This window comes from Lygodium microphyllum, chromosome 12 (genome assembly GCF_053477565.2).
Source record: "Lygodium microphyllum isolate KBCC chromosome 12, Lygodium_microphyllum_v1.1.10, whole genome shotgun sequence".
Taxonomy (NCBI): Eukaryota; Viridiplantae; Streptophyta; class Polypodiopsida; order Schizaeales; family Lygodiaceae; genus Lygodium; species Lygodium microphyllum.
In genome coordinates this window covers 94,681,532-94,825,710 of record NC_141146.1, presented here as the reverse complement: position 1 = coordinate 94,825,710, position 144,179 = coordinate 94,681,532, and the positions used below count along the sequence as shown (strand labels likewise).

Sequence of the window (144,179 nt, the reverse complement as noted above, 5' to 3'; positions counted from 1 at the left end):
AGAGTAGCCGATGACTATGCTTTGGGCCATGCTCAAATGCAATGTGTGCTTTCTACAAGGGTGATTTTCTCTCCCCATGGGGATTTCGTCATAGTTCTTTGTTCTTGGTATTTCAGTCGCTCTCTCCATAATGGTTCTTTGTGAGGTTGGTGGTCTTATGGTGACTTGGACATTGAACGCTTTCGTTCAGAGACCTATGTCATCCTGCATTCACTTGGCAACTTGTGAGAGTATATGCAAGTCATACGCTTCAACCAAAATGAACATGTGCAGCTCAAAGAGGCATCATTTATCTAAATCCCATGGTGTTGACTTTGATGCATATCTGTTAACCCCAACATGAAGAAAGCAAAGCAAAAGGAAATAAAAAAGACGCAGGGCAAAGGCGGAAAAAAGGTAGCCTGATTGAAGAAAGAATAGGAGAAAAGGCCAAAAGCGTAAGGGCAACATTAAAAGTCCAAGGCAAATGCAAAAGGGGAAAGGTGCATTTTAAAATAAAAAGGCGCACCCTGAAATCTTGTAAAAGAGCGCCGGGCTCTCACCCGTGCAATTTGTAAATGTAGATGGGCAGTGGAAAGGAAGCTAAGAAGATAGAAGGACAATGGGAAAAAGGGCCTAGGCTATGGCCGGCCATGTAAAAAAGGGAAAAAGGGGATGACTGCCCAAAAGGGATTTAGGGTTTTGTATATAAAGTTGAAAAGTGAATGAGAAGCTCATTCTTGTGTGTGGCCAAAAGTAGCTCTCCTCTTCTTCTTCTTCTTCTTCTTCTTCTTGCTTGCTTGAGCTTGTGCTTGAGAGAGGGAGTGTGAGAGTGTGAGGGAGTGAGTGTGTGAGGGTGAGGGACCGAGGAGGAGAAGCTCTCCATCGTCTCCTCTCTTCTTCTCTTTTCTTCTCTTCTCTTGTCTTGCTCACGGCAATGGAGCTTGGAGCGTAGAGCTTGAGGATGGAGCTTGCTTGAGGAGCTTGCTTGAAGCTTGCACTTGGATCGTGGAGCTACCGGAGTGCGCGGGAGAGGAGGTAACTCGAACGGCATCAAGGTAAGCTCACTACACCCGTAAGGTATGCATTGCGCGTCGGCTATGTGAGAGGTAGCCATTAGTGCTCGGCTTGGAACGCTTGAATCAATAAGCGGTCCGTGGGTCTTGGCAGTTGAGTGAAAGCTCCCACAATATCACCTATGCTTGATTATCATTGCTTGTGTGTATACTGGCTTTTCTTTTTTTGGTATTATCTAAACGCAGTCACAAAACTCATTGTCTATTAATGTACATATTTATGAATCCATGTCACTTCGTGAGGATAAAAACCAATTGTAGAACTCATGATTGTACTAGAGTGTAGCAAACACATCTAGTACTTGTGGCAACCTACTCAATAACAATGAATATTTTGCAACATCGAGTAGCATGGTACCTTGTCTGAGTCTATTGCCAACATGTAGCTCCTCCTTAGTGAGAATTTTATCAATCAAAGAGTTTTCTTGGCTAGTTCCGGCTAAGTCCTGCAATGTGCCCGCCTAATGCTATCCAAGCATGTTTTTGTGGCCCTTTGAGAAATGAGTCTAATCGTCACTGCCCAGCACTCCCATGGAATGTTCCGTGCTTTGTTGCCTAGGGTTTCCTGAGTCCACCTCGCAATGGAACGTTCATGGCCGAACCCACTAGGATCGACCTGAAATCCAGGTTCCTTGTAGTCAAGGTCTCTTGACAACATTCTAGTGTCGGGTCTTGGACATCCTACTTTATGCAGAGATATCCAAGCCAAAGCAGATCCATGCCACATTAGGTTCAAAGAGAATGGGAAACGAGAGGGATGCGTCACTCAACCCCTCTATTGTGGGCCATAGTCCCATTTCGGTCCCCTAAAACGGTATGGATTGGGTTCTAACTGAGCACTACCTAAAGGTCGGGGATGCTGGTAAAACCTTGTAAGAAGCCTCCCAATCCTCTCGGACCACCTTTCTATAGGACGCACCCATCAGGGGTTCCGCCCACCTGCTTCCCTCAATAGGCATTCTCTAGTTATCTAATTAGGTCCTACCACATTTATGTGTGACATTTAAAATCAACTTCTTTAAATAAACCCTTTTAGGGAACATGGTTCATTCAAGTAATCTTATGGCATTGACACAAAAATAATTCAGACAGGTTCCTTGGAAGTAAACTTAATATTAGCATGTTAATTGAGATACAAGTCTTATTCAAAAAGGATGATTTCCACAATCCGTGAGGATGCACCTTATTTTTTCCAAGTTTTCACCCTTGCACTAGTAACAGGGGCCTCAAGAATCTATCTCGAGTCGCGCAAATTAGTTGAGTAGAGCTCAAAGGCAGGGAATTTACAGCTAGAGCCCCCCTAGCATCCAAGCATCCTCCTACATTCAAACTATCCCACAAAGAGACCTCTCATGGCCAGTTCGGTCCACGTTCCCATCATCGTTATTTAGAATCCCCTTGGATAGGGTCGGTGGCCAGCTGGGGGTGGCTTGGCGCGCCCTCCATAAATTCAACCCAATTCATTATTCCAATTTCTTGTGAGTTTGGGGACATACAATCCTTTCACAGACGGTGTTCCTAAATTTACAAGCACAAATAACAGTGAAGGCGAGTGCTTGCTAAGGTGGAGTCCCTATCTTTGACGCTTAGCGTTTGCCCTTCTTGGGTCTTTCTTGCCTTGGTGTTAACTTCCATTATCCTCTGAGGGATAGAGAATACCCCCTTTCCAACCCCACTTCTATGTGATAGGAGCGAGCAATTATGCAATTGGATCCATATCGGATGGTAGTTGCCCTAGCTTGCCAGAGCCTTTAGTCCAGGGTTCTTGGCTTGGAAATACGACACTCAAGTTTTCTTGTATTGACATCGAGTTGTATCATGGTTGAAGGTGATATCTCCAAGGGTGTTTTGGATTTATCACGGCCAGTTGTTGCAGGATAGATAAACCCTAGTCTTACATAACATATAGGGTTTCATTTATCGATTTTCCTCAGACAATTACGTTTAGCAATTCATATGCGCGTCTTATATCTATCATTAAGATGAATCCCTAGCATGTAGTGTAACTGAAACCATCCAGGATGCCAAACAAAACAAGATGCGAGTCCTTCCCAAGTTGATGATGCAATGCAGCTCTTCCATTCTTGGGAATTCATTTCAATGCGCTTATACAAATCATAAATAGTGATTTGTATTTTTTTTCGCCTTGTGCAAGGAACATGAAATCATTACACCTAATACAAATGCGAGTAGCTTCCCTTTAAAGGTTTATAGGATGCCATCGTCTTGCACAGTCTTGCATATATTGTAAATTAGAAACCTACAATGCACTTCCAAAGAAAACGAGCCTAATACTCGGCTTGGTATTGCAACAACCCATAGATACTTAACCGATTCGTGGCAACTCATGAACATCATGGACTTGATTCAAGCCTTTACTGGTACCTTATTGGTTATGCAAATTTCGCAATGCAATAATATGATTTCTTTGATGACTATGATTTATCGTTTCAATAACCCATTTTTCAGTTTCTTTTACCTCTCAAGCATGCCAATGCTAGTGCATAAATCGAACACAATCAATAAAGTCCTTGATTTCAGTGTGCACTATTGCGTAATCTTTTGTGCAAGTTGTTCATTCTATAACATGCCAGAGTGCAATAAAACACAATATCGAACATGATTTTATAATATAGCCTAGTTGGTAGTTAGCTATCGTAGATTTTTGCATGGATACTCCTCCGAATGTATTCGATCTAGGTTTTTTTTTTTAAAGATTCATACCAGAGTAAGATTTATGGAATGCACGTGGTTACCAAGTGTTGTGGTTCCTTGACCTACAGCTCCATCGGTTGACACGGGATTCACGCTCAATTGGACCTTACTTCACTTGGGAGGCATCGTATAGTTTGGCCTTTTCTTCATGGATATGCACACAGGCTACAAGGGAGTTGACTCCTCATGGGGGAAAACAGATGTGAGAACCCTCTCAAGAGGGGGGAAAAAGAGAAAGCTTGAAAGCTTCCAAGGGGATTTTCCCTTTCTCTCTCCTCTCTCTCTCTTTCTCTCCCTCTCTCTCTCTTTCTCTCACTCTCTCTCTCTCTCTCCAGTCCGACAGCAGGGGAGAGTAATGATAGTAATGCCCTCCTTCTCTCGCCTAAGGGGGGGATTTTATAGTGGTATTAGGGGGGGGGGAGAAATGGTGTGGCATGGATCCCCCCAATTATCCCCGTTAGGGCGACCAGGTGGATGGCCACCATGCAGCGTATGGTGGAGAGGGAGAGAATGGATAGTCGATGCAGCTCCACTAACGCCCATCATCTTGCATTCAAAATGCATGTCTACTTAGTATAATTACATCATCATGAATTACACATGGGATTTTGTTGGCTTACCTCCACCATTTGGTCACCTAGATGGTTCTAGACTTGAAGAAAGAAGAAGACAATAGTTGTAGTGAAAGTGATGGTGAGAGAAAGAGAGAGAAAAAGAATGAGACAATGAGATGGAGAATGAGTCACACACTTGTATTTCTCACTTGCTTACATGCTTGCATTGCAATAGCTAAGAGTACACATATATATACAATAAAGATGTGGATATGATAGGTTCTCTTAGTAAAGTATCCTCCACATGTTCCAGATCCATCTTATTTAGTTATCCTAACTATCTAGATATTGTCTTCCTAGATATTCTCTAAGTGCATGTTCATATGAATACATTCTAACATTTTAACATTCCCCCTCTCTAGAAAAGGTGAACAATATCTTCTAACATTCTTCCTCCCTTCTCAAAAGAAAATAGGGTTTTCTTTTGTAGTACAAAGACTTTATGCCAATCATCTTGGCTATACGAGAAGTAAGATTACAATGATGACTATAGCATGATACCTTGCCCTTGTTGTTGCAAAAGATACACATCAATCTTTGCTTGCAATGATTTAAGGGATGTAAGTCGATGATGAAGATATTTGGGCTTTGCTTGATGGATACCTTGATGAAGAGTTGATCACCATAGTTTGCTTCATGATAGACTTGATAAGAGATGGGCTCATCATGTAGACATGTGATGTATTTCAATTGGATTTTGATAGTGGTGGAGTGAAACAATGGGGAGAGCATGTTTGTAGATGAAGATATGATCCCAATGTGACTAGATATCATAGTAAAAGAGATATTGATAAGGTACTTGTGACTTGATCTTTTGGAATGAATAGCTAGTGATTGATGAGGAATTTCAAGCATGTTGTCTTTGAGAGGAATCCAAGAGTTGGGTATAACATCTTCAATAATAGAATACTTAGTATCAATGTGCTCTATTATGCATACAACGTAGTTTGTGCAAATGTGCTCATGTGTTTCTTACTTTATCCATTTATTTCCCCTCCTTTGGAAGGCCAAGATAGTCAATTAATTTGAGAAAGATACAATGTGTAGATAATCATTTGAGTAGGTAGGAGGTAGCCCATTAGATAATCATTTGAGTAAGGTAGGTGGTAGCCCATTTCATGATGATACTAAGAGAAAATTGGAAGAGAGAGTACTTGTGATTGTTGATGAGGTTGTTGCCATGTAAGATAGATTGTTGATTGAAACTTGAGTATATAAAAAGAGCAATATGATTGTAGGACAAAGGTAACTATATGGATGGTTGGATGGGGTAGGATAGAAGAAAATGATGATTTGATGGATTGAGAGATAAATAAACATAATGTGGATGAAATGTCATGGTAGAATAACATCATGTGTAGGGATTTAGAATTGTAGATTGAGAAGTAATGATGTGATAATGAGGAACTCAAGGAAATAGGATTTTGATGTGAATTTGGGATCATTGTGAGAATCCCAAATGTATAGGAGGAAGCCACAAGTGTGTGTAATTGCATTTGGTTAAGGGAATATGGCACAAAGTTGAAGTGGAGGGTATGTGTGACCATAAGAATATGAGGATATTGAGCCCATAGAGAGAGTGTAAGATAAGGACCAAGATGTGATCTTGAGATTGAAGTAGAGTTTAGATAAAGACTAGATTTAGAGTTAAAAATGTAAGAAAATAAGACAAAACTCAGATATATAAGAGAAGTGAAAGAAATGTACCTAATGAGGGAGTGACCTTGAAGGTTGGTAGAAATATCCAATAAGAGTTGATAAGGAATGATAAAAGTATACATGTTGTCAACTAAGAGAGTGACAAGGTTTTGCCATCTTGTCGCTAAAGTAACACCTAAAAGTCTTGAAGAACACAATTCAATAGAGGGGTCATGAACAATTCATTATTGGGCCTTGAGATGTAGAGTAAGAAGAGCATCCCCTTCTTCGATTGTTGTTCCAATTCAGATAGAGTCCTCTAAGACACTGGCAAGGGTGACAAAAATTGTAGTGTTCAAAGTGACTAAGAGAGCTAGAACATGTTCGGATGGGTGAGTTGAGAGCAGGAGAGCACAAAATGGAAGAGTAATGAGATAGGCATGGATTAGAAACACTGATGTTAAGCTTAGTGAGATGTATGAGTCAAGATCGGTTGAAACTTGGCATCGAAGCACTCAACCTCATCAATGGAGCTTAGTCAAGGATCTCCAGACATGGAATGGGCTCTAGATGAAGTATATCAATTATTAAAATCACTGTTAATGATGACAATACGAAAAAAAAAAAGCAATAAAGTCAAGCTTTCAAGCTTGTGGCTATGGCTGCCACAGGATACACAGTTAGGGTTTGCCTTACTATGAGCAGTAGAGGCAAAATTTTTGAGAGCCCTTTCATATGAAGATACCCCACTAGAGGGCACGAAGTCAAGCTTTCAAGCTTGTGGCTATGGCTGCCACAGGATACACAGTTAGGGTTTGCCTTACTATGAGCAGTAGAGGCAAAATTTTTGAGAGCCCTTTCATATGAAGATACCCCACTAGAGGGCACGATCTTCTTCTTGTACTTGAGCTCTCTCTCTCCCTCTTGTGCACACTCTCATGCCCTCACTCAGATGTTTCAACATGGTATCATAACCATCTCTGATCTAACAAGCTTTCCTCAACCACATTTTCAAGTAAGTGCACATGAGTCTTCATCTTCTTCATCTTATCCCTTGACCTCCATAGCCACAACTTGATCCCCTGACCTTGGTGGACTTGGTGCAAGCAAAGAAGGTAATATTTTGGCATATTATCTTCTTCTAGAAGGTTGTTCCCCATCCCTAGTCGCAATTGCTTGTCAGCTCAAACACCAATATTGGTCACACAGGACCACGGCATTGTAGAGATTCCAGAACATGCACAAATTTGAAGGCGATGACTTTTGAGCTGCTATGCGTGTTGTTAAGGGTGCAATGTGGGTTGCTACCATGGCTTAATGAGTTGTTCACAAGTACAATTTCTACACTCTCCTCTACATTGAGAGTGACCTTTAGGCTATTTATATAGCCTCAAGATGGCTAGGGTTAGGGTTTCCCCCTACCCTGTAGTTCGTTCACACCCAGCTACCCTTATCCACCCTTGCATACATAGGGTTCACATGCCTATCTCTCAACATCTTTCAAATAATACTCACTACACAAAAACCACTCAGTTAGTCATTTTTTGAGCATTTTGGTTCACAACAATATCCAATGCATCACGACAAGCTACAAAAACCATAGTATTCACTTTGGATAATTGCATCTACAATGTTTAAACATCAAACTTCTTGTTACGTGGATAGTACCACTTACCATATAGTGTTATCTTTTTTCCTTTACATCCAAAGACTTATTTTTGCATCCAAACCCCAATAGTGTTATCTTTTTTCCTTTACATCCAAAGCCTTATTTTTGCATCCAAACCCCAATGAACATGGAACTCTCAATATAACAACACTCTTATGGGTACTACTAGCTACGGGAAAAGCACTACTATTAGCTATAGGGAAACCACTCAATGAGTTTTTTTTTTAGCACAACACTATCATCCTTGGTGGCTACAAAGACCACAGTATTCTCCCTAATTGCACTTACAATCTTTGAACCTCATGTAACTACACCTATAATATTTGAGCCTCATAGTTCTCCTTAGATCGATGAAAATAAAATATATGCTAGCATGCCTTTTATTCAAAGACATGGTATGCATTGATATACCTATCAATGTTGACAATAACCTCAACTTGAAAGTTTGTATTTGTGGTAGCTAGTCTCATAAATGAAAATCTTCTTTGGATATCCTTTAGTGTAGTTGTCACAGCCATGCTCATCTATGTTGCATCTTCTCATAGTGTTATGCAATGTCATGAATCTTTCTATCTCTAAAATCTTAGTGTAAACCAATTTATCATATTTATTAACACTCAATCTCTTAAATGACTCTTCTAGAATCAATATTACATGTGGGAGTGAGACAAGCCTCTCTTCTAAAACTCTATCACACTAACATTCCTTTGGTTGGATGGATTGGGTCTATAAGAAGAGTAGGTTTACAAATCAACTGAAGTGTCAATCTACATACCATTTGCCTATCATCCATGTAACTGATGTGGCATATTATCCATCTAGTCACATAATGTACTATGTCTAACAAGATACTATTCCATACAATGTTTGGTCTTTTTGCAACATTGTCAGGTCATAGATGATCTAAAGTGCTAGTTGAAAGTGTCTATTTGGATCTACTGTGCCAATTGAATTGATTCTTTTTACTATGGTATATTACTCATGTATTCACATAATGTATCAAGTCTAATAAGAAACTATTCAATGTAATAATTATCCTTTCTTCATCATTATCTTTTTGGGTATTTTCGTATTGTTCTTTTCACTCTCTTCCGTGCAAGCATGATAATTGGTTTGATGCTTTTGAATTCAATCTGTACTCTTTGCCAATACATAAATTTATGTATTTCGGCCCTAATGTTTATGTCTAATTATAAAAATGCTGATGTCTCTTACTACCCTAGTTGATTCATACAACATTTTTGTGATTATGTTAGTAGGTATTAAAAATGTATATCATTCATTGATAACACATGATTCTTTATATTTGTTGCCTAGGCCATAATCCCAAAGAGAAAAAAAGAATAAAAATTTGAATGGAAGTGTTTGATAGGAAAGATGAGGAAGGGAAATGGATCACGAATACGATATACTTATTTGTATTCATCTTGGATGTACATGCATCCAAGTATGAAGAGGGCTTTCAAGGTGAAAGCATCTATAATTGGAAGGGTGTGATTTTAGCTCTTAGAAAAATAAAGTTTTATTATCACATTGTGACAAAGGTGTCGATGCAATATGTATTCATGTACAAACAAGTACATGTTGCATCCATAGCAAACATTCAATGAAACATTGTAAAGAGTAAGTATTTGTAGTGTATCGAGGATGAGCAAATTGATGATATCAACATGACTACTTTTCTCATATTTACAAAAGTATGCCCTTTAGATTGCTATGCGTAGCAAAATATTGAGAGTTTTACAAGTGCTTTTAAGTACTTTCACATAAAAATTGGTGTATTTTTTGAGGGGTGTACATCAAAGAAGCTCGTCTAATATCTTGTTTTTTCCTATGATTTTAAGTATATATTGCCCAAGTCTAGTCAAGAATATGGAACTCTCGAGTGTATACATGTGTTTGATATCAATAGCATGGAATGATCATTAGTGAAATTTTATGCATATGGAACATTGCACCCAAATGCCCATTCGAAGGGTGGGAGGAACCTCTTGTCCAAATTAGTCAATAGACTACTTGTGTATGCTTGCCACTTATAGTGAGCTTTTTGAGCATGTATACGTGCCTCTCTCTCTCTCTCTCTCTCTCTCTCTCTCTCTCTCTCTCTCTCTCTCTCTCTCTCTCTCTCTCTCTCTCTCTCTCTCTCTCTCTCTCTCTCTCTCTCTCTCTCTCTCTCTAAGATAACACACATACACATGAATGCCCATGTGCCATGGGAAGGGGGAGAATGGGGGCTCCCTCCAGATATTAGGATAAGACTGAACAAGTACCACATTGACACATTTGCACATGCATGTCAAATTTATAAAAACGTTAGTTAAAAACATAAGCATATATTGTGTGTGAATAGCATCTCAATGATTTAAAGGTCACAATTATTAATATAGAAGTACCTTAATTTTTATTTCATTATTTCATTTCACAATCTCTCTCTTTATCTCTTCACATCCACCACATCGCTCTTACTACTCCAATGAGTGCTTGCACACGCTTCAATGAGTGGCTCCATGGCAAAGAGTTTGCTTGCTAATGTGATGAGATCTATGAGGTGTTCTCAAGGGCCTTTGACCTGAAACATATCCTCCTAGTGCTAGATCCCCATCTTAAACCATGGAGGAGTTTGTGAGTACCTTCACTACACTTCTACTCCATCAATGGATTGACATATCTCAAGTGCCTTTATGTTGAGATCATGAAGCACAACACACAAATTAAACATAGCTACATGAAAAGAGAGAGCTAAAATGCAAAGAGAAATTGAAGGTATCAAGAGATTGATCCTAAATTCAAGGGCAATGGGATCATCAAACAATTCGCTTTATGAGACCTACTACAACACCGACTTCTTCATAATCTAGTATGCTACAACACCGACTTATTCATAATCTAGTATGCTCCTGTAGGAATGCATGTAGCTAATACCTTGCCGATGGGATTACGTAAAACATATGAGACTAGAGAGCAAACCAAAATCCCCCTAAATGGAGAAGTATAGAGAAAGAGATGATCTCTACAACTTCAAAGAGCAACTCAAGAAAGTATACAACCGAATGATCTCACATCAGACTTAAAAAAAGTGCAAGCATTTGGATTTTGCTTGGATGAGAAAGGGTGAACATGGATCTAGACATGGAGACAAGAACATCTACAAGGCCTTGGTCAACAACTCAACCCTAAGTTCATTTAACGTCAATGATGTATTAAACAAGGCAATTAAAATTAGATGATGATTACAAAGAGAGTAATAGAGACACAAAGGGAATAAAAACTCAAGAACCCCAATCATGTCAAAATAATGGAGAGCTCGCTATTGTTGGCAAAGACCACTTGCATATGTAATATGGTGCATGGACCAAAATCGTAAAACCTAAACTTGTACCCACCAATCTAGTTATCATGGAGAAACCCAAATGCCTTACTATAGGGAAGTCTAAGATTCTCACGAATGTCGAAATTGAATGCATATCAATGATATTTTACATGCTTCTGTATCGTGAAGATGTCAAAAAAGAAGTCCTACTTATAAGAACTATCATGTGTGTAACTAAGTGCAATGTTGACTATTAAGCACAATGCATACAGGTGAGCTTACCAAGAGTCAATATAATCCCAATTTTCAATCAAGGAAATCTTGCCTACTCTCAAGGGGGAAAGGCAAGAAATCAACCTCACATTCAACCAAACCTAGTTCAAAAAGTAAGAAAGTGCTAAGGAAGTTGCTCGTGGCTCAAGAGGAGAAACAAAAGCCACTTAGCATAGCTCCTCCTAGTAAACACAAAAAGAAACACAAGGGTGTTGAGAACAACATAATGGCTCCCAAAACTATCAATAGTAGATATTAGATAGCTTCACTAAGAATATTCAAGAGACTAAATGCTTATCCCCATAAGTATCATGAAGACTAAAATTAAAGCTATGATGGGTCCCCAATGCCAACTTGTATGGTCATGATTATCATGTGGAAAATAACCAAAAACAATTGCCAAAACCACCCACATAAACATCTTGACTATCCATGACTAAAGCCCCATCCAAAGTAAGGAACAAGATAGTTGAACCTAGATGTAGGTCAATGCTGTGAGTCAAGTCAATAAGGAGTCAAGCCAATTGCCAAAATGTTGGTGCTTATTTATCAAAGGAGAATACCAAAACCTACAATTATTAAAGTGCAAGAACTAAGGAGTCAGTAGCGCATAAGAGGAGCTGAAAGTGTCAAAGAAACCCTCAACTCAAAGGTAAGAAACAAAATAGATGTTGCCTAATGTCACTGCTCAATCCAAAATGGTGGATACTAAAAGGGAAACGATGGAGCCATCCAACATAGACAAGTAACAATCAAAGGCAATTGTAAGTTCATCCTGACATCCAAAAGTGTTTAAATTCAAAGCACCCATATCACTGAAATAAATGGAGAAAAGCAACAATAGCATCCTTCACCGCTACTCAAACCAAGAAACCAAATCCTAAAGGAAAAGCAAAGGACATGCCAAAGTTCAACAATTGCCATAAAGGAGCACTATCAAATCCATATCTAAGACCTCTAAGCAAACACCCATTGGCACTACTTCCAAATTCAAAGTAGAATAGTAGCAACTCCCTATTACAATCAAAACCGTCAACTTAGCCAAGGAATAGCACCTTAGATTTGCAACAAGAACATAAGAAAACTATGACTTTAAAGGCATAATCAACACTTTAGCTACATACATTCTCAGTTATGACACAACAACTTCTCAACACCTATGCCTGCCCAACAATTTGAACTTCTACGAGTGGATTGTTCCAAAGCTAAGTGGCAACGTACATACCATAGTCCAACACCCTTCACATGTATATATATGAACCACCCATTGAATTTGTGTATACATAATCCTTTTAAGAAGGAAAAAACCCATGTACACCACAAGAGTTTTACCTCTAGGACGTGTGAGAACATTGACACAATTATCAGGTCACGAGGGGAAGACACAAGCTATGATGCAAGTGTAGTGAGAGCTCACGCTCAACCACCAAGACCCACGGATCACTTATTGGTCAAGCATTTCAAACGAGCTCTAATGGCTATCTCTCACCTAGCTGATGCGCTTCCGATCCTACGGGTGAAGTGAGCTTACCTTGATGCCCGAATGAGTGGCCTCCTCCCTCAAGCACTCTAGTAGCTCCACAATCCTAGATGCAAGCTCAAGCAACCTCAAGCCTCTTTCCTCAAGCTCCATCCTCCATAGCCACGTGCGAGACAAGAAAAGAGAAGAGAAGAAAAGAGGAGAAGATGGACAACTTCTCCTCTCCGGTGCCTCACCCTCACACTCTCACACTCCCTCTCTCAACACAAGCACACACAAGCAAGAAGGGGAGGAGAGAAGAGAAGAAGAAGAAGAAGCCACTTTAGCCACACACAAAGAATGAGCTTCTCATTCACTTTTTGAGTTTATATACAAGCCCTAAATCCCTTAGGTACCCATTCCCTTTTTTTACATGACCGGGCATCTTGCCAAGGTCCTCTTTCCCTATTCCCTTCTAGTTGCCTTATCCCTTCACCTATGCTCGTCTAGATTTTATAATTTGCATAGAAGGGAGCCTAGTGCTCTTTTACAAAATTTTGGTGATGCCTTTGCATTTTAAAATGTGCCTTTACCTTCAACTTGACCTTTTGCGCTTTTGACCTTTCCTCTCTTATTCAGATTCCAGGCTTCCTTTTTCTGCATTATTCCCTATTTTGAATTTCCTTTTCTCCATCTCGCATCGTTCTTTTTTCTATCTCACATCAAGGTTAACATTACCCCCCTCCTAGTTGAGTGCCAGTCCCATGGCACTTATGGGTCTTTGTTGATGAGGGCTCAATGATTTGAAGAGTGGTCCTGTGATTTGATGATGGAGCCTTCTAGAGATTGGTCATGGGAGAGAAGCTTGTCAATTGATTGTGATGGTGGAGGCCGAGGGTATGTCGAGTGGATGGTGGGGCCTTCGATGTCGTTGGTTGGGAGCGTTCAAATGTATCTGCAAAGAGAAGAGAAGTGCACTGCCTAGGGGGTATGTCTACCTTACTGTGCGGTGCATTGTGCTCGCGCTAGTGGAACTAGGAGCTAGGTCGAGGAACCATAGGCATGCATAGTGTTGCCCCACACTTGAGGACCCAGTTCGTATAGGAGGGAGGTGTAGTGGGTGCATCTTAGGGAGACAGGTCTAACCATAAGTGAGGTTGACCTCCCTAGGTATGTCCTGCCCTTGATGTGGCCTACGCGTGAAGTGGGGAATCATACGCAAAATTAGCCAATGAATCGGTAAACCATAGAATAATAGTCTTCATACTCATCGTTTGAACTGTCCTTGTTTGACTGCTTGTCATCTCTTAAGCCTTGATGCTCCGTTTCTTTCTCATTGATGACCAGGGCCCAATTGTACATTAAGTTTAGATCATGCACCTTGGTCCATCTCCACTTGGGTTCCAAGAGATCCTTGAGGGGTTTGAGGTTAGCGGCTAGGTTGCCAACTAGCTCATCCGTCAAGCGCTCCAAGATTTCGTGGAGCTCTCACTTGTTGTTCGGGACATGGAATGCGATAGGGGTGGGCCATTCACTAGGGCTTCTGGCCATCATGCATAGTGGCACTAAGGGTTTGTTCTTGGGTTCATCAATTGCATTAGCAGCTTGTTTGTATTCTTCATTGTTTGAGAACGACAAATTGATTGTGGCTAGCATGTGCATCCAATCACCCTCGTCCTTAGGGCAGGGGATATACTTTGTTAGTGGCCCATAAGGTTTTCTAACCTGAGTATCACCCTTCAATAGAGTTGAGATGGTGTCGAAGTTGACTGGCGTAGTCTTCCAGATGTCCATTTATACCCTCATTGCTTCAGCTCAATTATCTAAGAAGATTAGATCGTTGCCCCAGTCTTCTATGACTCATGCATCCCGCATCCAGGGTCGGCCTAGCAGGATATCGTAGTCAACTCCCTTCATGATGATGAAGTCTACTAAGAACTAGACTCCTGCAATCTTCAATGGCCAAATTTTTAGCACTCTAAATGGTTTGGCCTTCATTCCATTGGCCAGTGTGACATTAACCCTAGCATTCTCAACAGGTGGGATCAGCCTAAGAATGGAAAACTGCATGGCTAAGGACACTCACTCCTACCCCCATGTCTACGATTCCTTTCCTTGTTGCGTCTCCTAGTGCTAAGACTAGCAAGACTACATGTATCTTTGTGCCTTCCCAAAAAGCATTAACTTGAAATGTCCTGGGCATTGAGTGCAGGGTCAAGCTCGGTATCTACGTCACTACGTCGTAGTCATACAAATCAACTGCCCCTTGCTAAAGTGGTCTTTCCACCCACACTTTCAACTCTTTCCACAACGTTGAATGCTGCCTAAGTAGGTCTCCTAAGCTCAAAGTTACTAGGGTGGTTACTAGCATCGTAAGAAGATTGCTAGTTGCTTACTTATCTCATGATTCTGTGCTCCTTGGGCAATGGCCCTAGCTAGCTTGCTAGCCCGTGGCATTCAAGATCTGTCTATTTAGCACTGCTTGAGGTGCAGTGGCATCTTTGCGGCTTCAGTCACATAGATAAAACCGATGTGCTCACACTAGAGAGATCATCGATTTCATTCTCCAAGATGGGCTCAACATCCTTTAAGTGTTCCCGGTCTTCTCTCACCCACTCCTTGAATTTATTCATGGCTTCGAGTTAGCACTTCAGATTGGGGTCTCCCCAACCTTAGCACTCTCTTTTTCCGTAGTCTTTGAAGCGAATGTTTTTGCCTCTACGTCCATGACTTTCTTCCCCTACGGGTAGTGTCATGGCAGTCTCAGTTTTAAGCGTGACCTTTGCTTCACTTTTCTTCTTCCTTCGCCTATGGTTCTTATTTCCTATTGAGATTGCATCTATGTTGCTAGGCCCCGGCAGTGATACACTGCCCCACTCCATTTGTGCTCGGCGGGTCATAACATGCAATGGGATGGTTGTAGTCTCTCCGTTGAGTGTTTCAACTTCGAACAATCCCAATGGTACTAACGACACAATTGTTGAGCTAGAGATTGGTTTCCATCTAGGGAAATCAGTAAATAGGTGGGTGATTCCACACTCTACGCATCTAAGGTCAACCTTTTTCCGGTTGGCTTGCTCCCTCTCGGGGCAACGCCCAAACATGTGCCCTGGGTGACTGCAAGTCCAACATGCAATCAGCTCTTGGGTTTGCCCTCCTAGGCCCTATCTCTACCTCTGCCTAATGCCATCACCAACGCTTGTCAATAGTCCATAAGGATAGGGTTTCCTTCTTTGTCATATGAGATGTAAGGGTTTACATATGTCTCTTGGTCATTTGGCTCCTCCACATAGTGGATGCTCGGTGGGTGGGTTACGAAAGGTGCGAGTGGCCTAAATATGCCTGTGGCTTTAATTTCCATCCTAGGGATGGTTGGTTTTGCATCATTAGGTGCTGGAGGAGCCAATGGGGCTCCCCTCCCAAAGAAATTTGATGGCCTACTACCTAGGTACAGCTGGTTGTAAGGCTACAAGTATAGAAGTCTTCTTGGAAGTCTACAATGCATGGTATCATGACCGAATCTACTGCAATTGGTGCAAGGTTGAGACCAAGGTGTCCTAACACTTTGCTAGGAGGTGGTCTCCACCGCAGTGCACACATTGGATATGCAGGCGCATAGGTCTTCTTACCATTTCTTGCAGTGTAGCTAGCTCCATCTTCATTTTTGCTAGCTCTTAACTTTGGTCAACGCTTTTCCCTTTATCTTGAGCACTTGGGACTGATCATTTGCTAGTGAGAGCTAAAAATATAAGTAGGTTGCCTCTTACCCACCCAACCTCCAATCCTCACTAAGAGAGCTAAAGAAGGGTACCACCTAGCCAAAGGGAGGATGGGCTAGGACATCCCTTTCCTAAGTGAATGGAAAGAACTAAAACACAACTTCACAAGAGAGAATTTGTAGCCCGTCTTAAGGGAAATGAAGATGATGGAAGGTTAAGAGAGGTGATAGCTCCTAATTTTTCCCATAAACATATATATAACGTGAGAAAATAAGGATTCCCCACCAATAGAACATATGACAAGTCTTACTTAATAAGTTTAAATATGAATGTAGAGGGAGAATTAGAAGAGAGTACATATGATATAGATACCATATGATCTAGATGTCATATTAGAATATGAGAGAGAGGGAGAGAGATTAGAAGAGAGGGAGATAAGAGGAGAAGAGGTAGAGGAAGCTTGCCATTATGTATTCATGGAATGCTATATAAAAAAAATAGACTCACTCATAGCTTACCTCAAAGAGATGGACTAGCATGAGGGTGTTGCATAATGTGCTCTTAGTGGCTCCCCTTTGGGCTTGGTGGTCTAGAGTGCTCTCATGTACTTGTGATTGTATCATTCTTTACATCTCCATAGGCCCCTTATATAGCCTCCATGAGGGATTAGATTAAGCTAATCTTCTTGATTAACATAATCCTAGATGATGTATGGCATCTTTGATAATATGGAGAATAGTGGATGGGACAAGTCTCCACCTTGGTCATTGTGCAAGAAGCCAAGGGTGGTGGTAGAAAAGCTAGAGAAAGGAAGCTAGACTACAAGAGGTGGGTGCCCAAAGCACATTATTATAATATATTTACAATAAAGATAAATTGGAAAGTTGATGTGATAAGGGTGAAAGAGAGAAGAAAATTGCATACAGCTAGCAATATGCGCCTTTGTAACTTCAAATCGGTGAAGAATCAGAAAAAAGTTTCTTTTGCAACTTTATAGATCAGGTCGAAACTGGTCGGGGTGCGTGGGAATTTTCTTGAAATTTGATTTTCCATAAGATTTATTGAAATTATTAAAAAAACTTCCAAAAGCTACTTTGACTTTAATTCCTTATATACATATAAGCATGTGACAGAGGGGGTCCATGCTTGTAAGCTTTTGTGTATGGTAGAAATCCGGTTTGTAAAAAACCTAGATCACTAGATGTTGTGGCCCTTTCTAGGGATCTAGGTTTAGCTTTATCCCAATTAAAGCTCTTGGAGCTTCTCTCCTTGAGCTAGTCGTCCACTCGTATGGCCTCTTCAAAGACCCTAGCTAGTGTGTCTCTTTACAAGCTCGAGTTTCTTGCCAAGGCCTTATAGAGTTCCTCACTACGTATTTCATTGATAAAGACTATGGAGACTGCTCTCTTGGTGGGTTGTTTGCTAGTTGGGATCCTCTTATAGAGACTCCACACTTAGGTAACATAGTTCCTAATGTCCTCTTTGCCCTTTTGCTTGACATTCATCAGCCAAACTATGAGATTGTCGAAGTACCCAGCCTTAGAGAATCTCTTAATGAAGAGATTCTTGAGGTTGTTGAAGTTGTTGTGCTCTACAGCATCTAAGCTCGTGTACCATATCCTACTCTTATTTCCTAGGCATAGGCTAAAAGCTTGTGAGCACTGAGCAAGGTTCAGTGAGGCTATCAGCCTCATAGACCTCCTCGAATTGCTCTATGAAACTATATAGGTCGTTGCTACAGCCGATATTTGTCTAGTTGCTTTGCAACTACAAGGATCTTTGATTGGCTCTTGAAGCCCTGGGTGACTCCTAATCCTGCAATGAAGTTGTTAAGGCTGCCGAATTATGCTCTACTGATGTATTGTCAATGAACAGCTTCATAAGAAGCTTGCTTAGTGTTAAGTCTATCTGTAGCTCTCTCTCTCTCTCTCTCTCTCTCTCTCTCTCTCTCTCTCTCTCTCTCTCTCTCTCTCTTTGTATTAGGTCTTGTTCGATTCCTATTCGCTAGAGCTAACGCATAATGATGGACTTCTCACATCTCTATGTCCTGCCGCAATTTCCTAGTGTGTTGCTCCTGGTTGTAGGCTGCGCTGCTCTATAACACACTCTACGACACCTTACGTGCTAATTTTCTCTCCTTGTCAATGTCTGTGATGATGTCTTTTGATGGCCTACCATGGTGGTCCATCTAGGTCTATAGAGTGTATTTACTCACCATTTGCTAGATTTCGACTTGGAAATCTCCCAAGTCGAGCTCGTCGCTTCCATGGTTCGTACTAGTTCTTGCCATATGTGCAGCCTCTTGCTCCACCAAGTTGTCAATGAGGTCGATCAAGTTAGGCATTGTTGTACCCCCAATGGTGTTGATCCTTCTACACATCTAGCCTTTTGTGTCGGGTCTCTCTCCTGGTCCTGCGGATCGGCACCCTTGATAGCCCGTCTTAGTTTGAGGATCGTCTCCTATTGTTGGGTTTATTTTTCTTATTATGTCGGAGTATATTCTTTTCTTTATTACAAACCATCCTCAACTTATGTAGACTCCACATGCACGTGGTGTTCTTTCCGTGCACTGTCCGAAATCAGGCTTTCAATATTTTTAAGTACACTTCAAATGTCAAAAACAGTGTGGTGTGCGAATGCAGGATGATAGATGTAGTTGTCGCACTCCATTCTATTGGCTCTAGGCTCACTTGTTGGTCACTCTCAGTGGTCTCTAGGGCCTCTACTGTGTCTTTTAGCTCGGTCTGTTTATAATCAGGGTCTATGGGTCAATTTGTGGCTCTAAGCAGGCTGGATAGCTAGTGAGTCAGCTAGCGTTGCTTCTAGGTTTGTAGGTCACTCTGCGCACAATCAAGAGGCTCCACGAGTCACCCGACGTACCAGAAGCTTTCCTTGTCACAAAAGGTGCTTTGCTTTGCCCGAGATGCGTTGGATTTGTCAAGTTTCACTTCCACCTTTTGGTCCAATTCTTAGAATTGGACGTCTGCAAAAGCATGGGTGGTTCGAATTTGTTTGTCTAACTTTGATGGGTTCGATTTCCAAGCAGTTCAATTTTTAGGAGTCTGAGTGTCCAATGGTGGCTGATAGTCTGAATTGGACGAGTTATGCATTCGATCGAATGGGTCACGGGGGTTTGAATCCAATTATCAATTTGCATTCGATTAGACATGTCAAATAGTATCCAAGCGTCCGATTGTCGAGAATTGGGTCGATTGGGCCGTCCGATGATCAAGAATCGGACACCCGAGTTCGATTCTAGACATCAGGCTCTAATGACTTGGTCTGATTCTGATGGCACAACAACCGCGATGGCAAAATCTTGCTTCGTGGTGCCGATTTAATGCACGTAAGGTAACATACACCTCCAAATGCAAGAATGGGCGAGGGGCCAAGTTTATATATACCTGGAATGGTTGGAAAACTCCCACACAAGTCAATCTATCTGCTACAAGCCCTAGGTATCTCTCTTCTCTCGCAAGCTCTTTGTCTCCCTCTCTCTCATTGTTGAAGGTAGAAATGAGCCTTCAACCCCCCTTCCTTGGGTCTTAGCCCTTCGTTCTAATGCCCAAGTGCCACCTCGTTAGTGCTCATGCCTTGTCAATGGATTTTAGCCTAGTTTTTCCCATGTTTTTGTTCTATTTTGGGCATGTTTATAGCAACAACCCTAAAGCGTTTCGCTTCAATCTCTTGATCTTATCCTACTCTAAATGCAACAAAAATCACAACTCAAGTACTGAAATGGTTTATCCTACTTGCCAAATTATCAAAACTCAAAATACTTACTTGCATTATTGAAGATTAAACTCTAAAATCTCCTACCTATATCAAGCACCGATTCGAGGATGAAACCTACTTTGATGCTCGATTTGAAGTGTGCAAGTGTTCAAGCTTGAATTCATTGGTTTAGGCAATGGAACCAAAATGTAGTGGGAGCTCACACTCGATCACTAAGACCCACGAACCACTTATTGTTCAAGTGTTTCAAGCGAGATCTAATGGCTATCTCTCACCTAGCTAATGCGCTTGCAATCCTGCAGGTGTAGTGAGCTTACCTTGATGCCCGAATGAGTGGCCTCATCCCCCCTCAAGCACTCCGGTAGCTCCACGATCCTAGATGTAAGCTCAAGCAACCTCAAGCCTCCTTCCTCAAGCTCCATCCTCCATAGCTGCATGCGAGACAAAAAAAGAGAAGAGAAGGAAAGAGGAGAAGATGGAGAGCTTCTCCTCTCTGGTGCCTCACCCTCACACTCTCACACTCCCTTTCTCAACACAAGCACACACAAGCAAGAAGGGGAGAAGAGAAGAGAAGAAGAAGAAGAATAAGCCACTTCAACCACACACAAAGAATGAGCTTCTCATTTACTTTTTGAGTTTATATACAAGCCCTAAGTCCCTTGGGCACCCATCCCCTTTTTTACATGACTGGCGAGCATCTTGCCCAGGTCCTCTTTCCCTATTCCCTTCTAGTTGCCCTATCCCTTCACCTATGCTCGTCTAGATTTTACAATTTGCACAGGAGGAAGCTTAGCGCTCTTTTACAAAATTTTGGTGACACCTTTGCATTTTAAATTACACCTTTACCTTCGACTTGACCTTTTGCACTTTTGGCCTTTCCTCTCTTATTCATTTGCTAGGCTATCTTTTTTCTCATTATTCCCTATTTTGAATTTTCTTTTCTCCATCTCGCATCGTTCTATTTTTTGTCTTGCATCGGGGTTAATAACAAGGTAAAGTGTTAGAAGGCCTAAAGTTGCAATTGATTCTTTCAAATTTTTTGAGCTAGAATCAATTGCATGTTGCCTTCACAATTTCATCAAGTGATCACATGATAAAAATAGGTGGCAAGAAATGCAAGATCCAACTTCAGAAATGTGTTTTCAAAAAGAGAACCTCTTGAAGATTCCAAGATTCAAAACATCAAAGAGACAAGACCACCTACAGCCTCAATGATCCTCAAAGAGATGCATGGACCATCAACATCGACATCTAACTTCTTCGAGTAAGAATGATTTTGGCTCCAACCTCAAGAACAACCACCTTCTTCGAGTGGAAATGCAACTAGCTTTAGTAAGAACTCAAGTCTTCATTGATAAATGTGGTTTCTTCATCAATGACACTTCTAACAAAATCAAGGTTTGTCCTTTAATTGTCTTGGACTCAATATTCATTGCATGTATTTTTGTGAACAAACTAGTTCTAAGAGCTAATTTTACTGCCTTTAAGTGACCTTACATTTGCTTATACTTCCATTTCAATTCATGTAGGGCTAAGAGTGCTAATTGTATGGCACATTTTTTATTTTTAAAATAAAAACATACAAAAGACAAAATAATAGTTATAGAAAAAGAGAAGAAATATGCATTCACGAGCCCTACATTGCACCTAGGGTTTCTCAAGCCCCTAACACTTGGTGGCCTATGTCAATTAGCTTCATCTCTAACCCCTAGCCCTACTTTCCAACTTTCCCCACATATAATTAGGGAACATCAAGAACATAATACACTAAGGAGTCTCGACTTGCCAATGATTAGACATGTCTCCTTGAGTCACTTGCACCTTTCTCCTCTTTACCTTATTCATCCAATGCCAACAAACCAATTGTGGAATTGAGGTGAAGAAGGCACCTCAATAAGTGTGTGAGTCTACTACATCTTCTAAAGTTTTTGGTTTTTCTTATTTGTGTTGGAAATCTGAGAAGAGAGAATGATGATCTGGAGTTTGGAGTGTAAGCCAACTAGGTGAGAGATAGTTGAGCCATGAAGGTGTTGAGCTCTTGAAAGAATAAGAGTCTTTTTTATGTATTGTTATTGACCTCTTATAGAGGCCAACATAAATGGACAAGAGAGGGACAAAAGGAAGGGTTGAGGGTGCCAATCTAAAAAGAAAACCACACACACACACACACATACAAAAAATGTAAGATCGAATAGAGACTCATTCTTATAGATGAAAACTTGCATCTAATTTACTCAACATTCACCTAGAACTACCTCGAGTTAAGTTGAATTGCAACTCAAATAACATTTTAATGCTCATGGAAAAATTATCATTAAATTATATTAATGTAACTCCATTGCCAAATTACAAGAAAATATTATTTCCTTTTAATCACAATAAGCACAATTAAAAGCTTAAGCCAATAGTAAGATTTGTAAACAAGGGGCACAATGAATATGAGCACTTGTTTTTTACTAAAAAGAAATTAGATTGTTTATTGAAAGTTTTTAAAGGAACCATGAATCCGTATGGAATAATTATTGAGGAAAATTTTCATCCATGAACCCTCAAAATCTGCAAGGCACCACATACCCATGTGAGACCTTCTATGACCCCTATACAACCAATCTCATAAATCAACTTTACCTTCATCTAGATATTGTCGATTTCCAATGGCTAACACTTTTATTCTATGCAATCCTAAAAACTACCATGATAAGAACTTCGACTTTTTCTTTTATGTCATCTAGATGTTTAAGAACTTTGGGATCAATGGAAATGAAAAAAGTCATGGACATGAAAGATTGAGTGGGAAAAAATACAAGAAAGATAACAAGATGAGATTAAAATCATGATATACCAAACTAATACAACAAAATGGTGGATGGCTCTATCCATATGGGTGCTCATGTGAGCTCCAATGGCAATCAAAATAGATGTTGGATGGAGGATGATAACTGCGTGAAGTATTCACATGTGTGTAGTATAAAATATATTTAACTAGTGTTGGTTGGCTAATCATAGATGTATTTGGACAGTCCCACTAGGCTTATTGCCCCCACGACCAACTATCCACCATCCATGTTTATTGAATTCTAGCAATATTCCTCATGGCAATATTTGGAACATTGAAGGGATAGGCCCCACAATAGGCCTCCTAATAACTTGCCACTAGATATAAGTGCCATGGGTGTATGCTTTTCGGTCTCTATTAACTCTTTCCACTTGAGCAAACAATCAAATACACATGAGCGCTCTCATAACCATCTAGTTTACAAGGCTAGACCCCTTTTAATGTCAAAACTATGAGCCTATCACTATCGTTATTAGGTGATTATTGTTTCTTCTTATTTGGGGGCCTTAAGACCCTAGGCACATGGAGCATAACTAGGTAACCAAGAGGTGGACATTTGAGTAACCTCAACCAAAAGATATACCTACTCAATATGAATGTCATGTTAGGAATTTCATAAAAGCCTTCTTCTACACATGGCTTCGGAATTTGCCACTTGACTCTAAATGCCCACATTAATTGTAAACATGGAATTATTTCCTCCATCAATTATTCCAAAGGATTCAAATTACACCATCGGTGAAGTTGGTCAATGTCAACTTGCTCCTTGAAAGACTTGTAATGGTCAACAAGGTTTTTTATTTTGGTTGATGAGTCACTATCCTTTGAAATTCCTTCTTTGTTGGAAGGTTACAATGATATCTTTTAGATTATTTGCATCCCATTAGTTAAGATGCAAACTACAAAATAGCACAAATATTTATTTTTTATGTTTTAGGAGGCTTGATTTGGACATGCAAAGAATATTGATATCACATGGTCTAAACTTATAGAGTGGTCCATCTAGGTTAAAAGGGTGATGGACAATGCCATTAGGTTATAAAGGTATGGGGATCGCCTTTGTGTGTGTGCGCGCGTGCATGCACATCTATGTATGCATGTGCATGTTGGAGAGTATATTCTATCCATATGCATTAGTTGCAATCCTTGATCATCATTTATGCTATATGGGTTGTAGATCAAAAGCAAATTCCATATGACAACTCTCATGCAAAAATGGTGCACACTTATTTCATATTCTTTAAATGTTACAACTTTGCCATAAGATCTTTATTTTGCTAGATATCTATGTGCATATTGGTGGTATGTATCTCTATGTTCCATTTTGTGCCATTCACAAGCCTCAATCATCTTTTATGCTAGGCGGGTAGTAGATCATAAGATAAACCCATAGGGCCATTCTCATGTACAATTTGTGCACACTTATTTCATAAATTTCAAATGTTATTGCTTTGTTATAAGATTTAATTTTGTTAGATAAGAAGTGAATAAGTAGAAGTAACAATGGTTCATTAACAAATTTAATACAATTCTCTGAATAGTCATTCCTCGAGACACTACAAGAGTGAAATTTTTAATACAATAAGTTGATAGATGATTGCTATCTTCTTAGGCAAAAAACTCAATTGCCCCTACTAGAAGTAGGATTATGGTCCCTTTTTTTATGTTTGAAAATACATTAGTCACATGCCATCAACCAAGATAAGCCAAATAACAATGAGCATTCATAAATGCTAGCCTTGGTTGTTATAGAAAAGTTGAACACTCTAATATGTCCTAGATTGTCTTTCTATAAGCTTGAATATTGGTTATATCCTCTATACCATAACATGCAACACTCATAAATCAAGGTTAGTGTGTAGGGAGTTACAAAAGCAAACAAAGATGAACACACTAGAGAACTCAAGTGCTAAGTATTAGGTTAGATTCGTAGTGGCTAAATGTATTAGAATGATGTATCTGCAACACAACAAGTCAATTGATCATGTAATTCTGTTTATATCAATGCCAAGTTTTACGTAATAACATTAACAATATCCCAATCCCTTTGGTTTGCCAAGTGATTTTATAAGCTTTTACGTATAAATGAAAACATGGAGTTTTTTCAAGTGATGCTAAATTTTATTTCTGAAGGTTGACTATGATTATCTCAAGTATTAAATGAGTTTGAAAGTTTCAATGTAGTGTAAGTGAAACACAAAACATTTGTCAAACCAAGTCATACCCTTGATGGCTTGAATAATCTCTTGAAGTTGAGATGCTCCAATAATTTATCTATCCATTTGAAAGAAACTTTTGAGTTATTTACTTTGAGAATGTATTGGTAACATGCTTCAATAAATTATCAATGTGTGCATAAATCCAATACAATCATGAAGTATTCCAATGAAGAAATTAAAACCTAACTTAAAAAGACTTATGTTTCGAACACAGTGATTTGATTATCGACACCTCAAGTCCTTGAGAACTATAGTGATTTGATTATCAACACCTCAAGTCCTTGAGAACTATAACTCCAATGAAAGACAACTTTGTAAATTTTTTGCTTTGATTGTGTAATGTTTTAATGGAATTGCTCGAGGAAACTTGATATAAAGTTTATGTTTTGTGGTCTACTACAATTGCTCTACTTGCACATGCATTAACGACTATATCATCGGCTATGATTTAGTTAGCAAGTGGAATCTTGCATTTTCTTGTTTGAGATTACTATATCCTCATTGCTTGGCCTCCTCTCTCATTCACTCTCGCTCATGCACATGCGCGCGCGCACACACACACGTGTATGTATGCATGCACACGTGTGCATGTGCACACACACGTGTATGTATGCGTGCACACGTACGTGTGTGTGTGCACGCGCGCGTGTACATATACACATATATATACACTTTGTTGACCTTGCCAAAAAGGCAAGAAAGGCTAAAGGCATAGCATGCAATTAGATGATCAAAGCTGTTAAGGTTAATTGAGATTACTTGTTACATTCTTATGTGGAACGGTTTTATAGGTTGTGGGGTAACTTATAACGTTTTTAAGATTTTTGGGTCCTCCTTTTCTAGCTTTTTCCAAGTTTTGTCTTGAGAGGAAATTTGGTCATTTTACCATGCATTTGATAGAATGCTTCAATCATTGCTCTTACATGGTCTTAAAATGTAACCATTCTAATACTCTTACATGTGGAGATCTTGTTTGCATTGAATGTTTTTCAAAATCTTTCATCGTTTATTACTTATATTTTACTTATTTCCTTCCTTGTTTTAATAGGATCATAGCCCAAGTTTACATGACATTCTTAACAATTTATCTCCCTTTTTTCTCAACGTAGGAGGAGCATAGCCATCTATGGCTTTTGTTTGGTAGCCATCAAAGTAGTGTTCATCAAATTTTTTTTTCAACAGTAGGTTTCAAAGCTTACAGAAATGACAATTTAGGGTATTTGTATTGGTCAGAATTCTAAAATACTAAGCAAGATATCTTCATGCTCTTATTTTGTTTAGGATTTTCCATGCCCTTAAAAAGAAGGGTTCATGTTTATAGTACGTTAGTTGTAAAATCAACATTTCATATATATTTTGAGTAGAAAATATTGGTTTCTTTGAAAAGTTTACTTATTTTAACGAATTGATAGAAAAGTTCTTAGCGAGCATGGCTTCCCTTGATAGTTCTTAGTGAGCAATGATACACTTGAACATCTTTTTGTGTGGGAGCATGCTCTAAGAGCCTCATTGCACCCGGGTGCACAATCTCACTGCCACACTTAGTGGGAGCATGGGGACTAACACTAACAAAAAAAGGCAGTGCTGACAGAGAGCTTTGAGGGTTAACACACATTTGATTCATCGAGGGAAAAGTTGCAAGGCTTGCTAGCTAACGAGAGGACAGTAAGTTACACATTAACGATGGACGTTTTGGGTGTTTGGTAAAAAAAAAAAAAAAAAAAAACCTTTACTTGAGCGATTGGGTGTGACTGGAATGTAGCTCCCATGACACAAACCGCGCGTTAGCCTTGTGGGCTGCGGCCCTAGGTGTGATGGGGCTGTAAAGGATGGAAAACTCAAGCATCCTTTATTCCTTGATATAAATTAAGTTAAAAAGACGAAAAGACAAGCATTGCTGTATCTAGTCTAGAACTTACACTATTGACACCATGGATCTATTGGTCCTATTGGAAAGAGTACAAAATATCCCAAAAATTTCCATTATTTTAAAAAATGCGAAGTTTCCATAACAGACCATGAATCTAGGCGATTGGTCCTATTTGAAAAAGCGCAAAATATATACTCAAATATCTAGGCGAGGGAAAAGTCTGTTATTTTTCTCTAATCGATCGATGTTCCGGACTCTGGAGCTGCCATGGGGAGGAGCGAAGCAGCAGCAGCGAAGAAGTAAGCCCCGCCTCTCATCCGCCATTCAGACACAGCGGCAGAGACACAATCCTCATACGCTCATACAGACAAGGTAAAAAAATCACAAGAATCAGGGAGGATCCTGACGCTTCCTGAGGATCACGAAGCTTCCCTGGGGATCGTGGTAGAGGAGGAGGAGGAGCAGGCAGACCATGGTGCGCAAGCGCGAGCGCGAGAACCCCTGCTATGTCTGCGGCCATTACCACAAGTTCGAGGACGGTGAGGTCTGCGGCGTCTGCGGCCACCGATTGCAGGATGCAGCTGAGAAGAGCCCCCTTCAGAGCGCCTTCTCCACAGAAATCCTCCCATCTTTCCTCTACCTTGGCAGTTACGACAACGCCTCGCGTGCTGAGCTCCTCAAAGCGCAGGGCATCCTTCGCATTCTGAACGTAAGCTTTTGGATGGTGGTCACTACGAAAATCGATCTTCTGATTTATTGATTGGAACTGCAAGTGCTGTTATCATTTTGTAGTGCATTGGGATCTGAGTTCCTCATGGCACAGGGCATCCTCTTTCTAAATGTAAGCTACTGATGGTGTTCATCATTGAATTGACTCTGTCTACTGAGCCCTACTGTGAACGTGTGTAGTCCATCAGGATTTTCTCCTCTGTAGCGCTTTTCATGAGACAAACCATCTAGATGTTTGCTCATTGCCTATATCACAATGATTTCAAATGCTCACCCATCAAACTTCTGCACAAAACACTCGCTTGCTTTTAATATTTCTGGACAAGTTTGATGTTCAGAATAAGCTATTAGAATAGCCATAGCACTTCAAGTTAGGGACAGAAAATCAGATTGCATGAAACATGCAAAATTATGAAGTGAATATGAACATGTTTAGGGGCTATGATTTTGGTATTGTACAAAGATGCCCATATATGTATACAGACTTAGGTTGAAAGTTGAGGTAAGTATTGCATTGTCCCACTTTTTTGAGAACCACAAATAACTCTCATGTTGTTCGGCTTGTGCCATTGAATAATACAAAACGCAAAGACCTTCTGATTTTCATTGGAAGGCTTGTAAGTGTAATTCTTGAGTTGCATTATACCCTTGGAAGACACTTAGGTCAATAAAGTGACATATATAATGAGAATCGTTCCTCCATAATCTATTTGTCTTATCTTTGACTAGGTTTAGAAATGAGAGATTGCCTAGATGCAATGTAGGTATTGCGAACTAGAGTATTGGCAAAACTCCACTTTAGCACTCTTGTGTGTAATGTAGTATTAAGGCCTCCACTAATAGAAAGTGCCAATATTTTAGATACCTAAGAAAGTCTGTTCTCTTTTTGCGATTTGAGCCTCCTTGTCTATAAATGAGACAGGGTCTGGACAGGAGTGGTCTACTAGTCTATAAATTGCCTACATTTAGCTGTCTGATTGAACTAAGTAGCGATGCTGGTTATCATCTCCGATGTGTGGTAGTGTCCTACTATCCACTTTGATTGGAATATCATGTGTCAATCACCTCTTTCTTATTGTGTGGCAAGATCGTTGTCTATGAGCTAGACTATGGCACGGTGCATCCCAAGTCACTACATGTGCCACCAATAAAAATCAATCTCAAGTCTCTCTTCTAGATTCTTATGTGTAGGGGCAATTCCATAAACAATGTGTTTGGGCCTCCTCTATAGCTCCACAACTCAAGGAAGGAAAGGGATCCTTCCTAAACCTAAGCACGTGCCCTTAGCCAGGCTCTATTAAACGATGTAGATATCATGGCTTTACGGGCTTATTGTCCAAGTGCATTCCATTTTTGAGCAAGAGCCACATTTATGACTGGCCGACTTGTATTTTGTTCTCATTACATGTTGGCCAACCTGATTAGCATTTTCTATTTTTGCCTATTTATAGGTTGCCTCTCCTCCATCTCATATTCATTCATACGTGCACATTGCATCTTGTCGGAGAGAGGAAGATTGGGAGCGCTATATTGGTTGCCCATAGCTCGTGCCTTTGTACACACTCTTGTGCTTTTTTAAATGGATTCCATTTTTGGAGTTCATTATCTCTCAGTTCATGTGGTCTGCTTCTTCTGTTAAGGTCTTTGCGTTTATAGCAGCTCTATCTTTTTGCTTCCATTGCTCCACATTATTCTAACCATGTATCGGAGCCCAAGTGTCTTGGTTTTGGTGCAGTCCTTTGTATCCGGCTGTTGTTTCAGGCCTGATTGCCTTTTGTGACTGCTCCAAATTTTTCATTTTTCTGCTGTTTACGTCTGGCTGGCTTGGGCGTCTCATTGTACAGCTAGGTGATGATAACATTGAGAAGCTGGGTGGCAGATTTCAGCTGCTGGGTGGCCTGTCCATCTGTGTTTTCTCACTGCTGCACCTGCATTTTGACATTCTCAGCCTGTGTCTTACTCAGCCTAGCCGTCATTTATGATCACTTGCTGAAATTTTCATTGTTTTGCAGTCGGCTTTTATTCTTTTGGTAGGCATGTGGTTGCATTTACCTCTTTTCTTCATTTTCAGCAGGCCAACCTAATCTACACGCTAAAGAGAAGGTTCACATGTGTTGGTGGTTGTGCCTCTATTCACTATGCTCACTTCACATTCTGATGCTCTCTTATCTTCATTTTGGCTTGAATTGTTGAACTTTTTTTTGAGCTAAGAATGCATTACAAAGGGGTTAGCTCTTTAAAACAGCCCTAAAACATGTAATTTGGCAAAAGTTTCATTAAACGGTGTGCAGTCCTAGAGAGCTTCTATGTCTCACAAGCAAAACCCTAATTTGAGGGGATCCTTTTGCCTCGATAAATAGGCAGGTTGCCCATGATTTAGCCTATCCCTCATCTAGCACTCAGCTATCCTCGAGTGGCTGTCCAGCCCATTGCGATTGCTGCCATGTCATCTCTAGCCCTTGACGCCTTGTTCACTATGACCAACATGCCATCATTTGCACCTTTCTCAGATGTCGCCCAGCTTTCTACAGCTCTGATGATCAGTTGCCATCATCTTTAGGTGGTTACATTGCCGTGTTTACCAATTCTAGTCCTAGAGATTGTTGTGCTTTGGTCTCTAGCATGCTGCTCTTCCACTTTTAGTCTCATCCTACCTTTGACCGGTGATTACAGCATTTGGGATCTCTAATGGACATCACATATCAACCCCTCCCTCAATCCGCTCCCATGAGAGCCACTAGTTGTCGGATAGCTTTGCCCTTGAGCATCTAGTACACTCTTTTCTTCATTTACAACATTTATTCACTTTAGGGTTATCTTTTTTCTTTGTTTGTGTTCATGTTTGTGTTTTTTTCCATTTTGCGTTTTGTATTTTGCATTTGTGTTTAGGTTCTCTGTGTTTTAATCATGCCCATAAACTTGGTGTTTTCTTTTGCAAGCCCTAGTATATCTCCACATGGTATCAGAGTCGGTGCTCTTCTAAAGAGTTACTTGAGGCTATTGTAGATTGCTTGGTTTGTTCTTAATTACACTATACATCATGCGGTGATTTGTGATGGCTCAAACCACTCCATCTTCAGATCATTTGCTGCTTTCTCAAGCTACTCCTTCAATGGAGGCTCTGTAGAAGTATTATGGTCTTGATCTGGAGGACAATGCTCTATCTACCAAACCAACATCAACTCCTTTTAGCGATGGTAGTGCCACACTAGGGAGGCTGAGAGGGGGTTTCTCCTAGGGTGGTAGCGTAATTTCTCCACCCCTTGGTATTCATGTGCATTAGTGGCTTGCCATTGGTACAGTGGTTTGTGGATCTCCCCCTTAGTCAAGCCTCATAGCATCTTTAATTGGTTTGGTCATTATCTTTTCCTAGGCTAGTTTCTTAGAAGTCCTAGGTTATCCTTAAGCATCTTAGGACTAGACTTAGCTATATTCTTTACATTTTCAAGTCTTTCACTTTCCATTTAGCCACCTTAAAAAAAACAAAACTTCTGTTGCATCTCACTCGCACAATTTCTAAAGCATCTTGATATGAAACATTTGGTATATAGGTTTATTTCTTGATTCTTTAATGTTGGGTTTTGTATTTTAGTTAGGACTAACATTGCATGCCCTACTTAGGATGAAGGTTCTTTTTTTCAATTTCTTACCTTGATGAGTATTGCCTCCATCAGCATGGAGATTGAGATACTATGTTCTCTCTTGAGATCATTTTGGACAATTTGACTTTTTCCCGCTCTTCCAATTGGGGAGGGTCATGTGAAACTAGCCTTTCTCCTTAGATAGGGTGGTAAATAACTTGATTAAGCACTATTTATAACAATTATCAAATTCACAAAACTGAAATGCACACTTTACGAAATAATCTTGGACATTGGACACCTTGTTGGCTCCAAAACTGGCACCCCTTTCGGTATTTATTTAACTTAATTGAAGAAGAAGTTGATGTACAATGGGATTCTCCCAATCCCTTTCGATATTCTAACTTTTCTTGCTGTTTAAAATGACCAGCAAGTCTTCAATCTAATTTGTCCCTTGATTCTGACATTCAATTGGCCTTCATCCGTTTGATGGAGATGGAAAATGCCCTAAATTCATTGATTTGTTGGTCCCTCCACTTGAATTTGATTGAAAACAACTTTAGTCCTGTTGAATCTAAGCCTTGGAGCTTCCAATTTCTGGCATGCTTCTCGAGGCTATTGCTGAACCCTAATTTCTGCTGCAGATTAGGGTTTACAAGAGAGAAATCTGAAATTTCTCAGCCTTTGGTGATCTCAATGTTGTTATCTTCAGAGCAAGGCTAGAAGATGAGAGAGAATGCTGAGGAGAGAGAAAATTCAGACTTTCTTTGCGAAGAACTGAAGAAAATCTGTCATTTACTGCCGTTGCCTTGTCTCAACAGTCTGTAGATGCAAAGAACTGAAGAAAATCAGTCATTTACTGTTGCTACCTTGTCTCAATAGCCTGTAGATGCTGTCACCTGTTGTTGATTGGTCGTCTCGTGCCCTTGGTTGCCTCAGAAGGTCCTTCAATGGCTGCTAATCAGACCAATATCATCTTCTCTCTCTCTTGTAGGCTAAATGCACTAAAATGCCTCTCTCTAGCCTTTGAAGACGTTTTTTAGACTTGTATGGCTATTTTTGACAAGTAGCAGCCTTTCCAATGGCTTTTTCAGCATTATCCATAATTAGATATTAATTTTCAGTCTTTAAATATTGTAAATTAATCTAAAAATTATTTCAGTGCCCTGAAAAATAAATTGACTAGCCAATAATTAAATTGTTTTGGCAACTTCCATTTTCCAAGTGTCTCTGTGCCATCTTTGACCATCACATTGGTGTTAGGTACCATTAAATGTCGCTTCTCTAGTTTCGCCAACTAACACTTATGGCCAAATGAATGACCTAGGCCAACAATTGGCACTGGATACCACCAAGTACCTGTGCAACATAACTTATAACAACTTTTAAGTTTTGTCTTTGACATCCCATGATCTCCTCGGGTCCCAGGTTCGTAGATTTACTCTAACCCCAGTTACACCTCACATATGCAATATTTACTTAACCACGTGATTAAAAATTAATCCACATGCTAAGTGAGGTCTCAAAAATACATGTCCTCATGACATCATGTCTTCCTCCTTTATCCATTAGGTCCACTTGCATGGTGGACTGCTCTTTTGGCGCTTCTCGACTAGCATGGAACCCTTTTCCTAGGTTGAGATTTGGCCCTTGGGCTTGCCTATACCACTTAGTTAACAGAGGAGCTCTCTCCCGAGATCGAGTTGAGCATGTTTCATATACCAGATTGCCAAGAGGTATCAGGTCTACCTTAGTCATCAGATTCATCATGATTCTTCGCCCCACACAGAGCGATACTCGTTTTCTCTTCCTTCTTTGGCATTGACGTCCATGGTTGAGAGGGGTTTTCTATCTTTGCTTGGTTTTCTATAGGTCTTGGCATTTGTCTTCGACATGGGTCTCCCTTTCTCGTTGTACCTTCCCTTTGTATTGCACAATCATTATTATTATCTTTGCAAAAGGGCACTTGGAAAATGAACAATTTTCCCACGAGGGATACTATTCAAGTAGCACGTTTTATTCTCATCATGGAGTATTACTCTATGCATATCATTGTGCAGAGCACCCTTGAGCGGATCTTGAGGCATTTCTATCAGCGGTTTTTTAACCTCCTTACCACTACACCTACTCTCATCATCAATACCCTGGAGTGGTTGGGATAGCTTGTTTGTTTTGTGATGCAGTGTTTCTAACCTTTTCTCTTCATTCTCCCCTTCGGGTATAGTTGATAGGCCACAAACCATATCTTTTCCACCCAAAGAAAAAAAAAAGTTCAAGGTGGTTCCATTTGCCTTTGGAAGTCTTGATGGGCCATTGGGTAGCCGACAAGTACTCTTTGTTTGATGCCATGGCCTCTTTGGTGTGATCACTTGGACTCCCTTGTTAAGATAACCATCGTTTTTGTAGTCTTGTTGGGCTCTTGGGTAGCCGATGTGCACCCTTTGTCAATTGCCTTGGTTGCTTTGGGTTGGGACGCCTTGGGGTAAATATAGGCTTAAGCTTTTCTTCTAGTCCCCTCTTGGTCCCCATTTTGGGCCTGAGAGAGGGTATTGAGCTAAAAATGCATTACAAACTGATGAGCTACCATGTCAGTTGAATTTTAACCTTGTGCCATCAAATCTCTATAGAAGATTGATCTTTGGTTCTTTGTTATGTTGATTATGAAGGTTGCCAGTAGTAGCTGATGGACCTCTGACTTGATGTATGCTTGTCTCTTGAATTTCTTGAAGTTGTCATTGTAGGTCTTACACACGCTAAGCCCAAAGCCTGTGGTTCTTTTCAGCTTGTAAACCCAACGTGTGCCAATGGCTTGTGAGGCATTGTTGATAGACATAGAGAGTTGCTATGATTCTTCTCTATTTTTAGGTTTTGGCACAATTGGCATTGACAATGAGGTTCTCTATTTTTAGGCTTTGGTACAATTGGCATCGACAATTAGGCTCTTTGCGAGGCAGGTTGGTGGTGGCTTGATCACCTACTACTTGGGTATCCATGGTCCTATTTTGGTGGTCTTTGTTGCATGGACTATGATGAGTCATCATCATTGTATTCGTGTGGTATCAAATCACCCATGATTTGAAAGAGGGTGCTAGCAGCATAGTTAGCTCATGAGTGAGTTTGGGATGTGTCTTAGTGGGATAGACACATTTTTATTTGTCATTATGGTGATCATTTTTAGCAGTTTTTGCTGGCTGACCTGATCACTTTATTGACATTATTTAGCCCTCCACATTTAGTCATTCATCACTTGTAGATTCCAGTGCATGTCCTATTGGAGAGAGGGAGCTGGTGCCAGGGCCCATGCAGCCAGTGACTCACTATTGTACGGGATTGTCTCATGTTTGGTATATGGATCCCATTTCTTGGGCACATGTCTGAGTTCTCCTTTGCAGTGTTCATGTGTTTACTCTTTCTTTTCTCTTCTATTATGTGTTCAGCAGTCTATTTCAGCAGTCTTTCATGCTTCCATTGTTGCATCCGCTTCTAACAGAAAGGATGTTGCCCAGCCTCGGGAAGTGTGGACAGCAGTTCACAGCAGGTAAATGCAGGCCAAATCAGCACCGGAACAGGGTAAACAAAGACCTGCAGTAGAAAACAGTTTTAAAGACTCTAACATGGACATATGATGCCATGCCAGAATGGGGGGTAGCAATAGAAGCGTGAAAAACTGTTTAAATAGACTAGACAAACACAAAAGAAAGAAGAACACTACAAAGAACAAAATAACTCAAGAAGAATATGCTTGGGAAATGGAATCCATATATCAAGGCATGAGACAATACAAAGCTTGGGCTTCATGCCACCGATAGGGGGCATGGTCTCCCTCTCTCTACTAGGAAGCAACTTAAGTGGTTTGAGTGTAGTGACTATGGAGGAGGGAGCTTGCCTATAAGTAGGCACAGAACGTGCTGAAGTGGCCAGGCCAAAAAGAGGGTACCTGATGGAAGAGGAATTGGTGCCACAATCTGGGCAGCCAGTCTCGATCCTCTCTTTGGCACAAAATGAGTAAAGCCCACTGAAGACTGAAGTACATACACTCAAATGAGATGTACAATCTGCTGACAAAGATGTGCGTAACTATGGATGTGGTAGTAACTCTTAACTCTTATTGGCGACTAATAGCTATTAAATCGTGAGTATAACATATATGTTTGGAAATTAAAGCATCTAACTATGTAAAGGCTAAAGTAGTGGCTTGCGCTACAACTACATATATTATATATGTACACCTTAAACTAAAATAAATTTCCGGTTCCTCTTCCAGCATTGTGGGTTGAGGCCGAAGCTCCGTTTTGTGACTCCAAGACACGTTTGTGTTTCCTGTTTCCGAAACTCTTGGCAACCATGGTACTAAAAAGAACACAGCCAACATTAGCTGTCACACACTCTCTGATTTAGTAGGATTATGTATGCATGCCTTTTGCAGAATTTATCATGCTGTTTACTGGAGATTCCAATGGTTCTTTGTTTGTTGGCTAAACTTTAATATTGTAAGATGTGGTAAGTTTGGTGTTGTTTCATTGGACTATTATCAGGTGTCCAAGACTTCTAGTGCTTGTAATGCAGATTATGTACTTCGCAGAGTTTTGAAAAATGTTGTGAAAATTTTTGAACTTAGCATCAGCTAAGATGGCTCCGATAAACTTGATGCATGACTTTATACACTGGGTAAAATGTTCAGTGCAGAGACTGCTCACAGAATATTTACTACCAGAACTTGTTGCTTTAAAAAACAGTGAACACTTGATGCTCGGCTCTTTACCTTGTATAACATGTCCTTTGCAGACTGTGCCTACATGTCAGAATCTTTACAAGAACTCATTTGTCTACAAAACAATCAAGGAGGACCAGCTTCTACCATTTGATGAATGTGTGGAGTTCATTGGTATGTGGCCTCCCCCATTGATGGGTTTTTGACTTGATTCATTATTCTGTGCTTGGATTTTTGATACTGTCTTGTTTATCTTTCAAATACATCAGACGGAACTCACTCATAACATTATTCTGCTATATGTGGGCAAAGAAGATCAAGGTGGTTTTGGGCTGCTGTTTTGTATTGCAGATAGATGGATTTTTTAACTATGTGAAAAGTTTGATGACATCAAACTTTAACAGATACCATGAGAATTTTCTGTAGGACCATCAAACATAATATATTGTATTGTCCCTTGTGAGGAGGAAGGAAGGCTGTGGCCTCTTGAGATGAAGGGATGTGAAATGTCTGCAACCTCCACATGAGACACAACACAATTTATACTCACATAGAAAGAACTATAAGAAAATGGAAATTAGTCTCGCCTCCTAGCCATAGATCTAAATAGGCTCACTCTTGAGCCTTGAGCAGTCACACAATGGCCCATGTTCTTGTTAGAAGGGCCAATGTTGCATACCACTTTTGGGCTTTGGGCCTAGAGTCCCAATTGTGGTGATCAAACTCAATGTGGCACCAATGAGCCATTGAGTCCCTTTTGTAGGGCTTCTTAGCTGACCTAGCCTGAGGACATGTTCACACCTGAATCACTCAGTGATCCAAGGCTGTGGCCAATGTTGCAGGTGCCCATCTTGAATGTTTGAGGAGGTAACATGCTGCCACCACCATCTCCTCCACCCCCCCCCCCCCCCCCCCCCCCCCAAAGGAATGATTGCTGTCCTCGCCAATATTGTCAGTAAAAAGGCTGTTAGTGAGCCTATCGACTCGCATGTTGCCCCCACCTTTGTCTGCGTTTTCACTCAATTAAATACTTGGGAGAAATTGTGTGACAAGATCATTTTGTCCGATGGTCAGGAACCAATTCAGGTTTGAGTGGAATGAATCGAAAAATATCTTTTAGTCGTGAAACTTCCTTGATTGGAGCAATTAGTTTAGCTTGCCCTAAGCATTGTTTTAGATGGCTTATGTGGGACATAGGATGTGTTGAGCTACCAAAATCAAGGCTTGCATCAACATTTGATTGTCATGTGTAATGCCAAATTTTGCTCTTTAAAAACAACCCCAAAAAGTTTTATCTATGTTCAAAGGATTTATCTGTGTAGAATAAGACAAATGCCAAAAATCCTCCATAAAATGACATGCTGTGGGCATCCTAACATCCATCTCACTCTCACATTACACTCTTGGTCACTCTTTCTCTTCATTGAGAGCTCTCCCTTTCATCCGTGGCTTGTGGGTCTATCCTTTGTGTTTTGGGAGTGGTGGACTGCAACCATAACAGTCAAATAGGTCAGCCCCATCAGTCCATGCTGGTGCTTTGCTAGGAGGAGGTTGCCATGTCAGCCCAAGCTGTTGCTATCATAAGTAGACAGTTGCCCAAATTGCAAGAGTTGCCTTCTCAATCAGTAGCCATTGCCTAAAGGGAGCTGCTACTTGTGTTTTTGCTGTTGCTTCTCCTATTGGCTGCCGCCTAGGCTCCTAGCCTATTTGAAGGTGCTGCACATTTGTGTTTTGGTTTTACTATCCCTTGGGATTGCTTCTTCAATACCATTAGATACAAAGGCATTTCTCTTCTTGGAGTGTCGTCCACACCTATCTAGTGTCTTCTTTGACATCTTGTGTCATCATTGACTCCTTGGGTCACTCTTTAACCTCAGGACATGGAGATGATGATGATAATGATGATTGTTGTTGTTGTTGTTGTTGTTGTTCTTCTTCTTCTTCTTCTGCTGTTGCTGCTGTTGCTGTTGCTGCTGCTGTTGTCGCCTTCTTCTTTGACATCTTGTGTCATTATTGACCTCTTGGGTCACTCTTTAACCTCAGGACATGGAGATGATGATGATGATGATGATGATTGTTGTTGTTGTTGTTGTTGTTGTTGTTCTGCTGCTGCTGTTGCTGTTGCTGCTGCTCCTCCTCCTCCTCCTCCTCCTTCTTCTTCTTCTTCTGCTTTTGCTTCTTCTTCTTCTTCTCCTTCTTCTTCTTCTGCTGCTGCTCCTCCTCCTCCTCCTTCTTCTTCTACTTCTGCTTTTGCTTCTTCTTCTTCTTCTCCTTCTTCTTTTGCTTCTCCTTCTCCTTCTCCTTCTTCTTCTGCTGATGGAAAACCGCTTCTCCTTCTGCTCCTTCTTCTTCTTCTTCTTCTTCTTCTTCTTTTTCTTCTTCTTCTTTCTCCACCATCGGCCCCACCAAAACCTTGGCACTCTTCTTCTTCTTCTTTTGCTGCTACTGCTGCTGCTGCTGCTCCTCCTCCTCCTCCTCCTTTGCCTCCTCCACCTTGCTAGCTCCTTCCTTTTTGAGTATTCCTACTCCATCCCTTAAGGTTTTCTTAGGGGTATTGAGTCGCCAAAAGGGGATTTTTCTTTCTCTAATGAGGGGGAGCCATCTTTACCTAGTAAGGGGCATCTCTTACCCAAATAGGTGCTTTATAGTTTCCGAAGGCCTTAATTTCTTGTCCACAAGAAGATCAACTTGTTTTTATTCCACGGTGGTTCAAGCAGCTTATGTAGGATTTTGCAGTCACTCATTTTCCCAAGATATTGGTAGATCCATGATGATTAGCCAAGCTACTGTTAGTAGATACGTCACCTCATGTGTGAGTCTGAGCATGTATTATGGGCTGGGCACATAATGTAGATATTTTAGGCATTTCTATTGTGTAGCATTTTATGCTTTATGGCATTTATTACTGCTAGTTGGCCAGCATTAATGTTGGCCAACTTGACATATTTTATGACATTATTCATGTCTATATATTTTGGGCTCTTCCTCAGTCAATCAGCTCACCACTTGGAGGTCCCGTGCCCACGCAGCCAGTGACTCACTGTTGTATGCGACAGTCTCGTGTTTGATATATGGATTCCATTTCCTGAGCATACATCTGAGTTCTCATTTGTATTGTGTTCTTTCTTTCCCTTTCTCTTTTGTCTTGTGTTTTAGCAGTTTATTACAGCATATGTTTACGCTTCCATTGCTGCTCCACTTCTGACATGGTATCAAATTTTAGGATCTGTGCTCCTGCTGTGTTTTCTTACTGATTTTAGGACTGTTTTCACCCTTGCCGATCAAGTGATTGCTGCTCCAATCAGGTGACCTGTTTTACCTGCCTTTTTTGTAGATTTGCCATCACCTGCTGTCTACAACTCCTTTGTTGCCTGCGTTTTCAGTTTTCAGACTGCTGCAACAGTTTTCCAGCCTATTTGTGGCAGTACTCAACCTGCATTTTTGGTGTTCTTGACTCCTTCCTGGTTGGGTGACCGTAACTTTGGGCCGTTATTACTGTTTTTGGCAGTTTTTGACTGATTTTTTGACTTTTTGTAGCAGCTTTTGTCTTATTTTGGTCAGATTTTGGGTTATACTGCATGTGAACTTTTGCTTTTTGCAGTTTGTTCTCATGTTTTGGCCGTGTTCCCACTCCAAATACCTTCTTTTCTCTACTTCTCTTCTAAATCCTTTACAGATTGCTCCTCTGTGCATATCCATTTATAATAAGTTACATGGATCTGATTATCTTACATGGAATGTTGTGATGAAGGCTTGGTTTATACAGAAGCGGTTATGGTACGTGGTTTGTGGAGATATTGACCGTCCTCAGCGGCCTTCTCCTGTTCCTGTTGATTTTGATGAAGACAACCATGAGGAAGCGGTGCTTACATGGGACTTGGACGATGCCCGTGCTTACTTGGCCTTGCTTCGGTGTATTTCCAAAGAGGTCCTATTGGCGGTTACCTTCTACAAGACATCTTCTGAAGTATGGACGAAGTTGCAGTTGTTGTATGTGGCACCTATGAGGGTCGTTACTCTTTATGGACAGCTCCAACAAATTTTGTTCAAGGCCAAAGATACTATTCAGTTTTTTCCACTTCGTGTGACCCAAATCCAAGTCGAGCTTCGACACATGCATTCTGCCCTTCCAGAGATTCATCTTATTGACCTGTACTCTCCAAACTTGCTTTGGTGTTCGATGGAGTGGCAAATGCTTTGAGGGCGCAGACATCATCAACTCCTATTAGTTTTACACATATGACCTCCATGCTGTTAGCCTGCTCTATTTCATTCTCAGTCTGTCATCTCCTGGTTGTGAGCTCCTGTTAGAGTCTGGCAGGAGACAGAGGAGCTTTGTCAGTTTATGTGTTGCTGATTTTTGTGTGCATTCCCTTCTTGGGTGGCAGTCAGCCTTTATTGGCTGCTTTTTGTGCCGATTGGCCAGTTTAGGGCCAGTCGGCCAGCTTTTGGGCCAGTTTTAGGGTTTTAGGGCTGGGGGACTATTTATAGCAGCCCCCCCATCAGTCCTTCATTCTGTCCTTCAGATTCAGCGCACTCTCTCTCCTCTCCCACTCCGGCATTAGTTCTGCCCTTGTTCTCAGCCTGATCTGGTGCCCTCACTGACGCTCCGGGCTGTGTGCAGGGACTGATCAGCCCATTTCAGAGTATTCAATATCCATTTTCAGTCAGTGCAGATCTTCTTTCTTCATTCTCTGCTTTCTCTCTGTCTCTTCTCCGTGTTCGTGTTTCTTCTTCCGTTGCGCACTCACATGGTATCATCGCCTAACTGAGAGCATGGAGGTCTTCATCGACTGGAGAGACACTACACCACTCTTTTGCTGCTGCCGTCTCTTCCCCAACAGCCCACTACACCACTCTTTTGCTGCTGCCGTCTCTTCCCCAACAGCCCAGGCGGCCCTTCCAGGAGGTCACCATCCTTGCGTTTGCTGCAGGCGCCCCCTCCAGAGGTTGCCATGCCATCAACGACCACTTCCTGCTTGGTTTTCAGTCAGGGCGGCCACTCTTCCAGCTGGGCGATACTCCTCCAGCCTGTGCCTTGCTGTTCTGACTGTCGTTCCATCTCCAGGCGGCTCTTTTCCTGCTGGCGACCTATTCCCAGGCTGTGTTTTGGTGCTGGCGGCTTATGTCTTGGTGATTTTCCTTAGACAACCTTGCGTTTTGCAGCTCCAGGTGTCGCTAGGCCTCCCCAGCCTGCGTTTTGGTGATTGGTGACCATACTGCTGGTCATTCTTTGGCATCGGCAAAGTTTTCTTTGGTGTTTGGTGTTTTGCAGATTGGAAGATGTCTTACCAGTTTTCAGGCTTTGACAACTCAGAGGATGAGCTTCTCTCTCATCATTCCTCTGAGCGGAGACGGGATTATTAGCCGCTTCGACGACGGGAGGAGACTCCTCGCACTCGTCCCTCTTCAGTCCATGCATCTCAGAGGGTTCCCTCTACCGTGAAGGTTCCATCCGTGAAGATTGCTTCAGATGTCCGGATGCCTTCCTTGATTCCCTCTATCCAGGTGCCTATTCTCCCTTCCTTTTCGAAGGAAGATAAGTTGGATGGTTCCAACTACTCCCTCTGGTCATGCAAGGTGGAGTGCATCCTCGATACATTCGACCTATGGGAGCTTGTTTCTTCACCCATCGACCATCCCCTCGTGGATTCGTCAGATGGAGCCTCTATGGACCGTGCTGCCTTGTGGGATAGGCTCAACTCTCGAGCCCGTTCCTTTCTTTTTATGAGTCTTCATGACTCGATTCTTGTACATGTTCACAGGTTAAAGACCGCGGCGGAAGTGTGGAAAAAGCTTGTGTAGACATTTGCTCACAAGATTTCTTTGGAGAAGAAGTTGTGGATGCTCAGTCTTGATGATTCTTCTTCTATGAAGGAGCACATCACGAAGATGGAGGACATGCGAGGCGAGCTAGCCTCTCTTGGTCGTGTGATATCATCCGAGGATATGGTGATGATTCTCTTGACTCAGCTGCCATCACCCCGATATGATGTCTTCTACACCAGCCTCATCACCTCCAGGACCTGCGAGAAACTCCTATGGGAGGAACTTTCCTCGCTTGTCTTGGAGCATGACGAGCGATTGAGAGAGGAGAAGGAGAAGGCCAAGGACAAGAAGGAGGAGGCCAAGAAGGATGCGAAGGAGAAGAAGCCCAAGTGCCCACACTGTGGGAAGGGCACTCATCCCGAGGAGAAGTGTTGGCAGAAGTACCCCCATTTGAAGCCCAAGGAGAAGGACTCGAAGGCGGCCCCAGCCACGACAGAGTCTGCGTTTGTGCATGTCTTTGTTGAGGAGGATACAACCCTAGCTTCTACCACTCAGGAGAAGCCTTGGCTCGTGGACAGTGGAGCATATTCTCATATGACCTTTAGACAGGATTGGCTTCAAGATCTTCGTTCTAGAGGAGGCACTGTCACCATTGGTGACAATTCTACAGTTCCTGTTCGAGGTGTGGGGACGCTACCTATGTTTTCTGACAGGAGGTCTTCTTCTGCCAAAGTTCTTTATGTACCTGATTTGGGCTTTAACCTATTGTCTGTGCATGGTCTTACTCAGCTAGGTACCCCAGTCATTTTCACACAGGATGCAGTCACAGTGGAGGATTCTTCTACAGGTAATGCTCTTTGGACAAGTCCACAGGAGGGTGGGCTTTATAAGCTCACAGCCTTGGGTGCGAGGGCTTCCCACAAGCTTGGGCTGCTTTGGCATGCTCGTTATGGTCATTTGAACCTTGATTCTATTCGGCGAGCTTCACGGAGGAAGATGGTGGAGGGCTTTCCAGATTTCCCTCCTCTTCACACTTTGTGCCCTAGTTGCTTGAGGGGCAAGCAGCATTGGCAGCCTCACCCACAGGTTGTTTCTAGCAGGGCTACTTCTCCGCTTGAGTTGGTTCACACCGACCTTTGCGGACCTATAGGCACGGCCTCCCTTGGGAAGGCCAAGTATTTGATGGTGATTGTGGACGACTTCAGTCGTTATGTGTGGCCTTATTTCTTGGAATACAAAAGTGAGGCGTACTCCCGTTTTTGCGAGTGGAAGGTGTTTGTGGAGACACAAACAACTTCCAACGTTCGTGGTGTACGAGCTGATCACGGTGGCGAGTTTACTTCTCACCTTTTCTCTCAGTTTTGCAGGGATCACGGCATTCGGGTGGAGTATTCCTATTCAAACACACCATCTGAGAATGGTGTGGTGGAGCGTGTGAATCGGACCATGGTGGAGATGGCCCAATCTATGCTGGAGCTTAGGAGTCTTCCTCATTTCCTTTGGGGTGAGGCAGTGGCTACATCGGTGCATATTCGCAACCGCTCTCCGACTTCGGCATTACAGGACATGACTCCCTATGAGACTTTCTTTGGGAGGAAGCCTTCCTGTCCCACTTTCGCATATTTGGCTGTGATGCTTTTGTCCATGTGGACAAGAAGAAGAGGAAGACGAAGCTCGACTCTAAGTCGCGCCAGCTTATCTTCGTGGGCTATAGCACGACCACGAAGGGATATCGGCTCTATGACCCGACAACACGGAAGATTGAGGTGAGCAAGGATGTGATCTTTGATGAGGCTTCGGTCTCCGACGATTCGATTGATGGTTCTATTCCAGGTTCTTCTTCGTCATCGACGGACACCCCCCCCCCCCCCCCCCCCCCCCCTCTTCCTTCCAGGATATCTCTTAGCACCCCTTCTTCTTCATCGACTCCTCCCATTCCTCCTCCTACTTCGGCTTCCCCTCCCCCTTTGGCGGATGAGACTCCTTCTTCTTGGAGTTCTTCCACCCCTTCAATCTCCCCTCAGGAGTCTTCTAGGGATCCACCGCTATCCGATGGGGAGTCTTTTTCAGATGAGGAGGATTTACCTTCACTTGGTGAGGGAGAGTCCCTCTCAGAGACAGGTGCTTTACAGGTTCCGGAGACTACTCGGTCTCCCTCGCAGCAGGAGGAGTCTCTTAGGATTCCTTTGTGGTATCGCCGGCTTATGCAGGATTTAGGTGTTACTCACTTTCCTGCTTCTTCTACAGGTCCACGCAGATCCGCCCGCTTACGGGCCCAACGGGATAACTATGCTCTTATGTCTCAGATTCTTCAGGATTCAGAGCCTTCCACAGTGGAGAAGGCTCTTGTACAGGATATTTGGAGACAGGCTATGCAGGCAGAGCTCGATTCCATCGAGCGGAACCATACTTGGAAGCTTGTACCGCGTCCCAAGAAATGGAAGGTGATAGGTGTGAAATGGGTCTTTAAGACCAAGTATCTTGCAGATGGCTCCTTGGACAAGCATAAAGCTAGGTTTGTTGCCAAGGGTTTTGCAGAGAGAGTAGGTTTGGACTACTTTGAGACTTTTGCTCCTACAGCTCAGATGTGTATCATTGGAGTTATTTTGGCTCTTGCAACTCACCACCGTTGGCCTGTTTATCAGATGGACGTCAAGTCAGCCTTTCTGAATGGCGTCCTTGAGGAGGAGATCTATGTTTCACAGCCTCTTGGTTTTCGTGTAGGGGAAGGAGGATCATGTCTACAGGCTGCGGAAGGCACTTTATGGCCTGAAGCAGGCTCCTCGTGCTTGGTATCAGCGGATTGACCGCTTCTTTCTACAGAGTGGTTTCAGCGCTTCGATCATGACCCCAACCTCTACTTTAGGGTTGTGGGTTCTCTTTGTGTTTTGCTTATCTTGTATGTAGATGATCTTATTATTACAGGGTGCGACACTCAGCAGGTGGAGCATACTTCGGCTATTCTATGGCAGGAGTTTGACATGACTGATCTAGGGATCCTTCACTTCTTTCTTGGTCTGGAGATCTATCAGATGGCACATGGCATTTTTATCTCGCAGCACAGGTACATCTCCAAGCTTCTTTCGGCGTTTGGTGTGGCCGAGAGTCGGCCTATTTCATGCCCCATGGACTCTGAGTCCAAGCTTTTGGCAGATGGAGTTCCCCTTACGGATGCCACTCGTTACAGGTGTCTTGTTGGCTCTCTTATCTAGCTTATTTACACTCGGCCGGATATCTCTTTTGTGGTGGCTTTGTTGTCTTCTTTTATGAAGACTCCTACACAGGATCACTGGAGGGCAGCCTTGCGTGTTCTTCGGTATTTACAGGGGACTCGATCCTACGGGATCATGTATGGAGCTGGGATTACTCTTTTTGGATGGAGTGATTCTGATTGGGCAGGTGATGTGGGTTCGAGACGATCCACTACAGGTTATGCTTTCACCCTTGGATCCGGTGCTGTCTCTTGGAGCAGCAAGAAGCAGCCTACTGTGGCACTTTCTTCTACAGAGGCTGAGTATCGGGCCTTATGTTCGACCGCTATGGAGGCAGTTTGGCTCCGTCGCTTGATGGTGGAGGTTGGCTTTTCCGAGACAGGGTCTACGGAGCTGCGTGTGGACAACCAGAGTGCCCTTGCTCTGGCCAAGAACCCGGTGTTTCATGCTCGCACGAAGCACATTGAGGTTGAGTAGTTCGAGAGCGGATCGTGGATTCGGAGCTGGCGGTGGCCTATTGTCCCACAGTGGACAATGCAGCTGATCTCTTCACGAAGCCTTTGCCGCAGGCTTCTTTGCTTCATCACATGCGGTTGCTAGGTCTTCAGACCCTCCCAGGATCTGAGGGGGTGTTAGCCTGCTCTATTTTATTCTCAGTCTGTCATCTCCTGGTTGTGAGCTCCTGTCAGAGTTTGGCAGGAGACAGAGGAGCTCTGTCAGTTTATGTGTTGCTGATTTTTGTGTGCATTCCCTTCTCGGGTGGCAAGCAGCCTTTATTGGCTGCTTTTTGTGCGAGTCAGTCCATTTCAGAGTATTCAGCATCCATTTTCAGTCAGTGCAGATCTTCTTCCTTCATTCTCTGCTTTCTCTCTGTCTCTCCTTCGTGTTCGTGTTTCTTCTTCCGTTGCGCACTCTCACACATGCTGCTTGAGTATGAGGCATCATTGCGGTTACATGAGAGACTTTCATCAAGTTCTAGTGAGCTCTTGCCGCTTCAGAGTGGGGTTCGAAGAACAAGAAGTTGAAGACTCAGTGTACCACTGTGGGAAGAAAGGTCATTTACGGAAGGACTGCAAAGAGTTGGCGGCTTCTAGGAAAAAAAAAAGGAGCAGAAGATGAAGTGGGATGTGGACTCCTTCGATTGTTGAGCTAAAAATGCATTAGCTTTACTTAAATAGCCCCAAAACTTGCTTAATTAATGATGAAACCTAGTTTATTTGAAAGAAATGTGATCCTAGAGAGTTTGTGTGTCCCATAAGCACAAATCACTTGGGAGGTTTCAAACTTTCTATAAATAAGTATCCTGCCCTCCATTTAGTTCACGATCTCGTTTTTGTAGATTTCAGATGTTTCAACTTGCTGTCCACACCCCGTTTGCAAACGACATCTCAACCGAAGCTGTCCATTGTTGTCTACATCAATTGATGCTTGATTTTCAGCCCTCTTTTTTCAGTTTGGAGCTGATCCCAGCCAAGCGACTGCTGTTTCTGCACAAACTTGCTGGCGTATTGCCTGCCACATCATTTGCAGCCTGCGTTTGGTTGTTTTCTCTCTCCTCCAGCTGTCTCCCAGCTTCTGCAGGCTGTCCACCCAGCCTGCGTTTGGCAATTTTCTCTCTCGTGCAGGCTGTCCTGTCTGCGTTTTTAGTCTTTTTCTCTCCTATAGTCTACGTTTTTAGTCTTTCTTTGTCATGCAAGCTGTACTGCTTGCGTTTTTAGTCTTTCTCTCTCCTGTAGTCTACGTTTTTAGTCTTTCTCTCTCCTCATTGTCGTTTGCATCAGGTCCAGCTTCTCATTGCTATGTTTGCTGGTGTTCGACATGCGGAGGTTGCATTGCTGTGATTCGGGATTCGTTTAGAGTACGACACACTCTCCAGCTCATTAGATACAGGAGTTCGAGGTTTAGTATTCATTCATTGTATAGTGTGTTTGCTGCATGAGCATTGTATATTTAGCAGTTATATCAGTTCAGTTATTTTTTGTGTTCATTGTCTCTGAGTTACCATAACCCTAAGTGTGTTCTTTTATCAGTCTCAGTGCTTTGTCGTACGATTGTTATTTGTGTTTCTGTGTTAGAGTATTTATTTACATGGTATCAGAGTCTAGTACTCTTTGAGAAACCTAGGCCTTTGATCTGAAAGCTCTCCGCAAGAAGCAAGAACAACAGTAGGTTCAAATGACTTCGAACACAATAACACCAATTCAGTCTCCAAAACAACCTATCCAGAGAACCAAGTGAGAGTGGGCAGAACAACTTGCTCCACAAAGTTCCGACATGATGGAAGACACTTCTGGCAATACGAAAGAAAGGCTATACAAGTTTTCCACTAAAGAATATCATGTGATCATGGACTTTAGACGAAAGAAGATTGAGGAGCTTGATCGAAGGATTGCCCTTCAAGAGAAGCTACTCAATGAAGGTATACATGAATTTTTCTCTTCAGATGTTGTACATAAATTTGATGATATTGCATGGCCATTGAGACCTTCCTAAGGGATGGACCCCTCTGTTGGAGAAAGAGATCCGGATTATGTTTCATTCTTTCATCCTCTTTCGTCCACTCCGGTGCAAGGTAATTTAGATTTGTCTTTTGTTTCTTCGCCTTTACCTCTTCCGTTTTGCAACATACTGATAGAAATCATAAAGAAGCTAGAGTACAATCAGTTGACTACGGAAAATGTTCTCTTGAGGACCAATTCTTGTATGTTAACATACGTCATTGGGATTATAAGAAAATGCCAGGTACCTCTTCTTGTACCCTTATTTTTTTTCAGTTTATTTCTCAAAATCAGAATGAATTTAATGTTTCTATTTCTACATTGCATGGTGCATCATCATCATTATCATGATTTCATTTTTAATCATTAAATGGTAAAAATGAACAAAATGCATCTGTATCTTTCACACCACAAATTCAAAACCCACCCATCCTACCACATTCTTCCGTTGCTTTTCCACTTTCCTTCACACCATTTACATTCCCCTATCAAACACCCCATGTTGCATATCACACCGCATCGGGGGCTTATGGAAACATAGGCACCGCCTTTAGGATCTCATCATTTCCTCCATCAGGTGGTGTTCCACCTACTTTTCACACACTTTCGGGATCATTGCAGCCTGGGTATCCTCCCTAGTCTTTCTGGAGTATGGATCAGTTTTGGTACCACAGCTTGCCTCTATAGCATTACCTAGAGGACCTCGTGGTTATGCTGTTGTGTCCCAGCCAAGCTTTGAACAGGGCTTTCGTGTCCTAGTGTCTCCACCTCCATCAGTACCTTATGGAAACATTCATGTTCCAGTGCCTCTGCATCAATCAACACTTATTGGACACTCCCAGCCTATTTCTGCCTACCGACCTTTCCCCCCTCATTCTTTCTATTAGATACACCCACTGCCACCATTTTACCCTTCAATTCCATCTTATCCCACTTTTCCGACACCTCATGGTTCCAACTCATCTTCTACCAAGCATGCTTTCAATGATAAGACTCGTTTTAACGTGTCAAATTTTACCACTTGGTCAAACTTGATGAGATATGCCCTTGCCTCCTAGAACCTATGGGATCTTGTGCAGGGGGTGGTATCCCAACCTGATCCTCCCGCACTTGTTCCATACGAGGTTGTTCACTCATGGAATGCTAGGAGTGCCTCTGCTATTGTTAAGATGATGCATGGTTTATTGCGTGAGTTTCATTCTCAGCTTCAACATTTTGATTAGCGTCAGAACGATGGGCATACTTGACTGACCACTATATAGATCGGGATAGGACCCGTTGTATAAATCTTGACTATGAGCTTTAACTTTTTAAAATCACTAACCGGGATGACTTGAAACTCAAGTTGGTTGAGAGTATCGGCGACTTCTTGCCGAATTCTCCACTATGGGGACTCCTTTGATGATCAAATCACATTGTTTCTCAACAAACTCCCCAGGAAATACTTCAATTTTGTGGAAGATATAGTTTCACAATCTACCATGCCTACTTTTTATGAATTTGAGTGTCAGCTGTTGCGTTATACGTGGTTGTTTGATCAATTCATATGAACTCTTTCTTAGAGGGGGACTCTTGTTGCTTATTCTCAGAAGGGGCAACAAGGCAAGGGCAAACAAAATCAAACCTCCACTCAAAATAAAAAACAAAATCAATCCGAAAAATCATAAGAAAACTCCCAGTCACAACTCAAACAAGGGTGGCAGAATGTACCTAAAAAGAATAGGTATTGTCAACATTGTTAAAAGGTAGGTCATTTTGACGACAAGTGTCGCTCAAAGGCCAGAGGCACAACATCCAAATCTAAATCTCAGACCCCGGCCCCTCAGTCGGGCAACCCTTAGCTGGGGAGGCAGAGTGATGGCAAGGGGTAATTTAAAGGTTAGACTCATACTGCCACCGCTTAGCCATCTCAGTCAACAAAATTCTCAACTCTAGAGGGTTTGATTGGTCTGCAGAGGCCTACATCATCTCCATAGAGACAACAAATGCGAGTCTCGTCCACATCTGTGAGTTGCCTCCTGACGAGGTTACCGCAGAGGCCCACTTGTCATAGCCGAACACTTCAGCTCCTGTTTGGATTGTGGACAGTGGAGCTACACATCATATGACTCCTATAGAGAACATTTTTGTACCCGAGCCCTTGTAGTTGGGCGGGTCCACGTAGGAAACAACTCCTCGGTCAAGATTCAAGCTCAAGGTAGCGTTAGTTTTGCCATTGACAGGGGTTCGGATTTGGCATCGCTGGACAAGGTAGCCATGTCCCCCAGCCTGGGGTCAACTTGTTATCTGTCCAATAGCTTTGCTAGTTGGGGCGAGCAGTTTTCTTTATAGCGATTACAATCGAGATCCTTGACTCTCAGATTGGTTTAGTGATTGCTCATGGTGAGGCATATCCTAGTGGCCTTTACCACGTGACTCACTTTCTGACCGAGCTGACATTTGAGGGCTTTGTGTTTCATAGCTTCGAGGCATTAGCCACATCTCAGGAGTCTATGAACAATGAGCGTCTTTGGCACTTTCGCTTAGGGCATATTGGTTATGACTCTCTTTATGAGTTATCCCGCCATTAACTAATTGAGGGCCTTCCCTGTCTAAAACTAGCTCGCGATGTCTATAAAGCTTGTCAGCTCGGAAAGCAGCACCGTACCCCATTTCCTCAGTAGTCCACACCGTGCTGAGGAGCCTCTTAGATTGATTCATGTTGATCTTTGTGGGCCGACATCCACTGTCGCATTAAATGGCGTACTATACTTCTTTTTGATAGTGGATGATTATTCTAGATACATGTGGGTGTACTTCCTCAAGCATAAGTCAGATGCTTTCACATATTTTTCTGCTTGGGTATTGCTGGTTTATAACCAGACTGGACGTTGTGTTGGTTGCATGAGGAGTGATAGCGGTGGTGAGTTTATCTCCCACGAGTTTTCCGAGTTTCTACTGAAGCATGGCATCTCTCGCCAGCTCATTTCTACTATCTCCCCCTCTCAGAATGGAGCCGTAGAGCGTAGGAACCGGACGGTCAAAGAATTGGACAGTCATGGAAATGGCATGCTCTATGTTGTTCGCAGCAAAGCTTCTTAAGTGCCTTTGGGTCGAGGTTGTTAACACTTTGATGTGCATCCTCAACTGGTGCCCGACTGCGGCTCTTCCTAAGGAGACCTCGTATGAGGCATTTTTTGGCTCTTGGCTTGTCATTTCCCACTTTAGAGTCTTTGGGTTTCGTTTTGGGGGATGCATTTTTGTGTCATAGCAGAAATATGCACTTCAGCTAGTGGAATAACGCACATCGGATCAAACACGGCCAGTGGCCACGCCTCTTGATCCTACTGTTCACTTGTCAAAGGATACCTTAGGACAACCCTTCGATGCACATACTCATCGTTCTGTTGTAGAAAAACTTCTTTGGTTAATTCACACTATGCAAGATTCAGCTTCTTCAGTCAGCATACTCAGTCAGTATTTCACAGCACCTAAGATGTCACATTAAATTGCATGTCTTTGTGTGTTGCGTTATTTACGGTGTACTTATTCTTATGGCTTGACCTATGGTTCTAGTTTATGTTTGCAAGGGTACACTGATTCTGATTGGACAGGAGATCTCGACACTCGGCATTCTCATGGCGGCTACCTTTACCTTGGGCGCGACTTCCATTTCTTGGTTAAGCCGTGAGCAGGAGATGGTGGTGGCTTCCACAGCCGAGGCCGAGTACCGGGCTCTCTTTGATGGTACCACGGAGGCTATCTACCTGAGGAGTTTACTGGCGCTACTTTATTTCCCATGCGAGTCTTCCACCATTGTCTACTGCGACAACCAGAGTGCCATTGCTCTTGCGGGCAATCCGATCATTACACCATGGATGCGGCATGTGGGATTCCACTTCCATTTTTCTAGAGAGCAAGTTGAGCTAGGCACTATCTACCTAGAGTTTGTGTCTACATCCGACAATTTTGCAAACATTTTGGCCAAAGTGGTCAACTGGCCGGTTTTTCAGTACCTGTTACCTAAGATCGGTTTGGGTACACCCTCCTCTACTTCTTCAGCTCGACGGGGAGAGGGTACTTTCCTCTTGCTTTCCCTTTCAGTTTGAGAGGGGGCGGCTTCTACTCTTGATAGTGACAGTGATGATACTTACAATTTTTTAGACATTCATTCCTTTATTGTATTATGGACATTTGTAACTTTATCTGCACTGTCAGGATGACCTAGTTGTAAAAGGGCGCTTGGGCAAGTGAACAATTCCTCTGTGAGGGCACTATCCAAGTGGCACCGTTGCATTTCAATCTTGTGTGAGCATGACATCTTGCATTGCCCTTTGCATTATCCCATGTATTGGCATTTTGTTTCATGTAAACATTCATCTGTGTGCATTTATCCCTTTTTGGTCCTTTGGAGTGGTCGACTTTGGATCCACCATATTCGTGATATTACCCATGGCAGTCTCCAAGGCAGTTTTTCCTTAGCTTGCTTGCTTGCTTTGCTTGTCTTGCTTACTTTACATATTTGCTATACCCACAACCATTTTCCTTTTCACCGACACCCAGTAATCGCAGGGATAGTATGCTTGTTTTGTGAAGGTCTTGGGTCTGACCATCCTTATCATTTTACTATTTGAGGCACGGATACTTAATAGGACAAAAACTGTTTTGAATTCCCATTCAATGCTAAATTAATAAAAAAAAACAAACAACACAAAAAAAAAGAAAAGAAAAAGTTCATAGTTGATTCTATCCGCCTTTGTAGGGCTTGGTAGGCCATTGGGCAGCCGATGTGTACCCTTTGTCCAATCCCCTGTCCTCTTTGGGGTGATCACTTGGGCTCCCTTGGTAAGATTACCATCGCCTCTGTAGTCTTAGTCTTTCTTGTGGCACCGTTGTTGGGCCTGAGAGGGGCTATTGAGTTAAAAATGCATTAGCTTTACTTAAACAACCCCAAAACTTGCGTAATTAATGAAGAAACCTAGTTTATTTAAAAGAAACGCGATCCTAGAGAGTTTCTGTGTCCCATAAGCACAAACTCACTTGGGAGGGCCCAAACTTTCTATAAATAAGTATGCTGCCCTCCATTTAGTTCACAATCTCTTTTTTGCAGATTTCAGGTGTTTCAGCTTGTTGCCCACACCCCGTTCGTAGAGGATATCTCAGCTGAAGCTGTCCATTGCTGTCTACATCAGTTGGCGCTTGATTTTCAGTCCTCTTCTCGCAGTTGAGAGCTGATCCCAACCAGGCGATTGCTGTTCTTGCATACATTTGTTGCCATACTGCCTGCCACGTCATTTGCAGCCTGCATTTGGTGGTTTTCTCTCTCCTACAACTGTCGCCCAGCTTCTGTAGGCTATCGCCAGGCTGTTCATTGGCAATTTTCTTTCTCCTCTAGTTGTCGCCCAGCTTCTGCATGCTGTGGCTAGGCTGTCCAGCCTGCGTTTGTCAGTTTTCTCTCTCCTGTAGGCTGTTTTGCCTGCGTTTTTAGTCTTTCTCTCTCCTATAGTCTGCGTTTTTAGTCTTTCTTTGTCTTGCAGGTTGTCTTGCCTGCGTTTTTAGTCTTTCTCTCTCCTCACTGCTGTTTGCATCAGATAGAGCTTCTCACTGCTGTGTTTGTTGGTGTTCGATATTCGTATGATTTGGGATCTGCTCAAAGTATGATACACTCTGCAGCTCATTACCCTTGTCTTGATCCTTGAGATACAGGAGTTCGAGGTTTAGTATTCATTCACTGTATAGTATGTTTGCTGCATGAGCATTGTATATTCAGCAGTTATATCACTTCAGTTATTTTTTGTGTTCATTGTCTCTGAGTTACCCTAATCCTAAGTGTGTTTTTTTATGAGTCTGTGCTTTGTCACATGATTGTTATTTGTGTTTCTGTGTTAGAGTACTTCTTTACACCGATGAGTCATCATTTGTCTCAGATTCCGACTCAGATCCTCTGGCCAAGGTGAAGTCCAAGGCGCGGAAGGGATTCTCTTCTTCGGATCGTGGAAAGGACTTGGTGGCCCCTTTCTCAACTTCTTTCTAGTGGTGGTAATGAGGTCATCCCTCACGACTCTCTAGTGCCATAGTTGGAGTATGAGAGAGTGGTGAGATGGGGCAGTTGTGTCTTATCTATATTTCTATATAGATGCACAGGATCCGAAGAGAGATGTCCTTGAAGCATCCGAAGTCTGGCAGGTTCAAATCTTGGAGCTGGGATTGACATCTAGATTTATGATGGGTTAGTTATTTGACAAAGAGCGGGTGGGTTTTGTCTCGAGCTCACATGAGGGGACACTTTGGTGGTTTGGCCAAAGGAGAGGGATCTATGGTCATTTATGCGTTGCAGCATCGGTGATAAGATGGTTACGTTGTCATGCCACTACGCAGACATAGTGTGAAAAACTCTAGAGTGCGTCGTCATCTGACTTTCTTGTTGATCTAGAGAGTCAATGCCATATTAATCATTAGTGTTAGTGTCTATAGTATGGAGGGTTCAAAAATACTAGATTTTTGCACAAAACTAGCATATTTTTGATATTTTGGATATTTTTTTTTGTAAATATCCTAAAAAGCTATTCAAACTTTTAAAATAGGGTATCATGTAAAAAGCAAGTTACTTTTTCAGCCAGTTTCGGAGATTTCATGAAAAAAGAAGGGTTGGCAAAATCATGCGGATCCTGATCGCAGCTTATAGGCAGTAAACAACACTTCGAACGGGGAGAAGAAGAAGAAGTGATTTGGAAGAATTCTGAATAGGTGTCCTGTGGTTTTACTCCCCTTTCGGAGCCAATGGAACCATGAGATTTGCGGTTTGAGCAGCAGAGAAGAAGCTACTGTTTGATGCACATTTTTGGTCTACAAGGGAGCTCTAGGAGATCTAATGCTTGGAGATTGCTTCTAAGTAGTGCCATATATAAGAAATTTCAGGTTCTATCAATATATAGTGCTTTGATTCATTGAGCTTTATCTTTATCTTGTGTACCTCTTGTCTATTCTTTTTCTTCTCTTCTATCTCCTATTCTCTATTTCCTTCTATCTTTGATCCCCGGTGGATATGTTAACGGGATATAATGTTAACGGTATTTTGAGAAGGCTGCAGAAAGCGCAAGTGCTGGATACTATTTTTTAGTGGATTACTCTCTCCCGTGCACATTGTATTTATTACCCGTAGTTGTATTTGTCGCACCCGCATGTGTTGCGTGGGTTGCGCACATGTAATTGTGATTAGAATAGTGTAGGCTTGGTCTATTTAGACTAAGGTTCAAGCATGTTTCAAGGATTGACCGGCCTAAAGCCCACTATGTGGGTAGGATGCCCAAAGAGGGTGCAAACCCTAACCCTAACCCTAAACGCAAAAGGGGCGCAAACCCTAACCCTAATTCTATGTCTATATAAGGGTGGGAGGTCTCAGTTGTATTCACCCCTTTGGCACATTCATGCTGCGGAAGCTCTGTTAGTGCAACCATTCAATCTTTCTATTCTATCATCTTGCTTCCATTGTGTTGAGAGTGACTGAGAGGGAGAGAGTGAGAGGTGTGTTGAGCGAGGGACTGAGGGAAGGTGAAGCTCTTCGTCGTCTTCTTGCTTTTCTCGTCGTCTCTACTAGCTCTTCGACTCGTTGGTGTGTTTGGTGGTGGATGCGAAGGAGCGACGGCATCGGATCGTGTTGATCGTGGTCGTGGAACTATCTTCGAGCCTTTGAAAGGTAAGTTAGGTGAGTTCACTACAACTCGAGCTAGTCTTGTGTTCTTGCTTCCTTGGGTTGGAGAGGAGAATGCTTGGTTAGTTAGAGCGGAGCGTGAGAGACAAGGTGAGAGATTGTCGCCAACGTGAGTTGCAGCTTTTGAAAGAATAGAAGTCCGTCCAAAGTCCCGACTGTTGGTGCGTTTGCCTCAACATTTTGGTTCCGTTGCCGGGACCTAGGATGGTGCAACCGCCGAGGTTCTCACACTCCCACTGTGTGGCAGAATAGGAGGCTTGTGCATGGGCGTGGATAGGATCGATGTGGTTCCGATCGTCCGCGTTTGTGGCTAGCTTCCGAAACCCATGCGGCTAGGTTAGGAAGGGCCAAATCGGAAGGAACTGGTTTGTTGGATTGAGATTGGAATAGGGTAGAATAGAAGAAAACACAAACCATAAACTCAAAAACACAAAAACACAAGAAAACACAAAACTCAAAACTCAAAACTCAAAGCTCAAAACTCAAAACTCAAAGCGCTCTTCTTGTTGTTGGACATCTTGTGTGGGAACGTTGGGAGATGAGGGTTCATCGTTCTTGCTTTTGTCATTGGTTACATACATGTTTATGGTTGAGATCTAACCAAATATACTGCTTGCCTTTGTACTCGTCTTCTAAAGTTCTTGGCTTGTGAGGTAGAGGAAGGAGAAAGCAAAGAAGGCCAAGAAGTAGATAGAAGATGGTTGGGAAGAAGAAGAGATAGATGAAAAAAAGGGTGAAATAGAGAAAAAGGAAGGGCAAGAGGTAGTGAGGAAGAGAGCTAGAAGAAGAAGAGTAAGAAGAAGAGAAGAAGAGTAAGAAGAAGAGAAGAAGAATACAAGAAGAAGACAGAAGAAGAAGAAGAAGAGGAGGATAGAAAAACAAGAGAAGAAGAAAGTAAGAAGGAGTGAGGAAGAAGAATAAGAGAAGTGGAAGAAAGAGGGGAAGAAGGTGAGGTAGATGAAGGGAAAAAGAGGTGTAAGTAGAAGGTGAAGGGGATAGAAGAAGAGAAGTGTTCCAAGAGTAAGAAGAAGAAGGTGAATAAGAAGAATAAGAAGAAGGGGATAGAAGAAGATAAGAGTACGAAGAAGAGGAAGCGTAGGAGAATATGAGAAGTTGAGGAAGAAGACTAGGAGAGAAGGGAAGTGGAAGCAGTTGAGAAGGAGAAGCGGATTAACGAGAATAAGTAGGGAAGTCGGCCAGAAGGGTCGGTAGGGGAATAGGAAAGAGATATATATATATTGTTTTTTCTCTTTTTTTTTTCTCACCCTTGCTCTAACACATCAACTCGCACCACCATCCTTGAACCGCCTAGGGTTTGCACAATCTTACAACTCGCACCACCTCATTTGCACTAGGTCATTCACATTCGCACCACCTAGGTCATTCGCATTCGCACCACCTCATTCGCATTCGCACCACCTCATTCGCACCACCTAGGTCACACTCATTCGCACCACCTAAGTCGTACTCATTCGCTAGGTCATACTCATTCGCACCACCTCATTTGCACCACCTAGGTCATACTCATTCGCACCACCTCATTCGCATTCGCACCACCTCATTCGCACCACCTAGGTCACACTCATTCGCACCACCTCATTCGCATTCGCACCACCTCATTCGCACCATCTAGGTCATACTCATTCGCTAGGTCATTCGCACCACCTCATTCGCATTCGCACCACCTCATTCGCACCACCTAGGTCATACTCATTTGCACCACCTCATTCGCACCACCTAGGTCATACTCATTCGCACCACCTCATTCGCACCCACCTAGCACCTTATTCACTCGTACCACCTCTTATCACTCACTAGTACCACCCCAACCCTAATCCCTCACAAACCCTAATTATCACTTGCACCAATCACCCCTCACTCATACTCCTCTCTCACTAATCCCCCACTTACTTCTCCACACTCATCTCTCACTCATTCCTACTCACTCATCCTCTCTTAACTCTCACTGACATTCTCACCCATAGTCTCTTAACCTATGCCTTAAGCTTCACTCCTACTTGTTTTACTCACATTCTAAATTTGAACCTCTTGCTTTAAGTATTGGTATCAAGTGCCGTCCTTACTTGCCATATTGTCATCATGACCTGGTTGTGATACTTGGCGGAATTGCTTGTCCCCATGCACATTGTATTTGAAAGGAAGAAAGCTTGATTTCATGCTTCGAGTGTTTTTCTTTAAAAATGGAAACGATGAAGAGAATGTGTGTATTTGACCAATATTGAGAGAACCCTTCAGGTACTTTTCACTCCCACTCAACAACTCAACAAAACAACCAATTCGGACGTTCTGAAACATTTGAACCATCATTCACTGAGGACCATTGCTAAGACCTAGGTTAACCTCTCATTGATTTAGTTGTATGCGCTTGCGAAACGGCAAGGTGATCCTCTCTCCTCCTAGGGAGCGGAGCCCTAGCCCCGAGACTCTTACTGTCCCAACAACCTTCACAATGGATGAAGCAACATTTTTAGACTCTCTTCCACAAGATGTCCGAGAGTCCTTGGATAGCTACCAAATAGCTGCACGCTTTGATCGTGCTCGACTCTCCCTAGCAAACCTTGAGGAAAAACTCATGATCCTCAAAGACCAAGGAACTAGTACTTTTAGCAAGATCCTCGAACACACCATGGCCACAAAGCAAGAACTTTTGAACATGAAAACCGAACTGGATGGGATCAAGCACATGTTGCTGAATGCTGGAACATCAGGATCATCCACTAATACTTTAACGGACCTCGTCCAACGCAGGCTCTTTGATCATACCGACTTGCTCACTGTGGGAGCTCACATGGCTCAAACACTGCTTACTGGGATGGGTAATACACCTGCCCAACGAGACCAAGCCAAAGTTCCCCTAGTGGCCAAGCAAATTGATAAGTATCGTGCTGGCGACGACCCATACAGCTTCATAGAGCAATTTGAGCAAGTTTGCGAGGCCAATAACCTTATAGGCAATGCCAAGCAGGCTCAAGCCTTTGGGCTTTGCATGGGCGAGAAGGGTCGTACTTGGTTTACTGGCCTCGATCCAGCTGAGAAGGCTTCCTTTGCAGCTCTTAAGACTCTCTTCATAAAGCGATTTGCCGAGGCAGGCTACGGGGACAATTTAATTGTCCGACTCATGAATATTGAACAACACGACGAAGAGAGCATGAGAGACTATGTGTCTCGATTAAAAGGCCTCTACAAGAAAATCCCACTAGCTGAAAAACCACCTGCTAAAGCAGTCATGAAGGCTTTCATCAAGGGTATCACCGAAACTCGCCTTTTGGCCACACATGCTCTCCTTGCTGAAAAGGCCCGACGTAAGGCCTGGTTTAATCGACATGTGCAACAGCGTTCCTTTGATAAAGGTGACTTGGTGCTCTTGTATTCTCTTAAGGGCCATAAACAGAAATTGAAACTTCGCGGCCTAGGACCGTATTGCGTTCGTCAAATTAGCAGGACGGGCAATGTTGAGCTTGAAACCCTAGAGGGGGGAGGCATAGGACATTTCAATGGCAGCCGCATTAAGAAGTATTATCCCCCAAATCATTATTTGCATGAACGCCCCATGCACCCTCCTGATGTTCCTGTCAGTGCGGTCATGGTGGCTGAACAAACCTGGTATGAGCAACTTGAGCAGAAGGCAGATGCTCATAAGTTGGCTTCATCTAGCACCACACAGAATTCCTCTTCATTTTTTAATGTACGAGCTATTTCCATTTCTTTACTTGACCCTGAGGATGACCTTGTCATTCCCCCGGCTTCCCTTCGAATCCAGTTGACTGCTGCCAAGCCGGTCACTACTGACGCTCTCATTGATGAAGGTTCTGACTTCAACACCCTTCCATATAACCTCTGGATGGATTTGGGCCAACCCACCTTGACACCCACTCACACTAAGCTTAACCCCTATGGTGGCCAACCTTACTCGCTCTTGGGTAAATGTAAGCTTTTGCTTACTATTGCAACTGAGAGCATCCCTCTTCTTTTTTATGTTCTTCCGAACCGCGAAGATGTGGGCAAGGAACTTCTCTTGGGCCGACCTTTCAAGTATCAGGTTCCATGCACTATCAACTATGTTGATCAGCGCATTACATTGCAATTTCCAGGTGCCCATGTAGTTTCTGCTTTCAGTAAAGGGGATCTTTCTGCGGGGCCAACGCCAATTCCTCTTCCCACCCCTTCGCAGTCCGGTAGTTCCTTATTTCATCAGTTGCTGCAAGCCCAACATCACCATGCTACTCCTGTTAGTCGCACCTCAAAACCCACGCCTATGAAGTTTCCTCACTTCCAGTGGCGACCTCGCCTCCCCTCACCACCTCCATTTCCACCTTCACCACCCTCAAAGCCGTTGCATCGGCAACCGAGTCGACGTCGTCGAACTCCTCCAAAGCCCACAATTTCCTTGTGTTGGGTGACACGTGCTCTCTTGGAGGCTCAGGGCTATTACCAGGGTAACACCTACATTTGGATTCCCAAACGATCTAACTTCTCATCTATCCCTTTTTCTTGGGCTTCGTCCACCGTTCCTCCAGGCTGCTCGAAGCGCCGAATGTCTTATCCGCGGGTTTCTCATTCCTTCCTACCTCCAATCACCCCGTCTCATGACGAGTCAGAGTCTACGCCCCATTCCGCTTCCCTTAACCAACCACCTCCTAATAAGAAGTCATTTCCACTACCTTCCTCTGTCTCCTCATCTCCATCTTTCGCTCCGGAACCCCCTCCCGACCCTCTTCTCACACCTTCCCTTGGGCCCTCAGCTTCCTCTGAGGCATCCTCCTCTTCCAATCTCTCTCGGCCAGTCCACCAGTTGGATCAGGCAGCCCAAGCTAAACTCCAACATGAACGCGGGGACCCGGTTCCACTTCATCTTCAGATTAGTTCCACCGCTCCTGATCCCCCTTCTGGTCTAAAACCTCTGCTCATTTGCCGCTCTCTTAGTGGCATGGCTGTGGACTTGGCCACGAAGGACAACTCCTCCGACGCTAGTTGGTTACTCCAATTCGATTCTATGTTTACCACCTTTGCGAAATTGTTTGCTATGATTGACCTCGGCCTTGCCGACAATGAGGCACTTGAACTTGCTACTCGATGGAATCCCACGTGGGAGGAGCATGAACATCTTTTCCGCAAAAGTCTCTTGGTGCAGGCTGAGTACGTCAAGACTCTTCCTCAGAAGCGTCTCCAGTCCTTCCGATTAATCTCTTCTTATGCTCCAGTGACCAAATGTGTTGATTCCGCCGAGTTTGCAGCTCTTACCACCAAACAAACCACTTCTAGTCTTTTCTTACGCCTCTGGTATAACCATCGGCTTGAGATTGCTCAGGCTGGCAGTCGTCTGATGACCACTACCGAGCAACGGCGCGCCATTAGTAACCTTCGGTCTGATCCTACATATCATTCTCCTGTTTCACTCCATGCCATCATTTTGGCTCGTGACCTAGAAGTGCCTTCCAATTTGCAACACCATCCCCTGTTTAATAAAATTCTAACGGCGGAAGAACTACATGTGGCTAGTCGCTTTGCTGGTCCATGTCTCCTCACAGATATTACCACTTATTTGTGTGGTTTGGCTATGCGCCCATTTGACCTTGATACATTTGCGGAATTGGAGTATAACCCCAACTTTTACGCTTGGTGGATGTCCATCCTTCCTTCATTTTCCCCGTCCACCTAGTTGTCTTTCCATTTTCTTTGTCCATACTTCATCTTCTTTTTCTTTTTCCTTTTTGTGTTGCCCTGTCATCTTTTCCGTCCTTTGTCGCTTACCCTTGCAAGCTAGGAAGCTTGCTAGGTCTTTTTGTTGCAGGAGGGCAATTGGCAATCCATTTTGGCATTATTTTTATAAAAAGGCAAAGGTATAGTTTGACTTTTATATTTTGTGTGATGGTTAGCTAGAAATTTCTCAAGATGTGGTCTTATCTTTTGATTAAGCAGATGACAGGTTCACAGTTTGAAATGTCTACAATGTCAACATTGGTGGCTGTCAAGGATCATCATTATGAGGACAGGGGAGTATTCACTATGAAGCAATGCAAGCAGTTTGGTCTAGAGACCAGCATATGGAGTTTTGGGGCCTTGAAGTTTCGTCAACTTACCAACTTGGAGAATATTGTCAACAGGTATCCTAAAATTGGGGAGTTGGTGGCTAAATGTGGGCTAAGCGACTATATTAGAGCAACCAATGGGCCTATTCACTTTGCCAATTGCTACAACTTTGTTCAAAACTACGATCCTAAGACTAAAACAAGTAGGATGAGCTACTGGGATGAAAAAGAGCAAAAAGTTGGGGAGGTAGCACTTACTTCTAAGCTGATAGAACAAGCCTTAGGTCTTTGTCAAGGGTCAAGAGGGCATGGTAAAGCTAGTAAAACTCATCTAGTGGATCAAAGGTGGGAGGGTAAGCCTAATGTTACTATTGGTGGTCTATTATTCTTTGCCATTGAGGAGTTGGATCTTAGAGCCACTGCACAGGTGTTTCACCATTTGTTTACCTACAACAAAACCAGCACTCGTGCAGGGAGAATATCCAAGGGCTTCATGGAAGATATCTTATCAAACAGGATACTTGATGAGGATTTAAATAAGTTTTGGATGGATCAGATTTGTGAATCCCTTGCCAAGGCACATGAGACTCTTCCTAAAACTCCTGAAGGGAGACTCACCACTACTGAGGCCAAGATATGCATGATAAATTACGGTGGTGCACTCAGTAAGGTCATCACCACAGCCTTGGGACTCTCCGAGCCCTTTCAGGTGATACCCGCAGTTGTTGAGATGGGTCAACTGAAGGACAAACGACCAAGGAGGAACAAGAGCCAAGTGTTGAGAGTTCACTAAAGAAGATGGGTCAAAAAAAGAGTAAGAAAGGAAAATTTAAGACAGAGCACCACGTAGCGATCGAGGAGTCGCTAGAGAATGCACAGCACTTGGGGGAAGCTCTCCACAAGGAAAAGGAGAATCAAGCCACAACCATACAGGAATCATCCATTAAGGACATGAGAGGTGTGGAAGCTTCAACCAGAATGGCGATATCCTATCCTTGAAGCGGATGAAATGTCCCATTCCGCCTTTTGCTACTCAAATCGGAAGACAGATGTACTCCATTGCCCCTATCCTAGAAGGTATGGCAGAAACTATGATGCTGAGAAGCATGGCAGGCATAACTTTCCCAAAATTCCCAATATCAATGCTCCGCATGAGAGTGATATCTATCACTTCCAGTTGCGTGATCTGCTACCCTCTTTTGACAGTTTCCTTAAACTCTACTCAAATTGCCCCGATCCTGCCTTCATAGTCACTTGCAATTATCACCGCCTCATAGTCAAGCTCTTACAGCAGCCACCGACTCCCTATGAGGATGGCCTGCCACCCTTATTCTTCGACATCAACACAGGGATTGACTGCATTGCCATGGCAAGACTTCTTCTTCGAGCTGTATTATTCCCCTCTTACTGTGTAGCCTTGCTTGAGGATATGGTGGATAGCAGATTTGCTCGGTGTACCCATCCTTTTTATCCAGAATCACCCATTTATCTCCGAACCTTTCTTAAGCCATATCTTTTGAGCAAAGGGTGTCTTTCACTTACCTTGCAGCCACTTCCTGAGGAGTGACTCCCTTGTGCATCACACGATGGAAAAAAAAAAGAAAAAAGGAAAAAAAAAAATATATATATGCACTCACATGCACTGCACTGCACCTAGGGGTCCTCAAGTTGGATGCGTCCAGTGACTTTGGTCGGCTGGCTCCGTCTCTAACCCCCTAGCTCTTTTTCCATTTCCCCACACATTTGCTTAGGGCACATCAAGGTTAGGACATACCTAGGGAGTCTCGGCTCGCCTAGGTTAGACCTGTCTCCCTGAGTCACGTGCACTTTTCATTTCTACTTCATTTATCTCAGTAACACCACATCACCTCAGGTCACCTACCACATGTGGTTGATCCAGTGGAGAACCATGCGCTTCAAGAATTCCTATACCTATCCCACTTAGGTGTCTCCCTTGCATCTTCAACAACAACCTTTTTTTTTCTCAGTACCTACCATTCTTTCCATCTTCATCAGATCAAGCTCCCTTGCTTCCTCATCATCGAGCATCATTATCAACAGAAGCACCCATGGTGAAGTCTTCTACCTATGTATTAGACTCTGTATGCACGTGCACTCACTATAGTATTTGCACCATAACCTATTCACGGTTTTGGGTCCTCAAGTGTGGGACAACACTTCAGGCTTACCTGGAGTTCGACCCATCTCCCAAACCAACATCATCATATGTCCTGTGCACGATCAGAAGACTAGCACTTTTCCCCTAGGGAGTGACTGCACGTGAGGTTTTACTTTGCAGGTATTCGAGTTGTGGAGAATCATGCGCATCACTTCTACATCAACATTGCATCTTCCATCTTCTACGACCTCTATTCCATTTTCCAATGACCATTCAAGTTCTATTCATCAGAAGGGTCAACAATCAAGTGTATCTTCAGCATAGCCAACTTTTACAGGATTTGTCACCAGCAACACCATCAGTCTCACCATCTACCACAATTTGAGCAACATCATTTGTACCACCCGCAGCAGGCAACATCCTCATCTTCAACAACCACCGTTCTTCATCAGCCACATCCATTTCTTCTCCATCAGGACTACTACTTGATCAGGACTGTTCCCAGCATTTCGCGTCTTCGGTGCAAGCTACAGCATGCTACCTACGACGTGAGTGCCCTGGGACTGGCACTCGTCTAGGGGGGAAATAATGCTAACGGGATATAATGTTAACGGTATTTTGAGAAGGCTGCAGAAAGCGCGAGTGCTGGATACTATTTTTTAGTGGATTACTATTTTGTGGAGCTTCATTGTATTACTTTGGGCACTTGTGTATTACTTTTTACTCATGGACATCATCAGACTATCATGGTGGTATTATTTTGTGAGAGCCGGGCTCACTCCCGTGCACATTGTATTTATCACCCGTAGTTGTATTTGTCGCACCCGCATGTGTTGCGTGGGTTGCGTATATGTAATTGTGATTAGAATAGTGTAGGCTTGGTCTATTTAGGCTAAGGTTCAAGCATGTTTCAAGGATTGACCGGCCTAAAGCCCACTATGTGGGTAGGATGCCCAAAGAGGGTGCAAACCCTAACCCTAACCCTAAACGCAAAAGGGGCGCAAACCCTAACCCTAATTCTATGTCTATATAAGGGTGGGAGGTCTCAGTTGTATTCACCCCTTTGGCACATTCATGCTGCGGAAGCTCTGTTAGTGCAACCATTCAATCTTTCTATTCTATCATCTTGCTTCCATTGTGTTGAGAGTGACTGAGAGGGAGAGAGTGAGAGGTGTGTTGAGCGAGGGACTGAGGGAAGGTGAAGCTCTTCGTCGTCTTCTTGCTTTTCTCGTCGTCTCTACTAGCTCTTCGACTCGTTGGTGTGCTTGGTGGTGGATGCGAAGGAGCGACGGCATCGGATCGTGTTGATCGTGGTCGTGGAACTATCTTCGAGCCTTTGAAAGGTAAGTTAGGTGAGTTCACTACAACTCGAGCTAGTCTTGTGTTCTCGCTTCCTTGGGTTGGAGAGGAGAATGCTTGGTTAGTTAGAGCGGAGCGTGAGAGACAAGGTGAGAGATTGTCGCCAACGTGAGTTGCAGCTTCTGAAAGAATAGAAGTCCGTCCAAAGTCCCGACTGTTGGTGCGTTTGCCTCAACAGGATACGTCTTTTCGACTAAAACCCCTTCGACATTGGTGAACTCGACGTGAAAGGTCATTAGAAAGAAAGACAAGATGGGAGAATATTCAAGCACAATTTCTAGTGATGTTTTGTGGTAGTTAGTGCAGAATATGAACATGCTTATGTAGGTACAATAACAAGAATAGGTGTTGCAAGCTTTTGCTCAAATAGAAACTGTTGTGATGAATGCTCTGCAAGCAGTTGAGCGTGAGATGAAGTTATTCAATGGTAGGAATGTATTTGCATATGTGCGTACCTATGCTCAAAAGATGGAATTCTTTGGGGTGGCTCAATTTGCATGGAGCCAATATTTTGTATGAGTTACTGTACATGAATTGGAAGTGCGAGTTATTGAATTATACATGCATGATGCAGACTGGGTAGCTTTCAAGAAGACACTCAGGGAAGAATTTTACATTGAAGATACTAGTTTGATTACTCGTAAGACTTTCCAGGAGTGGGTTCTACAACCCAATAAGGGTCTTGTGGCTATAGAGTTATTAAGAGAATTTGAAAGTCGGTTTGAGCAGTTAGATCTTATAGAACAACAAGCTCTTGCAAGTCAAAAGATTGAATTGTTTCTACAAGAAGTAGATCCTGAGCTTCAAGAGAAGCTTGATGATTTGCTAGAGGATCAGACTACAAAGATAGGTCTTAAAAAAGGGTGGAGGCATGTTAAAACATGGTGGAGGCATGTTAAGGAAGCTGTTACTGCACTGGTAAAAGAACATAGAAGAAGAGAAATATTGTATGTATCTAGCTTGCCCACTGTTACATGCAAATTAGTTGATGTATCCAGTAAGCCACCTACTTTTATGGCTAACCCTATGGTTGCACTTGCTGCTATTCCTATTGTTAGAGAAGATGTATTAGATGAATTGGTCAAAGGCATGTGGGATCTTCAGTTGAAGGTTGTAAAATTGGATGAGAAAGGATAAGAGAAAAGGGGACGGGCAATAGCCTCTAAACCAGGGAAAAGATGTATGTGGTGTGATAGTTTACAGTATGAAAGGAAGGATCGTGCTGTTTATCAGGAGGCCTTGGCACGACATCTCATCTTTTGGAAAGATGACAAGATCCATGTCAAGAAATGGGATTGTCTCCTCTTGCTTTGAAATTTGGAAAGGGAGGTGTGACATTAATATGACATTAAAAGTGATATTTAATGTCACGTTAAGGTCACAAATATGGAATGTGACATTAAAGTGACATTTACTGTGACATTAAGGTAAATCTAGGGGAACATGCACGAGAATGACCGTCCGGGCTCTTGGGCGCCCGAACGGGGTTAAGGGGAGCCTAGAGAGTAAGAGAGTCCAAGAATAGTAGGACTCACCAATAGTGGACGGCTGGCAGAGGAAGCGGGTAGAGAGGTGCCAGCACTTATCTAGGCATGGTTGGGAGGAGAAGAATCACTCGTGCTCAAGGTTTTCATCATTTTCTCTGTCTTTCTCGAAGCCATCTTTCATTGGTATCAGAGCCGTGAGGATTCCTGGAGGTCTTCAACGAAAGGGCAGTGACGGATTCTCAAGTGCCCGCAATCTGTTTAGTTGACAGACGACGGACTGTAAAGTCGTTGGTCAGAAGTGACGTGACACGTCACGAAAGTAAGTCGCTGGTCAGACGTGACGTCGACAACAGTCGACGGACCCGTAAGTCATTGGTCAGAAGTGACGTGACACGTCACGGAAAACTTAACGTGATGTGTAAAATTGGTCACGTAACATATCAAAGGGCAGCGACTTTTTCACGCCTGTTTGAAAAACGCGTAAGCTGATCATGAGCTATCGAATCTTGCCCACGCCTGTCTGTGAATGCTTCTCCATGAACACACCAACAAGACACGCATTCTTCTCCTTTTTACGGGCTGAAGTTGAAATTCTTTTCTGATACGTGTTTGATCAGTTGACTGCGTGTTCGGACTTCTTCTTTTCAGCCTCGACTGTATTTATATCACAAGTACAGGTTCAGCAGGAAGCAAATCAGGAAAGCGACATTGCTGACCAGCGTGATTATTAAAGAAGGGGGCTGAATACTAGTCGTCCTGCAAAGAAGCTCCATTTTCTGCGTGACCGACTTTCTTCGGGCAATAAAATTTGTTCCTTACTCTTCGGATTTCTTTCCAAACCAGCAACCACTACCTACCATTAAAATCAGGGAAGTACTTTACTTTGTATGCAAATTTCTTATCTTTGCTTTCCAATTCCAGTGTATTAATGGCAGAAAAAGGGAAAGAAAGGGTAATGGAAAGCTCTAGTTCTGGGGACCAACCTATGGTAGATCCCCATGAACCAGAAATACAAGAAGAACAATGGGAAGAATTTTTTGCTACACGAGAGCAATTTGATGATCTTACTGCTCGTGTGCAAACTCAGGGGGTTCAAATGGAATTTTTAACTCAAACACTCACTGAAATAAAATCTCAATTAACTTTATTGTTGGAAAGAGATAAAAATAAGATAGAAATCTTAGATGTCCCATCTTCATCGAAAGATTTAGATGTGACTATGCGAGATCCTAAGGAACCCCAAACTTACCATAAATTGAGGGATAATCCAGTTTTAAAGGATATGAAACCACCTCAATTTTACGGGGAGGAAAAAGATAGGAATAAAGACACAATCTTTAATTTCCTCCAAAAATGGGAAGATTTACATAAATTAAAAAATACCCCACCACATCTCCAAGCACTGGAGGCTAGTTTAACTTTGGGACCCAAAGCATATAAGTGGTGGCGAACTTTAAAGGAGGCGAATAAAATACCTGAAACTTGGGCTCAATTTGAATTTGTCTTTTTGAAAGAATTTCTTCCTGAAAATGAAATGGAAAGAAATTGGGAAGATTGGGATTATGTCAGACAAAAGGGACGACCCCTGCTGACATATCTGGAGGAATATCGTGAGATAATCCTCAAATTGGAAGGAATAGATGAATTCCAAAAAACAAGAGGATTCATTAGGGGACTAGATAAAGCTTGTAAAAAGGAAGTAAAACGGAGTTTACCTAAGACGCTGGAAGAGGCAATTAAATTTGCATTAATTTATGAAGATAGTATGCGTCCAGGTACACTCACTAGTCTCACTGATACGGAGCCCAAGTCTAAGGAATTGAAAACCTCAAAATTTGTGGGCAAATTTAAAAGGAAAATGCCATTTTTTAAGGGTAAAAAACAACCTTTTGAAAAGAAACCATGTATGAGGCCAAAGTTAAGTCCTGATGACTTTGATAAGGCCAAAAAAAAAAAGTTGTGTTTCAATTGCCTATCCCCTAACCATGCTGCTTGGAATTGCCCTCAAAAGAAAAAGGGGGAAGACAAAGGAAAGGATAAGGACAAGGGCAAGGGAAAAGAAAAACAAATCCATGTAGTGCAGACCTTAGAATTAAAGGGCCATGAAAAGTACAAATCTTTAGAGGTCTTGCACATGGATGTACAACATAAGTGTTGTATGTCAACTTCTATGTGGCAGCCTACTTTTGGGCCACATGATTTACTTAGAGTACATGGATTGATAGTTGGAAAAAGGGTTAGAGTCATGATTGATGACTCTGCCACACATAATTTTATAAATTATGCACTTGTCAAAAAATTGAAACTTCCCCAACAAAAGAGTGGACATCAATATGTTGTTCGTATGATGCAAGGCCAAGACAATAAAATATGGGATACAATGGTATCCAATTTGGAAATTGAGATTCAAGAATATAAAGACAAACTCGATTTCCAAATAATGAACATGGAAAGAGCTGATATTGCTCTAGGGAGGGAGTGGCTATGGGGATTGGAACCATCCTTAAAACGTAGTTATCACCATAATACACTGGAATTTGAAAGGGATGGTAAGACTTTTGTTATTCAAGGTGAACATGAAGTATCTTATAATCCTTTGCTGTGTTCTACTGAAGTTCAGAAGCTGATAAAGAAGGAAGTTTGTGAGGTATATATGCTATGGTCTCTTCCTGTACAGAATACTTTTACTTTCTGTAATATAAAGCAACAATTTTCTTATGTTTGTGAGTTGAATGTTAATAATGAATTGAATAGTTTGTTAGATGATTTTAAAGATGTGTTTCCTTATGATTTACCAAGTGGCCTTCCACCAGATAGGGGTGATATAAATCACCCAATTGATATAAATAAGGATACACACCCAATTTCAAAACCACTGTATAGGTTAAGTGAAACACAGCATCAAGAAGTTGAAAGACAAATTAAGGATTACTTGGATAAAGGGTTTATTCAACCCAATAATTCACCTTGGGCTTCACCAATTTTATTGGTAAAGAAAAAAGATGGTTCTATGCGACTTTGTGTTGACTATAGAGCACTTAATAAAATAACGGTGAAGAATAAATTTCCTATGCCCAGAATGGAAGATCTTTTTGATCAATTACAAGGGACAAAATTCTTCACAAAGATAGATTTAAGATCAGGTTATCACCAAGTAAGAATTAAGGCACAAGATGTTTCTAAGACAGCATTTCGTATTAGATATGGGCATTATGATTTTTTAGTGATGCCTTTTGGCCTTACTAATGCACCAGCTACCTTTATGAAGCTGATAAATAGTGTTTTACGGCCCTATCTAGGACATTTTGTAGTAGTCTTCTTGGATGATATCTTGATCTTTAGTAAATCAAGAGAAGAACATTTGGAACACTTACAATTAGTATTCCAACTGTTAAGAACACATTCCCTTTATGCGAAGAAAACTAAATGTGAATTCTTTGCACAAGAGGTCAAATATTTGGGGCATATTATCTCGAAAGAGGGAATCAACATGGATCCAGAAAAAGTAAGGGCAATTATTGAATGGCCACCTCCAAGGAATCTGGAAGAGTTGCAGATCTTTCTAGGTTTATCTAGATTTTATCGTAGATTCATTCGAGATTATGCCAAAATAGCTGTTCCAATGATAGACCAACTTAAAGGGAAAGGGAAAAGTTTTAATTGGGGAACAGATCAAAATGAAAGTTTTCAAAAACTTAAGGTAGCTATTGCTACAGCTCCAGTATTATTAATAGTGGATCCCAATAAACCATTCGTGGTTGAAGCTGATGCCAGTGATAAGGCAATAGGCGCGGTCTTATTACAAGAAGGTCTACTAGTTGCTTTTGAAAGCAAGAAATTAGATCGTGCAAAACAGAACTATTCTGTTTATGAGAGGGAGCTGTATGCAATAGTACATGCAATGAAGAAATGGAGGCACTATTTGTATGGTGCCAAACTTTTGATTTTATCGGATCATGAAAGCATTAAGTGGCTTAATGATCAACCGGATTTACATGGGCGTAAAGCCAGATGGGCCGAACTCCTCCAAGAGTTCGACTATGAGATAAGATATAGAAAAGGAAAATATAATATAGTAGCTGATGCACTTAGCAGAATGTCCATCATTAATGAATTGAGTTTTACTCAGTTCATTTCCAACTTGCTTGAATCTTTAAAAGGGAAATGCCAGGTTGATCCGGCATATTCCAACATATGGGAAGCAATAAAAAATGGGGATCCAAATGAAAGTGCTTCTACTGAGGAAGGAATATCTGAGGATGTTCAACAAGGAAATGGAGCATCAGGGGTTGCTCAAACTGGATTCAAGTGGAAGAATTTTACCATTGATAATGGTTATTTACTCTACAAGGGTAGGGTATGTGTCCCGAAAGATACAGAAATAAGGTGCCAGATACTCTTTGAGTGTCATGATACCCCTAGTGCGGGACATCCAGGAGTTAATAAGACTTATAGTCTTATTAAAAGGCAGTTCTATTGGCCTGGAATGAATAAGGACGTCCTTGACTATGTGGTCAAATGTAATAAATGCCAGTTTAATAAAGCTGAAAGATTAAAAATGGGAGGACTTCTCCATCCACTAGAGATTCCTTCGGGAAAATGGGAGAGTATCTCCATGGACTTTATTGTTGCTTTACCTAGAACACAGAGGGGGCACGACTCTGTGTGGGTGATTGTGGATAGGTTAACCAAAATGGCTAGGTTCATTCCAACTTCAACTGATGTTAAAACACCAGAATTGGCTAGATTGTTCGTAGAGAACATATACCGATTGTATGGCCTTCCGGAAAATATAGTTTCTGATCAGGATAGAAAATTTGATAGCCATTTTTGGCGTGCGGTATTTAGGAAATTGGATACTAAACTTAGCATGAGTACGGCGGATCATCCGCAAACAGATGGGCAAACTGAAAGGGTTAACAAAATTCTTGAAGATATGCTTAGGGCATATGTAAGTAAAAGGCAAACTAATTGGGAAGAGTATTTACCGATAGCAGAGTTTGCATATAACAGTGCCAAGCACTCTACCACTGGATATAGTCCATTTATGTTAATGTATGGGTTTCAGCCCAGAGCTCCTTTTGCAGTAGGACTGCATAAGGAAAAGGTTCAGGCAGCTAAAGACTTTTTGGAGGATATGAATAGTATGTTAAAATTTGCTTAAGAAAATATTAAAAAGCTCAAAATCGAGCTAGAGCATATACAGATCCTCACCGAAGAGACATCTCCTTTGAAGAAGGAGAATTGGTCTATCTTAAGGTGCCTGAACAAACTAAAACTATGAAAAAGGGACAATTTCCAAAGCTTTCACCAAGGTATTGTGGTCCTTTCATAATACTTAAAAGGGTGGGAGAATTGGCTTACAAGCTCCAACTACCTGCTGGTAGTAAAATACATCCAGTTTTTCATGTAAGTAAATTAAGGAAAAAGCTGGGTGATTTGGATAATCTAATCTTAAATGATGATATTGAGGAGCTATTCTATGACCAATCTAATCCACATGAACCAGAAAAAATATTAAATGTTCGTAATAGACAAACAATGAATACTATTTATCAGGAATGTTTGGTTAAGTGGAAAGATTGTTTAGAAGAAAGCTCAACATGGGAGCGAGGAAGTACTTTAAAGAAAAGGTTTCCCGATTTACAGTTAGACCTTCCAAGTATCGCTTTCGAGGACGAAACCGATTCTTAAGGGGAAGGAAATGTGACATTAAAAGTGATATTTAATGTCACGTTAAGGTCACAAATATGGAATGTGACATTAAAGTGACATTTAATGTGACATTAAGGTAAATCTAGGGGAACATGCACGAGAATGACCGTCCGGGCTCTTGGGCGCCCGAACTGGGTTAAGGGGAGCCTAGAGAGTAAGAGAGTCCAAGAATAGTAGGACTCACCAATAGTGGACGGCTGGCAGAAGAAACGGGTAGAGAGGTGCCAGTACTTATCTAGGCGTGGTTGGGAGGAGAAGAATCACTCGTGCTCAAGGTTTTCATCGTTTTCTCTCTGTCTTTCCCGAAGCCATCTTTCAGGAGGTATGCAGAAGTTGCTGGAAGACTTGGCTGTTCGAAATGCTTATGCGGCTGTACATGTTTCTACTTTTGGTCTACAGTTGGATAGAATGCTTGGCCAAGTGATGGTTGGTCCAAAGGCTACAGTATGGACACATGCTTTACATGCAGTTGAAAAGACAAAAGTTACTGATAGTGAAATGTCTCATGTAGGGTAAGATATTCGATACATAACTGACTGGGAATCATTGGTAGATGCATATTCAATGTATGCATATTTAACAAAGGTGCAAAACACGGATGTACTTGTGAAAGAGAAATGAAAGAGAGATGAAGATAATGCAGGGACATCTAAAAGAGTGACAAGAAGAAGTGTGGATTAGCCTAAAGCCACAAATTAGCCACCTCTGAGCATGTTATGGAAGAGGTTGGGTATGAGCACAAACAGGATAGCAAACAAGAGGGAACAAAGAAGAGCAAGCATCCATAATATAAGCTACAGTTTGTTATTGAGACAACCATGGATCTTAAGAAGGTTTTTGAAGAACGGATCTTAAACAGTCCGGTGAAATTCACCTTGGGGCGGGAATTTCATGATGAAATCATTGACATAATTAAGAGGAAGCATCAGTTTCTTGGTGATACCACTAGTGCATTGCTGCAATTTGAAGAGGAAACTAGTTTGTTGGGCATTCGGGCTGAATATGAGCATGATGTAAGTACTGGTTTATCTATGCAGGATGTGTCAGAGTGAAGCAATGTGAAAGCGAATGACTGTGACAAAGAGTGAATAGAGAGAGAAGAGAGAGAGAGAAAGAGAGTGAAACACAGAAAATCTGTGGTGAAAAATGCTGTATAAGGATGCAGAATTATACACGAGTATAGAGAAAATATCTGCGTATGTCTCCACCTCGAGGATCTTGATCTCCGTGAGCCCTGAGAGCAATCTCCATAGACAATAGGCTGAAACATGTGAGAGACAATATGCTAAGACTGTTGGAAACTTAGCCTATTTATAGGCTAGAAATAATGCCAATAATTGATCAGGTTGGCTGCATTAAATGCGACTGAATGATGCAGTCCGATTGTTGCCATGTGGCACCTGTTGACATGGCGTCCAGGGAATGACTCTCAATACCCGTCTTAGATCCTAGACAAGACAGCAGACGGAGGGATGTGGAATGTCGGTGAAGTAAAGCTTGGGGAAGTGCCTTCATAAACAAATCTGCAAGATTGTCTTCAGTCTTACAGTATTCCACATCGATGGTCTCATCCAAAAGCTTCTCCCTAATGATGTGGTATTGGATCTTGATGTGCTTCGTCCGGGCATGGAATACGGGATTCCGTGCCAAGGCAATGCAACTCTCATTGTCGCACCGCAAGATAGTAGGACGAGTTTGGAGGCAACCAAGCTCCTCCAACAAATGCTGAAGCCACATAGTCTCACATGTGGTAGAAGACGCAGCCCGATACTCTGCCTTAGTCGAAGATAGGGCAACTGTGGGCTACTTCTTGCTACTCCAAGAGATAGCACCAGTACCCAAGATAAAACAATAACCTGTAGTAGACCGCCTGTGGTCCATGTCACCAACCCAATCCGAATCACTCCAACCTGCAAGAACAAGATCAGAAACACTTGTACCTATTGGATAGGAAATCTTGAGGTTGGAGGTCCCCCTCAGAAACCGAAGTATCCTCTGAGCAGCTTGCCAATGCACCTGTTGAGGTGCACTTATGAACCCAGCCAAGAGACCTACAACAAAACATATATCAACCCGTGTGTTGAGGAGCCAAATCAAGAATCCAATCAGCTGACGGTAGCAGGTAGTATCCACCAAAGGAGAATCTGTGTGTCAAGTGGCCTTCCAGTTTGGATCTGTAGGAGTAGAAATGGACCGACAATCCTCCATCTCAAAAGTCACCAAGAGCTCTTGTACATATCTCTGCTAAGCGATGAAAATTCCTCTCTAAGACTGATAAAACTCGTGGCCCAAAAAGAAATGGAGAATTCCTAAATCCGTCATCTCGAACTTCTGATGCAGGGTTGCCTTTATCTCTTTGACCTTCTCGGCATGATCACATGTAACAATCAAATCATCAACATACAAAACAAACAACATACGACCACCCTTTGAAGTGTGCACATAAAGCTACAGGTTGGCCCTAGAGCGCCGAAATCCCAACTTGGCCTAGAGAAAAGAATCAATCTTCTGGCTCCAAGCACGTGGAGCTCGCTTCAAGCCATACAAGGCCTTCTTCAACCTGTAAACCTTCCCATCGGAGGAACCAAAGCCAAGAGGTTGCTCTACATAGATCTCCTCCTTCAAATCACCATTCAAAAAGGCCGGCTTTACATCCAACTGAAAGACATACCATCTCCTATGACGAGCCAAGGCAAGAACAGCACGAATAGTCGCCATACGAGCAGTAGGGGAAAAGGTATCATGGAAATCTATACCTGGGCGCTGTGCAAAACCTTTAGCAACAAGGCGAGCCTTGTGCTTGTCCAAAGAGCCATCACTATGGTACTTGGTCTTGAAGACCCATTTGACACCAATCACCTTCTTATGAGAGGGACGAGGCACAAGATACCAAGTAGAGAAGAGAGAAAGAGAAAGAGATAGTGAAATGCAAAAAATCTGCAGTGAAAAATGCTGTGTAAGGATGCAGAGAAAATATCTGCGTATGTCTCCACCTCGAGGATCTCCATCTCCGTCAGCCCTGAGAGCAATCTCCGCAGTCAACAGGCTGAAATATGTGAGAGACAATATATCAAGACTGCTGGAAACTCAGCCTATTTATAGGCTGAAAATAATGCAATAATTAATCAGGTTGGCTGCATTAAATGCAGTTGACTAATGCAGTCGACCGACTGCGGCCACGTGGCACCTGTTGACGTGGTGCCCAGGGAATGGCTCTCAATAGGATGCTACTAATTAGTGGACATCATGTGGAAAAGAGAAGAAAGTGGCTGAAAATGCATTGTCTTGTCGCAATATGCATGGTGGAGTAAGGCATAAGCAACAATATGGGGAAGAGACTCTAGGATTCATTCCTCAAAGTCATTACACAAGAAATCATTGGGCTAGGGCTACCATTGAAGCGGTAGTGAAAATAGGGGAGCATGAAACTCCTTGTATTGCTTTGCTTGACCATGTGTCTGAGATTCATATCATTGAGCGTGGATTGTATGAGAATGGTGCATAGCCTGTGGACACTAATCATGGTTGGCATATGAGGGCTGCTAATAATTCTTCAGGGGAGCTCTATGCTGCATGTCTTAATATAAAAGTGACGATTGGTAATGTATAAGAAGAGCAACACTTCTTATACTATCTTGCACTTCTTTGTGCAAGATAGTTCTTCATATGCAGTGATTTTGGGACAACCCTATAGGCTATATTACAGGAGTGCATATGGAAACAAAGGTGCTTGATGATGGTTCTGTTTATACAAGAGTCAAAAGTAAGGATGGGAGGAAAGCAGTTTAATTTATTACCGTTTGTGTTAATCATCCTAGGAATCGGGATACGCTTCGAGAATCTCCTTTGTCTCCAAATGCAAGGGAATTCAAAGACCCGGAGTTTCATTGAGCATTGTTGTAATGCGGGGCTACAGTAGTGTTGTTTAAAGGATGTACTCGTCTCTCGATGGAATGAAGCATGTATTTACTACTGATTATTCTCAATTTACCGCAAATAGGTCATGTTGGTTTAAGGCTGAACGCATATCTATGAAACGGGCTACTAAGGAATTGAGAGCACTGGGATTGTTAGCTGAAAATGAAGGCATTTCAGGCATCTTTTATGGGCTGAATATTAATGACACTATAGCTGAAATTTCAGCAACTATACATGTAAAAAATGAGGCTGAAAATAGAGTGTTGTCAATATGTTCTTTGGACATGTATGATGTTATAGTGTTGTTTGCTCAGTAGGAAGGATTACAATGGGCTGAAGCAGTTGTGGAGACAAAGTATAAGACGGTTGACATTAAGGTGAAACCAATTGCTTTGCCGCTTCCACCATAAAGTGAGGATCTACATAAAAAAGTGTCAAGGCAGCCAAGCTTACGGGATCCTAAAGATATAGGTCATTGGTTTACAGCTGAAACATTATAGGAATTGAAAGTTGGTGCAGAAGGGTTTCTTTTACATGTTGAAAGAGACTATTTTATGCATATGTTGGCTAGGCATGGAAAAACATTTGCATTTCAGCCAACTGAAATAGGTTGTGTGGATCCGAATGTTCGCTCTCTTATGGTAATATTTAATGTGCCACATGTATCATGGAACTTGAGGCCTATTCCAGTGCCTAAAGCTTACTTGCCAAAGCTAATGAATTTGCTAAATGAAAAGATTTGCACGAAGATCTTGGAGTCCTCTTCAGCCTCATACTCAAATCGTTGGTTTAGTGTGCCCAAAAAGAATGGGGCTTTGAGATTTATTCAAGACATGCTGTTGGTCATGAAGAAAAGCGAAAATGCCCAAGTGGTGTGCGCAACGAGAATGGAATGTGTTCAGCAGTAGAGAGTGCAGAGAGAGTAGAGACTTGAGTTGGGTGTGTACCAGTGTAGCACACACAAAGAAATGAAAGAATGTATTTATGTTTTAGGGTACGGTACATTTACACCCGCAAGAGTGCGGTCACATGTACAAGTAAAATATATACACGGGAAGTGTAGCGAAGGGCCTTTACACCCAACAACCTCCCACTTAAAGGTCATGAGCAAACCTTTAACCAACTCCCACTAGTCGAATGCAATGCTCATGCTGAGCCTTTGCAAGATTTTTTGTGAGAGCATCTGCAAGGTTATCTTGTGTTTTGATCTTAGTCAGTGTGACTAGACCATCATCCAGAACTTGTCTGATAAAGTGGTACCATACATCAATATGTTTAGTATGTGCATGAAACATGGCATTCCTAGCTAGAGATATAGCACTCTGGCTATCACATCCAAGTACAAGTGTTTTGTGGGCAGCCCAAAATCCTTGACCAAGCGACCAAGCCAAACAGCTTCTTTCGAAGCTTCAGTGGCTGAAATATATTCAGCCTCAGTGGTAGAAAGTGCTACTATCTTTTGCAATCTAAAGCACCAAGAAACTGTCCCATCAGTCAAGGTAAATATATACCCACTAGTAGACTTGCGAGTATCCAAGTCACCTGCCATGTCTGCATCACAATATCCGTGCAGATCTAATGTACCCTTTCCATAGCAAATACATTTTCTTTGTGTGCCCTTAAGGTATCGAAAGATGCATTTCACTGCCTCCCAATGTGCTTTGCCAGGGTTTGACATAAACCTACTCACAATTTCCACTGCATGAGCAATGCCAAGTCTAGTGGCAACCATAGCATACATGAGTGATCCACAAGCTGAAGCATAAGGAACACCCTTCATAGAGTTGGCTGCCATGTCATCTTTTGGGCAATCAGCTTTGCTAAGCTTAAGGTATGGTGGTAATGGAACACCAAGTGACTTAGCATCTGTCATAGAGAAACGATCAAGTACTTTGTTGATGTACTTTTCTTGTGAGAGAAATAAGAGCTTCTGCTCTCTATCTCTCTTCACACGCATGCCCAAAATATGTTCAGCTGCACCCAAGTCCTTCATGGAAAAGGCTGAATTCAGCTGTCTTTTCAATGCATTAACTTGGCTCTTATGCTTACCAACAATAAGCATATCATCCACATAAAGCACAAGGATAATAAGGCTTCCATCATCAGCCTTCTTTGTGTATAAGCAGTGATCTGCATTGCTTCTTTTAAACCCATGTGAGAGCATGAAGGCATCAAACTTCTTATACCACTGTCTAGGAGCCTGTTTTAAACCATACAAGCTTCTCTTAAGCTTGCACACCAAATGCTCCTTTCCTGGCATAACAAAGCCCTCTGGCTGTTTCATATACAGCTCTTCTTCTAAATCACCATGCAGGAATGCAATTCTAACATCCATTTGATCAAGTTCAAGATCCATAGATGCAACAATAGCAAACAATACCCGAAGAGTGGTCATTTTGACAATAGGTGAAAAGACTTCCTGAAAGTCAATCCCCTCTTTCTTAGTATAACCCTTAGCCACAAGCCTGGCTTTGTATTTGGGCTTGCCATCCACACATTTGATTTTGTAGACCCACTTGTTAGGAATAGCTTTCCTATCTTTGGGCAATGAAACCAAATCCCAAGTATCATTCTGATACAATGACTTCATTTCTTCCTGCATAGCTTGCTCCCACTTTTTCTTTAACTCACATGACAATGCCTCTTTATATGTAAGAGGCTCACCCTCATCTGTGAGTAAAATGCAGTCCAAAGAAGGATCAAACCTCTGTATGGGTCTCCTGACTCATGTAGACCTTCTCACCCAATGATCTGTGTTATGAGGCAATGGATCTACATCCAAAGGAATGTCAATGACCTCATTATTTGGCTGCTGAACTGCATTTTCAGGTTGCTGTAATAAATTTTCAGGCTGCTGTAATTGATGTTCAGCATACTGATTTTGTTACCCAAACTGATTTTCAGCATCCCTTTGCTGCCCATTTGCATCTGGCTCAATAATGACACGGTGATTATCATAACCAGCATCAAATGGAGCTGAATTTTCAGTGGCTGATGGCTGTTTAAGTGGCTGATCATGCTGAAATTACTGAAATTTCACATTCCTTTTGTCTACATCACTAGATGTGGCATTTTTCAGCAGCTTTGATTCATTAAATACCACATCTCGGCTGCGTAGCACCTTTTTCATGCTTAGAACACAAACTCTATAACCCATTTCACCATCATCTCCATAACCCATGAAAATGCCTCTGAGGGATTTCATGTCAAGTTTGATTCTGCTATCAACAGGCACATGTACATAGCATTCGCAGCCAAAGACCCTTAAGTGGTCATATGAAGCAGGTTTGCCAGACCAAACCTCTTCAGGGATGCCACTATTAAGTGCACGATGTGGAGATTGGTTGCAAATATGCACCGCGGTTTTAAGTGCCTCTCCCCAAAACAATTGCGGGAGATTAGCTGTGGACAGCATGCACCGACTCTTCTTACATAAAGTGCGATTCATTCGCTCAGCCACACCATTAGATGACGGATTATAAGGGGCTGTAAGCTCTCGTTTAATCCCATTTTCATCACAAAAACTATTAAATTGTTTAGATGCGTACTCTCCCCCATTATCTGTTCTTATGCATTTCAGCTTTAAGCCCTTTTGAGTACTAGCAAATGCATAAAACCTTTTAAAAGCATCCAATGCCTCACTTTTCAGCTTAAGCAAATAAACCCATAGCTTTCTAGAGTGGTCATCAATAAAAGACACAAAATAACGGAAACCACTATGAGTTTTTATTGGCATGGCACATACATCTGAATGGACTAAATCCAAGATACATGCCTTCCTAGAGGCTCCATGAGAGTATGAACTCTTTACATGTTTTCCAAAGACACAGTCATCACAAAAGTCAAGCTTTGAGTTTTTCACATCAACTCTTCCAAGTGAAGAAAGTGCATCCACATTCCACCACCAAAGGTAGTGTAGTAACCCCTGCTATCTAACTGCCCAACAGAAAGCAAGCTCTTCTTAATGCCAGGTACATACCTAACATCATGAAGAATCAATTTCTGGCCATTTTCAAGAGCCAGGTGTATGGTGTCCACTCCTTCAATATCACATGCATGATTATTCCCTAGGTAAACTTTCCCAAGATTACCTGCTGTATAAGTATAAAAACACTCCAGAGATGGAGTTACATGAAATGAGACACCACTGTCAACAATCCACGATTGTGATAAACCATCATGAGCAGATAACAAGGCATCTATCACATCCCTTTTAGTGATATACATGTCTTCCACTGTCATAGCATGTGGATCTGAAGATGCAACCAGCAAATCAGCATCTTTATCTTCTTCTATCTCCTCAATGACAACACTAGATACCATATTTTCCTTTTCTGTTTCTTTAGGGGTAGAGCTGCTATCCTTCTCATTCTTTTTGCCTTTTGCATTAGCTTGCTTCTTGCGTTCTTGCTCCTTCTTATAGTACCTGCAATCGGGCTTTTTATGCCCTTTGCGTCCACACTGATAGCAAGTGACATCTTGCTGTTTTTCTTTGCTTTTGCTGCGATTTTTATGCTTATTTGCAGCATTTGACTTCTTTTCAGTCCGTCCTCTAACATTATAGGCTGATCCACTGTTTTCCCCACTAGACTTGCGTCTAATCTCCTCATTGAGGATAGAACCACGTACACCATCAAATGTCAAGTTGGGGCTGTTGCTCAATGACACAACCAATGCTTCCCATGAATCTGGCAAAGTCATGAGCAAGAAGATAGCCTTTAGCTTAGGATCAAAAGCCGGCAAGCCTGCATCCTGTAACTGACTCAAAATACTTGTAAATGCAGCCAAATGCTTTGAGGTGGGCTTAGACTCATCAAGCTTTAAGTTGACTAACTTTCGCATGAGATGGACCTGATTAACAGGAGTAGTATTTTCATACGTAGCCTTGAGTTTCTCCCAAACTGCATATGCACTGTTGATTCCCTTGATATCAACCAAGATATCATCAGTAACTGCCATTTTGATGTAAGTAATGGCCTTTTTATTCATTTTAGCCCAATCTTCATCTGACAAAGCAGTAGGTTTTTGTTCTGCCAAAGCATCTTCACAATCCTTCAGAAAAAGGATACCCTGCATACGATCTTTCCAAAGATCAAAGCCATTGCCATCAAATTTGCGAATCTCAAAAGATTCTTTGTGTCAGCAATGGATACACTTCCAGCCATTTTTCAGCAATAAATTTCTGCAATAGAATGCTGAATGCAATCAGCCAATAGCAAGGTTGCTGTATATAACAGCAAATACACAAACTTGCACTTCAAAGTGTGCCCAAGAAGCAGATATTTTACTGTAATTTCAGTCCAAAGGGCTGATTACAGCATATACACAAAGCAAATCTGATACATATGCATACACGACAGCTCCCACTTCAATAATACATCACCGTAATGCCCAAATGCAATAACCCGAGTGCTGTATGTGCCACTGTTTCACTGCACAATGAGCATTCAGCAATACATGTACCAAGAGAAGCTGCCTTTTCATAACATTTGATACATCCCAAGTCCAAATTTCTCCCACTTAGCAGTGAATTTGCTGTAATTCCACTGTCAAAGCACAAATCGGCTCAAAATACATCACTAATGTGAAAAGCCCCAAATTTTCTCAATAAATCTGCCCCAATTGCATTAATACATGTTCCCGAGAGGATAAAACGGGCAAGTTCAGCAAAATTTCATAAAATTTTGCAAAAGCTCCAAATTTTCCGGGTCCAAGTGTGCACGAATGCCAACCAATCTGACTTAGCTTAGCAAAATTTCACCAATACAGCAAAAGGCCCAAATTTTATGGGTCTAATGTTGAGAAATTTTACTTAAACGAGCAAAATTTCACCAAATTTTGCGAAATCCCCAATTTATATACGCACAATGTCTGCAATTTTGACGCAGATGTCTGTACTATGCATAAACAGCACTAAATCTGGAAAAGCCCCAAATTTTCTGGCTCAAATCTGCACAAATCTGAGAACTGTGCTTGTGCGCGCGAACCAGGGCCTGTTTTAATGTGACAAGTCACAAAAATTGCAAAAATGACTGTCGTGACCTGTCGACTGATCACGCTGATCAGAAACGAACACTCGCCTGTCCACGCTGACCACTTCAACTGTCGCTTGACTGTCGCTGAGCAGATTTGGCTGTCGCCTGTCCACGCTGACCTGTTTCTGACTTGGCGACTGTCTGTTCAGCTGTCGCCTATGTAAAACGTGACCTGAACATTGTCGCCTGATTGTCCTGAACAGAAACGTGACCTGGAAAGATGACGACCGGACCTGTGCTGACCTGGAATGGCTGTGCCTGACCTATCTGGTTACAGACTGAGCAAAAACGAGCCTGCAGCACTGTCGCCTGTTTCGCGCGTACTCTCGCCTGGCCAGTAGAGATGACAACTTGCTGATTTCTCACGAGTGAAGCGTTGGTGATGTCTCGCACAGGCTCCGGGAAGCGCGCACACCTTAGCCGAAGCTCTGATACCAGTTTGAAGGAAAGCGAAAATGCCCAAGTGGTGTGCGCAGCGAGAATGGAGTGTGTTCAGCAGTAGAGAGTGCAGAGAGAGTAGAGACTTGAGTTGGGTGTGTACCAGTGTAGCACACACAAAGAAATGAAAGAATGCATTTATGTTTTAGGATACGGTACATTTACACCCGCAAGAGTGCGGTCACGTGTACAAGTAAAATATATACACGGGAAGTGTAGCGAAGGGCCTTTACACCCAACAGGTCAATGAAGTGACCATAAGAAATGTGGGTGTCAGTCTTGTGGCTGATGAATTTGTAGAGGCTTTTGTAGGCAGAGTGATCTATTCTTTGGGTGATCTTTACTCGGGGTATGATCGGTTTCAGCTTGCAGTTGAGAGTAGAGATGTCACAACCATGAAGACTCCCTTGGGGTTAGTACGGATGTGTACTCTCCCGTAGGGTGCAACAAACTCAGTGGCACACATGACAAATGCTATGAATAGGGTACTCAAGGATTTTATACCACAATTGACATTGCCCTTCTTGAATGATGTACCAATCAAAGGGTGTGCAGTGGATGAAAAGAAATGAAGAGATAGATGCTCATGGGTGCAGACAGTTTGTTGCAAACCATATTGTGGATTGTGAAAGGATTTTGACGCGTCTAGAAGAGATGCATTTAACTCTTTTTGGACAAAAGTCTATCTTTGGAGTTGAAGAGGTTTTGATTGTTGGGCATATGTGTGGGTCCTACAGGCGAAGACCATCACCAACAAAAATAGATGGGATTGATAGAATACAAGATGTATGCACGAATGTATTTGAGGTGCGTAGATTCTTGGGTACATGTGTGCTCTATTTGATATGGATTCCTTACTTTACACATGTAGCTGATGCTCTATATCAGCTCTTGAGGAAAGGTCAGAGGTTTCACTGGGAAAGGAAACATCAGAAAGCAATGAAGAAATTGAAGCAGCTCTTGAAATTTGCTTCTACATTGAGAAAAGCTGATTATTCATATGGAAAGTCTATCATTATTACTGTTGATACGAGCCCACAATAGGGTTTGGATGGGCAATTGGGCAAGATGATGAGAAAGGGCAAAGATATGTAATTCGCTTTGGTGTTAAAGTATTGATTGAACGACAGAGAAGGTATCCACAAGTAAAAAGAGAATTATGGGGAATTGGGATATCTCTTAAATGTGATAAGGATTATTTCATGGGTGTTCATGTAGTCATTGAAACTGATTGTTTGCCAGTATTGGGTATAATTACTAGTTGTGCTACCCCGGACATTACTATGCTTCGGTAGATTGCATACATCAAATCTTTGAACCCTGAATTTCAGCATATTGCAGGAAGAGAGAACCCAGTGACAGACATATTATCTCGGGCATGCTATGAGAATGAAGATGGGATGATGGATGAAGAGGAAGAAAATGAGTTTCTTGCAGCTGAAAATGATGTTGTAAGAGTGAATTTAACAATGCAAGGAGTTGCTATAGCACCGACAGAAGCTTGGACAACAAAGAGAAGACACTTTAGATGTTTTGTATCTTGTGTAGAAGTGTTTTTGAAAGACATATGCAGAAGAGTAGCTGAGAATTGGTCAATATCTCAGTACATTAACAAAGAGAGATGAGTGGTTGGATGAGGAGTTTAAGAAGATCAAGAGGAAAGCCTATGGGTTTTTCTTAAAAGATGGATACTTGTGGAAACATGCTAAATAGAAACATGGTATGCCATTGCGAGTTTTGGGTGACAGAGCTTCACAAGTAAACATTATGCAAGAATTTCATGAAAGCTTATGGGCTGAATTTCATGTATAAGGATGTTGCTCACTTTGTGGAAACCTATACGGCATGTCAAATGTATTCATCTGTGAGACATCGGGATGGATTGCAGCCCACATATTCCTTGTCTCTTTATTTTAAGTGGGTGGTGGATTTAGTCACGATGCCTAGAGGTCTTTGGCAAATGAGATATCTTGTACTTGCCCGTGAAGACTTGACCAATCAAGTGGAAGGGAGAGCTCTACGTACTAAGATAACAAATGCAGTTTGTACTTTTCTCTTAGAAGAGATATTTTGTCGGTATGATTGTGTGGGAAAAATTACATCAAATAGGCGTGAACTAGATGTAGATGAAGCTCATGATTTCTTTGCACAGTTGGGGATAAAGCTTGCTTTAACTTCAGCTTATAACCCTGAAGGAAATGATAAAAGTGAGAGAGGTCATCCACCTATTGTGAAGGCATTGGTAAAAGCATATGGAGAGAAGGTAAAAGAGTGGCCACGATTGCTCCCTTATGCTTTGTGGGCTGACATAACAACTCATAGTGTTGTTACAGGATATATGCTTGTTGAATTGATGTATGGTCAAAAACCTATCATACCGATAGAAGGGACGACAGTCACATGGAGTGTGCTACCTTGGGAAGAGGAGTTGTTAGCCTTACATATTAGACAGTTGAAAAGAAAGCCAGAAGACATAGAGGTAGCAATTGCAAAGTTAAGGGTAGCAAGGATATAAAACAAGAAATGGTTTGACAAAAGTCGTAGACTGAGGCCAAGGATCATATAAGATGGGGATTGGGTACTGCTTTATGATAGCAGTTTAGACAATCAGCATAGTGCCATGCGTAAAAAAGTTTCCAAAAGATGCTTTGGACCCTATGTGGTAAGATAGGTGTTTGATAATACTACTTATGCATTAAATGAGCTGGATGGGACAGCAATAAAACTTCCGTAGCAGGAAATAAATTAAATTATTCAAGAGACGGAAATCTTTTGCTTATGAGTTGCTAGAATTGGAAGAAAATAGTGGCCATGATATAGGGGCTAGCCAGGAAGATGAAGAAGCAAAGGATATGGTTATAGAGGATGAGGAGGACTTAGAATCTGGTGATAACTAGGACTTTGGCACATATAGGAGGATGTGCAGGTTCAGAGGGGGTGGATGTCGTGCCACTACGCGGACACAGTGTGAAAAACTCTAGAGTGTATTGTCATCTGACTTTTTTATTGATCTAGAGAGTCAATGTCATATTAGTCATTAGTGACAGTGTCTATAGTATGGATGGTCCAAAAATACTAGATTTTTAGACAAATCTAGCATATTTTTGATATTTTGGATATTATTTTTTGTAAATATCTTAAAAAGCTATGGAAACTTCTAGAATAGGGTGTCATGCAAAAAGCAAGTTGCTTTTTCAGCCAGTTTTGGAGATTTCATGAAAAAAAAAGGATTGGCGAAATCGCGTGGGTTACGATCATAGTTAACAAGTAACAAATAGCACTTTGAATGGGGAGAAGAAAAATGAGTGATATGGAAGAATTCTGATTATGTGTCCTAGGGTTTTACTTCCTTTTAGAGCCAGTGGAACCATGAGATTTGCGGTTTGAGCAGTAGAGAAGAAGCTACTGTTTGATGCACGTTTTTGGTCTACAAGGGAGCTCCAGGAGATCTAATGCTTGGAGATTGCTTTTGAGTAGTGCCATATAAAGAATTTCAGGTTCTATTAATACATAGTGCTTTAATTCATTGAGCTTTATCTTTATCTTATGTATCTCTTGTCTATTCTTTTTCTTCTTTTCTATCTCCTATTCTCTACTTCCTTCTATCTCTGATCCGGTGGATATGACTTTTCGACTAAAAACCCTCCGACAATGTGTGCTACATCAGAGGCATTGTTGACGGACATTGAGAGCTGCTATGATCTTCTTTATCTTTAGGAGTTGGTACGATCGATATTGACATTAGGTTTTCTCCGAGGCACCTTGGTGGTGGCTTGTTTACTCACTGCTTGGGTATCCATGGTTCTACTTGGTGATTCTATGATGTGTGGTTTATGATTTTTTCTCATTGTACCATTGTATTGTATCAAATCACCCATGATCTGAGAGAGGGTATTAGCAGATATGTCAGCTCATGTGTGAGTTTAAGTATGTATTGCGGGCTGGGCACATTATGTAGATATTTTAGGCATTTTTATTGTGTATCATTTTATGCTTTATAGCATTTATTGTTGCCAGTCGGCTAGCATTAATGCTGGCCAACCTGACATATTTTATGGTATTATTCATGCCTATATATTTTGTGCTCCTCCTCCTCAGTTAGTCAGTTCACCACTTGGAGGTCCTGTGGAGAGAGGAGCTGGTGCCAGTGCCCACGTAGCCAATGACTCACTGTTGTATGCGACAGTCTCATGTCTGATATATGGATTCCATTTCTTGAGCATACATTTGTATTGTGTTCTTCAATGTTCTTTCTTTCCCTTTCTCTTTTGCCTTGTGTTTCAGCAGTTTAATACTGTATATGTTTACTCTTCCATTGTTGCTTTACTTCTAACAGCTACATGCCAAGTAGGGGCGTTCACTTTGTGTGAACTATGTCCTTATCTCATGGATCTTAGAGGATAGACAACCTACCATCATTGAGGAGGTTTTGGCATAGGATGTTTGGCACCGTGCTATACAAGAGGAGATGGAGTCCATGAAACGTAATGAGACTTGGGAGTTGGTTCCGCGTCCAGCAAGTGGAAAGTGATTGGTGAGAAGTGGGTCTATAAGACCAATTACTTGGCTGATGGCACCTTGGACAAGCACAAAGCTAGGCATGACCTTTGTTTTGATGGTGTGCACGTCTACTAGTCAGGCTATCTTGGCTCTTGCAGCCCACCATCATTTTCCTATTTACTAGATGGACGCTAAGTTCGCTTTCTTGAATGACATCTCTCACGAGGACATTTATGTAGATCAGCCTTGAGTCGTTTGTATGCCTAGAAAGGAGGACCATGTCTATCACTTGTGGAAGGCACTCTATGGCCTGACGCAAGCTCCTACTGTTAGCTCGAAGTATTTCATGTTGTCATCTCTTGGTTGTGAGCTCCATTAGAGTTTGCTGGAGACAGGAGCTGCAATTGTTTTCAGCCCTTTTATTAGTGTGCATTTCAGGGCATTACAGTTTTAGGTCAGATTTTTAGTGTGTTCACACTTGCTGCCAGATGAACTTACAATTTAATGCTGCCTAGTTTGGTCTTCCATTGCAGAAGGTTGGTGATCTATTTTCGCTGCATTAAACGCATGCAGCTGACCAGAATTAAATGCTGGTCAGACTACTGCAGGACATGCTCCTACAGCTTGTTGGCCACTTTCTGGGGTTTTCTGCTATAAATAGCTGTCCTCAGTCAGTAGGCAGCCATTCTCTTTTGCAGATTCCACCACACTGTCATCCAGTGCCTTCTCAGTCATCAGCCTGATTTGGTGCCCTCACTAATGCTTCAGGCTGCATGCAGGGATTGGTCAGTCTGCTTATTACTCAGCATTGCATTCAGCACAATGCAGATCTCTTCTTCCATTCTTTGCGTTTATTTCAGGCTGTCGCTTCCCTTCTCTCTCCGCATTTATGTTCTTCTGTTGCACACTCTTACATGTTATCATTGCCAAAAGAGAGGACATGTAGGTTCTATGAAGTGGAGGCAATACTCTACTTGTTTGGTACAGATCTGTCGTGAAGAATGCAGATTTTGTACTGTTTGGGCCTTCTTCGACGTTTGCAGAGTATCTACACTGTATGTTACAGTAGTGTAGCTGATTTCTCCTCCATTCAGGCAGCCCGGCATCAAAATGCAGCAGTTTGTTGTGTGTTTTGCAGATTCTTTGAAGGAAAATGGATTTTTGGTTCAATAGGTTCGATGACCCCAACGAGGAGGCCATCCAATCTTTTGAAGACTGTCATTCTCATTAGTCAGAATGTCGTGAAGACCATCCCGATCGTGAAGATCGATGTGAAGAAGGCCGAAGTTCAGAGTATTGCTATCTAATAGCAACTTCTAAAAAATCAGGCTCACTTATTGGTCTATTGCTTTCATTGGAATGTGCAAAATTTGACACTAGATTGTGCAAAATGTGAATGGAGCAAGACACGTTTAGCTCCAAATGTTTAAAATATGGAATGCCTAGCTCTGGGCATGGTGGACATCACATGGGAAGTGGTGGACATGGACACACTGCACAGAGCAAGAGCAAGATCTTGCAAGGGCAGAAGGGCAAAGCCTTGGAATAAATACTTCCCTAATGTTAAAATGCCAAACTTCCATTTTAATGAAAGTTTAATTTAAGTTTGTGCAACAAGACCTCAAAACTTTTAGTTTGAGCAGCAGCCATTTGAGTTTTTAAGTGTCTTCTTTCTTTCTGGGAGCTACCAAGAGCTGATTTACTGCAATTCAGAGAAGATTTTTGGATAACATGAATGTGGAATCATGTGGTTGCTATGTTCTTTCTTCTTTGATGCTTTTTAATTGATTGGATTAGTGCGATGCTGGTTTTTTTCTATTTCAGCGCATACTTCATTTGGAAGCTTTTTGGAAAGTTTTGATGTAGAAATACTTTCTAGCCAGGTATCATCACAAAGATGGTCGCATGAAAGTCCTCAGATTCCGATTGGATCATGGGGCGAATTCAAGAGGACATGGGCAGTGCATTTGGATGTACAACAGTGTTTGGGCAGTGCATGTGGATGGAGAACAATGTTTGGGCATGTATGCAATCAAGTATGCTTATGTAATCCTTGTAGATGCTAAGGACAGCATGGTGATGCATGTGTAAATCTGTTAGAGTGCAGTTGAAATAGTTTTGTCATGCATAGTGCCCCCATCGGTGAGAGCAATTGAGGTCATAGACCTCACAACAAAGCTGGGCTGCAATAGAGGAGCATGTCTAGTGTATTCAGGGGCAAAATTGGAACTGATTCGCAGCTGGAACGTGTAGGGTTTACAGGGCTTTTCTTGATGTATCAAACACTTGATTATCAGCAAGTACCAGACTGCTTTCTAACTAGAGTTTGCAGGGCTTTGTTGGTAGTTGAGACGTACTTGGACATTGGCAAATACCAGCCAGTACCACGAAGAATTGAGCATTCACCTTTTGTATCCTGAATCACAGTTCTTCTTAGTAATTTGAACTTCAAATCTGCCATTTCAAGCAATGTGCGGAGAGACTGAAAATCACACATGTAGATTGAAAAAGGCTGGCCATGAGAGAAGCTTACAACAGCATCACACCTTGCTCAACTTGAACACGGCTTATGACAGTAAAGTGGGCCACCTTCTTCCTCTCTTTGCTTTTTGTCATTTTTCCTCTCTTACCGCTCCTCCAGTTGATGGGCACCACAAGAGAGTGTGAGAAGGCAGCATCAAGGAGACCAAATGATCAAAGCAGTTTTAGTTTTCTTTCCCTTTGTCTTCTTTCTCTAACCAGAGAAATCTCTGAGAATTGCTCAGTTGCTCATTTTCCTGACCTCCTGTCACTGAAATGCAGTAGTGAACCAAATTGATGACACTATGCACACGAGGTAGAACTGGTGAGAAAGGTGTGGAATTTCCAGAGCACAACCACCGCAATGAACAGGGCTTTTGCATGCAGGTGGAAGAGGAATCAGAACTAATGCATTGATATTGGTTTGTGGAACTAAGCTTGAGGTAGGAGGTGAAAATAAAACTCACACGCACAACACAAACACAACCAAGGCACATGTGAGAGAATTGAGTGATGTATTGCATGTAAGGCGGTCAAATTAAGAGAAAAGAAGAAACCTTATTAGACTTAGAACTTGTCTCCAGGAAGAGCTCCTGTGAATCTGTTGCAGACAATGTCTTGTGTAGGCACATAGACCAAGTTGATCTCAACAACGTGAATCCTTTCCTTGATATAGTGATCATGTACCTCAATATACTTTGTGTGAGCACGAAGAAATGGATTTCTGGCAGTTGCCCGCTTGAACTATCAGTGTAAATGGATTTTTGTGACGACTGCTCCATTGATAGATTGGCCAAGAGGTGATTGAGCCACACATTTGAATGCTGGAAATGCTGCCCTGTATTCACCCTCATAGCTAGAAGTGGCCATTAATGTCTACCTCTTACTGAGCCAAGAAATGCACAACCATGAAGCGGCTATTGTCCTATGCTAGATCCTTCAAGGTAAAACCTTTCAACATTTCTTGCTTTGTAGGTGACATCTTAGTTGTCAAGCACTATGGCTGTCATGTTATGGTTGCCAAAGAGTGAATAACAATGATTTGCAGATCTGTTTTCCTTTCTTTTCCATTGATTGTAAAGCTAACTGAAGAACAGCTGGGCTTTACTAATGCTGCGGGCATGTAAAGTTGCATACTCAACATGCTCTGGGCAGGATATCTAGAAAGAGGCCTTTCAGTGAGGAGAGACATCTAGTTTTACCTTTTCTTGTTTTCTTACTTTACATCGTTTTGTTTCAATTTCAGGAACAAGTGATGCTATGAGCTTGTAATGTGAAGTTCCTTTTCCTTGTTCTGTTTTAACATCCCTTTTAGCTGGTGTTTTGAGGAAGAAGTATTTTTGATTAACATCCTTGTAATGTGCTCAGTAGGGATTATTTGTCTGTAAGAAGTATTTTTGATTCTTCCTCTTTATTGATTCTGATAACCAGATGAACGGCATCTAAGACTTCAATTTTTTGACAGAAAAAAGCAGAATTGAAAATGCACCTGTCTTAGTCCACTGTATGTCTGGTCAGAACAGGTAACATTCCAGATCAATGCATAATGTCTTTGTTTGTGCCCTGGTACGAGCTGTGACTGCTGGGTTGTTTCATTGCAAATATACTATCTGCATCTAAAGTGAAATGTTATGCTATTTTAGGTCACCTGCAGTGGTGATTGCATACTTGATGCGAAACAAGGGATGGAGGCTTCCCCAAAGCTATCAATGGGTTAAGGATCGGAGACCAGCGATAAACCTTTCACAAGGTATGTGGAGTTTAAAATTAGCATATACTTAACAAACATAAATCTGCCAAAAGTTAGGCTTCAGAGATAGATAGCTTGTCATGCTGGAAGTTAATATAATTTCTGTTCTTGCTCTTCATTTTTTTGTGCATTCTTCACTTCTACAGTTTTTATTACGTCCATGCAAGAAGAGTCCTCATCCCACCACCTCTTTCTATACCTACTGTTCATGACCTGAGAATGTTTGTTCACTATTTTTCCCTGCAAATTTTTTTGAGCATGCTTCATTTCCACAACTTTTTGTTTATCCATGCCTGAAGAGGCCATTCCACACCTATTTTCCACCTACTCTTCATGGCAAAAGGATATTTGATCTGTTGTATTTCGTCCTCGAAGGGGGTCTTTCTTAGGGACTGCTTGTCATGGGGACATGAAATTTTAAGATGCTTTAATCTTGTTGATAACATTTGATTAATCAAATGTGCAAGGTTGTTTAGCACATGTGATATGCATGATGGCAGTTATTTCATGGTAACAGCCAAAGGACCTCGAGGATGCAATGGGTGTCAAAGGAAAAAGTTGTAATAAGTTATGTTTGGTAGATATGAGGTGGTACTTGGTCTCAGATTTGGACCTAGACCAATTTATTGGTCACTAATGTCTGTGGTGACATCAAAGACTAGGTATTAATTAATTAATTAATATTAGTCTAAGGGATAATAATTGCTCAGGGACACACTTGGAAGACAAATTGGCCTAGCCAATTTAATTGTTGGCTGGTGAAATTAATTTTTTGAGAGCTAGAATAATTATTAAATTAATTTTTAAAATTAATATTTTAGATAATGTTGTAAAATAGGATTAAAGATTTTCACTTAGCAAAACTTGTCCATGCAAGTGAGAAAAACGTTTTTAGGGGCTAGTGGAGTCTATTCCAACCATTGTGAGAGAAAAGAAGGTTGTTAGAGAGCAAGGAGAGGTTATTGATGTGATTTGTAGCTACCAAGGATTAGTCTTATGGCATGTGACAGCAATTTGGAGTCCTCTAGGAATAGGTGACAGCAACGCAAGGTCCTTCTAGTGTAGGTGATAGCAGGTAGGAGGGAGCAACAATCTTTTTGGTGGTCCTAAGCTATAGGTAACAGTTTCCATGGCTGTTTGAGCAAGGCAACTATAGTTTTTTAGTGTTTATTGCGATGAAATTCTGAAATTTCTCTCTCTACAACATTCTCTCTTATCTCCCAACCATCTCTTATGTTATCTCAACATTTTTCAGCAGTTTGAGCCATTAGAGGAAGAGATTTCAATCAATCTCTACTGTAAACCCTAATTTATAGTAGAAATTAGGGACAAACATCTTTGGATAGTTTAAGGAATGGAAGATCCTCAACCACATGATGATGTGACAACTCATAGAGTGAGTCATATCCAAGGTGTTCAAAGTGATAATGTCAAAGGTGCTCATTGTTTGTAGGTTCTTGTGTGGTGGCTAAAGCTTGAAAGTGATGGAACTCTGAGTCTTTGGTTGTTGGTTGAGAAAGAAACCAAGTCATCATATAGAGGCCACTAGGCTATGTATCGCCACGAGTAATTACTAAATCAATTTGAGAGGATAAGGGTATTAAGCTTATCAAGGTTAATATGGATGATAATATAGGTATTTCTACAAAGAGTTTATCTTCTGAGTACTTTGTACATTGTAGAGTACTAATGGGCATTGGATGGTTCCTTCACTTTTTTCTATATTTCATAAAGGTGCATTGACCTTTAAGTGGGAAGTTGTTGGGGTAAAGGCCAATGGCTAATAGCTGGGCAGACACCCCTTGTATATGTACACAGTGTATAATTATGTATAAGTGAAGACACCAAAGAATAAGGGAAGCATTCATTGTATCCACTAAACTCTCGTGTGCTTCTCTCTCTCTCTCTCTCTCTCTCTCTCCTCTTGCATTCCATAGCTTCTACCTCACATCCCTCCATTTCTTACCTCTCATAATGCTATCGTTCTATCTTCTTTAGTAGTCAACAAGGAATGGTAGTTTTATCATTATTGCCTTGCACTCTATTTGCATTTTGTCTTGTCATGTTAAAGCAACAAATTTAAAGTTTGCATTGAATAGATAATAATGCCTTATCAATGAGTCATCATATTAAAGCATCTTTAGTAGATTAACCCTTAATCTTCTATATCCCTCTAAGTTATTTTGAATGCACCGTATGGATGGGCATTTTTATCCTCTTGTGCGGGAGAGGTTTTTTCCTTATATGAACACAATTTAGTGTGTAGGTCTATATGACCTTAGGGTTGTGCCTTGTACTTTCATTCTTGTGTTTCATGATATTGAAGGTATTGCTATACGCTTCTTTGTGTGTCTTTTCTCACTCTCACTCTCACTCTCACTTTCTACTCCACTTTGTGTCTATTGAGTTGCACATTTGATCCAACAGTGGTATCAAAGCCATTGTGCCATTGACCTAGCCACCATTGTCGCATTAGTTCCACCACTGGCTCTGACACATGGAGTCCCTCATGGCATTGCTACCTATAGCCGCCTGTCACTCTAGCTATCTCAGCCTAAGCATCTTGAATAATTGCCACACAGCAATCTACCATCCTCGGGTTGCAGCCTATGCATCCTATCCACCATTTTCTGCTGCACCTGCATTTATTTTACAATTGGCCATTCTGCGGAGGTTGTCATGAGGACGTGAAAATTTGATGCTTTGCTTATGTTTAATTGACATTTGATTAAAGGATTAATCAAATGTGCAGTTAAAAGATGCACATGTGCTGCATATGTGAGACTCAAGCTACTTTTTTACAGTTGAAGGCCCAAGGACCCTGTGAAAAAGATGGATGTCAAAGGCAAAAGTTGTAACAAGTTACACTTGTTAGATTCTAGGTGAATTTTAGTGTCAATTTGTCCCTAGGACCATTAATTGGCCATTAAGTGTCAGTGGTGACACTAGGGTCTAGGCATTAATTAATGGATTAATGCTTGTCCAAGGGTCAATCAATGCATGGGACTACTTTGGGTTGCAAATGGCCTAGCCAATTAATTTTTGGATGGGCAAGGCCAATTTTCTGGACATGGATTAAGGGCTGAATTAATTTTCAGAATTAATTAATTCTGAAAATTAATGAAATAGCTAGAAATTGTTGAAAATAGATTAAGCAAGTTGCCACTTGGCAAAACTTTCCCATGCAAGTGGGGGAAAGGCTAAATAGGGCTGAAGGGAGAGGGAAACCTCGTTTTTTCATTTTGGAGCTGTTGGAAAGAGGTGTTGGATTATTGCTGTCAGCTTTTGGGGCCATTTCCCAGCCATTGGAGACCATTTTGGTGATGGGGATTGCATATTCTTGACCTTGGGAAGCTGGCAATTGCTGTTGATGCACTTTCTCTTGAAGATCACAGTCTTTGATGCTCCTATTGTTGTTGGTGCATCCGTTTGGGGCTGGTAGAGCAGGGTAGCAGCTGATTTTGATAAGTTCTTCGATAAATCTCAGAATTTTCTCTCTCTACAAAATTCTCTCATCTCCTTTAGCCTATGCTCAACCATTCTCAGTAATTCTTAGCCATTTGGAGGAGATCTCAGCCATTTTTGGTGGGTTGATCTGTAATTTCTGCAGTAAACCCTAATTTACAGCAAAAATTAGGGTTTAGCGGCCACCTTGGGATCCGTGCCAGAGATTGAAGGCTCAAGGGACTGAAATCAGTAGCTGATAATTGAAGATTATCAAGGGATTTCAGGAACTAGCCCATTCCGAATTGATTTGGGACAGCATTTGGCCAGCCAAGGGTCAAATTGGAGAAGAAGTCCTGGGTGAATCAAGGGGCAAATGACCCAAAAGGCTTGCTGGTCATTTATGACAGCAAGAGCAATTGGTTAGCAGGAGGAGATCGAAGAATCTCAAGTTATACTCCTTCCAATTGAATGAAGCTAAAGAAATACCGCAAGGGGCACCAGTTTTGGGGCCAACAGGGAGTTTACTGTCCAAAAATGTTATGGTAAAGTGTGTATTTTATTTTACGTGCATTTATTTATTGCTGTAATTAACTCTTAAATCAGGTTATCATTACCCATTCCAAGAAGGAAGGCTGGTTTCATAGGTTGCACGTAGCCTCTCACTCCTTGTCTTTCTCTCTCTCTCTCTCTCTCTCTCTCTCTCTCTTTGTGCAGGTTGCACGCAACCTCTCTCAGCCTCTTGACCACCATTTCCTCAGTCTTGCCCACCTTTTTTTGTTGCGTTCACGATCCCCCTCAATTGTGCTGCATCCTTGTATCCATACACTCCTAAGCTAGCATAGAATCCAAATCTGGAAGAAAAACTTAGAAACCCTAAAAGTGCAAATCTCCTTAAATTTTGAATGTGGGAGTTTTCAAAAATTTGTGCAATTTCTAGTACATTGTGCTTGTCTCATCATCAAGCTCAAAGAAATCTTCAATTTCATACACCCAACACTTAAAAATTTGGACGATTTACCAATTTTTGAAATATCTTGAAACGTCCATTAGAAATTTTGGCGCTTTTGCCAAATTCACCTTCCGTTGTGTGGATCTTCATTGAATTTGTGTGAATTGAAGAATTTCTCTAATATTCGCACGTAAAAGGGGATTTTTGTTCAAAGCTTAATTGGAAATTTCAACTTGCTACCTTGACATTTATGTGTATAAACACGTGAACAACATCTACATTGACATTTACATCAGTTGCAAGCTCTTTCTCATCTTATTTTTTTTAGCGACATTTTTAGCACACAGTGTTGGTACAATAGCTCCATTGTCCATTTTTGGACAAAATTTGAGCAATTGCCTCAGCTTGCATTTGTGTATTCAGCATGTGCAAATACGACACATAATCAGAACGAGTTGTTTGGGATGCTTTTTGCTAATGACAAGTTGGATGGTACCAACCATTCCGCTTGGTTGGTTATATGTGATGAAGCATGCATGTCTTGGTTGTGAAAGCATTTTGGGGAATTGTCATGGATTTGAAGGTATCGCCAATAGGCCCTAATGCATCCACAAGCGCTAGTGCTTCTACTTCAGGTGGTTCTACTGCCAGTGTAGGTGCTAGTGCTTCTACTTCAGGTCGTTTTGTTGCCACTTCTAGCTCTTCAGGAGTTATTGTTGCTGCCTCTCTTACTACTGATCAAGTGTGATGCTAAAGCACACTCTTTGATCTCTATTTCAATCAAGAGACTCATTATTCCACGCATTGTTGCCCATCGGGCTGCGAAGAGTGCTTCGTGTGGAGAAACACCCTAACACAAAAACTCAAACACAATTGTATGACAATAGCACATATTGATTAAAGAACATAGTTAGGGTTAGGGTAACTCAGAGACAAACACAATGAAGAAGAAATCGAATGAATTTGAATAGAATACAATGCTCATGCAGCAAACATACTATGCCCAAAAGGAACATTGATGGTGGAACTCCTGTGTCTCACGGGTGAGGCAAAGAGTAGCTGAAGAGTGTGTTGTACTCCGACGGATTGTGAATTGCAGTAAGGTAGCCTTTGTCATTGTTTGGAAACAACAAACATAGTAGTAGGCAATTGGATCAGTGTTAGAAAGGCAAAGGAGAGAGAAAATCTGCAAATGCAGCAAGTTGGTGATGATGTGGCAGGCTTGCGGCAGCCTGATCAGAAAAACATAGATTTGTGATGATGTGGCAGTCAGAATGGCAGCCAATTGATCAAAACACAGCCTGGAGATGTCGCCAACAGTAGATGGAGTGTTAGAAGGAGCAAATGCAGCCTCCAGGTGGTTGCCAAGTTGTAAACGCAGCCTCTTGGTGAAGGTGGACAGTGGGTGGTAGCAGAATGAGAAGGTTGTAAGCAAGCACTAGATGATGGTAGGCAGTGTGGGGAAGCTTTGGCTGAGATGTCCTCTGCGAATGAGATGTGGATTGCAAAGCTATAGCACTTGCAATCTGCAAAAACAAGATTGATTGAGTGGGAGGGCAACCTATCCCTTTATACAAAGTTTGGGGCCTCCCAAAGTACGGTTTGCAAGCCCAAGCCCTTGTTTTTTTTTCCCCCGCCTAGGATATCCCACGCCAAGGTAGCCAAGGCATTGGGCAAAGGGTGCATGTCGGTTGCCAAGTGACCTACTAAGACTACAAAGGTGATGGTAATCCTTTCAAGGGAGCCTAAGTGTTCACCCAGAGAGAATAGAGCATCGGACAAAGGGTACTTATTGGCTGCCCAATGGCCTACTAAGTCTTGCAAAGGCATATGAAAATACAATGAACTGGCTTAAATAAAAAATAAAATGGAGGGTATTTGTTTTAGTTTTCAAAAGATTTGTCATGAAGTGAGGGTTTTCAAGCAGTTTTTGGTCTATTGAGTAACAATGCTCCAAGGGGACAAATATAAGGAATGGCCAATCCCAAGACCTTCACAAACCAAACAAGACTAGTGCTATCTCTAGTGGATGTCGATGACAAGGAATAGGAGAAGTGTGGGGGAGTATATGGTAGAGGCAAAAAGATAGGTGGAGGCTAGCTAGGCAAGTTGAGCAAGTAAGGGAGACTGTCTCAGAGACTTCCATGCGCAATGCTACGAACACAGTGGATTTAGAGTTAATCATTCCAAAGTCGAAAAATGAATAAATGCACATAGCTACATGTTTACAAGAATAGAAAGTTGATGTATTGGAGCTATGCAATGTAGTCATGATCATGTAAAATGCCATGTAGTAGTGCCACTTGGATAGTGCGCTTGCAGGGAAATTGTTCACTTGTCCAAGCACCCTTTTACAATCACGGTCATCGTGATGATGTAGACGAACATAGTACAAAATAAATATATAATGTCTGAATGACTGTGTCAGTAACACCTTATCACCATCAAGAGAAAAGAAGCCACCCTCTCAAACTAGAAGGGAAATTTGGATGGAGTCATTCTCTCTCTATTAGTCTAAAGCAATAGAGGAGGGTGTATCCAAGCTGATCTTGAGAAGTAGATATTAGAGAACTGGCCGATTGATCGACTTGATCAATATATATCTGTAAAATTACCCCTAGGTACAAACTCTAGGCAGATAGTGCTTAGCTCAACCTGCTCTTTGGTGAAGTGAAAATATACTCTAATGTGCCTCGTTTGACGTCCATAGGGTGATGATGGGTTACTAGCTAGTGCAATCGCACTTTGGTTGTTGTAGTAGATGATAGTTGGAGGAACACAAGAAAATTAAAGCATTGCTAGCAAGCTCCTTAGGTGGATGGTCTTTATGGTACCATTGTAGAGAGCCTTATACTTGACTTCGGTCATGAAAGCCACCACCGTCTCGTGCTTACGGCTTGACCAAGAGATGGGAGCCGCTATGGAAACACTGGGTGTCAAGTTCTCTTGCCCAGAGTCAGAATATGTATAACGGTGAAAGCACAAACCATGACCAAAAGTTAACTCATAAGAATAGGTACACTGTAGATATCTCAAAACACGCAAACACACAATCCAATGTGACATCGTAGGTGTAGTGAAATATTGAGTAAGCAAACTAACCAAGTATACTAAATCTGGCCCAATATGAATCGGCCAAAGAAGCTTATCCTACTATATAGACCAATAGGTGTGCTCATTGAAGGGCTATCCTAGAGTATCCTTAGATAAGTGGACAATAGGATCAAGAGGTATGGCAATGTAATATTGGTCCATCAATTGAAGAGGATACTTTTGTTATGGCACAAAAATACAACCCTCGGATCGAGCAACCTCCATCCCTAAAAAATAAGACAATTGATCAAGATCGGTCATCTCAAATGTGGAACTAAGGTGGGTCTTAATTTTCACTATAATAGCAGAATTTGACCGAGTGAGAAGTAAGTCAATTTACGTACAACAAGATATAGTTAGGTCGCTCCAAAGCATTACAGACATATAAGTTCGGATCATAAGGGGTAGAATGGTGTCCTTGAGTCCTAAGGAACTCGTCCATCATTTGGAACCAAGAAAATGCTTGCTTTTGTGAGAGTGCGCAACGGAAGAAGAAACACGAACACAGAGGGGGAGAGAGAGAGAGAAAGCAGAAAATGAAGGAAGAAAATCTGCACTGACTGTAATGAATGCTGAATACAAAACTGTGGACTGATCAGTCCTTGCACACAGCCCGAAGCGTCAGTGAGGGCACCAGATCAGGCTGATGATGACGACAGCACCGAAGACGGAGGAAGATGATGGAGTCGGAGTGTGCACGTGCCAAGGAAGGAGGGAAGATGATAATACAATTGACTGCCAAGTGGAAAATGGCTATAAATAGCCAAAAATCCCAAAAATTGGCTGACCTGAAATTTGAGGCCATAAATATGTCTGACCAGCATTTAATGCTGATCCGACCAGCATTTAATGCTGGTAAAAATGCCAGGAATGCTCAGAAAAATCCGGAAAAGGGTGGACAATGTCCGGCAGGTGAGGCAGGTTGAAGAATGCAGAAACTGCCCTGGGAAATGCACATAAAATCCTGACTGGAGGAGAAAATGCACTGAAATGCAATAAACTGAGTGCTCTAGAATGAGCTACCTTCTTCGTCAAAACAAGTGGTAGACAAGTTAGAGCTCCTAAAGTCCTCGTCTGACTCAGACTGAGGCTCATAGGTAGGAGATGACAAGGCATGACAAACATGACCGCTAACACCCCCTCTCAGATCCTGGATGTGGCAGAAGGCCAAGGGAGAAATGGATCCTGGGGTGGCAAGGGGAATGCCAAGGTCGATGAAGGCCGTCGATGAAGATTGCCGATGAAGAAACTCCTCACGATCCTGGGAAGCCCCCTCTAAAACAGTAGGGGCCAGGAAATCCACAGCAGCATCACCGAGATCGTCCCCCTCTGAAAGGGATGGGGGGTACGAGGGAACCACCGGAGGAGAGGGTGGGGGATGGGAAGGAACCTTTGGAAAAGAGGGTGCACAAGTGGGAATGGGTGTAGCAATAGATAACTGCCTCGGAGGTCCCTGCATAAGAGAAGGGGAATGGAGCCTATAAAGCCCGCTCTCTTGCCAACCTATCGCAATAACAGCCCCTGTAGAAGAATCCTCAATACAAATGGCCTGCTCGGTGAAGACAACCCGGGTACCAAGCCTAGTAAGGCCATAGACTGAAAGGAGTGGAAAGCCCAAGTCAGGATTATAAAGAGCCTGGGAAAGGGAGCTTGACGCGCGGTCGGGAAATAAAGGCAAAGTGCCAACACCACAAATAGGTATCGAAACAAAGTCATCAACAGTGACTGAACCCTCAGAAGGGCATAAATCTTGCAAATCACCTCGGGGGATTCATACGACTAGAAGCTCCACTATCAACCAGCCAAGGTCTCTCAGAAGATGAGGCAACCACTGAAGAAGGCTCCTCCAAGTCAACAATATGAAGGAACACTGACTCATGGGTAACCGTTGGAGTAGAGGTAGAAGGCTCGGATGTGTTAGTTCCATCCTTCGCTCCTGGACGAAGGTGAGGGTACTTCTTCCAACATTTCTCCTCTAGATGTGTCCCCTTCCTACGGTATGGGCATTTAGGTGTCTCCGAGTCGGAGTCAAGACCTGAAGAACTCTCCTGTCTTTTAGCCTGTGATTTCCCTTTCTTTTGTGTCCCCCCTCTCGAACCTGCAACAAAAGCTTTGATGGAGGTGGATCCACTGGCTACCTCTTTGGGGCGCTCGTCATGCTCCAAAACAAGCAGAGCAAGCTCCCCCCATAGAAGCTTCTCATGGGTCCTCGATGTAAGAAGGCTAGTGTAGAAGACATCAAAACGGGGAGATGGCAGTTGAGTCAAAAGAATCATGGCCATATCCTTGGAAGAGATCATCCTGCCAAGGGACGCAAGCTCATCCCTCATATCCTCCAACCTGTTGATATGATCCTTCATGGAAGAAGAATCATCAACAATGAGCATCCGTAATTTCTTCTCGAGAGTAATCCGATGGGCAAAAGTCTTCTGATGGTACAAAGAAGCAAGCTTTGTCCACACTTCTGCTACTTTCCGCAACCTGCGCACATGCACTAGGACAGAATCCTGTAAGCTCATAAAGAGAAAAGATCGAGCTCGTGAGTTGAGCCGATCCCATAAGGCCCCGCACGATCCATCGATGATCCAACTGTGGGATCCTCCACTGGACGGGAAATAGGGTGGGTAACAAACTCCCAAAGATCGAAGGTATCAAGGATACACTCCACCTTACATGACCAAAGCAAGTAGTTGGAACCATCAAGCCAGTCTTCTTTGGGCAAAGAAGGGAGTACGGGCACCTGTATAGAGGGTGCCATGGAAGGCATATTAAGGCCAGCAGAACGAGCCTTTTATGAAACATGGAGAGAACGAGGAATAGAGGGATCTCGATCAAATGGGCTAGGTGACCTCCGATCATCGCGTGAACTAGCATGAAAGTCTCTCCGTCTCTTAGAGGAAGGAATAGAGACCTCATCCTCTGAATCGGCAAAGAACTGGTGATAAGACATCTTCATATATATCTGCAATCACCAAACAATCTGCAACCAACAGTCAGTCAAGATGGAGCCACCTATGTAAGAAAAGACCCAGAATATGCTGTCACTTGCAAGAGGAGAGAGAAAATGTTGCCGCTTGGAGAGAAAAACTGCCGCCTATCCTCGAGATGATGACACCCTCTCCTTTGTTGATGTTGACCACCTCGTGTTGGCTGCGTTTGATGCAAACGCAGGCTGCAAACACCTAGAAAACTGTCGCCTACTCCTCCTGATGCTGAAGAACAACAAAATGCAGGTATGGAAGGCTGCGTTTCAGCCTGGACAGCACCGCCAAGGGCTGGAGAGGAGGGAAGAAAGGCTGCACTTGATGGTGTCCTCCTCTGCAATGGAAGCTCTCCTCTGTGCTCTTAATTAGGCTCTGATACCATGTGAGTGCGCAACGGAAGAAGAAACACGAACACAGAGGGAGAGAGAGAGACAGAAAGCAGAAAATGAAGGAAGAAAATCTGCATTGACTGTAATGAATGCTGAATACAAAACTGTGGACTGATCAGTCCCTGCACGCAGCCCGAAGCGTCAGTGAGGGCACCAGATCAGGTTGATGATGACGGCAACACCGAAGACGGAGGAAGATGACGGAGTCGGAGTGTGCACCTGCCAAGGAAGGAGGGAAGATGATAATACAACTGACTGCCAAGTGGGAAATGGCTTTAAATAGCCAAAAATCCCAAAAACTGGCCGACCTGAAATTTGAGGTCATAAATATGTCCGACCAGCATTTAATGCTGGTGAAAATGCCAAGAATGCTCAGAAAAATCCCGGAAAGGGTGGACAATGTCCGGCATGTGAGGCAGGCTAAAGAATGCAGAAACTGCCCTGGGAAATGCACATAAAATCCCGACTGGAGGAGAAAATGCACTGAAATGTAATAAACTGAGTGCTCTAGAATGAGCTACCTCCTCCATCAAACAAGTGATAGACAAGTCAGAGCTCCTAAAGTCCTCGTCTAACTTAGACTGAGGCTCACAGGTAGGAGATGACAAGGCATGACAAACATGACCGCTAACAGCTTTAGCCTATAAAGAGCTTTTTGCAAATAAAAGTCCTTATCTTTTTGTTTAGCAGAAGAAAATCCGGGTGGTTGCTCCACATAGATTTCCTTCTATAGATAACCATTCAAAAAGACACATTTGACATTTGAAACGTCCGGCTAGAATCCAACTTGCACATGAGATTCAAACTCACAATAAAAGGGATTGGATATCAAACTCATCTCCTAGCTATAGAGCCAAATAGGCTCATCCTCAAGCCTAGGAACTAGTAGCACTCTAGGTCACGATTGCATTCCAAGGGTTGGTGTGCCATACCACTAACCCACACCATCCTGGTGTACGGATGCGTCGGCCAATAGGCCAAGAGTTTAAGAGTGACGATCACACGGTGAATGTGCACAATAGGGTCTTGAGTCCTATAAATAGGACTCAAATGCGCTAACCCCAAAGAGTCCTTATTACATTCGCACTAAGTCACTTCACAATTACTTTGACCAATGCTGCTAGTGCCCATTCGGATGTCCAAGGACGTAATACTTCTCTCCTTATGAATGGTTGATGTCCTTACCAATATCCTGAAGGATAGGGTCAGGAAAATGACTCTTCAATGAATGTACTGGCTCCCAAGCAGCCGTTGCTTGGACTCTTCTATGAACGTAACGATTTTCAAGTAGTCTTTGCATTTGGTTGATTTTTCCACTTGACCAAATACTCTAGATAAACGGTCCAATGAGATCATTTAGTCCTAGGATCAAGGACCAATTCGGGTTTGAGTGGAACATAATGAGCAATATCCTCAAGCCATGGGACTTCCTCAATTGGGACAATTAGTTTGCCTTGTCCTAGTCGTTCTTTCAAATTACTCACATGGAACACATGGTGAACTTGGAGTTCTGAAGGTAAATCTCTTTCTCAGATTCTGTTCACTATACCGTGTAATTTTTACATGGTATCATAGCCTAGGGGGCTGTAGGGATCGAAGAGTACGCAAGAGGCAAAGGCTTCAATAGCAAAGAGGAACGATGTGGTCTTCCGAAAGCGATTTTGGCATATTAGGAAGCGGTGTAGGAGGTGGTGCTGTTGTACCGGCTATTCAAACACTGAGGATTGGTCCACCAACCTTTAGTGAAGTGTGGGAGCTTTCGCTCAACTGCCAAGACCCACGGACCGCTTATTGTTTCAAGAGTTTCAAGCCGAGCACTAATAGCTACCTCTCACATAGCCGACGTACCATCCATATCTACGGGTGTAGTGAGCTTACCTCCATGCCGTTCGAGTTACCTCCTCTCCCGCGCACTCCGGTTGCTCCACGATCCAAGTGCAAGCTTCAAGCAAGCTCCATCCTCAAGCTCCACGCTCCAAGCTCCATAGCCACGAGCAAGAGAAGAGAAAATAAGAGAAGAGAAGAAGAGAGGAGAAGATGGAGAGCTTCTCCTCCTCGGTCCCTCACCCTCACACACTCACTTCCTCACATTCTCACACTCCCTCTCTCAAGCACAAGCTCAAGCAAGCAAGAAGAAGAAGAGGAGAGCCACTTTTTGCCACACACAAGAATGAGTTTCTCATTCACTTTTTAACTTTATATACAAAACCCTAAATCTCTTTTGGGCGGTCATCCCCCTTTTCCCCTTTTTTCCATGGCCGGCCGTAGGCTAGGCCTTTTTTCTCATTGTCCTTCTATCTTCATAGCTTCCTTTCCACCGCCCATCTACATTTACAAATTGCACGGGTGAGAGCTTGGCGCTCCTTAAATTAAACCATGATGCGCTTGTGCTCTTTTACAAGAGTTTTGACTTGCGCTTTTCCTTGTGCGCCTTTGTCTTCCGTTTCTCTTTGCCTTGGCCTTTGTCTTTGTCTTCAATTTTAGCTTTCCGGATTTTCCACCGCCTGGCACTCTTTTACAAGATTTCAGGGTGCGCCTTTGTATTTTAAAATGCACATTTTCTCTTTTTGCAGCTGCCTTGGACTTTTAAGGTTGCCCTTGCGCTTTTGGCCTTTTCTCCTTTTCTTTCTTCAGTCAAGCTACCTTTTTTCCGCCGGTGTACTGTTCATGGCCCTTCGTGCGGTGCGTGCCCCAATTGGTTGCCATGGTTTTAAGGCAGAGTGTGAGAGGCAATTGTGGGAATGGTGTAGGGTGACAGGGTTAACCACAGGCGAGACAAGCTTTCTAGGGCTGTCCTGCTTGTGATGTATCCTGAAGTATTGTGGGTGATGTTAGGGGGCTAGGGGACTAGAGACGGAGCCAGCCGACCAAGGTCACTGGACGCACCTAATTTGAGGACCCCTAGGTGCGGTGATGTGCGCGTGGGTGTGTTTTTTATTCTTTTTTATTTTTATTTTTTCTCCCCACAGTACAACCATTGCAATATGCGGGGGCTGTGAGCCTTTCTACGGTTTGGGACATGGTTCGATTGCAACGCCCCCCGTCGTGAGTGTAGAGTGTGACCCAAGAAAGCCCATGACTACGCGTGGGTTCGTGCGATGTGTGCACTCGCGAGGGTGATGGTTCGAGTTCAGCAGCGTGACTTTGTTGCGGTTAGTGCACGGTCGTGGTTTTGCAGTGACCCAGGCGTGGAACATGTTTGTACGAAAACTTGTGTTATCCTGCATCCACTTGTCACGTCATGAGAGCACATGCTTGATTTCGTTAAGTAATTCAACAGATGTAGTTATGTTAAAACATGACTTTCCGAAATACTATGATGTTAATCGCACTGCATATGCGATCGCTTGTCAAAGATGCGGCATACATTAGCTATAGGCAACAGAAGTTGCATGAGTGGGGAGTTTTCCTTTCACCCATCAAAAGACAAAAAGTTAGGTCTTGATAACTTGTTAAGCTGCTCGTACATCCTAGGGCTTAGTCGATTTCTACTAGGCGGGGCAAGTCCGATTGGTTAGGCGACTAGGCTGGTGCTGATGTGGGATTGTCGTGAGGTCGGGTAGGGCACATGTCGGCCGGGACATGGATGGTATAGTCCCGGGCCGCCGCTAGTTCCAAAATGCTTTTAACTAATTCGTCGAACTCTTCCGTGTCCCTGGCCGCCTTTCCTGCTCTTGGGCATCTGCTGCTTGAGCGCTTGTGGGGGATTTGTGCAACTCGTGTTGCTACGGCTTGTACGCTTAGCTAAGCTTTGACTTTCTTGGTCTGAGGATTTTTAGGCCTTCGTCCGGGTCGGTGCCGTTTAGGTCCGCGCTTCTTTGCATATTTCTTGAGAGTGGGTACATAGCGTATCGGGGGAGGGACGCGTGCCGCGTGCTCCCGTCGTTTGCGAAGAGCATCTCTGCACGCCAGCTGTCCGTGGTTCTCCATGTTTTCGTTCTGGAAGCCTGTGAGATGTAATCCAAGAGTTAGGCCTTGATACGGAATAAGATTGTTTCCATAGGAGGGATTTCAGTGTGGGTTGTCAAACACATATGACTAGAAGAGAAGGTGCGGAACATGTTGTACTCGTTGTAATGGTGTCCCTCTGGCCTCTAACTATGAGCAGATCTTGACTCACGCCAAGTTACATCGGTTAGTGGTCCTGCGATTGGAGGGCTCATCCTCGGAAGGATAGGCCGGGAAGGGAAAAGTATGTAGAGAGGGACTGCGCCCTGCTTACATTATGAGGGACGTTGGTCAGGGTTTTCCATGGAGGCAATGCGGGGTGCATGCCCTTTGCCCGGAGGCGGACATGATCTAGTGAAAGGGGGACCGGCCTAGTGTAGCCTGTTGGCCCTGATTCTTCTGTCTGCGCTTGGGTTTTTATTGCTTGTGTGTGTTGATAATGTCTATACAGGGTGACACAAAAATCATTGTTTATATATATATACATTTTTTCGAATCCTTGTCACTTCACTAGGATAGAAACCAATTGTAGAACTCGGGATTGTACTGAAGCGTGGCACACGCATCTAGTACACGTGGCAGCTTACTCAATACTGATAAATATTTCACCACATCGAGTAGCATGGAACCTTGTCCGAGTCTATTGGCGACATGTAACTCCTCCTCAGTGAGAACCTTATCAAGCAAAGGGTTTTCTTGGCTTGGTTCAGTCAAGTCCTTGCTCCGAATGGTAGTCAGCACTCAAAGGGAAGTTGGTGCCATATAGATTGGGTCTCTTTGGGATCGCCATTTGGCCAATCGCTCCTCAAAGACTGTCATGATCTAAGCCCCTAGTTTGGCCATTGCAACGCGGCTTTCACACCAACGCTACTCAAATCGACTTTGGCCTGTTGACAATCGCTTTAGTTGCTCTATGTCTATGAGATTCGGTTGGCAGAGCGCCTCATTGAATGTGATAGTTAAGCGCAGTTTGTCGTCTTCCTCGCCCGAGATGAGTAGCAAGCGTTCGTGCAGGAGCCCGCTATAGTGCTCATCAAGGTGTTCCTGCTCTTCCCAAGATAAAGAGAAGGGCAAGTAGTCTCCAAGCTGCTCTTTAGGAAATGCGCGCATGTCTGCGAGGACATAGACACGTGCGAACACCTTGAGCTTGGCATCCAACTCAGCTAGACATTCTGAGACACCTCTATGTTCGACGAGGGCTTGCTCGGTTGCCATCTCACGCAAGGCTCTAGGAGTTTGCGTGGGCTTTAGCATAGCTGGGGGCTCAGGCCTAGAAGAGCAAGATCGATCAATGCTAGGAGTGCTCATGCGCTTGGGATTTCCATGGTTCTCTTGAGGCTTCGTCATTGCGTCATGGTTCCCTTAGGACATGACTGGTATGAATTTGTCGCCCTGTTGTGGCAGCGTTATCTCCACTCTTGATTGGTCAATGAGAGTTCTATTGTCGGTGGATTGAGCGTTGGAAGCAACTGTTGATGGCAACGACTTCTTTAACTTTTCAGAGCACACGGATGTGTTTGAGGTTTCACGGCTGGTAGGAGGGACATCAATGGGTTTAGTGGTGGATGGACATGATGCTTTATTCCCCAGCTCTCCAGCGCTCTTGGTTTTAATGCTCTTGGGGTCCACGACCACCTGTAGCTGTTGCTGTTTGCGTTGTTTTCTCCTCTTTCTCTTGGTCAGTGAAGGCATATCTCTCAGTGGTTCAGGACCTTGGACTAGGTCAACCGTTGTTGTGCTTGGTTGAACCTTAGCATTTTCCTTCTCTAGTGTGTCCTCATGGAACATATCCGCGGCCCGCTGAATAGCCTTGCTAGGTTGAGTGGTTTGGTGCGTCATTTCCTTGGCCACACCTTTGAGGGGTTTCTCCTCGAGCCTAGGCTTCAGGTGCTTGGGACAGATGGGAGCTGTCAAGGCTATTGGTTGCGGCACCTCGTCCTCAGATGAAGTGTTAGGGACACGTTCCGCAAGGGGTGTAGTCACAGCCGAGGGCTGTGACTGCTGCGATCCCTGGTCGGGAGTAGTGGCGTTTAGTCCAGTGGGTTGGTCACTCTTGGTGGATCGCAGTGTGGAGTCCCTGGGGCGATCGGACGTGGTCGTATCTTTTGTTGTCCTCTGAACACTCACTTGTGTGGATCGATCCTGAGTTGATTCAGTCACATTGGGTCGCACGGGAGTATCCTTGGGCCGAGAGCTACGGCCAGTGTCATGTTTCCCCTCTTGAATATTTGAAAGCTTTAATGGAGACAAAGGTTGGGAGTGAGCCCCTGCCATTGACAGCTGTTGTTGTGCCTCCGGGGTCCGTTTGGGAAGAGAGGACATAGGGGACCTAGGACTCTTAGGCAGACCTGGCACCGGTTGAATGATTTGCTTGTGATTGTTGGGGGATTCCATCGTTAGCTTTGCCGAGCAATCAGCCCTATCATGAGTGATGTTGTGCCTGTGGTGCTCCTTGTCCCCTTGGGAAGTCAAAGGCTCCTTGGCCACTAGTGGACGTCGTGCACATTCGACGGATCCCTCTGATATCTGCATCTTTTTTATTTCCTTTTGCTTTCTTCGTGTTGGGGTTACATGAAGGCAAGTTAGATGGTACAAACTACACCTTGTGGAAGTTCAAAATTACAACTATCCTTGATTCTTATGAGCGTTTGAAGACTATGCTGGGGACTGACGCAAAACCACAGCCTACCCCCGACCCATCAAATTCTAGTGTGATGATTCCTCCGAATGCAGATCTTCTACGAGCTTGGAAACGAAGGAATGCAGATGCATTATGTGCCTTATTTACAAGCTGTTCTGACAGTGTTTTGACTTTGATTCAGCATGCAACCAAAGCATCAGAGGCTTGGAATGTACCGAGGAGTCAGTATGAAACATGAAACCAAACAAGGATTCAAAACTTGGAGAATCAACTAGCAGCGGAGAAGTTTGTTGAAGGAGAGATGGCTGAAGTATTCATCACTCGGATTAAGAATCTGCATGATCAAATGTATTGTATGTTCTCGAAATTAGGAGAAATTTGTTATCAGTTGTTGCTATAACTAATCTTGGTCATGAAGTGAGGTTCAAGAAGATAGGTGCAGAAATTCTCGATAATGCTGGTAAAGTTGTTGGCAAACGAGAAAGAAGGAACAACCTGGATGAGCTAAGTGCTCTTACAGCCACCGCTAGAGTGGGCACAAGTAAGCTTTGGCATGAAAGGCTTGGACACATCGGATTTGCAGTGTTGAGGGAGATGCACAGCCACCGTTGGAGTGGGCACAAGTAAGCTTTGGCATGAAAGGTTTGGACATATCGGATTTGCAGTGTTAAAGGATCATTGGTGGCTCCTTATGAGGGTGGGCATTGAGCATATCTAACACTTAGGGGGGTGAAAATGCAAATCATAGTTGACTTTCTACATCATATGTAACAGATGTTGACGATTGCTCAGAAAAGTATTAAAACAGCCTAGGATCATGCCGCATTGCAGTGTTGAAGGAGATGCACAAGCAAGGTATGGATGCTCACCTACCTGTAGTGACTGAATTGAAGGAACCATGAAGCTTTTGTATGATGGGCAAGCAACAGAGAAAGGCATTTCCACAGGGTAGCAAGAATAGAGCACAGGCTCCTCTAGAGTTGGTGCATACTAACTTATGCGGTGAGATGCCTACATAGACCTTGGGTGGATCTTCTTGTTTTATGTTGATTGTCAATGACTACAGTAGGAAGATATGGATGTACTTCCTTCGTGATAAGGCTCCAGCTTTTGGTAAGCTTAAAGAATGGCTAAAACTTGTTAACAATGAAACATGGAAAAGTGTGAAGAAATTTAGAACAGATGGTGGTGGTGAGTTTAACTCAAAGGAGTTTGAAGACTTTTGCAAGAGCAAAGGGATCAAGCATCAATTGATGATGTCTCACACACCTCAGCAAAACGGTGTTGTGGAACGCAAGAATGGCACACGTGTGGAGATAGCAAGATGCATGCTAAATGGCAAGGGATTGCCTAACCATTTTTGGGCTGAAGCTGTTAATACTATAATCTACATTTTAAATTAAAGCTATACAAAGGCTCTCAAGGGCAAAACATCTCATGAGGCTTACACTGGTAAGAAATCATCTATCTCACATTTCAGAATTTTTGGATGTGAATGTTATGCACATGTTCGAGATGAGAAGAGAAACAAGTTAAAACCAAAAAGCAGAAAATGTATCTTCTTGGGTTATAGTGATGAGCAGAAGGCTTATAAATTATATGACCAAGGTGCAAAGAAAATCATCGCGAGCCGTGATGTGGTATTTAAGGAGCAACCTCATACAGTGGAGGAGGAGAAGGCAAGTTCTTCCACTTTATCATCAAGCAAAAAAGTAGTCCACTATGAACCTGTCCCTATCCTTAAGGAGGAGGAAGTATTATCTTCAGATGATGAGGAAAAAGTTCACCAACCTGATATCACTTCACTGGAAAAGCCATTGCCGCGTTGGGTGAAGCAACTCTATGACCACAATAATCCTATGTCTACATCTGTTGGGGAGAAGGCAGACGGACCAAGGAGGTCTCAGAGAATAGAGGAGCAAAGGAGGGCTTCTGCTCACATAGCCAATATGGCCTTGATGGTTGAGATTATGAGAGAAGTAAAGGAGCCAACTGACTTAGAAGAAGCACTTGCAGATCCAGCATGGAAGGCAGCTATGAAATCCGAGTATGACAGCATAATGAAGAATGACACTTGGGAGCTAGTGGATCAGCCAACAAAGCGGACGGTTATTGGCACCAAGTGGATCTAGAAGGTAAAGTACAAGGTTGATGGTACCTTAGAAAAGTACAAAGCCAGATTGGTTGCCCATGGATTTTCACAGATTGAAGCATTTGATTTTCAAGAGTCATTTGCTCCAACTACTAGAATGACCACTATTCGCATAGTACTTGCAGTGGCCATCCACAAGCAGTGGCCAGTTTACCAAATGGATGTTAAGTCAGCGGTTTTAAATGGTGACCTCAAGGAGGAGGTGTATGTGGCTCAGCCACCAGGGTTTGAGGCCCCCCATTCTGAGAATAAAGTGTGTAAGTTGAAGAAGGCATTGTATGGGCTGAAACATGCCCCCAGAGCATGGTACCAGCGGATAGATAAGTTTTTTTCAAGCTTAAACTTCAAAAGATGTGCCTCAGATGCTAACTTGTATGTTTACAGGGATGGTAAAAAGTCTGTAGTGATAGTCTTATATGTGACTAAGAAGATGTGATCAACCAAACTTGAAAGGCTTTGAGTTCTAAGTTTGAAATGACCGACTTGGGCTTGTTGCACTATTGTTTGGGGATTGAAATTTAGCAAGAGCTAGGAAAGGTCATCTCTCAGAAGAAGTATGCACGGGAGATCTTAAAGGCATTTGGCATGACCGAGTGCAAGGAGATAGCTACACTTATGGAGGTGAATGCAAAGTTATCAGTTGAGGATACATCAGCACTAGTAGGAGGTGACTAGGGATGTGGTCTTCCATGAGGTTGTGGGTTTCAAAGATCCAATTGATGGTTCTTATCTTGCAAGTGGTTCTTCAATGAGGCTGTGGCTTTCAAAGATCCGATTGATGAGTCCTTTCGATGGGTAGGTGCATTGTAAGTATTGGAGACTACTCGGTTTTAGTTGCAGCAGGATGAGTCTATCACCATTTCTCGATGGTATTAATGGCTCATGCAAGAGTCAGGGATTACTCATTTCCTTGAGACACTCATTGGCTCAATAGGATAGTTCAGGTGTGTGAACTATGCTCTTATGTTACATTTTCTTTAGGACCATGATTCTACTTTAGTTGATGAGACACTTGTACAAAAGGTTTGACGTAGTGCTATGCAGGTTGAGCTTGATTTTATTAAGTAGAACCAGACTTGGGAGTTGGTTCCATGTCCCAAGAAGTGAAAGGTAATTGGTGTGAAGTGGGTTGTAAGACCAAGTTCTTGTAGATGGATCTTTGGACAAGCACAAGGCATGGCTCGTTACCAAGAGATTTGCCCAACAAGTAGGGTTCGATTACTCAGAGACCCTTGCATCTACAACTCAAATGTCCACTGTTCGAGCTATCTTGGCTCTTGTCGCTCATCACCATTGGCCCGTTTTCCAAATGGATGTTAAGTTTGCCTTTTTGAATGGTGTCTTGAAGGAGATGTATGTCTCTCAGCCTCCAGTTTTTTTTGTGCAGAGGAAGGAGGACCATCTTCATAGGTTGTGGAAGGCCCTCTATGGCTTGAAGCAAGCTCCTCGTAGTTGGTACCAAAGGATTGATCTATTAGCTGGTCACTTTTAGTGTTGTCAGTCTGTCATCTCCCAGTTGTGAGCTCGTGTTAGAGTATGCTGGAGACATGGGAGCTCTTGGTTGTGAGCTTTTGTTAGAGTTTGATGGAGACATGGGAGCTCTGGCATTTGACTGTGAATTTCCCGAGTTTTGTGAGCATTTTTCAGCATTCCCCAGCATGGGCCACTCTGTCGGAGATTTTCTTGACTTCGTGATTTTATTGCGACACCAGCTGTATATTTTTTTCCGGCAATTTTTATGTAGCTGACTGGATTAAATGCAGTCGGCCAGCTGCATCAGGCTGGCCAGTTTTGGTTTTTTCCTGCTATTTATAGGGGGCTGACTGGCTGGGGCAGATCACTTCTTTTGTAGGCTGCTCCTCCAACTGCGGGCACACTCCTCTGTCTCCGATGCTGCTGCTACTGTCATCATTTCAAGCCAGATGTGGTGCCCTCACTGACACCTCCTAGCTGCATGCATGGATTGATCAGTCCATCTTTTTGTATTCAGCATTTATTTCAGTCAGTGCAGATTTCTTTCTTCCTTCATCTTCCTACTATCTTCTTTCTCTGTGTTTGAGTTCCTTATTTTGTTGCACCCTCTCACATAGTATCATCACCAAATGAGAGATCATCGAGGGGCTTTTTATCGCAAAGTCCACCTCAATTTGACTAGCAAACTTTCCCAGATTTGCATTTGCTGCAAATGCAGCCTTCTAGGCATTAGGTGATTGCTCTCCCTTGCTTCCAATCTTCTTTGCTGTCCAGGTGACTGCTCTCCAGGCCAGCCAACATCATCTCGCAGCAAAACACAGAATTTTATACCCTTCTGCCCTTGGTAATAGTCCTTGGTTGTAGGCTATTGCTCCCAACTGTAGGCAATTGCTCCTGGCACATGCAACACCATCTAGACACAATGACGTAGGAAATAGCTGATTTTTCATCTTTTATTGCTCTTTGCTTGTCAAATGTAGTTTTTGCGGTGATTGCAAGTCCTTGAGGATGTCTCCACACCAAATTTTCAGCTTTACTTACTGAGAGGATGAGGTCTTTTATCATTCTTCCTAGCGATGGCAAGATTATCAAAGGTGGGAGTCGTGTGTGCAGATTCCCCATTCGGGGCGCCCCTCTCCTCCTCCCTCCCTTCATGTTTCTCATAAGGCGCGGTCTATTGGCTTGAAGATGCCTTACACGACGCCTGCTGTATAGGTGCACATGCTTCCTTCTTTGCCCAAAGAAGACAAGTTGGATGGTTCCAACTATTCTCTATGGTTGTGTAAGATGGATTGTATTCTCAATACCTTCAACCTTTGGGAGTTTATTTCTCTCGCAGTTCCTCCACGCATGGAGGACCTTGCCCTTGGGTCATCGATGGATCGTGCAACCCTTTGGGCTCTGCTCAACTTCAAAGCCAGATTCTACCTCTTTATGAGTTTACAGGATTTTGTCTTGGTTCATGTTCGCAGATTGAAGACTATGGCAGAGGTGTGGAAGAAGCTTGCATCTCTTTATCATCAGAAGACCTTTGGCCACAATATCTCCTTGGAGAAAAAGCTTCGGATGCTTGGTGTTGATGACTCTCCTTCCATAAAGGATCATATTAACAAACTAGAGAATATGCGAGATGAGCTTGCGTCCCTTGGGAGGATGATGTCTTCTATACCAGCCTTCTAATTTTGAGGATGGGAGATACTATTCTTTGGGAGGAGCTTTCACCTCGTCTTGGAGCATGATGAGCGTCTTAGAGAGGTGGGGCCCAGTGGATCCAGCACCACAAAGGCTTTTATTGCAAGTACTAGGGGTGGGAAGAAGGAGAAGCCTCAGGCTAAGAAATACGAGGATAAGAAAGATGGTTCCAAGGATGAGAAGAAGAAGAAGCCTAAGTGCCCACTTTGTGGGAAGGTCAGTCATTCTGAGGAGAGATGTAGTTTACGGTGGAGGATGCATCTTTAAGAGTTGCTCTTTGTACAAGTACTTAGGAGGGTGGACTCTATACACTCATAGCCCTTGCTGCGTGATCTTCACACGAGCTTGGACTGCTTTGGCATGTTCATTATGGGTATTTAAATCTTGATGTTATTTGCTGGACTTTGAGGAGGAAGATGGTCGAGGAACTTTTCGATTTCCCTCCCGTTCACACAGTATGTCCTAGTTGCTTGAGGGGCAAGTAGCATCGGTAGCCTCATCCACAGGTTGCTACTCGGAGGGTGTCTATATCGCTTAAGTTGGTCCACACTAACCTTTGCAGACCTATGGGCATGGCCTCCCTTGGGAGGGCCAAGTACCTTATGCTGATTGTTGACGACTTAAGCCGTTATGTGTGGCCCTATTCCCTAGAGTACAAGAGTGAGGCATACTTTTGTTTTTGCAAATGGAAGGTCTTTGTGAAGAAGCAAATCTCCTTCATGGTTCGTAGCGTGGAGCTGATCATGGTGGTGAGTTTTGTTCTAACCTATTTTTTGGGTTTCGCAGGGATTAAGGTAATTGGGTGGAACATTCCCATCTGAACACACCATTTGAAAATGATGCGATGGAGCATGCCAATCGGAACAACTTGAGATGGCCTGATCGATGTTAGAGCATAGGGGTCTTCCCCATTCATTGTGGGGTGAGGCCATGGTTACTACGGTTCACACCCACAATAGGTCACCTACTTCGGCATTGTAGGATATGACTCCCTACTAGGCTTTCTTTGGGAAGAAGCCTTCTGTTTCTCACTTTCGCATCTTTGGATGCAAGGCATATATCCATGTGGACAAGAAGAAAATGTGGAGCAAACTCGATTCCAAGTACGACCACAAAGGGGTATTAGCTCTATGACACGACGAAACACAAGATTGAGATGAGCAGGGATGTGATGTTTGATGAGGCTTTAGTCTCCAAGGATCCTATTGATGGTTCTTCTATTAGAGGTGGTTTTTCATCTTCGATCTCTTTCCAAGACAAGTGCTTTATGGGTGCCACAGGCCCCTCGATCTCCTTCGCACCGGGATGAACCTATAACCATTATTTGGTGGTATCAACAGTTCATGTAGGTTTTAGGGATTGCTTAGTTCCTTGAGACGCCCCTTGGCCCACGCAGGTTAGCCAAGTTATAAGGCCGGCGGGATAGTTCACATAGTTATGTCTTAGATTTTTTAGGATCATGAGCCTACTATTGTTGATGAGACTCTTGTAGAAGATGTTTGGCATAGTGCTATGTAAGTTGAGCTCGATTATGTTGAGTGGAACCAAACTCGGGAGTTGGTTCCTCGTCCAATGAAGTGGAAGGTGATTGGTGTGAAGTCTTCAAGACCAAGCATCTTGCAGATGGGACCTTGGATAAGCATAAGGCACAACTTGTTGCCAAGGGATTTTCTCAAAGGGCAGGTTTGGATTATTTTGAGACTTTTGCACCGACAACTTGGATGTCCACTATTTGAGCTATTTTGGCTTTAGGTGCCCATCACCATTGGCCTGTCTATCAGATGGATGTGAAGTCAACCTTTCTAAATGGCATCTTGGAGGAGGAGATTTATATCTTACAGTCTCTTGGTTTCTTGTGCAGGGGAAGGAGGACTATGTTTACAATTGTGGAAGGCCCTTTATGGCTTGAAGCAAGCTCCTAGGGCTTGGTATTAATAAATTGATCGATTCTTCTTGGACGATGGCTTCCATTGATTGAATCATGACGCCAACCTTTATTACAAGGTTGTGGAGAACAAGTGTGCCTTGGTCATTTTGTCTATTGATGACCTTATCATTAGAGGGAGCGACACACATGAGGGTTGATCATACTCCGTAGATATTGGGCCACGAGTTTGACATGATGGATCTTGGGATCCTATACTTCTTCCTTGGATTGGAGATCTATCAGATGACACGTGGCATTTTTATGTTAGAGCATAGGTACATCTTCGAGCTTCTTTTAGAGTTTAATATGGTCAAGTGTGGGCCAATTTCATGCCCCATGGACCCAAAGTCCAAGCTTTTGGCAGCAGGAGATCCCCTTAGTGATGCCACCCATTATAGGTGTCTTGTTGGCTCTTTGATCTAGGTGATCCATATTTGGCTGGAAATCTCCTTTGTGGTGGCTTTGTTTTCTTCTTTCATGAAGGCTCCTATTGGGCTCACTGGAGAGCTGCCTTGTGCATTCTATGCTACCTGTAGGGGCTCGATCCTACGGGATCATGTATGGAGAGGAGGCCACTCGTTGAGGATGGAGTGACTTTGATTGGGCAGGTGATGTGGACTCACGGCGGTCCGCTACTAGTTATGCCTTCTCCCTTGGATTAGGAGCTATCTCTTGGAGCAGTAAGAAGCAGCCTGCATCGACTCTTTCTTCTACAGAGGCTGAGTATCATGCCATTTGTTCTACAACTATGGAGGTAGTTTGGCTCCATTGTTTGTTGGCAGAAATTGGCTTTTCACAGATAGGACCTCCACAGCTGCTTGTGGACAACTAGAGTGTCCTTGCTTTGGCAAAGAACCCTATGTTTTATGCTCGCACACTGCACATCGAGATTCAGTACCACTATGTTGGAGAGTGGATCATGGTATTTGAGTTTGCGGTGGCCTACTTATAGAAATTACATAGCACAATGGACAAAATCTAAGCAAGCAATAGAGAATACATAGTAAATATGAGAAGGATAGACTACTTTAATTTCAAATGAATTGATACAAAGATGGCTTTGTCCACCCATGTGCTTCCACTGTGAAGCTTAGATGGCAATTCAAACAAATGATAGATGAAGAGTTTAGGGTAGCTGGAAGAACTCTGATCAGGTGAAAGATAGATTGATGACGTCTTTAGAGGGGTCATCCTTTTATAGCTTGGGAAGGTAGTATGGTCGGCAAGTTGGACCATATTACAAGCTGCCATTGGCAGTGATGCCTAAATAGGCTACGAACAAACGACTTTGGGAGAACAAAGCTGACCAGCCCTAAAGCTTTCTACACAATAGATCCAACCCATGGAATCAATCAAATGTCCTCCATCATCAAGTCAATGGAGTGCGCAGCGCATGGTATCCATACAATGTGTGGGTATTGGGCCTCCAAAAGCTCTCTCATGCTCTTGCAAAATTGCTTGCGTTATGTGTTACAACCTGTACAATATAGTTTGGCCCAATCTCTTGGATTGCTTCATTGATATGATTAAATATTACCTCTCTTGTTGTATTATACATAACTTAGATCTTAGAGATGTTGTTCCAGTACAAGAACATAGCAAGATATTCATTAATTGGCACTTGCGATTATCTTTCCATCCATGTGGGATAATTGTGCATGCATATTTCTCCCATGATGCTCTATGACCCTCTAGGTTGGTGTGAATCAAATCAACCTTGTGGTTCAGTTTGGTGGTCCTTAGAGCCTCTAAACCAACAGTGATAGGTGCTTTTGTAGTAGCCGTAGCTGAAACAACATTGAGTAATATCTTATAGGCACTTGTGTGAGCCACATGAAAGGCAATGTTACACAGATAAAAATACATTTCCCTGCAATTTCAGCTTTCTTCTCCAAGCCAAGTGTCCAACTTTGTTGCAGTTTATATGGGTGCAATGCTACATGTGCCTAGTTACTAGAAAGACTTTGTCCTGTAGGCATTGAAGATGCTCTAGGCATTGAAGGCCTTGTAGTTTATATGGGTGCAATGCTACGTGAAGATGCTCTAGGCACAGCACTAGTACATGGAGTGTTACTAATTGATGGTGCTCTAGAACTAGCACATGGAGTATCAGCCCCAATTAATGACATATCCATAGTGCTAGGAGAGCTAGGCTCATGAATTGATGTAGTTATTGCCTCACCACTTGTGTTTGAGTTTGAGACGCTGTGCCTCTCACTATTGCACTCTCTCTCTACTATCATGTTGAGTTTGTCTTGATCAACAAGACCTTTTAACTCTCTCAAAACACTCAACCACCTTGATTGTTTCCTACCATAGGCCAAGAATATAGATTCAGAGAACTCTGTGCATCCACATGCGTGACACCACCTGCAAGTACGTCTTTGCAATGCTTGCATACCCACTTCCTAGAGCTGGATTTGGGATACCTTTTAATTATAATTACTTCTTGCCAAACATTGGGATTGTTGGCTTGGATGCCACTTGCTTGATTTCCTTGAGTAGTTCCCAACCATGTTTAATTGGCAAACAAAAGATGAAAATAATAAAAAATTTATGAGACAAATTACAATTTAGAAAGAGTGACAGCATTGAACATCTACAGAATTTAAGATATGAGAACTTGTAAATAACCCCCAACTGATTTTTCAGATTTGGGAATGTTTGGAGAAAATCAGATTGGAGCAAAAATTAAAAATTCCAGATTTGGAACAAATGTTGTTACTTGTATCAAATTTGAGGAAAATCTGCAGAATTTGGAGATTTGGAGCAAGTACTGTATTAAATTTGGGGCTAAAATTCTCAGATTTGGGGCAAAATCTGGCAACAGTATTCAGAAATCTTAAGGATTGGGGAATTTATTCAGATTTGGGCAAAATTTTATGAGTTGAGAGAAATTTGGTTCAACTTCAGATTTGGGGCAAGCTTTCAAAGTCCAAATTTGGTTCAGATTTGGACATTTCCATTCTTTCACAGTAGCATTGCTTTTCTTCTCAAAACAAATTGGACCAAAGGTGGGGACCATGTGGATGCGCATAGGGCTTCAGCTTCTTTTGATTTGATGGCTGCTTTTGTTGCTGTTTTTATCCTTCTTTGAGGGCTGAATATTAGCCAGTCTTCTCTAGGCATTCTTTTGGAATGACTTTTGCCATTATGCTCCATTTCCCATGTCTTGGTATGATCAATGAGTTCCTTGAGATTAGAACAATAGTAATGATTGAGAGTAGTTTGAACTTTGAAATGCAAACCATCTTCAACTTTCCTTGTGTTTTTGAATTCACGTTTCCGAAACTCGCAGAAACTAAGAAATGTCACACTGCTTTGCTAATATGGCCTGTTTGGACACACTTGAAACACTTCCATTCTTTCAAGTAGCATTGCGTTTCTTCTCAAGAAAAAATCTTGTGGGTACAAATTGTACCAAAGTTGGGGACCATGTGGAGGTGCATAGGGCTTCAGCTTCTTTTGATTTGATGGCTGTTTTTGCTGCTGTTTTTATCTTTCTTTGAGGGCTGAATATCAGCCAGTCTTTTCTAGTCTGGAATGGTTTTGTCATTGTGATCCATTTCCCATGTCTTGTCATGATCAATGAGTTTCTTGAGATTAGAGCAACATTAATGATTGAGTAGTATGAACTTTGAAATGCAAACCATCTTCAACTTGCCTTGGCTTCTTGGAGTCGCTGATAACCTTCAAGAGTAGCTTCCAAAATCTCTTTGTGTAGTCATCAAAGGACTTATTCTTTCTTTCCTTTTCTAGAGTCAACCCTATTCCATCTTCACATCTCTTTTGAAATGGACAAAGTGAAATTGGGCTCGCAACATGCGAATGAAGATCCTCTGATATTTTGGAGCAGCATGATCATTGATTATGTTCCAAATGCATCCACTAAGTGTGGGCAATGTAGAGCTGCAACTTTTATATTTTCTTTTCTTTAGAATTATCATGACCATGAAATATGTGGATTTCAAATGGTGGAGAGCTCACGCCCGTCACGTCGCAAGCTGCCCCTGCTCCGTTTGATCGCACTCGCCGATCATGCCCGTTCGTCAGCTTGCCCGCCCCCCCCCCCCCCCCCCCCCCCCCACCCCCCCACGCTGAGTCCCCCCCCGCCCAACGGCTTGTGATAGCTTGCCCGTCTCTTCCCCCTGCCTCGACACCCCCCCACCCCCCCCCCCCCCCCTTTGGCGCGCTGCCTTGGTCCGCGATCTCGGCTCCATCTGCGGTGTCATATACATGGTCCCTTGGTACAGTGGCTTTACTGTGGAGGCGTTTGCACTCCACAACAGGTTTATTCGGCACTCGGTCACCGTTCTTTTCCCCGGCTTGGCGATTGAGTATCGCCAGTTGGTGGAAGACTTTGGACGGCTCTTCGGCACTATCCTTCCCACGTCTTTCGCGATGCAGTGACAGCAGCAAGAGTCCCAAAAGTACAAGTGGCAGTGAAAGAGGTCAAGAATATCCCACAGTTCCTAGAGATTGAGGCAGGCGGGCACTCCTTTAGGCAGCAGGTCATTGTGACTAGGCAACCAGGGTAGTGCCTGTGTTGCCACGACTTTGGGCATCAAGCAGCAATTTGTACGCGTTTTGGAGCCAAGGCAGCGCCGCCCATAGGTCTGCCAGGTGGACGTTGACGGCTTCACATGAGTCCAGAGACGACAGAGAGGGAGACGGCAAGGGAGGGGCGCAGCTAGCTCCTTAGACCCAGCCTCGTCAGTAGGGTGCAGGCGGGCGAGTACCCCTCCCCTGTCTGTTCCACTCGACAGGACCGCAACCCCCACATTCTCCACCTGTGCCACAGACTGCCTCGCCACACACACACACACACCCGCCATGTATCTCCATCCATCCCACCATCCCTCAATCCTCTTTCCCCCCACCACCCCCCCTACCGAGCACCCCCCCTGATCCGCACCTGGGTCAGGTGAGTCCCCCCTTGACCTACCCCCCCTCCCACAGGAGGTGACAAGCCACACACACACCTACCTCCTCTGCGCACCAGCAGTCTTCCCCCTCCCACACAACCACCAGCTCATCCGCCCCTACCACCCGTCACACCTTCCCGAGATATGTATAGTTGTTGCCACAGGAATTCTTCCGCAATGGCCCATGGTCCTACCTATGAGTTGCGAAGCGCGGAGAGTTCCCACTACCTCTAGAGGTGGGGATCTTCGTGGTTCGTAAGTCAAGGAGGGGCAAGGTCCATCTACTAGCACCACTGGATGGACCAAACTACGCCTTTTTTCTTCAGTTCTCTTACTCAGGGGAGTGGATGACTACATTGATTGAGGAGTTGAAGAGTCAGGTGGCTGATCACATCTCCCAGTGGATAGAAGATGAAGGATTAGCACTGTTTGCATAACAGTGGCCAGGTTGCATGGTGGACATTAACTAGTGGGCTGGTGCTGGGGTCCCACTCTTGAGCATTATCTTTCGAGCCCCTCCACAGTGGAGAGCTCTGAGGGACGTAATAGAGTGGCCCCCGGCTCAGGCGGCCTGTTTCTACTAGTGTATAGAGTTGCGATTCTCAGCATGGCTGATAGATGCATTGATAGTACCACCTGGAGCATCTATCACCCCTATGGTCTAACCGAGAGCCACTATGGGGGACTGGAGTTCACCATCCAGACCGGCGGCAAAGCGCACTTGCATGCCTCATAGTTTCTCCTCATCATCATCAGCATCCAGACCTAGCAGATGCATGTTCGGTGAGTCACAAGTTTTCCCATGAGCTTACACCTTGCATCCTGGAATGTGAATAGTCTCCACTACAGTGGGGCACGTGGTTTCAGGAAGTTGATTGTTCGGCAGGAGTTGCAGCCTACGCCTACCGAACGCGGATCGACATCTTGCTTTTGCAGGAGCACAAGCTCACCCCCACCTAGGCCCAGCGGGTGGAGAAGGTACTTCCGGGCAGCTCGCACACTTACTAGGAGCATGCCATAGGTGCCCACGGCAGGAGTGGAGGTGTATGCACCTCTATTGGCCCGAGTCTCACCGCATGTGTACGAGACCATGGGACGATAGTGGCAGGAAGGGTTCTATGGATCAGATTGGATATTGGGGACTTGTGTATTGAAGTCCTCAATGTCTATGCCCCTACGGAGGTTAGGGCACGCATCAGGTTCGGGGTGATCGCAGATGGACTCCTGGATTGTTGGAGGAGATTTCAACAACTTGGAGGCCTTAGAGGACCAATAGGGCAAAGGCAAAAACTACTAGGGCATGGTTGGGGAGGAGCAGGAGGCATGGGAGGTCTTTTTGCTTGCAGTCGGAGCACGTGATGCCTGGAAAGACCCTGCCTTCCACAGGAGGAAGAGGTCGTTGGACTTCTCTTGGGGATACAGGCAGTTGGGTGGAGTCTTGCTGGAGCGATTGGACAGGTTTTATGTGGGAGAGTGGGGAGGCTCTCATGGAGGCCAGATTGAGCAGTTGGTAGGTACCACGTTGTCCGATCATTGCCTGGTTCTCCTGACACTTGATCCCCCAGCATTCGCCCTAGACACACAATCTTGTCGGATCCCTAACTCGATCTATAGGAGGGAGGAGGTGACGAGATAGATAGAGCAGATTTGGACCTGAGAGTGGGACGGGAGGGATCAGGTAGCAGAGGAGGTTGGAGAAGTCCTAGTTGAGTCGAGCAGAATCTGCCAAGAGGCAGCCATACAGGCCAGGCAGCAGTGTTGGGAGGAGGAGAGAGCACTCCGGTGGGACCTTGCAGCTACGCAGAGATTATTGCAAGAGGCATTAGGGGATCCCACCCTCCACGCACAGGAGGTACGCGCGCGAGCAGCCATTGCTGGCCTAAAGGACAGGCATTCGAAGTTCTCTTTCCAAACCTCAGCAGCCTTCTGGGCGCGGAAGGGGGACACGGTGTGCAGGGAGTTCTTCCAGGTGCACCAGCCCCGCACCGCAGGAGAGCAAATATGCAGCCTTCAGGATCAGTATGGAAGGACTTGTTCTAGCCCAGATGAGGTGATGGAGATTGCCACCGACTATTGCACGCGCCTTTTCCAGCAGGAGATAGCTTCAGCTAGAGGACAGAGATGTAGACAGCAGGTATGGGATCACATTCCATCCCTCGTCATAGAGGAGATGGGACGCTCCCTCCTAGCCCCCTTCATAGAGAAGGAACTAGAGGAGGCTTTCCATACTCAGGATGGGCAGAAATGCTCGGGGGAGGATGGTCTCTCTAAGGCCTTCTTCACTACCTACTGGGAAGTGGTGAAGGACCCCCTACGGATGGCCTTCTAGGAGATTTTCACTTCAAGACAAACAAGGAGTCTCTCAGCAAGCCTTATCAGTCTTCTTCCAAAAGGGGAAGACTGGTTGGAGCTCTCCCAGTGGAGACCGATCACCTTATTGTCAGTGGCCTATAAGGCTCTGGCAAAGATGATTGGTAGGCGACTACGCCCCGTGCTTCTAGATATTATCCATGACACACGGACAAGCTTTGTCATGGATAGGAGCATCCTAGACAATGTATTTACCTTCTTTGAGGCGACAGAGTGGGCTCAGCACAGTGGGTAGAGACTAGCAGTACTACTCTTGGATTTCGAGAAAGCTTATGACAGGGTGGATTGGGATTTCCTAGAGGGCACCATGGTGAGGTTGGGATTCCCCCAAGCTTGGATTCGTGGGGTCTCCGGCTTGTACAGATCGGCCACCAGAGGGTTCTCGTAGGCGGAAGGCGAGGGGAGAAGTTTCGGTTGGAGAGATTGGTTCGACAGGGCTGCCCCCTGGCCCCATACCTGTTCCTACTCTTCGCAGAGGCGATGTCTCACTTTCTCAAGTCACGTCATGTGAGCGGATTTCATGGCCTCCGAGTTCCAGTGAGAGAGGAGACTGAGTTGTTAGACTCAGAGTACGCAGATGATACATCCCTCTACATAGAAGACAATGAGTTGATGCTGGAGAGAGTGAGGCTGGCTCTTGACGTATTTTGCTTTGCAGTGGGAGCGAAAATCAACTAGCGAAAGTCGGTTGGTTTCCTCACAGACCCGGATTCCAGCACTGAGTGGGGCGTCCACTTGGGATTTAGATGGGTGAGCAAAGGGCAAACCGTCCGATATCTAGGTTCCAGATGGGACTTGACATCACTCCTACCCAGTAGTTTCTTCTTGTCCTTGATTCCATTCGGAGAAAACTAACCTACTGGAGCACGGTTCGCCTCTCACTAGCTAGACGAGCCTTGGTGGTTAACCAAGTCCTCCTAGCGATGGCCTAGTACATCGCCTCGTGTTGGTGCTTCTCCTCATCATGCGTAGTGCAACTTCGCCGCCTAGTGCGGAATTTCCTTTGGTCAGGGTCTCATGGTTCCAGGGATTCCAGGGCCAAGGTGGCGTGGGCGACCATCATACTACATAGGTCAGAGGGAGGGCTTGGGATCATAGACCCAGAGTATTAGAGTATAGTCCTCTTGGGCAAGCTAGCTGTCTATGGTCTCATACCAGGCGGGTAGACCTGGAAGGTCTTATTGCAGGAGGGCCTTCAAGACATGTCCCTGAGATGGATCTTCATGTCAGCAATGAACCTCCTGCAATGAAGATCCTAGACATGTCTGGCCCTTGAGAGAGGGAAGCAAGATGAGGGGATTGCCACCCTCTTGTGGAGGAGGATTCGGGTGGTGGGCCTTTAGGGGAAGACATGGCGAGTGGACCCCTATGTTTTCTGGAAGAAGCTTAGGGAGTGGCGCCTTTGGATCTGGGAGGGCAAACCACTTGATGAGCTAGAGTGAGATCCAAAAGAGTGGCTATGGCCAGCCTCTGCAGTCGCCAAGAAGCCACCCAAGTTCCTATAGTACACTGCCAGGATTGGCAGACATGTACTGATGCAGGATGATATGAACTGGGCGCCGTCACGCAACAGGCACTGGGCGGAGCACAACATCACGAAGCCCTTCTGATAGACCTTCTGGCGCCGCCTATGGGATAGCTGGAGGCTGAGGAGGGTGTCGTACATTTTGTGGCTGGTGGCACATGGAGGCTTGGCGGTGAGAAGTTGGCTTGCTCAGATGCAGAAGGAGGGAGGTTGTAAGCGCTGCACACATCAACCTTTGGAAACCCCAAAGCACTGCCTTTGGTCATTTGAGGAGACGCAGCTCGTGTGGAGAGGAGCATGCCGCATCCTTCGCCGTATAGCACCTAGCCTTGGGTGTATCTCATGGGGAGCCCCCATCCCCCCTAGACCGCCTTGAAAGGCTTGTATACATGATGTATTGGTGACTTTGCATCAGCTCCAACTAGTCTGTTGAGCATGAGCACTCTGTTGTAATCAGTTTTTTTTGAGTAATATAATCAGCCACGTTTTACTTGCAAAAAAAAAATGCGGATTTGATGAACAAACCTTAAGGACAAGATTAGGAATATGCGAACCATTGTGATCTGCCACAAACCAGCCATGAATCGTCTTCAACCATGATCAACCGATGAATACTCCAGCTTGATTGATCGCAAACTATCTTGCTCACTTGATTTGTAAGACTTTGCTGCTTTGCTTCAAAGGCATGATCTCTATTGCAGTAACAATTGCTGACAATTCACAATCCACTATGTTGATGATGAATGCAGCCTTGACTTTAAATGTTCACTCGACTTTAAATGTGCCTATAGGAGAATTGGGTTTAACCTCCCGTAAATATCTTGCAACATTAATTGAACAGTTGAGTTTTTCTAGTCATGATTAATGTTTTGCCACATCATCAGAACAGTGACCTAACTGGTTGACTGCTACTAACTGCACTTATGACCTACTGCCCAACTGCTCCCACAATATCTGCACATGGGTTTTACTTCCTGTGCTATGCCATGGCCTTCTGCCTTGTGGCATTCCATCCTCGTCATCATGTCACATTGCCCACTCAACGTATAAGCACTTCGGATGCGGGCGGTGCCTAGGGGCATTATGTACACTTGCCAAGATTTCTTTCTAGGGCAACTTGTTGATCAGTAAAAAGATTTGCAGAACTTGCATCCTATACTTCTATGGTTTGGCGGCCATCACAGCAGCATGTGGACCTTATGATAGTGTATTTGCTTGGGTTTCTAGAGTTCCACTGAAGAGGAGCATCCAGTCATCTTTCATTTCTCCAAATGGTGGGTGTTTGTTTACATCTAGTCGACACATAATGTGATCATTTGCAATTTTGCATTGGGTGTTTCTTGGATGCTACAAGGCTTGAAGGATTACTTCGACAACTTTTTGTTTTGAGAACAACTTGGGTGACTGACAAAAGGTGTTATCTTGGTCCTTGGATTTTTTTGGTTAGGTGTTTGGAGCTCCGCTGGTTGCTTTTGCATCTTCTAGAGGCTGGGAGCAGTGTCCCTCGTCTGAGAGACGTTTCTTCACTTGCTTTGGTCTTATTTTCTTTCTTGATAAGTACTGCCAACCACTGATGTCAGCATCCATGTACTTACCATTGGGGCATGTTGCCCAATGCCAGCAAAACCTGGCTAGCAGTTGGTAAGCAGTAAGCTGCATTTGAGTTCAGGGCATGTGAATAAGTAGAGAAGCGGAAAAAGTGCATGAGGCTCTTTTTGTAATGGCTTGCTGGCTGGCCTTGTTCATGGCAGATCAAACAGTTTTCCACACATGCGAAACGTATTCTTATGAAAAGAGAAACAGAAGATGTTTGCATTTTGGGGTCATTCTTCAAGTGGAAGTTTCTTGTGTCTACTAACAACTGGTCGGCATCCAATTCTTTATACAGATCTTACCAGCCAGCAGGCAGCTGGCTGCAAGACAGCATCATTGGAAACAGACCAAAATTTTCCTCTTAAGGGGCATACATGTGTAATATCCGATTTTAGAACTTATGGGTGTAATGAGCTCATGGCTTGATTTGATATAGTTAATTACAAGTGCTTTTTGACAGTAGGCCTTTCCAGCTATTTGCCTTTACCCTGCAAGTTTGCATAATGCTAATGTGACAATGTGGTATATTGAGAAAAATGGAGGATGTACAGTGGGGAATGGTGTGCAGACTGACTGGAATGTTGAGTTTGTCCTTACCTCTGGTTAGTGGATTGTGCCCTTTTTTACTGCTTTTTACACAAGTTTATCAAGCTCTGCTCTAGTGGTTTTGGTTAGTCCCTGTTTTCCTTTCTGAACTCTTGCTGTTGCACAGTCACATAGTTCTTGAAGAGTTCCTTTCTGAACTCTTGCTGTTTCACAGTCATATAGTTCTTGAAGATTTAAAAATTAAATGGTTTTGTGGTTTTTGCTCCTTTTTTCCTGCAAGGGGGTGTTTGTTGGGGTGAGGGATGTGGCATTCAACATTGACTTCAGATGTCTGAGCGATTTACTGTACTTCGTTGTTTTCAGCAATGGTTCAACAGCTGCAATCATACGAGGAAACAATTTTTGGTTCTAGCTCTCCACAGCTGTCTTTTGGACCAGCTGAAGTTGGTGTAACTCCTAGCTTTGGTTTCCCGGCTGCTTCATCGACAGGAACAACACCTATATTCAACAACTCTGCACCTTTAATGCCATCTAGTTCTTCTCTCTTTGCACTAGGGTCTGGCAGTGTCTCAGCTAGTCGAAACAACTTTGTTTTTGGAGCAACAAGACCAGAAACCCAAGAAGAGGCCCGTAACATGGACAACACAATGGATAGCACATAATTCTTGATTTCTCTGTTTCTTGTCCATGAATTTGCAACATTTGAGTAGAACTGGAAGGTTGTTCGGGTCCATTTGTACAGGAGCCTTATTATTTCATAGCTATGTGGAAAGCATATCTGTGTCCTTCGGCATCATTTGCAGCAAACCATAGCATTGATTAATGACCTAACCATTCAGTCGTTATTAACAGTTGCATTTTAAACTTTGTTAAAGAGTGCCACATTTAGCAACATTTATAGCAACTTGGGGATATAATTCTTACTCATGAAGCGGTTTGATCAATCATCATAGAGAGTATATGCTTCATTTTTTATTTTATCCCAAGCCTGATTTTCAATATTGTGACTGAAGCCTAGATGAAAGGTTGCGAAAGCTCGCTCATGAGCCTGCAAAGCAGAGTGTGCCAAAGCATGTATTTACTTGATGGAAATAGTATGTGGACTCATTGTGTGTCAGCTTAGATGCCATTGCTTAGCATTTTGGCTTTAATTTTCTATGCTTGGCCATACTTCTGCACTAACTGAAGGATCGATGTCTGATAATGAAATGCATGCCCAAGCACCACTCAGTTGTCATAGCCATCCACTTTTCGCCAGATGAAAGGTTGGCTCAATATTTTGCTAACCCAATGAAATGAGCTGTAAGCAGATCAACAATTAGGTTAAGAAACTTCTGTTGTGCATGATCACATTGTGAGGCTCTGTGCTCAAAAGTAATTTTAGTTGGTATTTGGATGTTAAAATAAATTAGAATATTTCATAGAGAATGTGAAAGAACTTGCATTTGAATTAGAGGAAAGGTGAGATCTTTGGGTGAAAAATGATATTCAAGTCACCCTATAGAGAGAGAGAGAGAGAGAGAGAGAGAGAGAGAGAGAGAGAGTGTGTGTGTGTGTTGTAATCAGAAAAAAGAGAGAGAGAGAAAGAGAAAACCTCTTCACATGATGGCTTTGTGTCATCATGTATCTTGTAATCCAGTATTTTTTTCGTAATTAATATAATTACCTTTTACGAAAAAAAAAAAGAGAGAGAGAGAGAGAGAGTGTGTGTGTGTGTGTGTGTGTCTACAAGAGGCCAAAATAGCATATGAGACAAGTGCTGATAAATCCAAAACTGAAGGGGAAACTAAATGTTTGTGCAGAAAATGAAAAGCTAAATTGGAAAGAAAAATAGCCAACTACATCTTAGGGACAAAGTACAAAAATGGATGCATACAGAAAATGAAAATGATGCAGTGTGGAACTAGAGCATTGCGATGAAGGAAGCACCCAAGGCTCATCATGTAATGCTATGCATGGGTTAGTCCAATATAGACTGAAAGGTTGTGGTGCTACATGGTGTTGCATCAATCTCTTATTTGGGGACCAAGGCTATCTTGAAAGAGCCAATGGAAGTATTCTTGGATCTCTTCGTATACTAATTGTCATGTCTAATGTCGCTTCGTCTAGCCAACTCATGTACCTAGTAGATTTGGTCCTTAAAGGCAAGGGGCAGCTTCATATTGATTGGTCTCTCTCTCTCTCTCTCTCTCTCTCTCTCTCTCTCTCTCTCTCTCTCTCTCTAGTAGCCCACTTGAGTAGTTTGTCATCTCAATAGCCTTAGTAGTTTGTCATCTCAATAGAACCGGAAGGTCAAGGTAAAGTTGCTCTCTCTCTCTCTCTCTCTCTCTCTCTCTCTCTCTCTCTCTCTCTCTCTCTCGTAATGGGTGGTGGTATTAGTAACATAAGGTAGCATACCAAGAGACTAAAAAGGGAGAAGGCCATTGTTGCAATATTTGTTTGAGCATATGAAAGAGTGATACTTTCCTCGTATACAAATTTAATACGAACTAGTTTTTAGAGTGTGGAGAGATGAGGATGATGAGTTGGATGAAGGTCAAACTAGACCAAGTACAACCTATTAGATGTATTCATTTGCCTACATGAAAAGGCACAAACAATGCAATTGTCCATCTAGCTTTTTTCTCAATATGAATGGTTCTTTCACTTTCCCTCAATCTCTTCAGAGTCAGCCTTTACTGTCTTTCATCCTCTCCTTTCCCTTGCGTTCTTTCCAGCCACTCTTTTTCTTAATCTCATCCTCTTTTTTCTCATCAACTACCTTTATATTAGCTCTCTACTTTGACAAGCATAGACAACATACTCCAGTTGATTGAACACAAACAAAACTCCAACTTAGTTTCATAGTTCGATGACATAGTAAAAGTAGAATCATTAGCGTCAACGCAATTGGCAATCCAAATTAGTGGTGCATTTATTGCCGTTGTTCAAGCATATCAACGGCTAGTGTGAAAGGTGGCCCCATTCCAATGAGATCCACAGTTGCAAATTGGCACTTTAGATAGCCTTTTCAAGTGCAATCTATGGATGGCAGCTAGTATAACTAGCACATTAGGAGCTTTAATTAAGGCCCCATCAATGTGAAAAGCATTGAATATGGTTGGCCATCAATGTACAATAGCCATATTAGTCCAATCACCTCATCATAGGTACACCACACAAGTCAACACACTTCAACTTGATGACCTCAAAACGGCATACTCCAGCTCCATATGGCAATGCAATCATTGATATCTATCCTTTATATCAACATAATCTCCACTGGGCAATAGGGCCCCCATTATCTATAATTAACAGTGCATTCAAGAGTGATAATCATGCCCCCCCTTTTCTTTTCTAATAATAAGTTTTTAAAGCTTATAAGATTTCAATTAAGGTTTTTAATTTATTAATGCTCTATTAAGTCTCTATTCACACATGTAATCATTTGAATTGCTTTCACATAATTCTTGTTCACATCCCAAATGCAATCATGGTAGAAAGATTGGACGCCATGAAGAGGCATACAAATTCAAATGACAGTCAAATTTTATGGAAGAAATAATCAATTAAAAAAGTAGGACACCTTTTTTGAAGGCAGAGACAAAGAGCCTGACCACCCATTAGTAATAGCTATAGAATGCACCTAGTGAGGGGGGACAATCAGTCTTTGTAAAATCAATCACTTGACCACCTTGTAGTAGTCGAATAAGGCACCAAGGGGGGGTGTTGAAATATTTGTTTGAGTGTATGAAAGAGTGGTGCCTTCTTTGCACGCAAATGTAATATGAACTAGTATTTAGAGTGTGAAAAGATGAGGATGATGAGTTGGATGGATAAGAATCCAAGTTGGTACGTCAAACTAGACCAAGTACAATTTATTACATGTACTCATTTGCCTATATGAAGAGGTAGTAACAATGCAATTGTCTATCCAGCTTTTTTCTCAATATGAATGGTTCTTTTACTTTCCCTCCTTGATCTCTTCAAGTGTTGTGCTAAACCAAATCTAGTTGCCAATGAAGAAGGGCTTTCAACCTTGCAAGGTAAGGTCAAGTCAAATATGAAAGCATTCTGAGTGGCCTAATTGTGGGAAAAGCTCAAAAACCTAAGAAAGTAAAATGAAACTATTATATGTGGTTGTGATGGAGTAGGATATTTTGCCTTGGCAAAGACCCAATCTAATGTGTTAACCCTCAAATGAACAAAGGTGGAAAATCCGAAAAAGCTGAAGCAGAAGACAAGGCCAAGGCAAAAGTGAAATGGAAGACGAAGGCGCGCCAAGAAAAATCTAGAAACACAAGAAGCGCAGAAAAGTCCTAAATAAGGAAAAAAGGGTGCACAAGGAAAAGTGCAAGTCAATACTTTTGTAAAAGAGCACAAGCGCATCATTATTTAATTTAAGGAGCGCCGGGCTCTCACCCGTGCAATTTGTAAATGTAAACGGGTGGTGGAAAGGAAGCTAGGAAGATAGAAGGACAATGGGGAAAAGGGGATGACCGTCCAAAAGGGATTTAGGGTTTTGTATATAAAGTTGAAAAGTGAATGAGAAGCTCATTCTTGTGTGTGGCCAAAAGTGGGTCTCCTCTTCTTCTTCTTCTTCTTCTTCTTGTTGCTTGCTTGAGCTTGTGCTTGAGAAAGGGAGTGTGAGAGTGTGAGGGAGTAAGTGTGTAAGGGTGAGGGACCGAGGAGGAGAAGCTCTCCATCTTCTCCTCTCTTCTTCTCTTCTTTTCTCTTTTCTTGTCTTGCTCGTGGCTATGGAGCTTGGAGCGTGGAGCTTGAGGATGGAGCTTGCTTGAAGGTTGCACTTGGATCGTGGAGCTACCAGAGTGCGCGGGAGAGGAGGTAACTCGATCGGCATAAAGGTAAGCTCACTACACCCGTAGATATGGATGGCGCATTGGCTATGTGAGAGGTAGCCATTAGTGCTCGGCTTGGAACGCTTGAAACAATAAGCGGTCCGTGGGTCTTGGCGGTTGAGCGAAAGCTCCCACATAATGGATGGAGTAAAGGGCCCGCCATAGCTCTCCAAATGTTAAACAACATGGATTAGACCTTCCTAGCCAATAGATAAGGGAGAAATTTATGACAAGAAGATTCCATTGAAATTGAAGTGTTTCTACTTTTTTGAGCCACTAGTAGCACAAAAAAAGCAATTACCATTTGGAATACTACACCTAGAGAGGGTAGAGGACAGGGGCAGACTAGTTATCAACACCACAAAGAAAGATTTTACAATTCATTGGGGTCGTTGATTTCCATTGGTTGTGTGAGCCCTAAACAACATTGGCCTTGGCCATTAACCGAGAATGATCTGCGATCAAGAGATGATAGATTTGATTGACAGAAGCATGATCCACATGCAATTGACTCACAAGTCTCCAATCTTGCCAAGGATGATTTGATTCAATAGAAGAGGAGTGGTGATCCTATAAATGCATGAAGATCATGTCCCATAGATCAGGATATGCATGATGGATCTAGAAAACCCATTTGGTGTGTGAAAAGACATAAGCCCGCTATGTGCCAATAGGGTTACATCAGCAATAGATACTAGGCCCTGATGTGCCATTCGATTAAACTTGGAATGAATATATTGTTTGCCTTCCCATGAGGGTAAACAAGATATAGCCAATACTTCCAACTATAAGGAATTAGTGCGTGATCTATCCTCAGGTGAAGCCAATTCACCTTTTAAAGAATTGTCTTCCTTGAGGATATCGAACATTCCAAAAGAATCGAGGAAGAAATCAAGTTGGGAGTCATTATTGAGTATGTGCCACCATGATCCTTGAGTTTTAGTATTACCATGTACAATTCTGCAATCTTTTAGAAAAAGTGTGCAATAAAGACCTAGTGTTGATGATTTGAAAACATGACCAACAAAGATCAACCATGTGAGTCTCAACATCCAAGATATGAGGCCATCCCAACCATGACTTTTATCCGTGGGTAAATCTACTAAAGCATCCATAACCTTGTCCTCACAATTATCCCTCTAAAAAAGCATGAATATGAGAGGGAACCTAATTCTTAGGTCAAGCATAAAATATAGAATGAGCATGGAATGTGGTTGTCCCAAACCAAGAAGATCTTGAAAGTATTGGTTACACATATGAACAATAGAGAGAGGATCTACCGCCTTAGCATTTTGCAATCTCACAATGTTTTCTTAAGTAGAGAATATATGTAAACCCTGAAAGAATTTAAGGGAGTGACAGGAGTTATCTTGCAAGTCTTCTGTCAAGGCTTTTAGCTTGGCTCATTGATAAGAATGAAGCTGAAAGTGCTTAGCAAGATTAGCTAGATGGATTGATAAGGAAGGTAAGAAATCATCATATGGATATTCACACAAGAAAGGACTAACCAAGGCCAACAATTCCTTCATAGCATGCATACACTGCCTGCAAAGAGAAGCATGGTGAATCCCATAGTATGTGGCAACCCTTTGCACATTTTGTACCAACTACTCAAAAAGATGCATTTCTCGCACATGGAAAGTCAATCAAAAGCATGTTGAGTAGCTCTCCCATGTAACCGTTGAAAAGTGTAGGACTCCAAAAGGAGGAATTGAAACACAAAGGGAGCCTATCCAAGAACTGTGCAATGGGAGCAATAGGCTAGCCAAGCATTTTAAACTATAATGAAAAGTGATGAGATAAAGCATATTGTTAGAATAACCTCATCCCCAAAATCTTAGGCAAGAAAGCATTGTTCTGTATAACATATATGTAATTCAAAAGACTTCATGTTGTCATATGTTGTGCTGACTAAAGGATTGAAAGATAAAACTCAAAGAAAACAGGCAAAGCCAAGACTAGAGATCCTGCTCAAGAATGGTAGATGTAAAATCATCCTAAGCACTATGTTTGGGTGTATCCATTACTTAATGCTTAGAGGTAGATTGTGAAATAATATATGTATTAAAGTTGCCCATCATCAAGTCCACCAATCTACTAAGACATATGTTTGTTTTCGATTGAGTCCACAAATCATGACGATGTGATGAATCATTTTGTGCATAGAGACCCACTAGCCATAGAGCCTCACCATGAACCAAAATTTCGACCACCGAAATGTGGCTAAGTACATTGTTTTTCACAAAAACTAGTTGAAATCTCTTATGAACAATCATGAGGACATCAAAATATTGGATGGCAACATTTCTAGCATAAAACAATTGAAATCCATGATATTCAACAATTTTCCTGGCATCCTCACAATTCTTGTGCTCAATAGCACATGGCATCCCATTTATTCTCATGCAACACATGCCACATGTCATGTTGTTTGCTGCGAGAACAAATTCCACAAACATTCCAGGTGGCAATCTTCATGGGCTAACAAAGTGAAATGAAAATGATATTCTTGGTTGAACTTGCCTCGATTTGAATTTTTCACCCAACTTTTCGAGTACACCATCTTCCAAGAAATTACTTCAATACTTCAAAAGCATTTTGCCCTTGATAGTTGACCTAGAGAAATAGGACCTAGTCTTATTTTTTGAACTTAAGCAGGGATATCTACAATCCCATGGGGTGATCGCCTTACCTTGTTGATCAAAAGCTAGGTAGGAAGGTTGATCTCGAGAATGCTCAACATACGTTCACAAGAGTGTGGGATGCTTTGAACTAGAAGGGTCCATGACACGCACATGCAACACATCAGAAGATTTATCCTTTCCATGCACATATGTATGGAAGGAATCGGGTGCCTAATGATGGACCCACAGGTTGTTGAATTTCAACCTTGTTGCTCTTTCTATGCTAAACATCAATCCATCCAAAATCATTAGGATCTAAATATAGCACATGCTACTTATCCTAGACCAAATGTTTTTGCAGTGTTGTTTGTTCTCCAGTGTGATTGATGCATCCCATACTAGACGTTCTTGTTTAAGAAAGCATAGGCAATTAGCCATGCTTCTCTATGGCACCACATGCACCAACTATCTATCAAAGAAGAGGGGCAACATGCCCAAGAGGTCATCTTGATTCGTGATTGATGTAAGCACAACCTCATAGAAGCCCTTTGGGCTCACAAAAATCTCTTCAACACAATCACACTGTAAAATGGAAGTCAACCATTGATGGATCCAAGTTATCACCGAGATCTTGCCCGTGAAAAAAAGGATAATACCACACTCATAAAAAGCAAAGGAGCGCAACACTTTATGTGTGTCAACATGAGCATCCATAGTGTCTTCTTCATCACAATTTGAAAGATTACTATGATTATGTTGAACATATTCACCCAACAAAGAATTAGCAAATACTAGCAAAAATTTCTAATCCAAGTTTGGGGAATCATCAGAGTGATTAGAAGCTTGCAGTATCAAAGCATGGAGGTGTTTCCTCATCCACCTCCTTACTGCATGGGACCATTTCATCTTTTGCCTTTGCATCAGGTTCCAAGGCTTCAACCACATGATCTATGAAAGTTTTATTGGGCTCAAATGTAATGACAAAATGATTTTCTTTGATGTCATGACCTGACCTGCTTTGCAAACCTAACTTGGCCCCTGTCACAAATTTGACCAATGTGCAATGTGGTCTGCTTGTCTATTCTCTCACTCACTCACTCTCATTCACTCTTTGTGACAAGTTTGTAGACCACTCAATGTATAGACACGGAGGGCTAAACATGTTGATGTCTATTTCCTTGCCAAGCTTTCCAGGTCGTAACAACTCTCTCTCTCTCTTTCTCTTTCTCTCTACCTGTTTGGTTAGGTATGTCTTCGTATCTTGTTTTTTGCACAATTCATCATCACCGCTTATTATCCTGAGCTACCCTACAGACTGTCATTGTAGATCCACCATGCTTCAAGTTAGCACTATAGTTGTGATGCCTTCTAGATATAGGTGCCTATCCACATTTCTATATGTGTTGTTCACTTGTCTTGAATCTGCAGTCACAAATGCTAACTAGGTGATGGGCTACAATCATACGATTCTCTCATGGTTCTCTCTCTCTCTCTCTCTCTCTCTCTCTCTCTCTCTCTCTCTCTCTCTCTCTCTCTCTCTCTCTCTCTCTCTCTCTCTCTCTCTCTCTCTCTCTCTCTCTCTCTCTCTCTCTCTCTCTCTCTCTCTCTCTCTCTCTCTCTCTCTCTCTCTCTCTCTCTCTCTCTCTCTCTCTCTCTCTCTCTCTCTCTCTCTAGCAACATGAGTAGTTTTATGTCTCTTTAGTAGTCCACCCAACATTCACTCCACTCCCTCTAGTCAGCTTGTGTGTTTGTGTATGTGTGTGGTTGCAATTAGGCTCGATAGTAGGCACATGCCCCACCTTGCATATACCTCGGAGTTTTATTCACATTTCCCACCTTCTCACTATGAGAGAGGCAACATACATTAGATTGACGAGGGGGTACGCACCATTAGGAGGCGTGGAGAGGATGTGCTCATAGGTACTATTCCAAAAACCCTGCACCTAAGCTGATGTGGCTCTTTGATATGCTGATCACATCCACATTACTATCTACCCTCAAGCACTACAACTAATTAGGCCACATGTATGATGAATGGAGATCGATGGAGAGACCCCTTATATCCATGATCTCTAGAACGATTAGATGTAAGGTCGTAGTTCCATACGAGATCATTAGAGCCAAGCTAGTAGCTACGGTGATTGTGGTAGAGACCTCGTGTAGTCCATCACGTATATGCACGACTTGTGGGATCTACTTGACATAGATATGTTGAATTGCTCTTAAGGTCTCTTGTCAACTTGTTAGAAAGGGTGACACTTAATCTTGGTATGCATAGATGTTGACCCCATTTGAGTTGCATGGCTTCAACATAGACAAACTATCCCCTTTTAGTATGCCATTGATGCACTGTTCGTTATTTTGAGCCAACTAGAGATCGCAACAAGATCATCAAGGTAGACATTGCCCAACTAGACAACACCGGGAGAGGACATGGTTTGCACTAGTGCAAGAGTTAGGGATGAAGATGGCTTTCTATAGAGAGCATCTTTTCCACACTATTGATGATGGCTTTATTGTTTGCCTAAGATATATGGACGCCCACCTTTCTCATGGGATCAAATGTGCTATCCGCTAGTAGTGTGTATGCTCGCATTAGTTGGAGATTGAGATTGGGAGATATAGATCCATACCACCCGAGGAGTATATATTTCATGCATGTCAGCTTGATCCAAAGACCAAGGAACACTACATCTATTGTTATGAACTTACTATGAGATATGAGACTGCTTTTAGTGTTTGCTTAGAAATGGTTTGGTCCACTATTGAGATTCATGGATTATGCATATCAGATGTCTTGGCCTCTTGCACCTTGAGATATGATAGCTTGAAAGGTGAAGTGAAAGTGGAAGTAAGAAGAGAGTGTAATGAGCGAGGTTGTGTGTGAGAATTAGGGGGTTAGATACCTAGTCACATTGACCATAAAAGGTGTAAGAGACCCAGTTTAGGGCATCCACGTATAATCAAGAATCAACTCTTCACCTTCTCCTTTAGCTTTCATGGCTTCCTCCCTTTTTCTCTCTCCGTTTGCATCTTTCTCTTTCCTCTCCTAATATTTCTCTCTCTTCTTTCATCCTCTCTTCCTCTCTCTTCTACTCATTCTCCCTCTCCTCTCAGCCTCATTCATTACAATTGATATCATAGCATCTGGCTTTGGTCCTTTCTCCCTTTCCCTTTATCCAATCTACCTTCCTTGTCAAATTTGGAAACCCTAGTTACTTAGGTAGTAGGTACAATAAGGAGTATTGTAATTAGTGGCAGCTTTCTTGAAGACAAGCAAGAGCTATGGGTGGTTGGAGCTTTTGACATATATGGAGGTAAAATGGTTAATTTAGTAGGTGGTTATGCTTTCTTGTGCAACTTTTAGGGGTTATAAGACAAAGTTGGAGGCTCAAGAGTTAGAGGAGTAAATCCTTTGTTACTTTTTGCTTTAGACATTCTTTCTCTCTTCTTATGCAAGTTACCAAGAGCAAGAAGACCTAAGATCTTATTTCCCTCTCCTCTACGACATTAGCACCACCTAAACTTGATCCCTTACACCTCAAGCATCAAGTGGAGCAGCATCTTGGTGATGATTGACCTAGTGGTGTCCCCACGAAGTAGTCCAAAAATTGTGGGGCATTTTGCACTATTGTTCTTGGCTCCCTAGCTCCATCTTTAGCATTGCTCACTCTCTCTAGTGCTTCCTTAGGACTCATGCCCCCTTTTTCATCCTCTTGATTAGGACTTGGCCCTTCTTCTCCAACATCTGAGCTCCCCTTCCTTGAAAACCATGGTTCACTACTCTACATAGTTTTAGGAAACCATTAAAGCTCCGTCCAAGCTCTCAAATTAGTCCATAATCTCTGAAATCTCAACCCCATTTGGATTGAAGACATGGAGCTTAGCATGCAAAGGTTTCTCATGGGTAGCCATAAAAGCTCCACTTGAAGCTTTCAAAGCAAGCACGAGAGCCCCCACCATAAGAGCAAGTATCAAATTCTTGAATATTCTACCCATTGAAGGTGTTTTGATTTCCTAAGCTATTGAATTAATGGAGGATTTGAACCCATTCTTGGATTATGCTTCATTCATCTTCTTCAAGCACTGAAGAGGAATGTTAATTAAATCTCAATCTATCGTTTTAATCCAATTATTGAACTCAGTCCTCGGTAGAGAGATTTAAGGGTGCATACTTCCTTGTAAGTAGATTCCCTCATTGAATGCATGCTGCCCACTTTGAATCAGTAGCTTGCTTACTTCCAAATGCATTCCAATTCACAATCATTCTTACCAAGTAGAATGGGCAATCACCATCCCCATTGAACTTTGAAGAATGGACCTCTAAATTGGAGTCATACTTTAATATTTAGTGGCATAATGATGATTAAAAAATGCTATTTACCTCTCTCCATCTAGAGGGATTTTTCCACACTTTATGGTGCTACATCATCCATGAGAATCATCAATTTGTCAATTGGGAAGACTTTAAGATGTATATGGTTCAAGTCTTTGTATCCTTGGTGGAAAAAGAGCGATTGGCAAGATGGTGCTATCTGCTTGACCACCAACATAATCTCACAATATGAGAGTATACAACTCAGTTTCATGAACTTGACCATGTATGTTGAAAGTGTTAGTGATGATGCAAAATTGCACAAGTACATTTATGGGCTAGATCCTAGCTTGTTAGTTGATGTAATGTCTCAAAAGCCTTTGACCTTATTCGATGCAATTGAATTGGTTGAAAGATATGCAAAGGAGTACTGTAAAAATGAGAAATTTTAGCAAGGTTTTGGAGAGACCCACACCTCATTAAGGCCAAGCCCCTATGGGGGTTGTTTTTAGAGACAACCCTATGCCTAGTAGCAACTCCAAAATACATACTTACTCCCCTTGCCATTTTGAAAGAAAACAAGGCACTTTTTAAATAGTACTTAACTCTAATGGTGAGGGTAAATATGCTCAGAAGGACCGCAAATTGCATCAGCCCCGAGTGGTCCAAGTAGTCAAAAATTCACGTCCCCAAATGTTGTGAAGAAGCAAAAAGAAAAAGGCTTATGTTTTAAGTGTGGTGATATAAGTACACATCAGACCGTGTCTCAAAATTCCCTACAAGATAGCAAAGGTCAAAGTTCATAGCATGTATGCAATGGAAGATTGGCATAATGATGAAGAGGAATTACATGCCTTGCATGTTGCAAATAACTTTACACATGCTAAAAATGAGGAGTTTCTAGAGGACTTGGACCAAGAGCAATTTTATGATCCAGATGATGGGTTTCCCTTTGACCTAGGTCGTTTCCCATCTCATGATCTTGGTTTGATCACTTCTACTACAGCTCCCTTCTCCCCAACTATCACTTCCCTTTGCTCCATCTCCATGGATGCATGGATTGGCTCTAGGAGCCCCAACATTTTGCATATTCAAGGAAGCATTAATTAAAAGCATGTATTTATCCTAGTGAAAACTGGTAGTACACACAAATTTGTTAATAATTCAGTCATTGATTGGTTGAAATGCACCCCTATGAAATTATAGCACCCGCTGAAAGTTCAAGTAGTAAATGGTGAAGAAGAAATTTGCACACATGTATGCTCCAAGGTTTTCCTATGCTTAGCTAAAAACTATGTGGCATCAATTGCTCTAATTGCATTAGACATGGGTCCCATTGATATTATCTTGGGTTGTGACTAGATAAAACACTTGGGTAAAATTTCTATGGACTTCCCTCAGCTCTACATGGAGTTTATGATGCATGGATAGCTCATCCACTTATAGGGAGTTTGTGATAATGCCAATTTTTAACTGATTACAGCAAAGTAACTCAAATGGGAGTTTAAGAAATGCTAACAAATCTTTGTCTTGCACTTGAATAAGGAAAATTCAAATCAGCTCTCCAAAGCATCTAAGAATTTAGCTTTGAAAGCCTTACTAGAGGAGTATGACGATTTATTTTAGATTCCTATAGCCCTTTTCCCTAAGAGGCAAGTGGACCACCCACTCTATCTAGAGCACCATTCTAAGCCAGTGAACAAGCCACCTTATAGAATCTCTAAGTGTGAATATGAAGAAGTTGCAAAGTAAGTCAAAGAGTTACTTGAGATGGGTTTATTGAATCAAGTTCCTCACCTTATGCATCTCTAGTCTTGCTAGTTAAGAAGAAAGATGGCTCTTTTCACATATGCATTGACTATAGGGACTTGAATAAGATCACAATTAAGAACCGATATCCTATCCCACGGATTGTTGGATGAGCTAAAAGAGACACAGTATTTCAGTAAGATTGTTATGTGATTTGGTTATCATCAGATACATATGTGGTGTCAAGAATCGCACGATTGGGGGACTTGCTTGAGTTGTTATGCCAAACACACACCATATACATAAGAGGAAGCTCACTAAGAATATAAGAAGAGAAATGGAGACCAAAACATTTTCTGGTTGGTTTTTTCTTCTTCTTCCATACCACTACAATGTACACAAAGTATAGATAAGATACAACATAAAGGAAAGTGACCTACTAATTTGAACAGTGCATAATTGAATATATTAATCGACTTGCACTATAATTATGCCAGATATACGTAGGTGTAATAAAGTAAATATAATAAGTGATAAGTCAATGGCCATGTAAGGATCATAATGACCACCGACATGCTAAGTGTAGCTATGCAGATCCATCTAGCTAGGTGGTCCATCATCAATGTTCACACATGTTGAACTTACCATCTCAACACTCCCCCTCAAGCTCAAATGTACCTCTGTAACTCCAAGTAATCTTTGAAAATTTTGAAGCTTCTTTTCATCCAATGCCTTTGTGAAAATGTTAGCTATTTGATCCTATGTGTTGACATATACCGCGAGTCAATCTCTCTTGCAAGTACCTTCTCTCTCACAAAGTGGTAGTGCATCTCAATGTGTTTTATCCTAGCATAGAACACTGGGTTTCTTGCTAGCTGTATGCTAATCATATTGTCATAGTGAATGACAAGTGGACCATCTCCCTGTATATCCAAATCACCCAATAACTTTTGTAGCAATACCACCTCACATGCTACCATAACAACACCTCTATACTTAGCCTTCTCTGTACTCGATAAGGCAACTGTAGGTTACTTTTTTGCTGCTCCATGTAAGTAGGTGCACTATCAAGAGATAGCATGAATCCCCTGGTAGATCTTCTATCTGACATGCTACCAACCTACTCTGCATCTGTGTATCCAAACACCTATATATCCTTACCTGCCTCATAAAAACATCCATAATGTAAAGTGGAATTCACATACCTCAATATGTATCTAAATGCATCCAAATGAGGCTTTCTAGACATCTACATAAATTGACTAACAAGGCCAACAACATAGCTTAAGTCTAGCCTTGTGATAGTCATGTAAATCAGACTCCCTGCTATCCTCCTGAACATAGTAGGGTCTTCTATCTCATTCCCAACATCAGCACTCAACTTCACATTTTGTTCCAATATCACTGAAAGAGGCTTACATGCTATCATACCATACTTGGATAACATATCCAAGCCATATTGCCTTTGGGATAGCCATATACCATCATCACATCTGATCACCTCAATACTAAGAAAGTACCTCAACTCACCCAAATCCTTCATCTTAAACCTCTTCTTCAAAAAGTCCTTAACTTTAGATATCCCACTATGAGTGTCACTTGTACAATCAAGTCATCCATATAGATGACTATGATAAAGTGAGTGGTCACATCATTAGAAATATAAAAGCCAATGTTAACAAGATATTCTCAATCTTATCAGACCATGCTCTAGGTGCTTGCTTTAGCCTATAGAGCACTTTCTTTAACTAACACAAGTGTGGGATTCTTTGAATCCTCATAACCTGCTGTGGCTACTCCATACCATACAAGAAGGCATTCTTGACATCCATTTGCTACAAATTCCAATCTTTCGCTGCTGCCAAAGTAATCATATATCTAACAATTGCCATCCTACCAACTAGGCTAAATGCCTCTTCATAATGCATGCCATATGTTTGAGGATAGCCTTTTACAACCAGTCTAGCCTTATACTTGCTAACCAAACCATTTGCATTATGCTTGATTTTGTAAACCCATTTACAACCAATAGCTTTCTTGCCCTTAGGCAAGAATACCAAATCCCTAGTCTTATTGGCTTTTAATGTAGCCATCTGCTCATCCATTGTTGCATTCCAATGAGCATAACCAAAACAACATCCTAAAAAAGATGGGCTCAACATCATCAACTACCTTTACCATATAAGCATAATGGTGAGCTGCATGACCTTCAAAACTAAATCTTTTAATAGGGTATCTGACCCTACTAGGCATGTGTACCACTAGATCAATTAATGAAATCTTTACATTACCATATACTCTCTGTACACATTGTGTATTGGCTGAAGGAATACCAAGCTTATCATCCAAACTCTCTGAACCACTAGAATCTCCATCAAATTCCAAATGACTAGTAGATATATCAGTACTATCCAATACTTTCTTCTTTTCTTTGCCTTTATCTGCAATACTTATAGATTCACTTAAAGATGTGGGGCTATTGAGTCTCCCAAACCAAGGGGTAATTGTAGATGTAGTACTAGATGATATTTTTGGTTCACTAAGACTATGTAATTCTTGATTTTTTTTCTACACATAACTATCATGATCATGATCATAATCTAATGCATCACCACTAGATGCATACCAATTGCTCATCTCATAAAAAATAGCATCCTTGCTCATGCTGAACTTACTTGTGATGGGGTTATAACAATGATACCCTTTCTGCTATAAAGAGTATCAAATAAAAATACATTTTTTAGTCTTTGGATCAAGCTTATTTTACTTCTCATTTGGTATATGAACATATGCGATATAGCCAAACACTTTCAAGTGTGACATGACAAGCTTATGGCCTATGAAGCATTCTTTGGGGGTCATCTCATGAACTATAACTGTGGGATTTTTGTTTATAATATAGACAATAGTATGCACACATTCAGACCAAAAATAATTTGGTATATTCTTTTCATCCACCATCAATGCTTGCTATGGGATATACCTGCAAGTAAATTGTCTCTTCATTCCATGAGACCTCAAGAATCCACTAAACTCATTAGAGAGATACTCTCCTCCTCCTCTGATCTCAAGCACTTAATTTTCAAGCCAAAATCTTGTCTCAATAGGAGCTTTGAAAGTTTTGAAGTGCCTACTTATTAAACTGACATGCTTCACACTGTGAAATTTTGCAACTCTAAAAGCAAGCAACCCTATAACTAATCCTTTGGACTACATTAATTTCAACCTTTGCACATTTGTATGTCCAATATGTTTATGCCATATTTCAATATATGTGATCGCTCCTTTTCCTTTAACATACATAGTTGCATTCATAGTAGGGATTTTAGCATCTAAAGTGAATATATAGTCAACTCTACTTTCTTTTGTAACCAATTTGCACTTATCATTAAAGTCTTCTACAAAATAACATTTTGTATTAAATCAAACCTATAACCCTTGCTCTATCATTTGCCCAATAAACACAAAATTCTTTGTGATTGATGGCACATGTAATACATCAGATAGACTCTTTGTCTGGCCATCATGCAAGGATAAGAAAACCTCCAATGTGTGAAATTGAGTGATATGAATCATCATCCGTCTACACATAACATGGATTTTATAAATCTTGCATCTCTCCAAACCATTCAAATATGATTGGTCATATGATTAGATGCACTTGAATCAGCATATCATACATCATCATGTATCCTCTTTCCTGTAACAACATTCATCATATGCCGCATAATAAATAGACGCTCATTTTTGTCTTCATTCTGTTGTAAAGATGATACATAGTTTCCTTACTACAATTTATCAATGTG

General features: G+C 42.5%; 1 protein-coding gene across 1 annotated transcript; it reads left to right on the top strand.

Annotated features, from left to right (window-relative positions):
• Window positions 1-27,313: 27,313 nt before the first annotated feature.
• On the top strand, window positions 27,314-127,912 carry IBR5 (indole-3-butyric acid response 5). Its single transcript, XM_087689749.1, has 5 exons — window positions 27,314-27,821; window positions 36,208-36,307; window positions 90,909-90,966; window positions 91,087-91,193; window positions 127,211-127,912. The coding sequence occupies exons 1-5, from the start codon at window positions 27,585-27,587 to the stop codon at window positions 127,507-127,509; spliced, it is 801 nt and encodes a 266-aa protein (XP_087545875.1). The 5' UTR covers window positions 27,314-27,584; the 3' UTR covers window positions 127,510-127,912.
• The last annotated feature ends 16,267 nt before the right edge of the window (window positions 127,913-144,179 follow it).

Coding starts and splice junctions, on each gene's coding strand:
- IBR5 (XM_087689749.1), top strand. CDS start 27,585: ATGGTGCGCAAGCGCGAGCGCGAGAACCCCTGCTATGTCTGCGGCCAT. Junction 27,822..36,207: donor GCATCCTTCGCATTCTGAAC/GTAAGCTTTTGG, acceptor TGTCCTTTGCAG/ACTGTGCCTACATGTCAGAA. Junction 36,308..90,908: donor TGAATGTGTGGAGTTCATTG/GTATGTGGCCTC, acceptor ATTTTTTGACAG/AAAAAAGCAGAATTGAAAAT.